We start from the raw sequence: 144,179 nt of genomic DNA, 5'->3' as shown, positions 1-144,179 counted from the left end.
TCTGGAGCTTGTGCTCCACAACAAGAGAGGCCGCGATAGTGAGAGGCCCGCGCACCGCGATGAAGAGTGGACCCCGCTTGCCACAACTAGAGAAAGCCCTCGCACAGAAACAAAGACCCAACACAGCAAAAATAAATATAAATAAATTAATAAACTCCTACCCCCAACATCTTTAAAAAAAAAAAAGGAGAAACACAAGTTTAATAACATGTGTACATGGGAGATGTTTTCCTGGGAGATACCCAGGAAAAATGTGGAAAAATTCCCCAAGATGGCCCAAACCAACACCTTAAATACCATCTTCAGCTAAAGACAAAAGATGTTGGGGGGGGGTGAAAAGCACAGAAAATACGGGTAAGGCTGTTATGCAGGTATAAGTCATCGCCTTCTCCATTGATAAGAGTTCCTAGAGAGTTACTCATCCTTCTCTTCCTGGAACAAAGAGGGAGATACCCTTACAAATGGAGATTTCCCTTATAAATGTAAATGTCTCTTACAAAAGGATAACTTCTACTCTGTTTTCAGAGATTCTCCGGTGCCTGACATTTCTTTAAAATCATCAGCTCGGGCTTCCCTGGTGGCGCAGTGGTTGAGAGTCCGCCTGCCAATGCGGGGGACGCGGGTTCGTGTCCCGGTCCGGGAAGATCCCACATGCCGCGGAGCGGCTGGGCCCGTGAGCCATGGCCGCTGGGCCTGTGTGTCCGGAGCCTGTGCTCCGCAATGGGAGAGGCCACAACAGTGAGAGGCCCACGTAAAAAAAAAAATTAAATAAATAAATAAATCATCAGCTCAAGATAATCCTTATGCTAAAGAGGAATATTTTGGGATGGCAGATTCTGTTCCCCTTCAAGACCAAAGTGAGCAAGAACAAGGAAGTTATACTGGGCATTTGCTGTATGGGTAAAGCATGGTTACTTCCCTTATATGGAACAAAGGGAAGTCTTGGAGCTGAGTCAGGTAACTTGTGCTGAGCAGGCAAGTGCTGATTGATTGACCCAGACCTTCCTTTTCTGGGAAAGATAGCATGGAAACTTAGTAAAGTTTTGGTTTTCTGATATGGGGCTTAGCATGAGAGACTCCACCTTGGGCCTAATCTGTTTTTTTTTTTTAACACTGGGAAGCCAAAATATTTAGGGGCATGCCCCACACATCCTCAACCCATATATCAGATTCCCAGGTTGCCCAAAACGAGGCTCTGACCTTGGCATAATAGACTGCCTCAGTTGAACATTCAATCATCTTTGAAGGTCAGTGAATATAACTATTGAATCTTGAGTTTTGTCTTCAGCTTTTTTGGCTTTTCCACTGCAGGAGATAAGGGTCTCTTTGTAAACTACCAAAGAGGTCTTCTTGGCCTTCACACCTGTTTTTCAATTGTTTACTAACTGTCCTGAGTTTTTCATTGTCTCTCAGTAGGGTGTAGATGAACCGTAACAGCAACCATAGAATTCCACAATTCCATTGTTCTTATATGCATTGCAACCTTCCCCCTCACCTCACTCCCACTCAACATCTCTGGACTTTTCAAATCCTGGCTGGCGCCAGCCTGAGCATTCCCCTTCCAACAGAACCTTCTCCCAAATCACCACCAGTGTGAGTGTTAGCAGTAAGACCACATTAGGCCAGGAACTGTCTATGTCCTACATACGACCCAGGATGGGGGTCCTCATTGCCAGACAGGTAGTAAGTGACCAGTCACCAATTCCCATCTTTTTTTTTTTTTTTTTTTGGCCACGCGGCAGGTGGGATCTTAGTTCCCCACCCAGGGATGGAACCTGTACCCCCTGCAGTGGAAGTGAAGAGTCTTAACCACTGGACCACCAGGGAAGTCCTGACCAATTCCCGTCTTTTCTCCTCCTTTCTCAGACCATTTTCAGTACCAACTGTGTCAGGTCCCCTGAGCAGCAAATGGTGAGACAGAGTGAAGAGTGCTAAGACTTTATTGGGGCCGTTTGATACTTGGGGAAAATGAAGAGAGAGGAAGCAGAAGTAACAGAGAAAGCCTTTAAACTGTGATGGAGATTAGACACCTATGGGAAGAAAATGGAGTAGAAAGTAGAATCAGAGAGAGAGAACCTCAGGCTGCAATGCAGATCTGACAAAGTCTCAGCCAACCCAGTGGGGAGCTCTGAACAAAGATTGCCCATTAGTGAAGACCTATGTTTGGCAGAAATGGCCAGGCCTTTGTAGCCACATGATGCTCAGTCACTGGCTAGGGCTTGCCCTGGAAGAGCAGGGCTTCACAGTGATGTGCTAAGGCACATGCTAAAGACACTGAATTTGGAGGCTGTCAGCTAACTGCACTCTTTGCAGCTGATGAACAAGTTCTTTCTTGAATGAAGATACAAGTGGCACATCGTGTTTGCCATCACAGGGGAAAACAACAGATGTCTACCTCATTTTCATCAGTAATATGAATACCTTCTATGCTAAACAAGTAAGTTATAGAGAATTTCATTCTCATGGTTCCTTTTTAAAGAAAATTGGCTCACCTACAACCTCCACAGGGAGAAAAGTAGACAAAAGGTATATAATCAATACTATAGTATTAATACTATTTATTGAGCACCTGCTATTTTTAGATACTAAACAAGGTGCCACGTAGAAATTCTCTTTAACCTTTACACTATTCATTGCCCATGGGTAACCCTCATCTCCAAGGATGGACCATTTCACACTATTGGCAAAAGTGAAGAGAACAGGGACTTCCCTGGCGGTCAAGTGGTTAAGAATCTGTGCTTCCAATGCAGGGAGCGCAGGTTTGATCCCTGGTCGGGGAACTAGGACCCCACATGCCGTGTGGCATGGCCAAAAAAGAAAAGAAAAGTGAACAGAACAAAAGCCGCCACCTTCCCTGACTCAGGTTCAGGTTCACTCTGGTCCCCTTTCTCCCACCATTTTATTTTTTGAGCTCTAAATTTGTGTGCGACTTTGGCTGACACACGTTCCTGGCTTCATCTCTGGGTTTCTTCTCCTTTTGGCTACACCTGGTTTTCCTTCTCAACTCCTCAGATACAGTGATACAGACCTTGGTCCATTTCCTGACCCACACACTGGTACCCTCAGGTCTCTGCTCCCAGTCATGAGGGTAAAAGGCACCCAACTCCATCTTCCTCCTACACAGGGGTTATCCCTGCTTGGTCTCCTTTAGTTGGAGAACAAGAAAAAATAACTAATCAGGCAAGATAGATATTGTTACTCCAATTTACAGATGAAGAAACTGAGTCCCAGGGAATTTAGGTAATTGCTCAAAAGCTGTTACATTGTGTAGCTAGGTATACCAGGTATTGTTAAGAGACATTATTTAAAACTTGGGAAATAAGGGGAGAATTGGGTTGCCTGTCTTTCAATGCCATCTTAGGATGTTGACAGGATCACCTGAGGATTAATTATCTAGGGGATGTATCTGTATGCATTTGCCATTTACTATTAACGAAGGGCTCAGACTCTGAAGTTATATGGTAATTATTCTGTCCAATAGAAATTATAACCCCTAAGTTACAGTTTCATTGCCCTTTGGACATTACCCATTTTTTTCTCTAACTTAGTAAATTTATTTCAAACTGCCTTTCCTGGTGGACAACAAATATGCCAGTCCTCAAAAATGTTCTTTGAACCAGCGTTACCATCTTACTGATCCCCTCATTAATGAATTGAATAAAATCATTGATCTATGTCCATTCTGTATTTGTATGAGAGCCATGTTTTTAACTTTGGAAAATCAATCTTTGACAACATGATGTTTGACTTCAAAGTCCTTGGTCTTTCCTTCTATTAGATGACCTTTCAAGATGGGCATGCTGATATATACTGGAACAGGAAAAGAGCTGTGACCCTCTGAGGTTAATTTTCTCTAGAATTGAGAGAGATATGTTACGCTGCTTACCTCTGCTCATGTCAAGGATAGGCCCCCCATCTTGGGTCATGTGTTTGAGAACAGCTTTCCTCTTACAGTGATTTCTGAAGGAAAGGATAGCTCAGGTACATTGACCATGAGATGGGCCCCCAAAATTTGTTCCTGGGATTTTTGAAACCTTGAAACAAAGCCTAAATATTTGAAGCAGAGGCTTGAATTCCTCTTTGAGGGCTCTCTTGCTTTGGGAAGTCGTTGGGAGACATAAAAGTAAAGCCAAAATCTTATTCCGGAATGGACTATGAAGTAGTAATCTGCTCTGTATACTGCAAAAAACGGTGTTCCTTGTGGGGAGGGTGACATGCTGAGAGTTTATGCTGCTTTGTGTCATGGTAACTACTGATGCCTGGCTAGATGCTGGAGCCCCTTCTTCTACTCCTAATATATAGAAATGCTAGGTAACACAGGAGAAAAAATGTTTTAAACATAGTTGAGCTCAAAAGCAAATCTCTGGGTGTCAGAAGAACAAGGAGTGTTAGAATCAAAGCAGTGAGGAGGAATTGAAGCCAGGCAGCTTTTGGAGTACTGAACCTGAAGATGCAACTCAGGGGCTGCACTATCGACATGAGAACCGGACTGGAACCCAGGCTGAAGCAGCCCGTCAAATCAGGAAACCAGACCTAGGCTCTCTGAATAAAGGTGGGCACTAGAAAGGGGTTTCCTTGTCCTTAGTCAGAGAGTAAAGTAGAATGTATATAAGAAGGGTGCCCATCTTGGGTCACTGGAGGAAACAGAGCTACTGCAAGAAACTGGAACACTGAGTGTGATCTCTGCCTGGGGGTGGGTACCTTAGAGTATGTGTTTCCTCTGCTGAGAAACTTACTTGAAACTGATCTGAATCTATGCATTTTGCAAGACCAGAGCAGAGGCAAATGTTAAACCATCCAAGTGAGATACCTCCTCAACCAGGGCATGCAGAGGACTCTCATGGAAGCAAATTCCCACTGAAAATGAGCTCACAGAAAAAAATTACAAAGTACATGAGGACATTCTCTGACCAGAGGGTCTGCTCTGAGTGATGCTGATAATCAAAGAATCCATTGCAAGAAACCACAGAGAAATGTAACAGATGTAGGGGAACCATCCTCTCCTTTTTCCTTTTTCTTAATGAGCGTATTAAAAAGGAACATTTGCTTCTTTAAGCAATGGAAAGGGTTTTACCTTGGTTTTGGCACCACTGGAAGCTGATTTTGAGACAAGCAATTTAGTGAGAGCAGGTCATTCGGGCTGTACAGAAATCACCTGGGAGTGGGGAGAGATACAGAGAAGGCAAGGCAGATAAGGTGCATTTTTATGCCAACTACTATGGTGGGCACCTGGAGCTTAACTTTATGGGGCAACTCTGGAGAAATGGTATAAAATACACAGCTCTGAATTATCGCACCCAAGAGAAGCCAGAGCTGGGGTATTAATAATGAGATATAATTTATAATGGGGGATAATAATTACAGTGAGAGTTTTGGCTGAGGGCTGTTCGCAGAGAGTTCATTCCCTGGCACCTCTGCCCTGCTGCCCCAAGCAGAGTAGTGCCAGGAAACAAAACAAAACAAAACAAAACAAAACAGAAAACAGTTTACACACAGAGATGCCGCTGCTAGCCGGTGGAAGTCAGAAAAAACACAATGAAATGATTAAGATGGGAGGGCAATGGATGGGGCACTGAGAGTGTCAGCTACAAGCAACTTCGGACTGTGTCTCTGCCTTTTCATTCCCTTTACCTACCTGGGGGTGGAGAGAGCACAAGTAGAATACAGAGCCCCTTCTCTGGAGGGCATTTGTAAGTTTCTTTTTCCCCTCTGACTCTCTCCTAGTCCTGGGAAGCCTTTATATAGCTTTAGGTGGTTCTGATTGATCTGGTGTTCTTCCAAATCTTTCTGTGTCTAGCCTGAAGTCTTCAGGGGCTTGGCTTTTGATACCCAAACCACTGAGGCTCTCGTGATCCAAAATCTTTTCTCTCGTACATATCAGTTCTGCAAAGAGCTTCAAAAGCATATTTTGTAACACAAAAGTAAATGATTCTTTTCTCTCTTTCTGCTCCTTTTAATAAGGGAAATGATGTGGGGTTATAAAGGAATTACTAATCATGAAAATCACATTGCTTTAAATTTCAAAATCCTCTTCTGCTACAGGAAATATGGTGCTGCTTTGTTTTCTATAAATCACCTTAAATTCTATTTTGTCTCCATTCTCACTGGGCAGGTGATCTCAATCATTATTGGGACAACTCCCCTCCTGCTGTTACATCAGAATCCAAGAGCCTTGTAGAGAAAAGGGGAAAAAGCCCTGTGCAGTAAGGAATTTGATCTTGCCAAAAGCGTGGTCTGGTCTTTGTCCTCGATCTTGGAGGTAACTTCTAAGCACTTGGAAATTCCCTTGTGATAGGAGTGTCTTTGTTATGCATAGTGAGCTCCTGGGACCACACCTGATATTTTATGTTAGGGACTCTGTGTGGCTGGCCATACTAGGAAGACTAACCATAGAGAGGTGATAGGGAGGTGGGGGATGGAGATTCCATTCAACCACATTTCAATCAATCATACCTACATAATGAAGCCCCAATAAAAACTCTGAAGAAATAAAGCTTGGATGAACTTCCCAGATTGAGAATACACATGGAATATTGTTACATATCCATGCATCCTGAGGACAATGGAATCTCTGAGTTTGGAACCCTTTGGAACACTCCCAGGCTATGCCCTATGTATACATTTTTGGCTGATTTTAATGTGTCTTTTTCCTATAATAAATGTAACTGTGAATTTAATAGGTTTCGTTGAGTTATGTGAGTCTTTCCAGGGAAATATCTAACCTGAAGTTGGCTTGAGATACCTCTGCTTAGCACTGTTGGTGGGAATGTAAATTGGTGCAGCCACAATAGAAAATACTATGGAGGTTCCTCAAAAAATTAAGAACAGAACTACTATATAATCCAGCAATTCCACTTCTGGGTATATATCTAAAGGAAATGAAATCATTATACTGAAGAGATATCTGCACCCCCATGTTCACTACAGCGCTATTTACAATAGCCAAAACATGGAAACAACCTAAGTGTCCATCAATGGATGAATCAATAAAGAAAAAGTTATATATATATATAGTGTGTATGTGATTATTTATATATATATATATATATATATAACGAAATATTATGCAGCCATAAAAAAGAAAGAAATCCTGCCATTTGCAACTAGATGGATGGACTGCGACGAGATTATGCTAAGTGAAATAAGTCAGACAGAGAAGATTAATATTGTATGATCTCATACGTGGAATCTAAAACAAAACAAAAAACCAAGATCATAGAAAAGAGATCAGATTCCTTGTTACCAAAGGTGGGGGTGGGGGATGGGTGAATTGGATGAAGGCGGCCAAAAGTCACAAACTTCCAGCTACAAGATAAATAAGTACAGGTAGTCCCTGACTTATGATGGTTCAACTTACCATTTTTTACTTTACAATGGTGCGAAAGTGATACACATTCCACAAAAACTATACTTTGAATTTTGATCTTTTCCCAGGCTAGGGATATGTGCGACAATATTCTCTCATGACACTGGGCAGCAGAAGTGATCCATGGCTCCCAGTCAGTCACATGATCATGAGGGTGAACAACCAATACACTTACAACCATTCTGTACCCATACAGCCATTCTGTTTTTCATCTTCAGTAGAGAATTCGATAAATTACATGAGATATTTAATACTTCATTATAAAATAGGTTTTGTGTTACATGATTTTGCCCAAGTGTAAGGTAATGTAAATGTTCTGAGCACATTTAAGGTAGGTTAGACCAAGCTATGATGTTCAGTAGGTTAGGTGTATTAAGTGCATTTTTGAAAAATAAATTTATTTATTTACTTTTGGCTGTGTTGGGTCTTAGTTTCTGTGCGAGGGCTTTCTCTAGTTGTGATGAGTGGGGTCCACTCTTTATCGCGGTGAGTGGGCCTCTCACTATCGCGGCCTCTCTTGTTGCGGGGCACAGGCTCCAGATGCGCAGGCTCAGTAGTTGTGGCTCATGGGCCCAGTTGCTCCGTGGCATGTGGGATCTTCCCAGACCAGGGCTCGAACCCGTGACACCTGCATTGGCAGGCAGATTCTCAACCACTGCGCCACCAGGGAAGCCCTTAAGTGCATTTTTGACTTACAATGTTTCCAACTTACAATTGGTTTATCTGGACGTAACGTCATTGTAAGTTGAGGAAGATCTATATTGGGGATGTAATGTACAACATGATAGTTAACACTATTGTATGGTACATTTGAAAGTTGCTGAGAGAATAGTAGATCCTAAAAGTTCTCATCTCAAAAAAAAATATTTTTTTTGGTAACTGTATGAGGCAACGGCTGTTAACTAAACCTTGTGGTAATCATTTTGCAGTGTATGTATGTCAAGCCAGTATGCTGTACACCTTAAAATTATACAGTATTGTGTGCTAATTATATCTCACTAAAACTGAAAAAAAAAAAGAAAGAAAGCCTTGCACTTGTAGTTAGTGTCAGAATTCTTGGGCAGAATTGGCAATCTGTTAGACTATGTCTTTAACCTGCAGGTTGGCTAACTCCAAGCAGGCCCCTCATCTTCATTTCACCATAGCTGATTATTCTGTTGTCAAAGACTGAGTTTCCCTTGAGATACAGCAGTCCTTTGCTTTGTGCCCTACGTGGGTCACGGAATTTGCAGAGGTGAGGATCCACATAGCTATGTCCACCAAGCCCCTTGAGCATTGCTGCCTTCCTGAGATTCTGCCAAATCACTGCCCCTTTTCTCTCCTTATCAATAAATGTATTCATAGTAACACTGCTCATAATAGCCCCAAACTGGAAACAGTCCAAATGTCCATCAAAGGTAGAGAGGATAAATAAATTGTGGTATAGTCATACAATGGGATATTATACAGCACAAAGGATGAACAAACAACATGACACACAACATGGATGAATCTCACAATCTTTTTTTTTTTTTTGCTGTACGCGGGCCTCTCACTGCTGTGGCCTCTCCCGTTGCGGAGCACAGGCTCCGGACACACAGGCTCCGCGGCCATGGCTCGCGGGCCCAGCCGCTCCGCGGCATGTGGGATCCTCCGGGATCGGGGCACGAACCCGTGTCCCCTGCATCGGCAGGCAGACTCTCAACCACTGCGCCACCAGGGAAGCCCGAATCTCACAATCTTAATGTTAAATGAAAGAAACTAGAAAGAAGAACATTTAGGAGAGTAGAATTTGCCACCCTAAAATATGTCTCTTTGCCATATTAATTGTTTTTTTTTTTTACGGTACGTGGGCCCCTCACTGTTGTGGCCTCACCCATTGCGGAGCACAGGCTCCGGACACGCAGGCTCAGTGGCCATGGCTCATGGGCCCAGCTGCTCCGCGGCATGTGGGATCTTCCCGGACCGGGGCACAAACCTGTGTCCCCTGCATCGGCAGGCGGACTCTGAACCACTGCGCCACCAGGGAAGTGCCCATATTAATTGTTTTAAGCTATTATTTTCTGAGAGAAACAGCAGACATCTGAAAGGGCTACGAAAACCAAGTAGGTGTTGCCCTTTTGTAAGAAACATTTACATTTGTAAGGGAAATCTCCATTTGTAAGAGGGCCTCCCTCTCTGTACCTGGTAGAGAAGGATAACCAAATATCTAGAAACCTATCAATGGAGAAGGCAATGACTTAAATCTGCATCACAATCACCCTTGTTTACTGTGCTTTTCCTGGGAACCTCCCATAACTGACTCTCCCCACCCTCAGCCATCCTCTTTTTTGTTTAGCTGATGGTATTTAAGGGGAAGGCTTTGGCCATTTTGGTGAGTTACTCAGTTTTTCTGGGTCTCTCCCCTGTAAACATGTTAATAAACGTTTGTTTGATTGTCTCCTGTTAATCTGTCTCCTGTCAATTTAACTTTTAGACTGGCCAGAAGGACTTGGAAGGATAAAGGAAAATTTCTTCCTCCCCAACAAGTACAAACTGTATGGTTTCATTTATATAAATTTTAAAACCAGGTAAAACTAATCTAAAGTACTTAAGTAAGGATACTAGTTGAAGGATAGCAGAATGTGCCACCTCCAAATATGCCTCTTTGGCATAAGGATTATTTTGAGGTGGCATATTTTTGAGAAAAAGTAGACACAGGAGAAGCTCTAAAATCAGAGTAGAATTTACTCTTTTGTGAGGGAAAGTTACATTTCTAAGGTTAATCTCCATTTTTAAGGGTGTCTTTCTCTCTGTACCAGGAAGAAGAGGATGACTCTAAATCACAAGGAACTCTCATTGTGGAGAAAGGCACGGACTTAAACTTGCTAACAATCTGTGTTTTTCTGGTAACCTTCCATAACTGGTCTCCTTACCCCTCTTGAAGATGGTATTTAAGGTGGTGTCTTGGGCCATTTTACAGAGCTTTATTCAGTTTCCCTGGGTATCTCCCATGTACACAGAAGGAATATATATTAAATTGTTTTTTTTTTCTCCTGTTAATCTGTCTTTTATTACTGGAGTCTCAGCCAAGAGCTCAGAAGGAGAGAGGGAAATTTATTTTTGGTGGTTATTCAAGGGGTAGTGACTGAAAGAATGCACAAGAGGGCTTCTGGGACCCTAAAAATATTCTCTTTCTGGATGTGGATACTAGTTACATATGTGTGTTCACTTTTTGAAATTTTGTACAGCTACACACTTATGATTTGTGCATTATATATGTTATATTTCAATTAAAAGTTTACATTAATATGGTATCCTGCTCTCCCTTTGCCCTTAGGGCCACTTCTCTTCAGTGAACTCAGGGTTTAGAAAAAATTCCAGGATGGGAGGTATCTTGTACTGACTTCTGCCTAGGGTGACCAACTTGTCCCAGCTTGCCTGGGACTTTCCCAGTTTTTGTACTGAAAGTTCCACATGCCAGGAACTCCCCCTCCCCAAGTCCTAGACCAACTGGGAGAGTTGGTCCCCCTGAAACAGGGGGACCAACTACAAATATAAATTTGAGAAGGGGCATAAAAAGAATTGACTAACTTTCTGGAATGGGGGAAGGAAGAACATACATTATGCTCTCAATAAATTATCCCAGCACAATACTTAGAGCTTACTCATCCCCATAATTAACAAAAGTTCTCTCTGGGCAATTAAAGGCACACAATATCACTTTAAAAGTCAGAATCTAGGACTTCCCTTGTGACGCAGTGGTTAAGAATCCACCTGCCAATGCAGGGGACACAGGTTCGAGCCCTGGTCTGGGAAGATCCCACGTGCCACGGAGCAACTAAGCCCGTGCGCCACAACTACTGAGCCTGCACTCTAGAGCCCGCGAGCCACAACTACTGAGCCCACGCGCCTAGAGCTTGTGCTCCTCAACAAGAGAAGCCCCCGCTGTGAGAAGCCCACGCACCACAACAAAGAGTAGCCCCCGCTCGCTGCAACTAGAGAAAGCCCACAAGCAGCAACAAAGACCCAACATGCCAAAAATAATAAATAAATAAATAAAAGCCAGAATCTACATTAACCTAAAAGCTCAGGTCACACATGCACGCACACACACAAAGAACCATCTGAACCTAGATCCAGAGGGAGTTATTCAGTTGGAAAGTTTACTTTTAGAAAGGTCAAGTTATTCTCTCTGAAGTTCCTGTAGACAAGTGATTTTAGAGATAGAGGTCCCTTGAGATCTACAGGAAATGCTATTATAATACAAATAAACCTTCATGCAATGCAGCTGTGACATTTGATACCAGAGAGAATATGACTGAAAATACACAGCACCACTCTGGCTTTTCTCAGATGCAAAGGGAATTGTCAGAGACAACTATAACTTGCAAAGACAAAAACCAAAACATGTGAATTTCCATTTATAGTTCAAAGGATAAAAATGTTGGGCAGTGGGTGGTAAGGGTAGGCTGCAGAATAGCTACCAGAAATATTGACTTCTGTCTTGGCCAAATATTTCCAAAATGAGAAGCCAGAAAAGAGAGGACCCAGTTTAAATGAACTTCTCAGTCAATAAGTCCCTTAAACAAAGTGTTGTTCCTTTAACGTCTTCCATTGCCCAGTGATTAAATAGGCTCCCACACAGCCCTGATTAAAAACATTTTCTGGGGCACATTTCTCCAATTCCAGTTCTATAGCACTTAATGTTCCCTCCAAAATTGCTTTGGGGAGAGCAATCTCATGTCAGGGAAATGAATTCATAAGTGCTTCCCTACAAGGGCTGAAAGAAATTCGTACCTTTAATCCACAACTTGCAAAATACCAGGCTTTAGATTGCTTTTGGAAGCTCAGAAAATAAATTCAAGAAAGCTGATATTGAGTGAGGTAATCTTTAGCGAGTCTACATACACATTTATTCTTTAAAACTACCATTTTAAAATAGGTGATTACCGATATTCTTCAGCAGAATGTACCTTTTTAACCAAGTAAACTATTTGGAGAGCATGTTTTGTAAGCTTTAGCTTTTCTAGACTATCTCCTTCTCAGAGTTTATACTTTAAACTTTTGCCAGACTATGTATTTAAATCCTGCTTGTGCACAACTTAGCATTCAGCCACAGGCCTCGAAGGGACCCCATGTGGGTTTATGGATCTTTTCTGTCTAGTCCCTTCTAGTATATTGCCCGGCATAAACATCTCCCTCTACTGGACAATCTTTCTGGGGTTTTTTTGGCCACAGGGCATGTGAGATCTTAGTTCCCCAACCAGGGATCGAACCCGTGCCCTCTGCAGTGGAAGCTCAGAGTCCTAACCACTGGAGTACCAGGGAATTTCCTGGACAATCTTTCTGGATTCATGGGTGAAGGGGAACAGAATTTGCCACCCCAAAATATGCCTCATTGGCATATTGATTATTTGGGGCTGATTATTATTATTTTATTCTCATTTCATAAACTTCCTTTATTCAGGGGTGAAAACACGGCTATCAGCAGAGGTAAGAGTCGGTATGTGCCTCATTTCTTCTAAGGAATCGTGTAAAGATTAAATTTCTAGATTAATGGTCTCAGTTCTCATTCTCACCTGGCTATTCTGACTTAGATTTCAAACTGAAGACATCCACAACTAGATTACTGCTCCCACCTGCCCACCTCCCTGTCCTGTGCCCTTTATCTCAAAGGGAAAAACAGGCTTGTAGCTGCTCAGGCAAATTCTAGGTTCGAGTCCTTTATCTCTCACGGTCTGACTTAAACAGTAGCTGGTGAGCAAGACTCCCTGGTGAGAACATACCTGGATCCAACCAGTTCTCACCACCACAGCTCCACCAACCAGTCCGAACTGGCCCATGCCTGGGTGGTCGCAGTCTCCTCAGGCATCTCCTTCCTGCCTGTTTCTTCTCCACCAGGTGGTTTTAAAGGCAAGTCCGAATGCGTCTTTCCCCAGCTCAGAACCTTGGGAAGTCCCCATCCCCTCACAAGAAAACTGATCCTTAGCGAGGTCCCAGGCTCCACCTCTTCTTTATTACCTGCAGCTGCAGACCAGGACTAGCCTGGGAGTCCTTAAGGACAGTGACGCCATTTGTGAGCGCAGGAGCGCAGGTGAATGGAATCCTCATCCTTAGTGAAGGGGTCTGCAAATTGTTGAGCTGATTATTATTATTATTATTATTTTTGCGGTACGCGGGCCTCTCACTGCTGTGGCCTCTCCCGTTGCGGAGCACAGGCTCCGGACGCGCAGGCTCAGCGGCCATGGCTCACGGGCCCAGCCGCTCCGTGGTATGTGGGATCTTCCCGGACCAGGACACGAACCTGCGTCCCCTGCATCGGCAGGCGGACCCTCAACCACTGCGCCACCAGGGAAGCCCCAGAGCTGATTATTTTTGAGAGACTTCAGCCAGAGGAGAATCTCTGAAAACAGACTAGAAGCTGGCCTTTTGTAAGAAACATTTACATTTATAAGGGAAATCTCCATTTGTAAGGGTGTCTTTCTCTCTGGGTCAGGAAGAGGAGGATGACTTTAAGTCTCCAGAACCTGTCATCCACGGAGAAGGCAGAGGTTAAATTTGCATAACAACCTTACCCTTGTTTACTGTGCTTCTCTTGATAGTCTCTCAGAACTGGCTGCCCTCCCATCCCTCCAACATCCTCCCTTGTCTTTAGATGGAGACAGCATTTAAGATGGGGACTTGGGCCATTTCAGGGAGTCATTTAGTTTTCCTGGGTCTCTCCAATGCATACAGGAGGTATCCATGTTATTAAACTTCTGTTTGTGTTTCTCCTGTTAATCTGCCTTTTATTACAGGGGGGTTCTCAGCCAATAACCTGGAAGGGTAGAGGGAAAATTAGTTTTCCTCCTCTACATGGACAATGATGTGAATTGGGACAGTTTGCTTGGCCTGTGTCCACTTGGGAACAGACCCCTCACAGCCTTTTTCATGTGTGATTCTAATTCTTCCCTCCAAATGGATCCTCTAGCAAAAGCCATAGCTCAACACAATTCCAGGGAGCATCATTCACAGACATGATCCAAAGGGTGCCATTCAATTAGAGTTGTGTGGTGTCTAGACCCTGTCTCACCCTCCAGTTCTATTTCTGTTCACCTGAAATGAGGATTGGTCAATTGTTCACATTGCCCTTAAAGCCATGGTCTCCATGAATTTTTGATTGTTTAGCCTATCAGTAAAAAGATTTTTGATCACACTCTCCAATATATATGTACACACCTTTATAAAATATAGACTTGTGCACACGATCACAAGAAAGAATTTTTAAAAGCTTGAAATACAAAGTAAGTATGTATAGAACTTCTAACAATTTTTGAGATCATCAGGTTGGATGAAAAAGCAAGATCCAAATACGCTGCTGCCAAAAACCCACTTTGAATTTAAGGATGCAAATAGGTTAAAAGTATAAGCATGGGGAAATACATACCATACTAACACTAATCAAAATAAAGCTGCAGTGGTTATATTAATATCAGAGTAAATTTCAGAGCAAAAATAATAACAGAGGTGAAGAGGGAGACAAACCTGCAGTCTCTAATCGAGGGTTGCTACTAACTAGCTTTCCTAGAAATCTGGAGCATGGCAGGTTGCTTGCAGAGAATTCTGGGACTTCGACTCCAGTCATCATTATTTCCTTCTTGAAGACTCAGTAAATAATGTATCACTTTGGACACTAAAAGAGAAAAGAAGCCATTTATTAACTCAGAGCACATAATGACATTACAACATTAGGACAATATCCTTAACAAGAAGAAAGGGAGATATGCTGCAAAAGGGTGTGAGGGACAGAGAGAGAACCACAGAGTAGCCGAATGCCAGTGGAACAAAAGCGTGACTTTTTATCCAATGTGACCTTGATTGTCAAAGACCTTCAGACCTTGGCTCTACCAATCATCACCTGTGGGACTTTGGACAAGTTATTCAACTCTGTGAAGCTCATTTTCCACATTTGTAATAGAATAGTAATAGAAACCACTTCTCAGATTTGTTGTGAGACCAGGAGACTCTATGAAGAACGGGTGAAAATGTTTATTTCCATATTAATGTTGCCAATCATTTGGACCGGTGTCTTCTCAGCCATTATCTCCCACCAGAGATACATATCTGAGACACTGTATCACATAACTGTGTTCCCACAGTTTGTGCCCTTACTCCTCTCTCTTGGTTGAATATTCAGAGACATTAAACTGAGGTTAAATGTCTTTTTACCCAGTGTGATTGCTTTCATGAATTTTAATAATCTGAATTATATAATCCCACCATGCCTTCTCCTTGTTAGACTAGAAAAGATTCAACTCTCTTCCAACTACTTTGGTTAAATATTTTCCAGTATATCTTATGATTATTAAAAAGAAAAATACATGAATTCATTAACCAAATAAATATTTATTGAGTGTCCACCAAATACCGTGCTAGGTACCAGGTATAGAGCAGTGAACAAAATAGACCAAATACACCCTTATATTACATACCAGTATAAATAACTATAATAATACAAATTTCTTAAAATCTGTTGACTTTTTTCCAAAACTCCCATTGAGAATGGTCATTGTCTCCATTCTCAAATAAAATTGGTATTCAGTTTGTATTTAGACAGTGCAAATTAATGAAGGTATCTTTAGTGCTAGAGATAAAGGAATATGGGGTAGATTTATCACATGAAATGAACATCAAGAAAATAACATATCATAAAATGAATATGCTGAGAAAAGAAAGAAAAATCTCTTGGTGACAATCATTAATTTTTCATTCTCTTTAAAGGTTTATTTTATAATATAAGAAGGGAGGAAACATTATCAGGTATTTGGAATATATTACAAGCTCCAAATTCGCATTAAATATATCTGAAAGAGAATAAAAGAATTGGGGAAGTAATGTCAGCAGTCTGACAAGCATATTAAAAAAGTTGTAATAGTGCCTGAGTTTTCTCATGTTTACAGTTATTAAAGTCACTGTGTAGCTGTTTTACTCGACTTTCAAAATCAGGTTTTGACAGGGCCCAGAAAGTCAGCTTCACTGCTAGTTATGAGACATTCTTGGAGCATTTATACCAATCATATCAAAACTAGCAAAAGTTTAGCTGCATTTTTTTTTCTTGTGGGAGGAGCTGGCTATTTCCTTTTTGAAAGTGAGTCCTTTGCTACTGTATGATATGGCAATCTGAGGGTGCCAGTTTTCTATTCATTGCCCCCGTGCCTTCTACAAGTTGCTGACTCACTTTCTGGAGTGAAATTAAGAATCTGTCTGAATCAATAGGCATTTGTGGCAGAAAGTGCTAGTTCTCCCCCCAGCATCCATTTTCTCTTTCTTCTGAGGAAATAGAATCTTAGCTAGGCACAGCATTCACAAAGGTCATCAAGATCCTGGAAAGCAGCTCACAGGCATCAGAAGCAATAGCAGTGGGGAAAACAAGAAAGATTTACAAGTTTAGCAGTGTCTGCTGTTTCTTCCTACTTTTAGCCACATCCTACAGAGGGATGGACCCCAGTCAGAGCTAGCCAGACAGCAACCAAAAATGGAAGAGAACATAGCTGTGTCAAGAGCCATTCTTTGCCTGTGGCCTCTGATTTCAGAGCTCCACACAATTGAAAAAGCCAACTGCTTTCTGCAACTCCACAGTGAAGCAGTTTAAAGGGCCAAAAAGGAAGACTTGGCAAGAGATAATACTATGGCTCCCCAAGGACCTTCCTTCTTGACAGGTAAATGAGAGCTGGAGCGGAGGTAAAGAGCATCCCTCTACTCTCCATACCTGAAGGTTCTGCATCCATGGATTCAACCAACCTAGGATAGAAAATATTCAGGAAAATAAAAAATCCAGAAAGTTCCAAAAAGCAAAATTTGAATTTACCCTGCTGGCAAATATTTATGTAGCATTTACATAGTATTTATAACTATTTATATAGCATTTACATTGTATTAGGTATCATAAGTAATATAGAGATGATTTAAAGTATACGGGAGAATGTGTGTAGGTTATATGCAAAGACTACGCCATTTTACATAAGGGACTTGATCATCCACAGATTTTTGTACTGTGGGGTTCCTGGAACCATTCCCCCTTGGTTATTGAGGACCACTGTGTTAGGGATGACAATTTCCCACCCGAACCTATTAAGAAGAGCTTAAGGAAGCAGTCATCAAGTTGAATGAGAGGAAGATGAGTCAGCACAGAGAACAGTGAAACAGTAAGAGAATTTGCCTGGAAGAGATCTTGGGCTGTGTTTACTTCTTTTTTTTCTTTTTTTTTTTTAAACATGAGTTTCTTTTTTTGATTGTCTATTTACATTTCTTTATTTTAATGAATATTTTATTGTTGGATCATCCTTTACCCTCTGGAGCGGTGCTTGGGGCCACTCTGACACTCTGTCTACTCATTACCAGCCAAGGAGAGGGGCTTTTGGGTGGGGCGTAGTTGCAGGGCCTTCTCGAAATACTTGGGAAGCAGGAAGCCATCAGCATTCCCTGGAATCAGGATCACCCCATTGACAGAGAGGAAGAAGGGTATTTCATCTGCCAGGGCCAGGGGCCCATTGATGAACAAGGCCACTTCACAATTTGGCCACATGCCACTGATGACACTGTGCACAGTCCCCAGGCAGTCCTGTGGCCAGGTGGATGTGCATCCTTCCCCAGCAGGACATGCCTTTGAGCAGGATGGATGGCCAGTGCTGCCAGAATGTGCCATAAACAAGCATCAGGGGCAGGGCCTGCAGGGTTGCCAAGGGCATCAGATCCAGCTCAGGTACTTGCAGGAAGTGACCAAGATTGGCCTGGATGAGAGCCAATGCCGGGGTCCCCTGGCTGCAGTGTGAACCACTGCTTCCCCATGGTGTCCACCACTTGCTGCACATCTTCGGCTGAGAAGCTGCGGGACTGGGGCAGCTGTAGGAGGGTGCCCAGGGGCAGGAAGGCTTTGACTCCCATGGGAAGCCCCAGCTCCAGGGCTCCATGACAGGTCATAGGACCAAGTTTTGGGTACTTGCACATCTTGGTCTGGTTCCTGGGGTCTGTGAACCCATCTATCCCTGTGCCCTGCTGCTTCCTGCCTCTTTCCTCCAGAGAAATTCATAGTCAAGATAGACTCCTGCTGTCCGGCAGTGCGTTACTTCTATATGTAATTGACAAAGAGCAAATACAACAGAAGCCTATTATTAAGTGTTACAGGAGTCTGAAAGCCAAAGAGACCAAAAGCCTGGCAAATGCCCATGATTATTAGAGTCAGTGTAGGGGAGGAAAAATTATTTTCTCTCTAACCTTCTGGATTCTTGGCTGAGACACACCTGTAATAAAAGACAGGTTAACAGGAGAAAAACAGAAGTTTAATAACGTGTACTTCTCTTTATACATGGGAGATACCTAGGAAAACTGAGTAACTCCCCCAAAATGACCTGAACCATCACTTAAATACCACCTTCAGCTAAAGACAAAGGAAGATGGGGCCGGGGAAAGTGGGGTGGGCGGGAAGCAGGGGCAGTCAGTTTGGGGAGGTTACCAGGCAAAGCACAGTAAACAAGGGTATGGTTGATATACAGATTTACGTCATTGCCTTCTCCCTTGATGAAGATTTCCGGGTATTTAGAGTCATTCTCCTCTTCCTGGTACAGAGAGGGAGACACCCCTACAAACGGAGTTTTCCCTTATAAATGTAAATGTCCCTCACAAAAGGGTGACTTCTACTTGGTTTTCAGAGCTTCTCTTGACTTTTGCTTCTTGAACTTAACCAGCTCAAGATAATCGTATTTTGGGGTGGCAACTTTTGCTCCCCTCCAGTAGTAATGGAATTGTACTTGGAAGTTTCCCTTGGTGATGGGTATGTTCTATGTATGGGAAGAAGAGCACACATAGATGTTTGCGTGGCCAGAAGAGCAGAATGGCAGAGGCCGATAGTTTTCCCCCAATATCTGTTTGCCTCTTCTATTATCATAATAGAAGTTTGAGCAGAGTACATGACCACCTAAAATAAAAACTTCACTTCCTAGTCTCCCTTGTACTTAGATGTGGTCATGGAACTAAGTTCTGGCCAGTGGTATGTGAGAGGGAGGGGGATTTCCAGTTATAGGGGAATTGACATCAGGTGAGTTCACCATTAGTTACCAGGGAAACCAGTAGAGGGGCACACCAAAGAAGATAAGATAGGATAAGAATAATCACTATCTGGGGTCTGGGGCAAGTATCAATAGTAGGAAGGTCAGTCGTGTGTGTGTGTGTGTGTGTATGGTAGAGGTGAAGCAAGCACTGGTCAGGCAGGGGTTGTACAGAGAGCAAGAGAACAGCCATCTTGTGTGGCCTGACCATACAACCTATTTCATGCTACACACTCTGCTAAGTGTTTTGTATTTATATTCATGTATTTGGTCTTCACAACATTTTTTTTTTCGGCCGCGCTGTGAGGCATGTGGGATCTTAGTTCCCCAACCGGGGATCGAACCCATGCCCCTTGCAGTGGAAGCACAGAGTCTTAACCACTGGACCACCAGGGAAGTCTCTTCACAACATTTTATATAAGGGAAACTGGGAGTTGAGGAAGTTAAGCAAGTCACCCAAGGTCACATAACCAGGAAGAGCTTTGAGCAGGTTTCAAATCCAAGGGTGGCTGACTTCAGAGTCAGTACTGTCAACTACTAAACTATATTGCCTCTCATGCCAAAATAGCAACTTTTATAGTGATGATAATGTACGATGCTGGAAAGACTGGTGAAGTGGTTTACTCATCCATTACTGTCCAATTTGCTTTCAGATACCTCGCTGTCCTTCTCTTGCCCTCTGTGTCATAGAAAACTATATTTTCCAAGTTCCTGTGTTCTCTGGCCTCTGGGTAGGTTTTCCCAATGGACAATACTTGCAGAAGATTGGAGAGCAAGAAGATGGAAGAGTCTGAAGTATTTTTCTCTGTCTCTTTTTCTGTTTCTTACAGCATCTCTTCCATGCATCCAGCTTTTCCCAAAGCAAACCTTCCTTGGTGATCCCAGTTACTACTGGAGAGTTCTGACCAGGCAGACCCAGTCATGGTTCTAGTTCCCTTCAGATGGCCCTAGTTTCTGCCCTCTGGTAATACCACCTCCTCCAAGTGTCCTTCCATCCCCAAGGGTGGCAGAATTTTTCTGCTGTTGTCAATCTCTGGGTTATTTCACTACTGACTTCTTAGCTTCTCCATTACTTGTGAAGTCAATTTCCTGTTTTATTTTCCCTCTGTTAAAATTACTAGAGTGGTTTTCATGGCTTTTGCTGGAACCTGACTCAATACACAGACGATATACCCCTTTTGGGAATAAGAGCGGTAATGATGATCATACATGTTGACCCAGTTTTCTATGCCGAAAAATGTATCCTAAGGAAATAATTTAACAGAAACAACAACAAAAACTGCACGTGTCCATTTCAGCATTATGTTTAATATCGGAAAATTGGGAACCACTTAAATGGCCAATATTGGAAGAATGGACTAAAAAAATCAGGGTACATAACATGGTGGAGTAATATGCAGCTGTTATAATTATTGTACCAGTCAGCTTTTGCTAGATTTTGCTGCAGTAGCAGATAATCCCCAAATCTCAGTGATTTATCACAGGTTTATTTCTCACTCAGTTACCTACCCTTTGCAGTTCAGCTGTAGCTCTGCTTCGTCCCAGGACCCAGTTGGAAGGACTAGCTCCATATTGGTCTCAAAGCAGTGAATAAAGAACAAGGATTGAATAGTACAATAACTCCTACAGCTTACGCTCAAATGTGGGATATATCATTTCTGCTCAAATTCCACATGACCAAGCCTGATTTCAATGGGGCAGACGCCACTCCTATGGGGAGGCCCACCAGGACTTTGTTCCGCAGAGATGGCACCAGAGGAAAGGGATAGCAAATATTTTCAACAATAATAAAATCTTCCACAGTAATGAAGACTATGAAAATAACATGGAAAATGTTTGATATAATGATAGGTAATATAAGAATCTACAAAAAGATTTTACATATACTAAAATCCATTCTAACCTGCTTCCTGGGCATATGAAGTTAGATGTAGTCATATGACTAAGTTCTAGTCAATGACACTATCTACCTGGAGACAGCATTAGATCCCACAAGATCCCACAGGACTGTCCCATCCCTCTCCATTTCAGATGCCAATTGCAAGTCCAGGTTGTCACCTGTACTTCTGAACAATTGGCTATAAATTGGATGTTCCCATGACCTCAGGTTTGATTAATTTTGCTAGAATATCTCACAGAATTTAGGAAAACAGTTTATTTACTAGGCTACCTGTGTACTATAGAATGATATAACTCAGGAACCGCCAGATGGGAGAGACACCTAGCGCAAGGGATGGGGAAAGAGCACAGAGCTTCTTTACACTTTCAGGACATGCCACCCTTCCAGAACCTCCATGTGTTTACCAACCTGGAAGCTCTCCCAACCCTGTCCTTTTGGGGTTTTATGGAGACTTCATTAAGTTGGCATGGTTGATTAAATCATTGGCCATTGGTGAGTAATTCAACCTCCAGTCCTTCTCCCCTCTCCACAGGTTGGGGGGATGGGACTGAAAGTTCCAACCCTCTAATCGTTGTTGTTGGTCTGCTTGGCAACCAGCCCCCATTCTTAGGGGCTTTCCAAAAGTCACCTTATTAGCATAAACTCAGGTGTAGTTGAAAGGGGCTTATTATGAATAACTAAAGTCACTTTTAGAGCTCTTATCACTTAAGAAATTCTAAGGGTTTTAGAGCTCTGTGCCAAGAATGGGGACAAAGACCAAATATATCCCTTATTATAAATCATGTTAAAAAACAAAATTTAACTGAGTAAAATTTAAAGATCTTATTGGCTTTATTCAACAATTCATGGATTGGGCAGATCCCATCTAACAGATAGAAAGGAGCTCCAAAGAGCTATACGAAATGGAAGACTTTTATAGGCAGAAGGAGGTGGGACAAGGAAGTTATTCTAGCAAGGAGCTGATTGTTTCAGGCCAGGTTACCTTTCTTTGGGGGATGACAGGGGTCTATCAGGCAGATTAGTACTCAGTAGTACTGACCAGGTAATTCCAGATTGACTGGTTTAAAGTTCCACTTCTGAAAGAGGTTGAAACTGCAATTAAGATATTATAAGTCTTAGTTTGGTATTGTGAGCTTAGCACAAGTGACTCCATTTGGGGCCTGTTGTCCCCTTTTTAACAATCACAATATCAAAAGGACTCACTCTCATATACCCTGATTTACCATCTCCCAGCTATTCCCTCTCAACTTTGTATGTGGATGACCACAGGTCAGAAAATTTATAGAGTGAGAAGTTACGGAACAGCACCCTCTGATCAGGAGCACAGGATTTGAGAGTCAAACAGTGATCTTTTTAGGTGTGAAAAAGAGAAATTCTAAAAAATTCTCCATGTAATTTCTCCTTGGTAAAATCGAAATAATAATAAACTTTAACTTTGAATATTTATTGTTTCATTTATAAGAACTGAACATGGGACTTCCCTGGTGGCACAGTGGGTAAGAATCCACCTGCCAGTGCAGGGGACATGGGTTCGAGCCCTGGTCCGGGAAGATCCCACATGCCGCGGAGCAACTAAGCTCGTGTGCCACAACTACTGAGCCTGTGCTCTAGAGCCCGTGAGCCACAACTACTGAGCCCACATGCCACAACTACTGAAGCCCACACACCTAGAGCCCGTGCTCTGCAACAAGAGAAGCCACCACAAGGAGAAGCCTGCACACTGCAACGAAGACCCAACGCGGCCAAAAATAAATAAAATTAAATTTAAAGAAAAACAAAACTGAACGTGTATTTACTCGTTTTTATTATGAGTTTACACATGACCTCCTTCGGGACAATCTCCCCAGACAACTGACTACTTCCTATAACTTTTGCCAACTTTCACTCTCCCAAACACTTTCTCCAGACCCATAGTTTCTAGAACACCAAAGGCATGAACCATGGCTTCATTTGCTACACTTCATTACGCTTATTTATGTGACATTTTTCCCAGAAACTGGGAAATACCTTGAAGCCAGGGATTTTGTTGTACTCATCTCTGTTTTCTCAGAACCTGGCTCAGTAAATGTATGTGGAACAATGAATGAATTCCTATGGCCATGAATAAAGGACACTGGTTGTTTCTGATGTTCCTGGCAGAGAGCTTATTGCATTTGCGAAGGGAAGACCCAAACTCCCATCTTAGCTGGACCGGTTACCTATTACCTTGGGCAATTCACTTAATCTCAATTTTCATCTGTCAAAGGTCTTTTTTTACTAACCCATGTTTACTATGAAAAGGAAACTGTGTGGTTCAGAAAGACCTCAAGACCACCTGGGAGAGAAAATGGCTGAAACAAAAGCATTTTTTATGTATATTGAGGGGTTGGCTATGATCTTCCCAAGAGCAAAGAAGATTTTCAGTTACAATATTTTGTAAGCAGTATCAACCAATAAATCACTTTTGGTGAGAAGGCATTTAAAATTTCCCTTTTTCCAAACTCACTGTGTCACTTAGGTTCTCCAGGTTCCTTTTGTAGAATCACAGTTAATTTAACAGATGCTTATTGAACACTTAAGTCTTGAGAACTTATTATGTGTTGGGCAATAAGCACTAGACAAGGATATTTCAGTAATACAGAATATAAATATTTTTGGTCACTTTGCCTTCCCTATACTCAATCATTGTCTTGAATATTCAAACCATTAATTTCTTATTCATTCATAGTTTATCAGTTTAGATTCTTTTGTTTGCAAGTAACAGAAAATTTATCCCAAATAGGCTTATGCAAAAGGAAAATGTATTAGTTCGTGTAACTGAATACTATAGAGCATAGGGCTGGTTTTAGGTACTGTGTGATGCAGGAGTTCAAATGATGCTCCCCAAACCTAGTTCCTCTCTGTCTCTTTCTCTTTCTTCATGTCTCAGTTCACTTCCTTTTGGTTGGTACGATTCTTTAGGCAGGAGTTCCCACTACAGTCATGAAATGGCTATAGAAACTCCAGATCTTCTAAACACTCAGAAAAAAGTGAGAGTGTCTTCCCTGGATGTCCCAGCAAGAGCCTCATTGCATCTGATTGGCTCTGCCTAAATCATGTACCCACCTCTGAACCAATTATTGTGATCTGAGGAATCTGAGGCTCTGAATGGCCAAAGTACTATGATCATCCTTGGAGCTGGAGGTGGAGGCAACTTCACTAAAGGCAAGTACATTTAAAGAGGAGAGTAGTTTCCTCCATCCCCCAGCAAGGGAAATCTGAGAGAATTACTAGAAGAAGGGTTGGTAGATACTAGACAAATAAAACAACTCAGTGCAATTATACATAGGTTTACTATACAGAGGTCTAAGATTAAGTTCTCTGGAAACAGATTTTGAGATGAGTAACTGAGTGCAGAAGGTGATTGAGAAATCCTCTTGGAAGATGCACCTGTAAGGATGTGAGGAAAACAAGATTGGAGAGAGGGAGACCCTGATCCATAATGAAGTTGCAACCAAGGCTTCAGCCTGTCTCACATGGAGCTCTGGAGCTGGAATGGTCCTTCAGAGTTGTCTCAAATTAATGCAAAGATGCCAAGCCTTTATAGTTCCACATCAGCCAGTCATTGGTTGTGGGCCATCCACTGGGAGAGTGCATAACCTTTGTGAGGCATTCGCCTGAAGGCAAAGGCAATTCCCAGCGAGGGACATAGATGTAAGCTGTTGAGAACCAGTAGCCCCAGCAATTCAGGAATAGATACATTACCCTGAAGAGGGGAATCTTGGTGGAGCATCACAGTATTCACTACAAATGTTCTATACCGTTGCTGTAATCTTAGTGAGATCACTCCATATGAATTCTTCCTAATTCACCTACCCGCTCATTCTCTTCTACCTGCCTAGCCAAAAACAGTGTTTTCCTTTCCCGTCTCGGAGGGGTCCCATCCACCATTATCCACCCACTGGGTCTGTAGCAAACCTACTTTGCTGGCTTCCTAGAGAAGAGATTTTTTAAAAAAAGAAATCTATTTGTGATTCTTTCAACTTAACAGTTGAGGAAGGTGGGCTCTGTCAGCCTGTGTATGAGGATTCTCTTACAGCATCATTGAGCTGATCTAGCGTTAAGGAAAGTCACAATACATTTATTTAGCAGTAAATATTGAACATATTGTCTATTTGAAATGGACTTTTGGGGGAAAAATTTAAAGGTTACTTTGTACTGGTTTAGAGAACTGGCTCCCTAAATGTTTCTATCCCTATTATTAATTGACTTTTGACTCCAAACAAGAAAAAGATGTTGGGCCAATTTTAATGAAACTTTTTCTCCTGAGAGAAAGGTTAGCTCTCCTGAGATGACTGCCTTGGTAGAGTTGATCCAGTGGGGAGTTGACCCACTGGATGGAGGCACTGGTGTTTAGTAGTGGGGTCTAGCAGAGAAAAGGAGGAATATGACAGGATTGATCCTGGCCACCAGCTGGTGTTGCTGAGATTGGTGTACTATATGCATCCAGTTCGGGTGACAGCCTGAGACCCAACGCTATTCCTCTGGCTTGTTCCAAAAAGAGTCCTGGTGAGTATAGGTGAATCATGTTCCAGGAGGAGCACTCTTCCATTATCCATCACCAGATATACAACTCCTAAGTAGGAGAATTTTGAAACAATGGGCATGTCCTGTCCTGGGACCAAGGGTAAAACGGTGGGGGTGATGAGCAACTGGTGTCTCTTCCTTCTTTGTCCTTTGCACTTAATTAATAATTTTTCCCCTCTTTAGGCGTCTTTGTATAAAGGGGCTCAATTCTGTTGTTCGTTATGATAGGGAAAGTGAGGGGAGGCTACCTTTAGTTCTTCCAGCAAGCTCAGAAGGCATTCGGACACACTCAATATTTAGAGTACTGGCCAGTACAGGGGCAAGTACTAATGAAGCTTAGGTGGGAAGCAAAGTAGATTATAGGGGAAATTTTAGATTATAAGGAACCCCTTTCCCATTGAGAATCACCAAATCACAAGGTAAAAATAAATCAAGGGGTCTACACAGAAGTGAAAATTAACGTAATTTAAATATAGTATTTTTAGTACAAATTTGTCTGAAGTTGATCCTGAAAATTCATGCTGGGTTGCAGGTAAAAAGCTAACTGGAACCAGAGATCTGCCCTTCTCCCAGAGGGGTGGGTTTCACCCAAACTCAGCTTCCCGTGGGACTTCCTTCCCTCACAGAAGGACTGTAACATCTTATCAGCCTCAGAGTCCCAGATAATGCCTATAAACAGCTGGCACCCCAAATCCAGATTTCCTAGTACCAAGCAGCCTGTCACCAATAAGTTTCCTCATAGGCTTATTCTACAAGAAGGCAGAGCAAGTGATCCTGCCAACAGAACCCAGGCTGGCCCTTCAGGTCCAACAAGGGTTCCCTCTCATTAAGGCACAATTAGCTACTACTGGCCCAATCCACCACCTGCAGAAACCAACACTGAGCCATATTATGGCACTGTTTCTCAAGGAGGCCAGCCAGCCACTTGGGTAAATTGATTACTTTGGATCCCTTCCACAAGGGGTGTGTGTGTGACAGTGGGGCAAAAGTTCATTCTTTCCAGAACTGATTCAGACTCTCATTATGAGTTTGCCTTTCCTATTCACAGTTCCCCCAGCAGCACCATCATTCAGGTGTTTACAAAACGGTCACCTATTGATGTGGTATCCCACACAGTATTGCCTAAAACCAATGGACCCGTGTTACTGCAAAGGAGTTGTACATGACCATGAGAATCACTGGTCTCATCATATACCTCATCATTCAGAAGCAGACAGTCTAATGAATGGCCCATTAAAGGCCCAGCTAACATTTTAGATTTTAGACCATACTCTGTAGAGCTGAGGTGACTTGGTGAGAGGGAGTCCTTGTTGGTGCCATGAATTGCCTCTATTCTTTTTTTTTTAACATTTAAAAAATATATATTTATTTAATTTATTTTTTTGGCTGCGCTGGGTCTTAGTTGCTGCATGTGGGGTCTTCGTTGCTGTGTGCAGGATCTTTAGTTGTGGCATATGAACTCTTAGTTGTGGCTTGTGGAACCTAGTTCCCTGACCAGGGATCAAGCCCAGGACCCCTGCATTGGGAGCGTGGAGTCTTAGCCACTGGACCACCAGGGAAGTCCCCAAATCGCCTCTATTCTTATCACCATAAGTAACCTTGGGTGAGACCAGAAGAAGTGCTGCCCAGCTGAGCCCAACACAAATTGAGAATCTATTGCATAATGAGCAAATAAAATGGTTATTATATTAGACTATTATGTTTTAAAGTGGTTTGGTTACATGGTGATAGTTTATTAATTCAACAAGTGAAGCCAAAAATATCTGAAATGGTACATGTGTCTGATACAGCTGAAGAGGATACATTCCAAATTCTACCACATTCTTTTTTTTAGATTAATTTTTATTGGAGTATAGTTGCTTTACAATGTTGTGTTAGTTTCTGCTGTACAGCAAAGTGAATCAGTTATAGGTATACATGTATCCACCTTTTTTAGATTTCTTTCCCATCTAGGTCACCACAGAGCACTGAATAGAGTTCCCTGCACTATGCAGTAGGTTCTCATTAGTTATCTATTTTATACATAGTAGTGTATATATGTCAATTCCAATCTCCCAATTCATCCCACCCCCCGCTTTCCCTCTTGGTAACCATAAGTTTGTTCTCTACATCTATGACTCTATTCCTACTTTGCAGATAAGTTCATCTGTACCATTTTTCTAGATTCCACATACATATAAGAGATATTATACAATATTTGTTTTTCTCTTTCTGACTTACCTCACTGTGTATGACAATCTCTAGGTCCATCCACATCTCTGCAAATGGCACTATTTTGTTCCTTTTAATGGCTGAGTAATATTCCATTGTATATATGTATCACATCTTCTTTATCCATTCATCTGTCAGTGGACATTTAGGTTGCTTCCATGTCCTGGCTATTGTAAATAGTGCTGCAACGAACTTCTGGGGGAGAGCTTCTAGCGCCTTCCCTAAAGGCTCATCAGGAGGTGGCAAAACTGGCCCTGTGACTTCCTCCAGCTTAAAAAAGAGAAGACTAAAAGGGAGATTTTTATTAGTTATCATCTTTGAGAGAGTGTTGTAGATTTTCTCTCCCATTGGGGAAGGCAAAGCCAAGTGAGGGGACTTCTGAGCTGAGTCAGGAGTGTCTTCAAGGTGTATCACTCTCCAGCTGCTTCGTTACTGAACTGCGGCTACCTATAGGTCCAATCTAGAGAGAGAATATTAGGGAGAGCCAACCACCTATCTTTGGAGTTTGGAGAGCTGTGTTGATATAGACACTGCTGCCTGCTTCTTGCCAGAAGAATTCTGAAGGCAGGAAGCTTGCTGAGCAGCAATGACAGGGTAGCATGTCTGTTGTTCAACACGGCCACAATTTGTGAGTTTCCCACAGATCAAGTGACTTTCGCAGAAAGCAAAAAAGCTTGAGCCTCTTGCTTGTGCCTTGCCAATGGATGACGAGATACCAGAAGTAAGAAGTTCTGGGTATTCTACAAATGGCAGGAACTGAGAAGAAGTTAGAAAAGCTTGATTCATAGCAAACAACTGTGCCATGAGGAACGTGCTGAAGAATCATACTCACCCCATGAGAGAGCCAGCATTTGAATGCCTATCACATAGAAAGCACTGACAGCCTAGAGAGGACTTACAGCAGCATCAAAAAGTAAAAGAGACAAGGGGCTGAGGAGAGAGAGGCCAGATAGAAGAAAGAGCATCATTTGTGTCCTAGGATGTGCTATCAAATCTTCCCGGTGGGAGCCTAAGAAGAACCCCCAAATGAAACCGGGAGAGAGAGAGCTGACTTTAGACACCTGTCACATCCAGAGAGGACAAAGCTATCTCATGATTGTACCTGTAAAGCAATAATTTGCCCACCTCCATTCCCACCCTCTTATTCCCTAGAGGAGAAGAAACTGCGGTTAGCAAAACAGGGGAGGAGAAATAGAAGCCTAAGGAACAGAAAGATAAGGGTTATACCTGCTGCTTTGACTTCAAGCTCCTCACTGCGGGCAGGACCCAATTGGGAGAGGGAAGAAATAATTTAAGTAAAGACCTGAGTTTTGATTATTTTATGGGGCTGCTGGTTGTCCTCCCAACCTTTTTTCTAAAGTCATAGAATGTTTAGCTAGGGACAAGACTGCTTAGAATGAGACCCCATTTCCCAGTCTACCCTGCAGGTAGATACAGTAATATGATTAAGTGATGTTAACAACCCATGGAAAGTGCCCTTAAAGAAAATGGGTAGGCCTTCCTTTTCCTAATGACTGGAATGTCATGTGGTGCTGAGCCATTCTGGACCAAATACACTAGGATGGCAATCTAGGGATGGTGGGGCAAGAAGATAGAAGGAGACTAACTGCTCACTTTGTGGATAGAGCTGCTGTTCCACTTTTGCCATGTAATAAGCAAAAGTCTCAGTGCCATACTACAATACACATTTATTGCTCACTCATGGTTTTGTGAGTTGGCTGGGGCAGCTCTGTTTGGTATGAAACCCTGAACTTGAAGCAGCTTTTCTACAAATGTTTTAACACACTGGTTCCCACTATGCGTGGGTGTGTGACAGGAGCGAATGGCTCCCTTTCTGACCACATCCAGCTTCTAAAATAAGTGGTTCTCAACACTGGAGCTGCTCTGCTTTAGAATGTGGGCTGGGTTCAACTCTGCTTTATGTGTCTCGTTCTCATTCCCAGGCTGCAGGGAGACTGGAAGCTCTCAGGACAGTGGCAGTTCCTTCCCACAGCAGCAGTTGGATGCAGTTTGCAGCTTTCCCCACACTTGCAGACACAGCATCTGGAGCCTCCCTCAGAAACACCAGCATCGGCAGATGCTGCTTCCTCCTCAGAGGTCTGAGTTTCAGCTCCACAAGGCCCCTGGTCTAAATATCTGAATTGTAATGACTGTAATAATCCCAACTGCTTTCCTTGGTTCCACCAGTTCTAGGCATAGTAGCTGCTTCCTGCAGTTGCTACCTCAACAATATATTAAGGGTTCTCTTCTTGCCTTTTTGGTTATATATTTATCAATTCTTTATATTAAATTCTCTCCGTGAAAATACTGGGGGTGGTTTGTTTCCTGACATCACCCCGACTGATTCACTGGACTAAACCCCATGACTGTGAGACTCCCCTCAAGAATTTTCTCTTTGATAGAGTATTTCATGACACCCCGCCTCCAATATCTGTCACTCCTCTCTGTACTCATTTCTATCACAGAATTCACTGTACTGAACTGTCATCATTGTTTTTTTCTCACGCATCTCCATCCTAGGCCAATAGATCCCTGAGGTCAGAGCACATCTGTTTCCTCAGTACCTGGCACATAGGAAACTCTGAAAAACAGGGAGTTTGAATGAATGAATAAATGAATGAGCGAGGAAAAATAAATCAGGAGCAGAAGCAGCTATTTTAGTATGAGATTTGGAAGGCTCATGTAGTGCCAAAATGAAAGAGAAAGTTAGATGGTGATGTGAGAAACAGGAGGGCTGTGGTTGCATACAGCAAGCGACCCGACAACAGAATGAAGGGGCAGCTGAGACTTTGCAAAGAATACTCAGTGACGGAGAGTAGGGACAGGAAAGGGTTGGAGGACTCCCAGAGACGCCAAAGTGTGTAGGCTGTTCGTGCTCTGGAGGAATGACCAAGCCTTAAGGGACGTCTCTCACTTCGCCTCCGGGTCCCGCCCAATCCTTTCCCTGGTTTCGGTCCTGGTTGCTCCGCCCCCTCCTTCTCCGCCCCGCGCTTCCAGAGGAAACAGGTAAAACACGGAGAACTGGGTCCTATTTCAGGGGCTGTTCTGGGCATGCGTCCTCGTCCTTCCGCGCGCAGGCGCAATAACTTCGCCTGGTGCTGCACGTTTCCGATATGGGGTAGCGTTTGCTGTGAAGTCAGCTTAGGTTACCCTCATTGACCGCCTTTCCTGTGGGTCCCCGCCCTCCCGTGGTCGTGGGGGAAGCCTCGCGAGATCATCATCGGCAGTCCCCCGGCGGCGCCATCTTTGTGCCTGGCGAACGACGGCACTCGATGCGAACCCTGAAGCCGGAGGTTCGCTTGCCAAGCTCTCGCCGAGACCGGATCCAGGAAACACGAGGCGGGTCTCGGTGGGAGGGACGCATTGAAGGAGGAGGGAGGAAAGGGGGCGGCGGCGGCGGCGGCTGCTCCTCCTCTCACCGGACCCGGGCCCCGCGCAGCGCGCACCCAAGGGGGGGGTCGGGCGGAGAAGCGGCGCCGGGGCCGGACCCCCCGTGGGAGCTGGCGACTGGCGTGAGGGCAAGGCGGCGGCAGCGGCGGACGGGGAGCAGCGGTTGCGGGTGAGTGTCCGCGAGGAGGCCCGGCACCTGCCCGAGCCGGGACGTCGGGGGTGGCCCTGGGGTCGTCCCGGTGACCCCTCTCCCGGGCGCTGGGCGTGTGCTGGTCTGCGGGTGTCCCGAGGGCTCGTCTCGGCCTGGGGCTGCGGCGGACTCCGGGAAATGCGGGGTTGCCGGAGGTTTGCGCAGGGCCTGGCGCGCCCGCGCCCTCCCGGGACGCCCCTGGAGGCCGAGGAGAGAGGGAGTGGCCGGGGGCCTGGGTTGGCCTTCGCCCCCCGAGCCGAGAGGGATGATGTCCTTCCTCGCCGGACCCTGGGCATTGCAAGTAGTGAACCTCTGTGGACTGGTTTCAAGCCCCAGCAAAGCGTTTGGGAATGAAGACTAGCAGCACCAAGGTTGGGGTTGTCGAGGGTGTTGAGAGACCTGGGGATGGTTAGTAGTAATTGTTCTGAAGGAGGTTTGCAATGATTGTTGGCAGGTGTGGAGTAAGGAGAAGCTACTGTTGACGTTCATTTAAAGAAGATCACACAAGCAGTCCTCTGAGGTCCAGCAACAAATTAGAGTTATTCCCAGTTGGAACTCTATAGTTTAGTGCTGTGTGCCGGCTTATTAAGGTGCCTAAAAGCAGGATTTGGGGGGATGGGATGGGGGACAAGGTGGGTTATAAAGTAAGCTGCATATAAAGTCAGAAGTTCATACCGTTGATGCAAAACATTTATGTCCTTACTGAAACGTAATTTATTTACATTGCTTAAGAAAACTTGTCACCTTTGGTCCAGACGGGCTTATCAATTCCATGTTCATCAGCAACGCTTCTCAACCAGACAACAATTTTGGCATGTGATGTATTTAGTTCTGGTTTGTAAAAGAACAAGAATGAATGGGAAAGAAGAACAATTTGACAAACTTAGCTTCTTTTCCACACTTTAGTGAAGGTAAATATTACATATGTGATTTTTATCTTTACATTTGACCGAACGTAATAATCTGTGTTCTGTCACTCTGAATTTTCTTCCACATGTTTCTTTGACACACTGTCAACACACTGTACAGTTTGTGTTGGAGCAAAGGGAGCTAACATTGAGTATTCAGGCACTGGGCTTGGTGGGTTATGTATGTTTGCATTTAATCCTCATAGCTACCCTGTGCTAAAGATGTTATCTTTGTTGTACAGATAAACACTAACCTCCAGTATTCTTCAGTAACTTTTCTGAGTAGGTCATATAGCTGGTAAATTGTGGAGCTAAAACTCAAACTCATGTGTGTCTGATTCTAGAATATGTGATTTTTCTACTATACTCTGCATAAGTGTATGTGCTGATTAATACATATTTTATGAAAATGGAAATTTTTGTTACAAAGAAACCTTTCAGTTCTGTTGGTAATCTTAAAAGCTTTCAGTGTCCTTGGTTGAAGATAATCTCTTTTTTTTTTTTTTTTTTTTTTTTTTTGGTACGCGGGCTTCTCACTGTTGTGGCCTCTCCCGTAGTGGAGCACAGGCTCAGCGGCCATGGCTCATGGGCCTAGCCGCTCCGCGGCATGTGGGATCTTCCCGGACCGGGGCACGAACCCCGTGTCCCCTGCATCGGCAGGCGGACTCTCAATCACTGCGCCACCAGGGAAGCCCTCATTTTTTTTTTCTTTGCAGATTTTTCTATTTTCTATCCAGAGGTTAACATTTTAGCAGAAGTCTGCTGATTAGTGAGGATTCCTAGTAGTCGGTAGTGACCTATCTGAAATTCAAATGTTTTCAGTATCTTTGCCTTCAGTTTCAGCATGCCCAAGATACTTCAAAGATCAGATATCTTGTTTATTCTGGTCCTGAGTAGCTTTTCAAATTATATTACTAAAATAAAATATGAACTGTTTATAAGGATTTGAATTTGCTTTATCATAACTTGGAGGTCTACACACACATACCCACTCACCCACCTTCTCCAGCAAGTGAAGTACTTGATAGCAGATATTTTCCTTCTCTTTAATCTAGTACAGAGGTTTTGGACCCAGTTTGTGGTTTGCAGAAAATACAGCAGCTGTTCTGGGATCCAGCATAATCTTTTATGGGGCTAGGGAGTGAAAGACCTGAGACGTTGGTGAAACAGTAGAAACATCTTCCCAGTGCATATGGTCATTGGTCACTTTTGTCCCCCACTGGTCTCTGCTCTTGCATCTTTGACTTGATGCTGAACTTGCCTACCTGGCCATTATCTCTGCTCAAGAGAGAGTTCAACTGGAAGAATAGCCGCTGAAAGCTGAAATTAAAAAAAAAAAAATGCTAAGTGCTGGCACTCATCCTCTACCAGGTCATTTGGTTAGGTTTACCTGTCGAATTAATTATCCCTGGCTGGAAGTTCTGGAAACATGGGCATAAGAGGCTGGAAGAAAAAAAAGTCCTGTGCTCCTCAGGACGCATCTGCTTATGTTTTATGGAGTTTAGAGCTTTGCTTGAAATATAATATCTTGAAATCCTCATGGGCGATGTTTGGTAATGAAAGAGCAAGTTTTTCATAATAGTTATAGTCCCAAGAAAGGGTTAAATATATTCCTTACTTGTGAAGGTAATTACTGTATTTGGGCTACTGAGGCGAAAAAAATCAACAAATGATAATGTAACTGAGTGCTCACCAAGTAAATAAAAAAGCCTTTCTGAAATGACTTATATTGCCCCTATATAAAGAAAAGACACCAGGAGATTGTCTCATATGTATTTAGAAGTTTATTTTCATACCTTCCTTATAATAAGCCTCAGTTTATTACCATGACCACAAATATTCATTTGTCTAAAAGTGAAATGGTCCTATGAAATTTTTGAAACTGTCAAAATGAATTCTAAATATTTAAGAACATTTATTATAGTTTAATTTATTGGCAGTTCTATTAATTTATTTGTCTGACCCTCTAACATCCCACTTCTCTCCTGCTTCAAATTTCTCTCCTTCCTTTCCTTCCTCTCTTGCTGATGCTGTTCCTGCTGGTATCTGGAGCTTTCCATTAGTTCTCAGTTGACGCTGAAGTCTTCGGCAGAATGAATGATGACAAGGAGGGCGAGGAAACTTCTCTGAGTCCGTGTGTTCTAGGAGGTCAAGAGGGACCCGGACGGGAGCCCTTTACCCACTCCATTCTTTCTTGCAAAGGACAATGAGAGTAGCCAGAGAGAGGGAGGCAGTGTCAAGACCCTTGCCACGGTTTCTTTTCCTTCTTTCTCTGAAGCATTAAGGAGGAAAGTTTGTGAAAGCCCATCTGCTGCAGGAGTAGCCACTGTTCCCTCATGGTCTTCTGCAGCCCACCCCGACCCTCACACACTTTTTCCTTGCTCCTTTTAGCTGCCATCCCACCCTTCATCCTTTATTCCCAAGTAGGTCGTGCCTTCCTCATCCCAGGATCTCCTTCCACTACAGCTCTGCCTTTTTGTCCTTCTAACTCTGAAGCCTGATACACTGTCGACTGCCCTCTTTCATGCCTTTCCTCCTCCTTGGCCTTGATCATGGAAGCCTAGGCCTGTGGTCCTAGGGGAGCTGACTCCCAGTTAGAGGAGGGAAGAATTCTTTTTTACTTCCAAGGCTTATTGGGGCAGGGATATTCTTTTATTCTAAGTTGACTGTTAAATGGGTTTTCCCATAGAAACATTGCCCATGCAGGTTCGGTATTTTATTATACCTGTAACCTTATGGGTGTTTAAGCTTTAGTGGACTAGCTTGGAAACCTGGCACCTTAGATCGTTGTTTCCTGGGAAGGCAAGTTCTGAGGTTCAAGAGGGTGATTTAAAAAAACAGCTTGTGCTCCAGAAGTTGTTAGGGGTTGCGTGCTTTTTGTTAATTACTCATGGGATGGTAGGGAGCACAGGTTAAGCTATCCAAAATTATCTGTTATGTGGATCAGGTGGCTCTTCTGGGAGATTAAACTGTTAGTCTTTTTAGATGGTCAGTGGAGAATTTCTGAATTTAGGCACATGTTTTGAAATACAATTGAAGTTCAGCCTATCCCAGGTTAATGTTTGTGGTGAATGTTTGTCCTTAGAGCAGATGTGACAGTGTTGTGGAAAAAACAGAATTTTTCTTTGTCGTAAAAGGAATATCTTGTTCCCGCTATTTCTTGCTGCTGTTCTGAAACTTTTCAAGGGTATTGGAACTCCTGCAGTTATTTTACCCAAGTTTACTTAGTGGTAAACATGGACAGTGTTTTATTTTAATCAAAAGATTTTAAAGTAAAGTGTTATTAGTTTGTTGTTGAAGTTGCATGCTGTTACCACCGTTTGTATGGTTCAAACAATTGAGGGATTTCAAAGTGATAAAAGCAAAGCAAAATACATTTAGAATTTGTTATCCATAAATGTGTTCAGTCTTAGCTTGGTTGAAGGACATATTTCTAATAAAAGGCGAGATGGGACTTTTTTTTTTTTGGTCTCCAAACCAATCTTGTTTAAAAATGAATTTGAGTGAAGTACTGCTTATTTTAAGAGTTTACTAGATTATTTAATTACATACAGATTGCAGTGGTTAAAAATAAAATCTCTGGGGGTAAAATGCTCAAATGTTCAGATCTTACTTTTGACACTAACTAGCTCTGTGATCTTGGGCAAGTTGCTTAATCTCTGACCTGTTTCCTCATTTTTGAAATTGGGATAGTGTAATATCTACCTCACAGGAGTTTCATGAGGATTAAATGAGCCAGAGGATGTACAGTATTTAGAATATGCCTAGCAATGGTAAATGCTCAAAAAGAGTTAGTTCTTCTTGCTATTATTACTACTTTGTCATCATCGTTATTACTGCTGCTATTACTCCTTTAGTTACCTTCTGATATCACACCCCTTCTGTTCTGGGCGTGTGTTTGTGTGTGTGTAAGATTATTTATTTGTTAGTTTTTAAATGCAAAGCTTAGGGGGGGCCAGGGAGAGCAGTATATTCATTGCTGGATACATCCAAAATTGGCCATAGTGCAGGAAATTCATAAAATATTAAACTAATTTTTTTCAGTAACACCATTTCTATTATGTTAGGTATAAGGAACTGTGCCACTTTGACGTTATGAGCAAAATTGGATTATTTTAGTAATCGCAGTCTTTATTAAAATTTGTTTAACTATAAGGCCAGAGTCTGTGTAGACAGAGCCTTAATTTCTAAATGGTTCATTTATAAGACTTTCTTTTAGGAAGTCAGCACCATTTTCCCACAGAAATAATGTCACATATGGCCTTTAGATTCCCAGGCCAGCCCAGCATATCTGAATGTGAAGACTGATAGTACTATAAAAACTAACTTCTATGTATAACAGTGTCTCAACAAGAATATGCACTGAGTGCATCAGGTCCTTAAAGATTATGAACACAATCTTGAAGATGGCATGGTGGGGTCACATTCCTTCACGATTCCAGCAAGCACTCCCAAGCCTTGGGCGGAGGGCTTTCTTCTGGTGGAGGCTAAGGACAGGGTAAGTAGTGGGACCTGGTCTCTAGAAGGCAGGAGCTTTTTCCTGGCTTGGCTCCTCAAAAAGCTGTGTAGTGTAGTGGTTGCCCTCAGTCTCTGTTCCATCACTTACAGAACTTCTCATGTGTAAAATGTAGATATAAGTACTGTCTATTTTACAAGGTTCTTGGGAGGATTAAATGTGTTATATATATAAAGCAGTTAAAACAGTACCTGGCCCATTGGTGAGTGCATGAGAAATGTTATATATATATTATTAAGCTTTACTGTTTTAGGACTTCTAGAATACCCCTCTCTACTTGGCTGTTCACTGCCCATATCTGTTGTACTTAATATTTATTTATTTATTTGTTTGTTTATTTGGCCACGCCGGGTCTCAGTTGCAGCATGTGGGATCTAGTTCCCCGGCCAGGGATCGAACCCGGGCCCCCTGAATTGGGAGCAAAGACTCTTAGCCACTGGACCAATAGAGGGAAGTCCCTCTTTTGTACTTAAATAGGATTATTCTCCTCCCTTTCCACTGAGAAATAGTGTCATACCTTTTCATTTTCATCCCTGCCTAAAGTAAGCATCTTTTTTTGTGTGTGTGTTTGTGGCTTTTCTGGGGTTTATTTTATGTAGTAATATTGGAGAAATAGGTGGCATTTAAAGAGTACCTTCTGGGAACCTCTCCTCATCCCCTTTTTAGGCTTTGTAGGGATGTGGAGACAACATTGCTTGAAGATACTGACTGTGGACATGTGATTGGGTCAGAATTGAGGTGCAAACTTTTGACTTTTGGTGGTTCTCGCTGAGTTATTTTTTTAAAAATAGGCACAAATACTACAGAATTCCATATACCTTTCATCCAGGTATACGTAGTGATGGTATGTTTGTCAAAACTAAGACACTAACATTGGTATATTATTATTAGCTAAACTGATTTTATTTGATTTCACTAGTTTTCCCACTAATGTCCTTTTCTGTTTTAGGATCCATTCGAGGGTACCATGTTGCATTTAGTTGTTAGGTCATTTTTAATCTTTAGTGAATAAGTTTCTGTGGCCATAAAACCATTTTCTGATGTAAGCTTTCTGCAGGTCCTCAAAAGGCCAGGTGTTTCCCCTGGGGTTGGCAAGTTCAGGGATTCATCTTGGCACTGAACTTTATAGTTTGAAATAAGAGGAGTCCTATGATAGAGGAAAGAATGCTATGGTGTTAGGGTGAGACTGAAGCATTTTTTTTTTTTTTTTTTTTTTTTTTTTTCTTTTTGCGGTATGCGGGCCTCTCACTGTTGTGGCCTCTCCCGTTGCGGAGCACAGGCTCCGGATGCGCAGGCCCAGCGGCCATGGCTCACGGGCCCAGCCGCTCCGCGGCATATGGGATCCTCCCAGACCGGGGCACGAACCCGTATCCCCTGCATCGGCAGGCGGACTCTCAACCACTGCGCCACCAGGGAGGCCCGAGACTGAAGCATTTTTATAATTTAAAAATATGTTGGACTAAATGGGTTTTATGTACTGTTCACTTTTGGTGGATTTGGCTTCAGAATGACAAGACATTCTTTTTAAAATGTTAAAGATATATAAAAAGTATACTTCATATTGGATGTAGAAGCTAACTGGAATGAATTGCAAAAAGTACTTATAATTTTGATTGAGAAATGAAGTTAGTACAATAATTTGTTACTAATTTAGCACATTTGTTTATATGTGTTGGCTTCAGTTTGTGGTCATGATTGATTTTATTTTGTCTTTTTCAGGGTACTGTATGCTGTAGGTGCCATTGTCATTCTAAATTGTGACATATGCCTTAAGATGGATGGCACAGTCATCACTTAGTGTAAACAAAGTTATCTGTTAGGTTGCACATCATGAGCTTTACTTTAGGAAGTCTTATCTTTTCTGCCCCAGAAATAGGTTTTGCCTATTAGTCATGGATGGCAAAGAAATTAATTTTGAGTTGGTAAAATTTGGATGAAAATGTTTCAATTGAATATGGTATGTGTGGAGGGACACTGTCAGTAAACAAGTACTCTTGGTGGGTGGAAATCCCCTAGTACTTAGAGAAAATTGGCAGAGGGGAGAACTTAAATAGTTTCAGTTGTTTCTACTTATCAAGAGCTGCTTATGACCTTGAACAAATCACCCAACTTCAAAGGACGATGGTTTCTTCGTTTGTATATAAAATTAGGAGATTTGACTAGATGTGTGAATCTATTCATTTCTAAGATTTGAAAGACCCTTTTATTTAATAAAAACCTACTGTATAGCACAGGGAACTATATTCAATATCCTGTGATAAACCATAATGGAAAAGAATGTGGGGAAAAAAAAGAATGTGAAAAAGAATGTGTGTGTGTGTGTGTATATATATATATATATATACACCACTGAATCACTTTGCTGTACTGCAGAAATTAACACAACATTGTAAATCAACTGTACTTGAATAAAATAAATTTAAAAAACCTATAAGGTCAAGTTGCTTGTCTTGGATCTTTATGAATCAGCATTAGTCACTAATCTAGATATAAATCAGTTTATCTTTCAGGGTTCAAATAGTTTCAAACCATTGTTACTTAAGTTTGAGAGTCTCTAGTTGGTTTGACAGCTCTATCAATATTTTTTGGTAATTAGCATGTTGTCTAATACTTGCTTTTTTAGTTTTTGTTAGTTATTTAATTTCTGTGCTTTGACCTGAAGTAGTGGACTTCAAACTTTTTTGCTCTCATATCCCCTAACCAATTTTGAAAAATAGGTAGTACTCTTTCACACTTAAAAAATTATTAAAATTTAATATATGTACAGAAAGTACACATCAAAAAATTATTAAAATTGAATATATGTACAGAAAGTACAGATCATTAGTGAACAGTTTAGTGAATTTTCACAAACTGAGCACACTTGTGTACCAGCAGCCAGATCAAGAAAGTGAACATGACCAGCCAGTTTCAGAAGCCCCTATCATCCCCCCACCATTTCCATGACTTTTTTTAAAATTTAATTTTATTTATTATTTTATTTTTGGCTGCATTGGGTCTGCGTTGCTGTGCGAGGGCTTTCTCTAGTTGCGGTGAGCGGGGGCTACTCTTTGTTGTGGTGCACGGGCTGCTCATTGCGGTAGCTTCTCTTGTTGCAGAGCACGGGCTCTAGGCGTGCGGGCTTCAGTAGTTGTGGCATGCGAGCTCTAGAGCGCAGGCTCAGTAGTTGTGGCACACGGACTTAGTTGCTCCGCGGCATGTGGGATCTTCCCGGACCAGGGATTGAACCCGTGTCCCCTGCATTGGCAGGTGGATTCTTAACCACTGCGCTACCAGGGAAGCCCTTCCCTGACTTTTTTATTTTTGGCTGCGTTGGGTCTTCGTTGCGGCGTGCGGGCTTCTCACTGCAGTGGCTTCTCTTATTGCGGAGCACGGCGCGCAGGCTTCAGTAGTTGTGGCGCACGGGCTTAGTTGCTCTTCGGCATGTGGGATCTGCCCGGGCTAGGACTCGAACCCGTGTCCCCTGCATTGGCAGGCGGATTCTTAACCACTGCGCCACCAGGAAAGCCCACCTTCCCTGACTTTTAACATCAAAGATTAGGTTTGCCTACTTTTGTATTTTATATAAATGGAATCCTACTGTACTCTCTTTTGCAGCATTATGAATGTGAGATTTATCTGTATTGTGTATAGTTGTTAACTATTCCTTCTCATTACTGTATGTTTCATTATGTGACTATATCATTATATATCATTCTGTTGTTGACGGGTATGTAGGTAGGTCTCAGTTTTTGGAGAATGTCTTTGTTGACCTTGGAGTGGGCAAAGATTTCTTAAACAGAACTTTTTCAATGATGCATATTTGTTTTAGAGTTGTGACTAGAGAAAGAATGAGAAAACTGGCTTACTTTAATATGGGCATCTAAACAATTTTGAAAATATTGATATATAGTAAGAATCTTTTAGTCTGTAAATCTTAGGGAAAGTGTCAGATTTAAAACTAGATGTAGGTGACTGAGGTTTGTGCTTTTATAACTGTTTTGGGTGGTATTCCTTCAGAAATGTGTCATGTACTCCCTTGCCTATTTTGACTTGCTGATTTGTAGAAGTTCTTTACTGTATGCTAGAAATGAGCCCTCACTCACTGCAAGGGCATGCTTTTTCATTTTTAATGTGTCTTCTGATAAACAAAAGTTTTAAATTTTAACGTAGTCTGATTTATCAGTGTTTTCTTTTATGTTTAAACTAGACATCAGGTTCAGTTTAAAATATCCTTTCCTATCCCAAGGTCTTGAAGATATTCTCTGTCATCTTCCAGAAACTTTATTGTTTTAGCTTTCTTATATAGGTCTAACATCTACCTGAAAGTAATTTTTGTGCATCGTGTGAGGAAGAGGACAATATTACTTTTTTCCACATGGATAGCTAATTGGCCCAGCACACTGTCTTTTCCCTACTAGTGTCAGGAATCAGATATTCCTGTGGCTCTGGTTGTGTTTCTCGGTTGTCTGTTCTGTTCCATTGGTCGTTGCACTGATACCACACTGTCTTCTTTACTGTAGCTTTGTCATAAGTCTTGATGTTCAGTAGAACAAGTTCTTCCACCCAATTGTCCTTTGAGAGCATCTTGGCTATTCTTGGCCCTTTGCACATTTATGTGAGTTTTAGTATCATCTTGGAACTTCCCACACATCACACATACACACACTGACACAACATACCGAGGGATTTTGACTGAATTTGCATGGAATCTATAGAGCAATTTAGGAAGAATTGACATCTTTATCATGTTGCTTTCTAGTTCATGAACATGATATACCACTCCATTTATTTAGGTCCTCTTTAATTTTTCTCAGTAATGTTTATAATTTTCTCCAAAAGTCGTTCACAACTTTTGAGAGTTTTATTCCTAGATCTTGATATTTTTTGATATTGTAAGTTTTTATAGATTTCATTTGTTTGTAAAAATACAATTGACTTTTGTATATCAAGCTTGTATCTATCAGTTGTGCTAAACGTTTATTACTTTTAGGAATTTATCTTTTAGAATCTTGTTTTTTCCTTTCAAACTGTTACACTTTTGTTTCTTAGTGTTCCGTCTAGTACTTATATTATAACATAAACTAAGTGAATAGAAGTGGTAGTAGAGGGCACTATTTTCTAGTTCCCTTTCTCAAAGGGAAAACTTTCAACATTTCTTCTCTAAGTATGATACTTGGTGTAATTTTTTCCCTGTTACTCTATTAAAGTTTCATTCTGTTCTTGGTTTGGTAAGAGCTCATATCATGAGTGATACTCGATTTTATCAAATGCTTTTCCTATTGTTAATATATTATTTTGCTTCTCGAATCAAATTATATCGATAGATTTCCTAACGCCAAATCAACTTTGCATTCCAGGAATAAACCCAATTTGGTCATTATCACATTTTCCTCTTACTTAACATAGGAACTTTGTATCTTTGTTCTTGAGTGAGATTGGCCTCTGATTTTGTTTTATTGTCCAGTTTTGGCAGACTTGTAAAAAGAGTTAAGGAAGGTACCTGTTCTTTCTTTAAAAAAAATTTGTTTTTTCTATTTATTTAAACTAAAACAAAACAAGTTCACCCATTTCTTCCACTCCCACCTCTTGCAATCACAAATCTGTTTTCTGTATCTATGAGCTTTTTTTTTCTTTTTAAGATTCTGCAAATAATAGAGACTATATGATGTTGCATATAATAGAGACCATATGATGTTTTCTTCCTCTGACTTTTTTCACTTACCATAATGCCCTTGAAAAGCCCTTGAGGTCCATCCATGTTGTCACAAATGGCAAGATTTCATTCTGTTCTAAGGCTGAATAATACACCACAGTTTCCTTTATGCATTCATTCCTTGAGGGACCCTTAGGTTGTTTCCATATTTTGGCTATTTTATAATTTATATAATGCTTCAGTGAACATGGGGGTGCATATAGCTTTCCAAATTAGTGTTCTTGTTTTCTTTAGATAAATACCCAAACATGGAATTGCTGGATTGTATGGTAGTTCTCTTTTTGATATTTTTGAGGAACCTCCATACTGTTTTCCATAGTGGCTGCACCAATTTACATTACCACCAACAGTGCACAAGGGTTCCCTTTTCTCACATCCTTGCCAGCACTTGTTATTTCTTGTCTTTTTGATAATAGTCATTCTGAGAGGTGTGAGGTGGTATCTCATTGCGGTTTTGATTTTCATTTCCCTGATGATTAGTGATGTTAAGCACCTTTTCATGTACCTTTTGGCCATCTATATGTCTTCTTTGGAAAAATGTCTATTCACATCTACCCATTTTTTAATCAGATTGTTTTTTTTTCTGTGGAGTTGTGTGAGTTTTTTGTATATTTTGAATATTAGTCCGTTATCAGATGTATGATGTGAAAATATTTTCTCCCATTCTGTAGGTTGCCTTTTCATTTCTTGATGTTTCCTTCACTGCACAGAAGCGTTTTTGGTTTGATGTAATCCCACTTGTTTAGTTTTGCTTTTGTTGCCTTTGCTTTTGGTGTCAGATCCAAACAATGATCACCAAGACCTATGTCAAGGAGCTTACTGCCTATGTTTTCTTTTAGGAGTTTTATGGTTTTGGGTCTTACAGTCATGTCTTTAATCTATTTTGAATTAATTTTTGGGTATAGTGTAACATAGTGGTCTGTTTATTGTTTTGCATGTGGCTATCCAATTTTCCCAACACGATTTATTGAAGAGACTCATTTTCCCATTGAGTGGAGGAGCACCTAAGCCATTTTTCAGGACGTGTATTACTTTTTTAAAAAATATCTTTATTGGAGTATAATTGTTTTACAATGGTGTGTTAGTCTCTGCTTTATAATAAAGTGAATCAACTATACATATACATATATCCCCATATCTCCTCCCTCTTGCATCTCCCTCCCTCCCACCCTCCCTATCCCACCCCTCTAGGTGGTCACAAAGCACCGAGCTGGGGCTTCCCTGGTGGCGCAGTGGTTGAGAGTTCACCTGATGATGCAGGGGACATGGGTTCGTGCCCCGGTTCGGGAGGATCCCACATGCCGCGGAGCGGCTGGGCCCGTGAGCCATGGCCGCTGAGCCTGTGCGTCCGGAGCCTGTGCTCTGCAACGGGAGAGGCCACAACAGTGAGAGGCCCGCGTACCGCAAAAAAAAAAAAAAAAAAAAAAAAAAGCACCGAACTGATCTCCCTGTGCTATGTGGCTGCTTCCCACTACTTATGTTTTACATTTGGTTGTAAGTCCATGCATGCCACTCTCTCACTTCGTGCCAGATTACCCTTCCCTCTCCCCATGTCCTCAAGTCCATTCTCTGTGTCTGCATCTTTATTCCTGTCCTGTCCCTAGGTTCTTCAGCACCTTTTTTTTAATTCCATATATATGTGTTAGCATACGGTATTTGTTTTTCTCTTTCTGACTTACTTCACTCTGTATGACAGACTCTAGGTCCATCCACCTCACTCCAAATAACTCACTTTCGTTTCTTTTTATGGCTGAGTAATATTCTGTTGTATATATGTGCCACATCTTCTTTATCCATTCGTCTGTGGAGGCACACTTAGGTTGCTTCCATGCCCTGGCTATTATAAATAGGGCCGCAATGAACATTGTAGTACATGACTCTTTTTGAATTATGGTTTTCTCAGGGTATATGCCCAGTAGTGGGATTGCTGGGTCGTATGGTAGTTCTATTTTTAGTTTTTTAAGGAACTTAAAAAAGAACTTACTGTTCTCCATAGTGGCTGTATCAGTTGACATTCCCACCAACAGTGCAGGAGGGTTCGCTTTTCTCCATACCCTCTCCAGCATTTATTGTTTGTAGATTTTTTGATGATGGCCATTCTGAATGGTGTGAAGTGACACCTCATTGTGGTTTTGACTTGCACTTCTCTAATGATTAGTGATGTTGAGCATTCTTTCATGTGTTTGTTGGCAGTCTGTATATCTTCTTTGGAGAAATGTCTATTTAGTTCTTCTGCCTATTTTTGGATTGGGTTGTTTGTTTTTTTGATATTGAGCTGCATGTAAATGTTGGAGATTACTCCTTTGTCAGTTGCTTCATTTGCAAATATTTTCTCCCATTCTAAGGGTTGTCTTTTCGTCTTGTTTATGGTTTCCTTTGCTGTGCAAAAGCTTTGAAGTTTCATTAGGTCCCATTTGTTTATTTTTGTTTTTATTTCCTTTCCTCTAAGAGGTGGGTCAAAAAGGATCTTGCTGTGATTTATGTCATAGAGTGTTCTGCCTATGTTTTTTTCTAAGAGTTTTATAGTGTCTGGCCTTGCATTTAGGTCTGTGATCCATTTTGAGTTTATTTTTGTATAGCGTTAGGGAGTGTTCTAACTTCATTCTTTTACATGTAGCTGTCCAGTTTTCTCAGCACCACTTACTGAAGAGGCTGTCTTTTCTCCGTTGTATATTCTTGCCTCCTTTATCAAAAATAAGGTGATCATCTGTGCATGGGTTTATCTCTGGGCTTTCTGTCCTGTTCCATTGATCTATATTTCTGCTTTTGTGCCAGTACCATACTGTCTTCATTACTGTAGCTTTGTAGTATAGCCTGAAGTCAGGGAGCCTGATTCTTCCAGCTCCATTTTTCTTTCTGAATATTGCTTTGGCTATTTGGGGTCTTTTGTGTCTCCACACAAATTGTGAAAATTTTTGTTCTAGTTCTGTGAAAAATGCCATTGGTAGTTTGATAGGGATTGCATTGAATCTGTAGATTGCTTTGGGTAGTATAGTCATTTTCACAATGTTGATTCTTCCAATCGAAGAACATGGTATATCTCTCCATCTGTTTGTATCATCTTTAATTTCTTTCATCAATGTCTTATCGTTTTCTGCATACAGTTCTTTTGTCTCCTTAGATGGGTTTATTCCTCGGTATTTTCTTCTTTGTGTTGCAGTGGTAAATGGGAGTGTTTCCTTAATTTCTGTTTCAGATTTTTCATCATTAGTGTATAGGAATGTAAGAGATTTCTGTGCATTAATTTTGTATCCTGCTACTTTACCAAATTCATTGATTAGCTCTAGTAGTTTTCTGGTGGCATCTTTAGGATTCTCTATGTATAGTATCATGTTATCTACAAACAGTGACAGCTTTACTTCTTCTTTTCTGAATTGGATTCCTTTTATTACTTCTCTGATTGCTGTGGCTAAAACTTCCAAGACTGTGTTGAATACTAGTGGTGAGAGTGGGCAGCCTTTTCTTGTTTTGATCTTAGTGGAAATAGTTTCAGTTTTTCACCATTGAGAACGAAGTTGGCTGTGGGTTTGTCATATATGGCCTTTACTATGTTGAGGTAAGTTCTCTCTGTGCCTACTTTCTGGAGGGTTTTTATCATAAAGGGGTGTTGAATTTTGTCAAAAGCTTTTTCTGCATCTATTGAGATGATCGTATGGTTTTTCTCCGTCAATTTGTTAATATGGTGTATCAAACTGATTGACTTGCGTATATTGAAGAATCCTTGCATTCCTGGGATAAACCCCACATGATCATGGTGTATGATCCTTTTAATGTGCTGTTGGATTCTGTTTGCTAGTATTTTGTTGAGGATTTTTGCATCTGTGTTCATCAGTGATATTGACCTGTAGTTTTCTTTCTTTGTGACATCCTTGTCTGGTTTTGGTATCAGGGTGATGGTGGCCTCGTAGAATGAGTTAGGGAGTGTTCCTCCCTCTGCTATATTTTGGAAGTGTTTGAGAAGGATAGGTGTTACCTTTTCTCTAAATGTTTGATAGAATTCACCTGTGAAGCCAACTGGTCCTGAGCTTTTGTTTGTTGGAAGATCTTTAATCACAGTCTCAATTTCTGTGCTTGTGATTGGTCTGGTTATATTTTCTATTTCTTCCTGGTTCAGTCTCAGAAGGTTGTGCTTTTCTAAGAATTTGTCCATTTCTTCCAGGTTGTCTATTTTATTGGCATATAGTTAGTTGCCTGTAGTAATCTTTCATGATCCTTTGTATTTCTGCAGTGTCAGTTGTTACTTCTCCTTTTTCATTTCTCGTTCTATTGATTTGAGTCTTTTCCCTTTTTTTCTTGATGGGTCTGGCTAATGGTTTATTAGTTTTGTTTATCTTCTCAAAGAATCAGCTTTTAGTTTTGCTATCCTTTCCTTCATTTTTTCTTTATTTCTGATCTTTATGGTTTCTTTCCTTCTGCTAACTTGGGGGTTTTTTGTTCTTCTTCCTCGAATTGCCTTAGGGGTAAGGTTAGGTTGTTTATCTGAAATATTTCTTTCTTGTTTCTTGAGGTAGGATTGTATTGCTATAAACTTCCCTCTTAGAACTGCTTTTGCTGCATCCCATAGGTTTTGGGTCGCCATGTTTTCATTGTCATCTGTTTCTAGGTATTTTTTGATTTCCTCTTTGATTTCTTCAGTGATCTCTTGATTATTAAGTAGTGTATTGTTTAGCCTTCATGTGTTTGTATTTTTTACAGATTTTTTTCCTGTAATTGATATCTAGTCTCATAGCGTTGTGGTTGGAAAAGATACTTGATACGATTTCAGTTTTCTTAAATTTACCAAGGCTTGATTTGTGACGCAAGATATGACCTATCCTGGAGAATGTTCCATGAGCACTTGAGAAGAAAGTGTATTCTGTTGTTTTTGGGTGGAATGTCCTGTAAATATCAATTAAGTTATTATTATTATTTTTTTTTTTGTGCGGTACGCAGGCCTCTCACTGCTGCGGCCTCTCCCGTTGCGGAGCACAGGCTCTGGACGCGCAGGGCCAGCGGCCATGGCTCACGGGCCCAGCTGCTCCACGGCATGTGGGATCCTCCTGGACCGGGGCACGAACCCATGTCCCCTGACTCGGCAGGCGGACTCTCAACCACCGCGCCACCAAGGAAGCCCAAGTTATTTCTTTTTAATGTATCATTTAAAGCTTGTGTTCCTTTATTTATTTTCATTTTGGACGATCTGTTCATTGGTGAAAGTGGGGTGTTAAAGTCCCCTACTATGATTGTGTTACTCTCAATTTCCCCTTTTATGGCTGTTAGCATTTGCATTACGTATTGAGATGCTCCTATGTTGGGTGCATAAATATATACAATTTTTATATCTTCTTCCTGGATTGATCCCTTGATCATTATGTAGTGTCCTTCTTTGTCTCTTATGATAGTCTTTATTTTAAAGTCTATTTTGTCTGATATGAGAATTGCTGCTCCAACTTTCTTTTGATTTCCATTTGCATGGAATATGTTTTTCCATCCCCTCACTTTCAGTCTCTATGTGTCCCTAGATCTAAAGTGGGTCTCTTGTAGACAGCATATATACGGGTCTTGTTTTTGTATCCATTCAGCCAGTCTATGTCTTTTGGTGGGAGCATTTAAACCATTTACATTTAAGGTAATTATCGGTATGTATGTTCTTATTACCATTTTCTTAGTTGTTTAAGCTTGTTATTGTAGGTCTTTTTCTTCTCTTGTGTTTCCTGCCTGGAGAAGTTCCTTTGGCATTTGTTGTAAAGCTGGTTTGGTGGTGCTGAATTCTCCTAGCTTTTGCTTGTCTGGAAAGGTTTTAATTTCTCTGTCGAATCTGAATGAGATCCTTGCTGGGTAGAGTGATCTTGGTTGTAGGTTTTTCCCTTTCATCCCTTTAAATATGTCCTGCCAGTCCCTCCTGGCTTGCAGAGTTTCTGCTGAAAGATCAGCTGTTAACCTTATGGGCATTCCCTTGTGTGTTATTTGTTGTTTTTCCCTTGCTGCTTTTAGTATGTTTTCTTTGTATTTAATTTCTGACAGTTTGATTAATATGTGTCTTGGCATGTTTCTCCTTGGATTTATCCTGTATGGGACTCTCTGTATTTCCTGGACTTGATTAACTCTTTCCTTTCCCATATTAGGGAAATTTTCAACAGTAATCTTTTCAAATATTTTCTCAGTCCCTTTCTTTTTCTCTTTTTCTGGGACCGCTATAATTCGAATATTGGTGCGTTTAATGTTCTCCCAGAGGTCTGTAAGAATGTCCTCAGTTGTTTTCATTCTTTTTTCTTTATTCTGCTCTGTGGTAGTTATTTCCACTATTTTATCTTCCAGGTCATTTATCCGTTCTTCTGCCTCAGTTATTCTGCTATTGATTCCTTCTAGAGAATTTTTAATTTCATTTATTGTCTTGTTCATCATTGTTTGTTTGCTCTTTAGTTCTTCTAGGTCCTTGTTAAACGTTTCTTTTATTTTCTCCATTCTATTTGCAAGATTTTGGATCTTTACTGTCATTAGTAGACTGCCTGTTTCCTCATCATTTGTTTGGTTTGGTGGGTTTTTACCTTGCTCCTTCATCTGCTGTGTGTTTCTCTGTCTTCTCATTTTGCTTATCTTACTGTGTTTGGGGTCTCCTTTTTGCAGGCTGCAGGTTCATAGTTCCCGTTGTTTTTGGTGTCTGCCCCCAGTGGGAAAGGTTGGTTCAGTGGGTTGTGTCGGCTTCCTGGTGGAGGGGACTGGTGCCTGTGTTTTGGTGGATAATGCTGGATCTTGTCTTTCTGGTGGGCAGGACTGTGTCCGGTGGTGTGTTTTGGGGTGTCTGTGTCTTTATTATGATTTTTGGAACCTTTCTGCTAATGGGTGGGGTTGTGTTCCTGTCTTGCTAGTTGTTTGGCATAGGGTGTCCAGCACTGTAGCTTGCTGGTCATTGAGTGGAGCTGGGTCTTCACATTGAGATGGGGATATCTGGGAGAGCTTTCGCCATTTGATGTTACATGGAGCTGGAAGGTCTCTGGTGGACCAGTGTCCTGAACTTGGCCTTCCCACCTCAGAGGCACAGGCCTGACACCCGGTCGGAACACCAAGACCCTGTCATCCACCTGGCTCAGAAGAAAAGAGAGAAAAAAGGAAAAAAAAAAGAATAAAATAAAATTGTTGTTAAAGTAAAAGTTGAAAAAATAATTATTAAATATAAAAGAAACTTAAAAAGTAATATAAAAAGAGAAAAAAAGGGAGAGAAACCAAACCAAGAAACAAATCCACTGATGATAAGTGCTGAAAAGTATACTAACAAAACAAAACACACACACAAAAAAACTGGATAGACAGAACTCTAGGACAAATGGTAAAAGCAAAGCTATACAGACAAATCACACAAAGAAGCATACACATACACACTCACAAAAAGAGAAAAAGGAAAAAAATAATTCTATATATTAAAAAAAAGGAAGAGAGCGACCAAATCAATAAACAGATCTACCAGTGATAATAACCTCTACATACTGACTTAAGATAAGCATAAATCTGGAAATAAATCAGATGCAGAAAGCAAACCCCAGGTCTATGGTTGCTCCCAAAGTCCACCACCTCAATTTTGGAATGACTTGTCTATTCAGGTATTCCACAGATGCAAGATACATCAAGTTGATTATGGAGATTTAATCCACTGCTCCTGAGGCTGCTGGGAGAAATTGCCCTTTCTCTTCTTTGTTCTCACAGCTCCTGGGATTTAGCTTTGGATTTGGTCCCGGCTGTGCGTGTAGGTCTCCTGAGGTCGTCTGTTCTCACCCAGACAGGACGGGGTTAAAGGAGCAGCCGATTAGGGGGCTCTGGCTCACTCAGGCCAGTGGTAGGGAGGAGTACAGAGTGCGGGGCAAGCCTGCGGCAGCAGAGACCAGCATGACGTAGCAACATCCTGAGGTGTGTCATGTGTTCTCCCAGGGAAGTTGTCCCTGGATCTCGGGACCCTGGCAGTGGTGGGCTGCACAGGCTCCCGGGAGCGGAGGTGTGGATAGTGACCTGTGCTTGCACACAAGTTTTTTAGTGGCTGCAGCAGCAGCCTTAGCGTTTCATGCCCACCTCTGGTGTCCGCGCTGATAGCTGCGCTCGCGCCCATCTCTGGAGCTCGTTTAGGCGGTGCTCTGAATCCCCTCTCCTCGCGCACCCCAAAACAATGGTTTCTTGCCTCTTAGGCAGTTCCAGAGTTTTTCCCAGCTAGCTGTGGTGCACTAGCCCCCTTCAGGGTATATTCACGCGGCCAACCCCAGTTTTCTCCCTGGGATCTGACCTCTGAAGCCTGACCGTGAACTCCCAGCCCCCACCCTCCCTGGTGGGTGAACAGACAAGCCTCTCGGGCTGGGGAGTGCTGGTTGGCACCGATCCTCTGTGTGGGACTCTCCCCACTTTGCCCTCTCCACCCCTGTTGCTGCACTCTCCTCCGTGGCTCCGAAGCTTCCCCCCCCGCCACCCCCACCCCCATCTCCGCCAGTGAAGGGGCTTCCTAATGTGTGGAAACTTTTCCTTCTTCACAGCTCCCTCCCAGAGGTGCAAGTCCTGTCCCTATTCTTTTGTCTCCTTTTTTTTTTGCCCTACTGAGTTACGTGGGAAGTTTCTTGCCTTTGGGGAAGTCTGAGGTTTTCTGCCAGCGTTCAGTAGGTGTTCTGTAGGAGTTGTTCCACATGTAGATGTATTTCTGATATATTTGTGGGGAGGAAGGTGATTTCCACATCTTACTCCTCAACCATCTTGAAGGTCTCCCTCCATACTGTTTTGATTAGTATAACTTTGTAATATAGTTTGAAACCAGAAAGCGTGATGCCTCCAGCTTTGTTCTTATTTCTCAGGATTGGCTATTGGAGGTCTTTTGTGATTCCATACAAATTTTAGGATTGTTTATCTTTTTGTGAAAAATACCATTGGAATGTTGATAGGGATTTCATTGAATCTGTGGATTGCTTTGGGTAGTATAGACATTTTAACAGTATTAATTCTCCCAATCCATGAGCATAGACTATTTTTCTATTTATTTCTGTCTTCAGTTTCTTTTGTCAGTGTCTTGTAGTTTTCAGTATATAGGTCTTTAATCTCCTTGGTTAGATTTATTCCTAGGTAGTTTATTCTTTTTGATGCAGTTGTAAATGGGATTATTTTCTTAATATCTCTTTCTGATAGTTAATTATTAGTGTAAAGAAACAGGGTTGTTTTTTTTTTTTTTTTTTTTTGCGGTATGCGGGCCTCTCACTGTTGTGGCCTCTCCCGCTGCGGAGCACAGACTCCGGACGCGCAGGCCCAGCGGCCATGGCTCACGGGCCCAGCCGCTCCGCAGCATATGGGATCCTCCCAGACCGGGGCACGAACCCGTATCCCCTGCATCGGCAGGCGGACTCTCAACCACCGCGCCACCAGGGAGGCCCGAAACAGGGGTTTTGTGTATTGATTTTGTATCCTGAAAGTTTACTGAATTTGTTTATTAGTTGAAACAGTTTTTTGATGGAATCCTATGGGTTTTCTATATATAATCTCATGTTGTCTGCAAAAATTGATAGTTTTACTTTTTTCTTTCCAGCTTGGATGCTTTTTACTTCTTTTTCTTGCCTAATTTCTGTGGCTAGGTCTTCCAATGCTATGTTGAATTAAAGTGATGAGAGTGGACATTGCCTTGTTCCTGATCTTAGAGGAAAACTTTTAGCTTTTTACTGTTGAATACAGTGTTAGCTGTGGGCTTGTTACACACATCCTTTTATTATGTTTAGGTTCATTCCCTCTGTACCTTCTTCGTTGAGAATTTTTATCATGAATGAATGTTGAATTTTGTCAAATGTTTTTTTTTTTGCATATGTTAAGATGATGATATGATTTTTATCTTTCATTTTGTTAATGTAGTATACCACATTGACCGATTTGCAGGTGTTGCACCATGCTTGCCTCCCTGGGATAAACCCCTTTGATTATGGAGTATGATCCTTTTAATGTATTGTTGACTTTGGTTTGCTAATATTTTGTTGACAGTTTTCGCATCTGTGTTCATTAAGGATGTTGGCCTGTAATTTTCTTGTGGTATCCTTGTCTAGTTTTGGTATCAGTGTAATGCTGGCCTTGTAAAATGAGTTTGGAAGTGTCCTCTCCTATCTTTAGAAGAGTTTGGGAAGGATTTGTATTAATTCTTTTTTTTTTTTTTTTTTGCGGTACGCGGGCCTCTCACTGTTGTGGCCTCTCATGTTGCAGAGCACAGGCTCCAGACGCACAGGCTCAGCGGCCATGGCTCATGGGCCCAGCCACTCCGCGGCATGTGGGATCTTCCCGGACCAGTGAACCCGTGTCCCCTGCATTGGCAGTTGGACTCTCAACCACTGTGCCACCAGGGAAGCCCTAATTCTTCTTTGAATGTAGAATTAACCAGTGAAGCTCTCAGGTCCTGGACTCTTTGTTTGTTGGGAGATTTTTGGTTACTGATTCAGTCTCTGTAATAGTAATTGATCTATTCACATTTTCTATTTCTTCATGATTCATTCTTGGAAGGTTGTGTGTTTGTAGGAATTTATCTCTTTTTTCTAGGTTGTCCAATTTGTTGGTGTATAATTGTTCATTGTAGTCTTTTATGATCCTTCGTAGTTCTGTGGTATCTGTTGTAAATGTTTGTTAATTTTGTCTACTTTTTAAAGAACCAGCTCTTAGTTTCACTGATCTCTTCTGTTGTCTTTTTGGCCTCTATTTTATTTGTTTCCACTCTGGTCTTTGTTATTTCCTTCATTCTACTAACTTTGAACTTTGTTCTTTTTCTAGTTCCTTGAAGTGTAATGTTTTGTTATTTATTTGGGATATTTATTGTTTCTTGAGGTAGGCCTCAGTTATTATGAACTTCCCTCTTAGAACTGCTTTGCTGCATCTCATAATTTTTGGTGTGTTGTATTTTCATTTTAATTTGTCTCAAGGTATTTTTCGATTTCTCTGTTGATCTTTTAGTCTTTCAGTAGCATGTTGTTTAATCTCCACATATTAGTGAATTTTCAGTTTTCTTCTTGTAACTGATTTCTAATTTTATACCATTGTGGGGAAAGATGCTTGGTATGAATTTATTTCTTCTTACAACTGCTTGGTAAGTTATATTTTTAAAATATTTGTCCATTTTATCCGAATTTTCAAGTTATTGGCATTACAGTTATGCCCTTTTATCATTTATTGTCTACAGATTCCTTACTGAATGTTCCTCCTTTCTTTTCTTAATAGCTTTGAGGTATAACCATACAATCCACCCACTCGAAATGTACAATTTTGCGGTTTTTATAACATTCACAGAGTTGTACAACCATCAGCATAATCAATTTCAGAACAAAAAGGAATGCTCCACCCATTAGCAATCACTCCCCATTTTCCCTGAGCTCCTTCTCACCCCATCAGCCCTGGGCAATCACAAATCTTTTTGCCTCTGTAGATTTTCTTTTTCTGAAATTTTCACATAAATGGAATCATGCAATTTGTGGTCTTTTGTCACTGGCTTTTTTCACTTAGCATATGTTTTCAAAGTTCACTTATGTTGTAGCATATATCTGTACAGTTGACTTTTGAACAACAGGGGTTTGAGTTGTGTGGATCCACTTATATGGGGACTTTTTTCAGTAGTAAACACTATAGTACGACACAGTCTGCATTTGGTTTAATCTGCAGATGTGGAACCGTGAATACAGAGGAACTGTGTACACAGAGGAATCATGTATATGGAGGGCCAACTATAAATTATACTTGGATTTTCAACTGTGTGGAGGGTTAGCAACCTTAATCCTTGTGTTGTTCAAGGGTCAACTGTACTTCATTTCTTTTTACTGCCAGATAATATGCTACTGTATGGATATACCATATTTAATTTATTCATTCATCAGTTGATGGATGTTTGAGTTGTTTTCAGTTTTTGGCGATTATGAGTAATGCTACCATGAACATTCATGTACAAGTTTTTGTGCAGACATATGTTTTCATTTCTCTTGGGCCTTTTTCATTTTTTTTTTTTTTTTCGCGATACGCGGGCCTCTCACTGCTGTGGCCTCTCCCGTTGTGGAGCACAGGCTCCGGACGCGCAGGCCCAGCGGCCGTGGCTCACGGGCTCAGCCGCTCTGTGGCATGTGGGATCTTCCCGGACCGGGGCACGAACCCGTGTCCCCTGCATCGGCAGGCGGACTCTCAACCACTGCGCCACTAGGGAAGCCCCTTTTTCATTCTTGATACTGGGTATATGTATCTTTTTTTCCTCCTTCTCTTTTTAAAAAGAATTTTACTAGAGGATTAGCAGTTACAGTAATTCTTCCAAAAGAACCAGCTGTGTTGGTGTTTTTTTATTTTGTTAATATGTGCTTTTATATTTATTTTTGTTTAGGATTCCTTTTGCTTTTATTTTTCTAACTTCTTAACAAGGGTGGTTAGGTATTAATTTGCACCCTTATTTCCTTCCTAACATATGCAGTTAAAACTATACATTTCAAGTATGTCTTTACTTGCATCCCATTATTTTTGATATGTAGTATTTCCATTATAACTTCACAACATATCTTAATTTCCATTGTAATTTCTTCTTTGATCAATGGGTTATTTTAAAGTATATTTTTTAATTTCCAGTAATATAAAAATTTTCTAACTGCATATTTTATCATTGTTTTCTGGTTTAGAGTACTTTCTCTGAGTGATTTCAGTCTTTTAAAATTTCTCGAGATTTACTTTATGGCTCAACATGTGATCAGTTTTTGTAAATATGTAAGACCTTGAAAAGAATATATTCTGCAGCTGTTGGATGCAGAGTTCTATATATGCCCATCGATCAAATTTGTTAATTGTGTTGTATTATCCTTACTGATTTTTTTGTCTGCTTATTTCAACTACTGAGAGGTATCTTAAAATCCACCACTATGATACTAATGTATGTGTATTTCTTCTATTAGTTCTGTCAACTTTTCCTGTATATATAATTTGAGGTCATGATATCAAGTGCATGTAAATTTTTAGAAACTATTTATTTATTTGGCTGTGTTGGTTCTTAGGTGGGGTACGTGGGATCTTTCGTTGTGGCGTGCAGGCTCTTCTTTGCGGCACATGGGCTTCTATCTAGTTGTGGTGTGTGGACTCTCTAGTTCTGGAGTGTGGGCTCCAGAGCGCACAGGCTCAGTAGTTATGGTGTGTGGGCTTAGTTGCCCCGTGGCATGTGGGATCTTCATTCCCTGACCAGGGATCGAACCCACATCCCCTGCATTGGAAGGCGGATTCTTAACCACTGGTCCACCAGGGAAGTCCCAAGTGCATATAAATTTAGTTAATTATGTTCTGGTGAGTTAAACATTTTATCATCCTTGAAGTGACTCTTTTAACTCTAGTGATACTTTTTCTTTGATGTCTGTTTTTTCTGAAACTAATTTAGCTATACCATCTTTATTTTGGCTAGTGTTTGCATGATATATTTTTTTATCTTTTTACTTTCAGCCTTTCTGTATTCTTATGTTTAAATGGGTCTCTTGAAAGTAGCATATGTTTGTAGATTGTTTTTTAAGTCTGATAATCTTTTTCTTTTTTGGGAACATTTAGTTCATTTGTATTTAATGTAAGTACTGACATTTTGAGATTAAGTACAGCCGCACATTTTTGTCCCACCTGTTCTTTATTTTTCTCTTCCTTTGATTTGATTATTTTTATATCAATTTTCCTTTATTGGTTCAGATATCACATATTCATTTTAATTATTTTCATGGTTGCACTCGCACTTACAGCATGCATAGGTCACTTATCAAAGTCTAGTGTTAACTGATAGTTTTGTCTTCCTCCGGGTTGAAGCAAGAACGTTAAAATACCTCTGTTCCGTTTACTGATCTGACATACATGCTCTTGTCCTGTAACTTAATATTCTGTATGTATATTTTTCTATGAAAAGCCGTACATATTCTATGTATATAATTTAATGGGTTGGGAGATAAGTTTCTGTACGTATTTTAAACCCCACAGGACATTATTATTTTATACAATCAATGCCCCATTAGATTTTTCACATGCTTACTTAAACTTTCATGGTTCTTCATCCATTTCTGCATCTGTGACCTTCCATTTTGGGTCAGTTTTTTTTGTTTTATGATTTTTTAGTGAAGTTCTGCTGGATGTGAACTCTGTTTTTGTTTGTCAGAAAATATATTTCATTTTCATTCTTTTTTTTTAATGTATGTATTGTTTTTCAAATTCTTTTCCCATTTAGGTTATTACAGAATATCGAGCAGAGTTCGGTGTGCTATACAATGTGTCCTTGTTGATTATCTATTTTAAATACAGTAGTGTGTATATGTCAATCTCAAACTCTGAATTTTTTTTAACTTTTTATTTTATATTGGAGTACAGTTGACTAACAGTGTTGTGATAGTTTCATTTGTACAGCACAGTGGTTCAGTTATACGTATACATGTGTCTATTCTTTTTCAAGTTTTTTTCCCATTTGGGTTGTTACATAATATTGAGCAGAGTTTGGTGTGCTATACGGTAGGTCGTTTCTGGTTACCCTTATTTTTGGCTGCACTGGGCAGCATGTGGGATCTTAGTTCCCTGACCAGGGATTGAACCTTCACCCCTTGCAGTGGAAGCATAGAGTCGTAACCACTGGACCATCAGGGAAGTACTGGTTATCCATTTTAAATATAGCAGTGTGTACATGTCAGTCCCAAACTCTCTAACTATCCCTTCCCCTCACCCTTACCCTTACCCTTGCCCTTACTCTCCTGGTAACCATAAGTTTGTTCTCTAAGTCTGTGAGTCTGTTTGTTTTTTAAATAATTTCATTTGTATCATTTGTTTTAGAGTCTGCATGTAAGCAATATCATATGATATTTGTCTTTCTCTGTCTGACTTACTTCACTCAGTATCATAATCTCCAGGTCCATCCATGTTGCTGCAAATGGCATTATTTCATTCTTTTTAATAGCTGATTAATATTCCATTGTATATATGTACCACATCTTCTTTATCCACTCATATGTCGATGGACATTTAGGTTGCTTCCATGACTTGGCTGTTGTAAACAGCACTGCAGTGAACATTGGGGTGCCTGTATCCTTTCAAACCATAATTTTCTCCAGATATATGTCTTGGAGTGGGAATGCTGGATCATATGGTAGCTCTGTTTTTAGTTTTTTAAGGAACCTCCATACCGTTCTCCATAGTGGCTGTACCAATTGACATTCCCACCAACAGTGTAGGAGGGCTCCCTTTTCTCCACACCCTTTCCACCATTTATTGTTTGTAGACTTTTTTTTTTTTTTTTTTTTTGCGGTATGTGGGACTCTCACTGTTGTGGCCTCTCCCGTTATGGAGTGCAGGCTCCGGATGCGCAGGCTCAGCGGCCATGGCTCACAGGCCCAGCTGCTCCACGGCATGTGGGATCTTCCTGGACCGGGGCACGAACCTGTGTCCCCTGCATCGGCAGGCGGACTCTCAACCACTGCACCACCAGGGAAGCCCTGTTTGTAGACTTTTTGATGATGGCCGTTCTGAATGGTATGAGGTGATATATCATTGTAGTTTTGATTCACATGCCTCTAATGTGTTTCTTCTAGCAGTGTTGTTTCTTCTAGCAGTGTTGAGCATCTTTTCATGCGTCTCTGGGCTGTTTGTATGTCTTCTTTGGAGAAATGTCTATTTAGGTCTTCTGCCCATTTTTTTTTTAATTAATTAATTTATTTATTTATTTATTTTGCGGTGTTGTGGCCTCTCCCGTTGCGGAGCACAGGCTCCGGATGCGCAGGCTCAGCGGCCATGGCTCACGGGCCCAGCCGCTCCGCGGCATATGGGATCCTCCCGGACTGGGGCACAAACCCGTATCCCCTGCATCGGCAGGTGGACTCTCAACCACTGCGCCACCAGGGAGGCCCTGCCCATTTTTTGATTGGGTTGTTTGGGTTTGTTTTGATATTGAGCTGCATGAGCTGTTTGTAGATTTTGATCAATCCCTTGTCGGTTGCATTGTCTGCAAATATTGTCTGCCATTCTGTGGGTTGTCTTTATGTTTTGTTTATGGTTTCCTTTGCTTTGCCAAAGCTTTTGAGTCTCATTAGGTCCCATTTGTATATTTTTGTTTTTATTTCCATTACTCTAGTAGGTGGATCGAAGAAGATATTGCTGTGATTTATATCAAAGAGTGTTCTTCCTATGTTTTCCTCTAAGAGTTTTATAATATCAGGTCTTAACATTTAGGTCTTTAATTCATTTTGAGTTTATTTTTGTGTATGGTATCAAAGAATATTCTAATTTCATTCTTTTACATGTAGCTGTCCAGTTTTCCCAGCACCACTTATTGAAGAGACCGTCTTTTCTCCGTTGTATAGTCTTGCCTCTCTTGTTTTAGGTTAATTGACCATAGGTGCTTGGGTTTATTTCTGGGTTTTCTACCTTGTTCCATTGATCTATATCTCTGTTTTTGTGCCAGTACCATACTGTCTTGATTACTGTTGCCTTGTAGTATAGTCTGAAGTTGGGGAGCCTGATTCCTCCAGCTCCGTTTTTCTTTCTCAAGATTGCTTTGGCTATTCGGGGTCTTTTGTGTTTCCATACAAATAGTGAAATTTTTTGTTCCAGTTCTGTGAAAAATGTTATTGGTAGTTTGATAAGGATTAAATTGAATCTGTAGATTGCTTTGGGTAGCATGGTCATTTTCACAATGTTGATTCTTCCAATCCAAGGTCATGGTATATCTCTCCATCTGTTTGTATCATCTTTAATTTCTTTCATCAGTGTCTTATAGTTTTCTGCATACAGGCTTTTGTCTCCTTAGGTAGGTTTATTCCTAGGTATTTTCTTCTTTTTGTTGTAATCGTAAATGGGAGTGTTTCTTTAATTTCTCTTTCAGATTTTTCATCATTAGTGTATAGGAATGCAAGAGATTTCTCTGTGTGTTAATTTTGTATCCTGCTACTTTACCTAATTCACTGATGAGCTCTACTAGTTTTCTGGTAGCATCTTTAGGATTTCTGCATGACACTATTGTCATGTCATCCACAAACAGTGACAGTTTTACTTCTTTTCCGATTTGTATTCTTTTTATTTTTTCTCTTCTCTGATTGCCGTGGCTAGGACTTCTGAAACTATGTTGAATAAAAGTGGTGAGAGTGGACGTCTTTGTTTGTTCATGATCTTAGAGAAAATGCTTTCAGCTTTTCACTGTTGAATATGTTGTTAGCTGTATATATGTTTGTCATATATGGCCTCTATTAGGTTGATGTAAGTTCCCTCTGCCCACTTTCTGGAGAGTTTTTATCATAAATGGGTGTTGAATTTTTTCATAAGCTTTTGCAGCATCTATTGAGATGATCATGTGGTTTTTGTTCTTCAGTTTGTTGATGTGGTGTATCACACTGATTGACTTTTGGATATTTAAAAATCATTGCATCCCTGTGATAAATCGCACTTGATCGTGGTGTAGGATCCTTTTATTGTGTTGTTGTATTCGGTTTGCTAGTAATTTGTTAAGGATTTTTATGTTTATGTTCGTTAGTGATACTGGCCTGTAATTTTCTCTTTTTTTGTATTATTTTTGTCTAGTTTTGGTATCAGGGTGATGATGGCCTCATAGAATGAGTTTGGGAGTGTTCCTTCCTTTGCAATTTTTGGAGAAGTTTCAGAAGGATAGGCATTAACTCTTCTCTAAATGTTTGATAGATTTTGCCTGTGAAGCCATGTGGTCCTGGGCTTTTGTTTGTTGGGAGTTTTTAAATCACAGTTTCAATTTCAGTACTTGTGATTGGACTGTTCATATTTACTATTTCTTCCTGGTTCAGTCTTGGGTGATTGTACTTTTCTAAGAATTTGTCCATTTCTTCTAGGTTGTCTATTTTATTAGCATATAGTTGTTTGCAGTATTCTCTTATGATCCTTTGTATTTCTGTGGTGTCTGTTGTACCTTCTCCTTTTTCATTTCTAATTTTATTGATTTGAGCCCTTTCGCTGTTTTTCTTTGAGTCTGGCTAAAGGTCTATCAATTTTGTTTATCTTTTCCAAGAACCAGCTTTTAGTTTCATTGATCTTTTCTGTTTTTTTCTTCATCTCTATTTAATTTATTTCTGCTCTCATCTTTGTTTAGTGTTGTGTTTGGATAGCTTTCTCTCTCTGTCTCTCCTTTTTTTGGGTCACCCCACACGGTATGTGGGATCGAACCTGTGCTTCCTGCAGTGGGAACACGGAACCTTAACCACTGGACCGCCAGGGAATTCCTTGCTTTTTCTCTTTTATGTGTGTATTTCTTGTAGATTTTTGGTTTGCAGTTCCCATGAAGTTTTGCTATGGCAGTCTGTATATATAAACAAGATCGTTTTAAGCTGCTGGTCTCTTAATATGAAACGTTATTTCCCATTTCCTGCATTTGTGCTCTCCTCACCATTGCCGGTTCTGATAACGTATTTGTGTGTAGATGATTTCCTACCTTTACTGTATGTTTGCCTTTACCAGTGAGCTTTCTCATTTGTATATACTTGTTTGTAGTTGTGGCCTTTTCTTTTCCGCCTAGAGAAGTTCCTTTAGTATGTGTTGCAAAGTTGCTCTGGTGGTGTTGAATTCTCTTAGCTTTTCCTTGTCTGTAAAGCTTTTGATTTTTTTGTTGAATCTCAGTGAGAGCATTGTTGGGTATTCTTGGTTGTAGGTCCGTCTCTTTCATCACTTTAAATATATCATGACACTCCCTTCTGGCCTGCAGAGTTTCTGCTGAGAAATCAGCTGATAACCTTATGGGAGTTCCCTTGTATATTATTTGTTGCTTTTCCCTTTTGCTTTTAATATTTTTTCTTTGTTTTTAATTTTTCTCAATTTGATTATTATGTGTCTCTGCATGTTCCTCCTTGGGTTTATCCTGCCTGGGACTCTCTGTGCTTCCTGGACTTGGGTGACTGTTTCCTTTCCCAAGATATGGAAGTTTTCAGCTATCATCTCTTCAGATATTTTCTCAGGTCCTTTATCTCTCTTTTCTCCTTCTGGGATCCCTCTAATGTGATTGTTGTTGCATTTAATGTTTCCACAGAGGTCTCTTAGACTGTCTTCATTTCTTTTCATTCTTTTTTCTTTATCGTATCCTGTACTAGTGATTTCCACCATTCTGTCTTCTAGCTCACTTATCCTTTTTTCTGCCTAACTTATTGTGATATTGGTTTCCTCTAGTGTATTTTTTATTTCAGTTGTTGTATTATTAATCTGTTTGTTTGTTCTTTAGTTCTTCTAGGTCTTTGTCAAACATTTCTTGTATCTTCTCGATCTGTTCCTCCATTCTTTTTCTGAGATCTTGGATCATCTTTATTATCATTACTCTGAATTCTTTTTTGGGTTGATTGCCTGTCTCCACTTCACTTAATTGTTCTTCTGGAGTTTTATCTTCTTCCAACACCTGGGACATATTCATCTCCTGTCTCATTTTGTCTTACTTTCTGTGATTACCGTTTCCATTCCGCAGGCTGCAGAGTTGTAGTTCTTGCTTCTGCTGTTTGCCCCCTGGTGGACAAGCCTGTCTCAGAGGCTTGTGCAGGCTTCCTGCTGGGAGCAACTGGTTCCTGCCCATTGGTGGGTGCAGCTGGGTCTTGTCCCTCTAGTGGGCAGGGCTGTGTCAGGGGTTGTGCTTATGGGGCAGCTGTGGGCTCAGGAAGACTTTAAGCAGTCTGTCTGCTGATGGGTGGGACTGTGTTCCTGCCCTGTTGGTTGCTTGGTCTGAGGCATCCCAGCACTGGAGCCTATAGGCTGTTGGGTGGGGCCAGGTCTTGGTGAGAAGATGGAAGCCTCCAGGAGGGCACATGCCAATACTCCCCAGAACTACTGCCGCCAGTGTCTTTGTCCCTGCATTGAGCCACAGCAGCCCCCCACCTCTGCAGGAGGCCCTGCAATACCAGCAGGAAGGTCTGGCCCAGGCTCTTATGAGGTCACTGGTTTTTTTCCCTGGTTCCTGGTGCACACGAGACCTTGTGTTCCCCCTCTGAGAGTGAAGTTTCTGTTTCCCCCAGTCCTGTGGAATTCCTGCAATCAAACCCCATTGGCCTTCACTGCTAGATTCTCTCGGGGCTCCTCCTCCCATTGCCAGACTCTCAGCCTGGGGAGCCTGACGTGGGGCTCAAAACTTTCACTCCTGTGGGAGAGCTTCTGTGGTATAATTATTCTCCAATTTGTGGGTCACCCACCCAGTGGGTATGGGATTTGATTTTATTGCGATTGTGCCCCTCCTACCATCTCACTGTGACTTCTTCTTTGTCTTTGGATGTAGGATATCTTTTTTGGGAGGTTCCAGCATTTTTTTGTTGATGGTCATTCAGCAGTTAGTTGTGATTTTGGTGTTTTTGTAAGAAAAGGTCAGCTCACTTTCTTCTACTGCACCATTGTGTCTCCACCTTCTTAATTTTCATTCTTGATGGGTGTTTTCTCTGCAGTGGAATACTTGATTGGCAGTTGTTTTCTTTCTGCTACTTAGGGATTCCATTACATATGTCTTTTAGCTTCCATTTTTGTTGTTGAGAATTAAGCTATCCATGTAACTGTTGCTTCTTTGAAAGTAATCTTTTTCCCCCTCGGGATGCTTTTAACTTTTTCTTTGTCTGCTGATTTTCAGCTAGGAATTCATTGACATCCTTAAATTTGTGATATGACATTTTTAAATCATTTTTGGAAATTTTCAGCCATTCAAATTTTGCTTCTACCCCATAATGTCTTTCCTTTCCTTCTGGAATTCCAATTAACTGTGTCAGATGTTAAACCTTCACACCATATCCCCATGTTGCTTATCCTGTATTTATTCTGAGCTTTTTTTCCACTGACTTGTGTCTGATTCAGTGTCTCAACTGTGTCCATTGGCTGTTAAACCTGTTCATTGGATGATTAATTTCAGTTTTTGTATTTTTCAGTAACAAAATTTGTTTGCTTCTTATAAAAACCTGGTATATCACTTTTTATAGTTTCTAGTTCATTGCTGAGACTTTTAAGTTTGGTTTCCATTTCCTTGAACCAAAGTGTTTGTTTCATAATTCCAATATTTGGAATCTCTGTGAGTGTTTGTTGTTTTATGTTTCTGTGGCTTTTGATCTTATGTCTGTTGTTTTCCCATGTGCCCAGTTGTCTTTAATTGTTTTCTGGGCATTGGATTTGAAAAATTACTTGAGAAATCATTTGAGACCAGGATGATATCTTCCAGGAAGGATTTTTTTGGGGGGCGGAGGGTGGCATCTGCTTGAGGGAATCTAGGATTACTTAGTCAAATCTCAGCTTTTGAGATTTCTCTGGGCCAACTGGATGACTCAAGGCTATTTTGCTTTCAATTTATGGACTCTTCAATTAACGGTTCACCCATATTTCTCAGGTGCAGCCCTTTAGGTTCCTAACATAAGGGTAGCAAAGAGGATTTTCCTTTTGTCCCTCTGGGCCTACCCAGCTGTCAGATACAGTTTAACTTCTGGTTTCTTCTGGATTGTTGTGCTCACCTCTCTGAATTCCAGTCCTTTAATGTATCTGAAAGCACTATCCTGTTGGCTCTTTGATCCTTTAAGAAAGTCATTTCTTACATTTTGTCCAACTTTATTATTTGTCTTCAGTGGAAAGATTAGTTCAAATTACCTAATATGCCATAACCAAGAGAAGGAGTCTTCCCATTGGCTCTTTATGGCAGAACATGATTTTGTCTTGTTTTCTAGGTCAGACTCAGCCCCTAGTTCGCTTTAAATTTTGTTTTATTTTGTTTTATGTAGCTGTACTCACTTGGATAACTTTGCACGTTTTCATTAAAAGGTTACATTGTGTGTGTGTGTGAGATTATAAATAAGTTGTTACCTGATTATTCAGGATTCAGGATTTTAGTCTCTTCCACCTAGGGCAGTTTCTAGTCCTTGACAGTGGACAGGTTTATTGTATTTTAGTTTCAGTTAAACATAAGTCTCTGGAATGACTTTAAGAACATGAAATCCCTCTTAATTACTATTGAAATTGGGATGTACAATATCAACTGAGTTTTTTTTCCTGTCATAGAAAAGAATGATTTCCTGGTTATACTATAACTGTCATAACTTCTGTTTTAGTGTACATATTTGTAGACATAATATATATCTGTCCTTGTGAAATAGAAAAAAAGGAGGCAGTTCTGCTGAGATTCTTGCCTGCTGTATTATTAAAGCTCTCGAGCATCCTCTTGAATGAATATGGTGCTTTACAAGTTACAGACGTTTTCCTTCTATGTAAATTAATTCCTACAACATCTTGTGAGGTGTGGTATTAAGCAAAGGATTTGGAAACAAGGCCTAAGAGAGGTTAAGTAACTTGTCTGTGGCTCCACATCTGGTGAGTGGCTTAGGTCGTCTATGATTATTACAGTGATTTCCTTCAGCTGTTGTGGCCTGTTAACGCTTGCCTGTAGATGCTCACTGACTTCCCAGTTTTGTCACGTTATGCTTTCTTCTTTCTGTACACCATGTAATATAATGACCTCATGACTCATGTCCTGAAGATTGAGACAATTGGGATATTACTCCTTCATATCTCATCCTCACTGCCTCTCAGCCCACCCCATTTCTAGAATATGGTCATACCAGCCCTGGAATTTGGCAACTCCTCTGACCTGCTGGAAAGCTTGCTTTGTCACTAGTCCTTTCTCACCCCCCATGTATAGTCAGTCCCTTTCCCTCTCTTTACACATGCCTCAGTTTTTCTGATTCTAAGAAAGATGCCTCTTTTTTTCCCAATGCACTTGCCATCTTTCTTGTCACTCTTATGGTTAGACTCAAACTCTCTAACTTACTTACTGGGTATCTTCTGTAAGCCTTTCTTTCTTTTCTAATCACTCTTTATAAGATCCTAGCCAAAATGTTGTTTGTTCTGATCCTCTGAATCTTAAGGAGAGCAAAAAGCTTTTCTGCCTCAGACCATTTTCCTAGCAGTAGAGTCAGTGCTTCTATATGTCTGGTGGTGCTTCTGCTTCTGAATGGTACTCACATCTCATTTTCAACATCCTTGTAATAAAAACCTTGAACAGTTATCTTACATTAGGACTTGTGGATGTCAAATGCCCTTGTTTGCTTGGAGCATGTTCAATTACATACTGTTCAGTTACTACTTGTTTAAGGGTATGAGGATGCCACCTCCTCAAATTTAGTAATACTCCATTTTCTCTTGAGAACTATTGTGTCTGTGTGTGGTTTGTTTTTTTATTTTGTCCCTGTCCAAGGATTCTTTTCTTGGAAGTTTACTCATTAGTTTTCTCCTGATCTCACTCACAAAACTGTCATGCTTTAAAATGTTGGTAGAATTGTGAGTGGTACCAGTATCTTTTGAATGTCCTATTTCAAACTTTTGCACTTTTCCCTTTTCCTTCTCTTTTAATCCTGCATCTTTTCTGTTGTCCACTTGGATTATTTTTCTTCAGTAAACTTGATTTACATGAATTTATCTCTCCCTTCTCTGAAGTTCTTTTGTTATCAGGATACAGAGTACATGTGTTCTTTTTCACCAGCTCAGGAGTAAGCTTTAAGACAGGGCATGGACAATTAAAAAAAAAAAAAAAAAGACAGGGCATGGGCTTCACCCTTTTGCTTTATCTCTTATTTTTTAAATAAATTTTTAAATTTATTTATTATTTATTTTTGGCTGAGTTGGGTCTTTGTTGCTGTGCACGGGCTTTCTCTAGTTGCGGCGAGCGGGGGCTACTCTTCATTGCGGCATGCGGGCTTCTCATTGCAGTGGCTTCTCAGTTGCGGAGCACGGGCTCTAGGAATGCGGGCCTCAGTAGTTGAAGCTCATAGGCTCTAGAGCACAGGCTCAGTAGTTGTGGCGCACGGGCTTAGTTGCTCTGTAGCATGTGGGATCTTCCCTGACCAGGGCTCGACCCCATGTCCCCTGCATTGGCAGGTGGATTCTTAACCGCTGCACCACCAGGGAATCCCTGCTTTATCACTTATTGCAGGGTCTTGCATATAATAAGATTCAGTAAATATTTAAGTTTATATTTAACATTATAGTTAATTATAAGTTTTGCTGATAATTATAATTACTAACTAATATAATTATTAATCATAATATTAGTTAATGTTAATTGATGTTTAAATATAATGGTTTTGGCTCTTTAAGGATTTTACCTCTGGACTGCCTTAAGAACCTTCTCAGTAGTTTTATATCTTTAGCTTCTTTTTCTGTGATCTCTGTACAAAAGAATGAAAATCATCAGCTTTTAAGTATTATTTTGAATACATTGGTTTTTTTCTCCTTAAAGGACTCTGTCATGACTCCTAGTTGATTGTTTTTATTTTTAAATTTTTATTTGTGAACATTTCCATATGTACACAAATAAAAAGTTCAGTGAACCTCTATGCTGCAGACATCAACATTTCTCCATACTTCTTTCATCTTCCCCCTATTGCTTTTGTTTTTGCTGAGAATTTATGGTGTATCCAAGACATTATTTCATCCCTAAATAACATGTATCTAAAACAACACATTTTCTTACATAACCACAATGCATTGTCATGTACAACACACCTGGTAATGATTCCTTAATTGTGTATATAATACCTATTAGTCCATGTTCAAGTTCTCCCAGTTGTCTAAAAAAATTTCTTTTGTGGTTGGTTTGTTTGATTTATGCGAGAGTTCAGGTGTTGACAGCCTGATCCCTTCGTGAAGCCCCACTTTTCACCCTAATGCTTTTACTATTCATTGATTACAATTGCATGGAGTAGTTATTAAATTAAAAATTGCCAAATTGTGAGTGTTCTAATTTGGTTACTTCTGCCATTATTAGCTGAAACTTTTCTCTCTGGAAGAACTTTTTCCTCATTCACTAAGGCTAGTTGGTTAAGCTAAAATATCTAGTTAGTTCTTGAGTAGTTAATACCCTCTACTGGGGAAAGAAGACTCTGCTTTCTTTTTTAGCTAGTAAGACTCTTTAGATTATTTCACTAAGGCCTATAGTAAATTATTTTTTTTTCCTTCTTGAGGAAGTTAAAGTTATTCTTGAGTGGTAGATTAGTGATTTTGTGGGTTGGGTTATGGGGAGGGCCTCCCAGTCCTGAGTGAGCAGTTCACGTTCTCTTGAGAAGGTATAGCGGGGCGGGGGAGGGTGGATGGTAGGGAAAGGAAAGGAATACAAAGGAAAAAAATTATGCCCCCTTCAACTGTTGGGCTTTGTACTGAGGGTGTGGTGCTCACTTGGGGTGTGGAAATTTCAAACATTCTTCTACTTTCCCAGAGAATAAATTACACTCAATATAGATTCTGTATAGACGCAGTATAGAGTCATTTAAATTTAAGGACGTATGGCCCTTAAAGGGTCTTAGCACAGTTTTGTAATCAAACCCATTCAAATTTTTTTTTACATCTTTATTGGAGTATAATTGCTTTACAATGGTGTTAGTTTCTGCTTTATAACAAAGTGAATCAGTTATACATATGTTCCCATATCTCATCCCTCTTGCGTCTCCCTCCCTCCCATCCTCCCTATCCCACACCTCTAGGTTGTCACAAAGCACCGAGCTGATCTCCGTGTGCTATGTGGCTGCTTCCCACTAGCTATCTGTTTTACATTTGGTAGTGTATATATGTCCATGCCACTCTCTCACTTTGTCACAGCTTACCCTTCCCCCTCCCCATATCCTCAAGTCCATTCTCTAGTAGGTCTGTGTCTTTATTCCCGTCTTACCCCTAGGTTCTTCATGACATTTTTTTTCTTAAGTTCCATATATATGTGTTAGCATACGGTATTTGTCTTTCTCTTTCTGACTTACTTCACTCTGTATGACAGACTCTAGGTCCATCCACCTCATTACAAATAGCTCAATTTTGTTTCTTTTTATGGCTGAGTAATATTCCATTGTATATATCTGCCACATCTTCTTTATCTATTCATCCAATTAGGTTGTTTCCATCTCCTGGCTATTGTAAATAGAGCTGCAATGAACATTTTGGTACATGACTCTTTGAATTATGGTTTTCTCAGGGTATATGCCCAGTAGTGGGATTGCTGAGTCGTATGGTAGTTCTATTTGTAGTTTTTTAAGGAACCTCCATACTGTTCTCCATAGTGGCTGTACCAATTCACATTCCCACCAGCAGTGCAAGAGGGTTCCCTTTTCTCCACACCCTCTCCAGCATTTATCGTTTCTAGATTTCTTGATGATGGCCATTCTGACTGGTGTGAGATGATATCTCATTGTAGTTTTGATTTGCATTTCTCTAATGATTAATGATGTTGAGCATTCTTTCATGTGTTTGTTGGCAGTCTGTATATCTTCTTTGGAGAAATGCCTATTTAAGTCTTCTGCCCATTTTTGGATTGGGTTGTTTGTTTTTTTGCTATTGAGCTGCATGAGCTGTTTATAAATTTTGGAGATTAATCCTTTGTCAGTTGCTTCATTTGCAAATATTTTCTCCCATTCTGAGGGTTGTCTTTTGGTCTTGTTTATGGTTTCCTTTGCTGTGCAAAAGCTTTGAAGTTTCATTAGGTCCCATTTGTTTATCTTTGTTTTTATTTCCATTTCTCTAGGAGGTGGGTCCAAAAGGATCTTGCTGTGATTTATGTCATAGAGTGGCAACCTTGTCTTGTTCCTGATCTTAGTGGAAATGGTTTCAGTTTTTCACCATTGAGGACGATGTTGGCTGTGGGTTTGTCATATATGGCCTTTATTATGTTGAGGAAAGTTCCCTCTCTGCCTACTTTCTGCAGGGTTTTTATCATAAATGGGTGTTGAATTGTGTCGAAAGCTTTCTCTGCATCTATTGAGATGACCATATGGTTTTTCTCCTTCAGTTTGTTAATATGGTGTATCACATTGATTGATTTGCGTATATTGAAGAATCCTTGCATTCCTGGAATAAACCCCACTTGATCATGGTGTATGATCCTTTTAATGTGCTGTTGGATTCTGTTTGCTAGTATTTTGTTGAGGATTTTTGCATCTATGTTCATCAGTGATATTGGCCTGTAGTTTTCTTTCTTTGTGACATCCTTGTCTGGTTTTGGTATCAGGGTGATGGTGGCCTCATAGAATGAGTTTGGGAGTGTTCCTCCCTCTGCTATATTTTGCAAGAGTTTGAGAAGGATGGGTGTTAGCTCTTCTCTAAATGTTTGATAGAATTCGCCTGTGAATTCCTGTGGTCCTGGGCTTTTGTGTGTTTGAAGATTTTTAATCACAGTTTCAATTTCAGCGCTTGTGATTGGTCTGTTCATATTTTCTGTTTCTTCCTGATTCAGTCTTGGCAGGTTGTGCATTTCTAAGAATGTGTCCATTTCTTCCAGGTTGTCCATTTTATTGGCATAGAGTTGCTTGTAGTAATCTCTCGTGATCTTTTGTATTTCTGTAGTGTCAGTTGTTACTTCTCCTTTTTCATTTCTAATTCTATTGATTTGAGTCTTCTCCCTTTTTTTGTTGTTGGGTTTTTTTTGTGGTACGTGGGCCTCTCACTGTTGTGGCCTCTCTCGTTGCGGAGCGCAGGCTCCGGATGTGCAGGCTCAGCGGCCATGGCTCACAGGCCCAGCCGCTCCGCGGCATGTGGGATCTTCCCGGGCCGGGGCACGAACCCGTGTCCCCTGCATCGGCAGGCGGACTCTCAACCACTGTGCCACCAGGGAAGCCCTCTTCTCCCTTTTTTCTTGATGAGTCTGGCTAATGGTTTCTCCATTTTGTTTATCTTCTCAAAGAACCAGCTTTTAGTTTTATTGATCTTTGCTATCGTTTCCTTCATTTCTTTTTCATTTATTTCTGATCTGATCTTTATGATTTCGTTCTTTCTGCTAACTTTGGGGGTTTTTTGTTCTTCTTTTTCTAATTGCTTTAGGTGCAAGTTTAGGTTGTTTGAGATGTTTCTTGTTTCTTAAGGTAGGATTGTATTGCTATAAACTTCCCTCTTAGAACTGCTTTTGCTGCATCCCATAGGTTTTGGGTCGTCGTGTCTCCATTGTCATTTGTTTCTAGGTATTTTCTGATTTCCTCTTTGATTTCTTCAGTGATCACTTCGTTATTAAGTAGTGTATTGTTTAGCCTCCATGTGTTTGTATTTTTTACAGATCTTTTCCTGTAATTGATGTCTAGTCTCATAGCATTGTGGTCAGAAAAGATACTTAATACAATTTCAATTTTCTTAAGTTTACCAAGGCTTGATTTGTGACCCCAAGATATGATCTATCCTGGAGAATGTTCCATGAGCACTTGAGAAAAATGTGTATTCTGTTGTTTTTGGATGAAATGTCCTATAAATATCAATTAAGTCCATCTTGCTTAATGTTTCATTTAAAGCTTGTGTTTCCTTATTTATTTTCATTTTGGATGATCTGTCCATTGGTGAAAGTGGGGTGTTAAAGTCCCCTACTATGAATGTGTTACTGTCGATTTCCCCTTTTATGGCTGTTAGTATTTGCCTTATGTATTGAGGTGCTCCTATGTTGGGTGCATAAATATTTACAATTGTTATATCTTCTTCTTGGATCGATCCCTTTATCATCATGTAGTGTCCTTCTTTGTCTCTTCTAATAGTCTTTATTTTAAAGTCTATTTTGTGTGATATGAGAATTGCCGCTCCAGCTTTCTTTTGATTTCCATTTGCATGGAATATGTTTTTCCGTCCCCTCACTTTCAGTCTCTATGTGTCCCTAGATCTAAAGTGGGTCTCTTGTAGACAGCATATATATGGGTCTTGTTTTTGTATCCATTCAGCCAGTCTATGTCTTCTGGTGGGAGCATTTAATCCATTTACATTTAAGGTAGGTATCAATATGTATATTCCTATTCCCATTTTCTTAACTGTTTTGTGTTTGTTATTGTAGGTCTTTTCCTTCTCTTGTGTTTCTTGCCTAGAGAAGTTCCTTTAGCATTTGTTGTAAGCTGGATTGGTGGTGCTGAACTCTCTCAGCTTTTGCTTGTCTGTAAAGGTTTTAATTTCTCCATCAAATCTGAATGAGATCCTTGCTGGGTAGAGTAATCTTGTTTGTAGGTTTTTCTCCTTCGTCACTTTAAATATGTCCTGCCAGTCCCTCCTGGCTTGCAGAGTTTCTGCTGAAAGATCAGTTGTTAACCTTATGGGGATTCCCTTGTGTGTTGTTATTTTTCCCTTGCTGCTTTTCATATGTTTTCTTTATATTTAATTTTTGACAGTTTGATTAATATGTGTCTTGGTGTGTTTCTCCTTGGATTTATCCTGTATGGGACTCTCTGTGCTTCCTGGACTTGATTAACTATTTCGTTTCCCATAATAGGGAAGTTTTCAACTATAATCTCTTCAAATATTTTCTCAGTCCCTTTCTTTCTGTCTTCTTCTTCTGGGACCCCTATAATTCGAATGTTGGTGCGTTTAATGTTGTTCCAGAGGTCTCTGAGAGTGTCCTCAGTTCTTTTCATTCTTTTTTCTTTCTTTTGCTCTGCAGTAGTTATTTCCACTATTCTATCTTCCAGGTCACTTATCCGTTCTTCTGCCTCAGTTATTCTGCTGTTGATCCCTTCTAGAGTATTTTTAATTTCATTTATTGTATTGTTCATCGTTGCTTGTTTCATCTTTAGTTTTTCTAGGTCCTTGTTAAATGTTTCTTGCATTTTGTCTATTCTATTTCCAAGATTTTGGATCATCTTTACTATCATTATTCTGAATTCTTTTTCAGGTAGACTGCCTATTTCTTCTTCATTTATTAGGTCTGGTGGGTTTTTATCTTGCTCCTTCATCTGCTGTGTGTTTTTCTGTCTTCTCATTTTGCTTATCTTACTGTGTTTGGGGTCTCCTTTCTGCAGGCTGCAGGTTCGTAGTTCCCGTTGTTTTTGGTGTCTGTTCCCAGTGGCTAAAGTTGGTTCAGTGGGCTGTGTCGGCTTCCTGGTGGAGGGGAGTACTGCCTGTGTTCTGGTGGGTGAGGCTGGATCTTGTCTTCCTGGTGGGCAGGTCCACGTCTGGTGTTGTGTTTTGCGGTGTCTGTTGACTTATTATGATTTTAGGCAGCCTCTCTGCTAATGGGTGGGGTTGTGTTCCTGTCTTGCTAGTTGTTTGGCATAGGGTGTCCAGCACTGTAGCTTGCTGGTCGTTGAGTGAAGCTGGGTGTTGGTATTGAGATGGAGATCTTGGGAGATTTTCGCCGTTTGATATTATGTGGAGCTGGGAGGTCTCTTGTGGACCAGTGTCCTGAAGTTGGCTCTCCCACCTCAGAGGCACAGCACTGACTTCTGGCTGTAGCACCAAGAGCCTTTCGTCCATATGGCTCATTATAATAGGGAGAAAAAGTAGAAAGAAAGAAAGAAAGAGAGAGAGAGGGAGGGAGGGAGGAAGGAAGGAAGGGGATAAAATAAAATAAAAAAGTTATTAAAATAAAAAAATACTTATTAAGAAAAAAATTTAAAAAACAAAACAAAAAACGGAAGGATAGAACCCTAGGTTAAATGGTGAAAGCAAAGCTATACAGACAAAATCTCACACACAAGCATACACATACACACTCAGAAAAAGAGGAAAAGGGGAAAAAATACTAAATCTTGCTCTCAAAGTCCACCTCCTCAATTTGGGATGATTCGTTGTCTATTCAGGTATTCCACAGATGCAGGGTACATCAAGTTGACTGTGTAGATTTAATCCGCTGCTCCTGAGGCTGCTGGGAGAGATTTCCCTTTCTCTTCTTTGTTCTCACAGCTGCTGAGGTTCTGCTTTGGATTTGGCCCCGCCTCTGCGTGTAGGTCGCCTGAGGGCGTCTGTTCTTCGCTCAGACAGGACAGGGTTAAAGGAGCAGCTGATTCGGGGGCTCCCGCTCACTGAGGCCGGGGGAGGGAGGGGCACGGAGGGTGGGGCGAGCCTAAGGCAGCAGAGGCCAGCGTGACATTCCACCAGCCTGAGGCACGCCGTGCGTTCTCCCGGGGAAGTTGTCCCTGGATCCCGGGACCCTGACAGTGGCAGGCTGCACAGGCTCTTGGCAGGGGAGGTGTGGAGAGTGACCTGTGCTTGCACACAGGCTTCTTGGTGGCGGTAGCCGCAGCCTTAGCGTCTCATGCCTGTCTCTGGGGTCCACACTGATAGCTGCAGCTCGCGCCGTCTCTGGAGCTTCTTTAAGCAGCGCTCTTAATCCCCTCTCCTTGCGCACCAGGAAACAAAGAGGGAAGAAAAAGTCTCTTGCCTCTTCGGCAGCTCCAGACTTTTTCCCGGGACTCCCTCCCGGCTAGCCGTGGCGCACTAACCCCTTCAAGCTGTGTTCACGCCGCCAACCCCGTCCTCTCCCTGAGATCCGACTGAAGCCCTAGCCTCAGCTCCCAGCCCCGCCCCGGCGGGTGAGCAGACAAGCCTCTGGGGCTGGTGAGTGCCGGTCGGCACCGATCCTCTGTGCGGGAATCTCTCCGCTTTGCCTTCCGCACCCCTGTTGCTGTGCTCTCTTCCGCGGCTCCGAAGCTTCCCCCTCCGCCATCCCCCGTCTCCGCCCACGAAGGGGCTCCTAGTGTGTGGAAACCTTTCCTCCTTCACGGCTGCCTCCCACTGGTGCAGGTCCCGTCCCTATCCTTTTGTCTCTGTTTTTTCCTTATTCTTTTGCCCTACCCAGGTATGTGGGGAGTTTCTTGCCTTTTGGGGGGTCTGAGGTCTTCTGCCAGCGTTCAGTAGGTGTTCTGTAGGAGTTGTTCCACGTGTAGATGTATTTCTGATGTGTCTGTGGGGAGGAAGGTGATCTCCGCATCTTACTCTTCCGCCATCTTCCCCTAGATCCTCCAAACACATTCAAATTTAATGACTAGTATTTCATGCGGAGCTGCAAGGACCCCTGATGGTTTGCCAGGGATGCAGCTAAAGTTCTTGCCAGCTTTCTCTGAGGCCAAAACCTCAGAAAAGCTTTGGCCATCCCCTCTGCTGCTGTCAGCTCTGCCTTAGGGACTAGAGGTGACTGACTAGGAAGGGGAGCAGGGTGGCTCAAGCCACCTGCTGGCGGTAGCAGGTTCACTTCTTGGTGGCGGTAGCAGCAGCCTTAGCGTCTCATGCCTGTTCACTCAAGGTGAACTTTTTGTTATTGACTGAACATAAACTTCATTCACTGAAATTTCAGGTAGTAAAGTTATACAAATGGCTGCTTTACTTTCTCGTGACCTTTTATTTGTATACTGTATCACTTGCTCATATGGCCTTCCTTAAGCCTTTCACAGTTTGAATGTTACCACTTTGGTCTTTCGTTTATCTAGGACAGTGTCTTCAGCCTTTTCTTGAAGTTTTTTTTACCGTGAATTGTTGCTGCGTGTCAAACTGGACAAGGTATTTTAGTTGAAGTTTCACCAGTTGAAACATTGGAGGTAAGGAATATTTATCTGTGTGTTTGTGTATTTTTGTAGTTATATTAGAGCAGGTTAGTTTTTTGAAAACTAATCTGTATTGCTGTTAACGTGTTTGTTTACTCCACTCCCTCGCCCCCATCTCTTGTACATATAAGAGCAAGTATGAAAAAATAGAAGATAGATGTCCAGGTAGTTTCATATGTTTAAATTTAGGCCCTAAATCAGGACCCAAAGCAAGTTCTTTGTACAGTTTATTTACTATTAGAAACTTTATCAGCAAATGAAAGAGTAACTTAGCAGTTGATTTTGAATAAAAGGGGCTAATCTTACCCAGGTCCCAGACCCCCAGTGGTTGGATCTGGTGGAGTTTGAAAGACCTGCCCCAAAGTGTAACAGGGTGTGCGTGCATATGCTGATTTTCCAACTTCCTGGTTTTTATTGTAATATTTCTTAGTCTAAGATACATGATCAATAAATGAGTAGTATAGGGCCTCCCTGGTGGCGCAGTGGTTGAGAGTCCGCCTGCCGATGCAGGGGATACGGGTTCGTGCCCCGGTCCGGGAGGATCCCATATGCCGCGGAGCGGCTGGGCCCGTGAGCCATGGCCGCTGAGCCTGCGCGTCCGGAGCCTGTGCTCCGCAGCGGGAGAGGCCACAGCAGTGAGAGGCCCGCGTACCGCAAGCAAGCAAGCAAGCAAGCAAGCAAGCAAATAAATAAATAAATAAATAAATAGTATAGATGAAAAGCTTAGTATGAAAAAATAAGGGTATACTTTTTAAAATTGTATTGTAGTATAATTCCATTAGTAAATCTATATAAAGAAAGACTATATAGCAGTATCAGCTTTGATTTCTAGATAGTTTACTTTTCCACCTTATAATAATGTTCCCATTCTTTTTAACATCTGTTTTCTATTATAATAACATATGTGGGTGTGTGTTGTGAATTAAACACTGGACAAGATGTTATGAGGCCTGTTTTGTAGTCCTGGCTTTCTAGCAAGTTTTTAAATCCATCTAACCTTCAGTTATCGTCTTGTGTAAAACAAGAGGATTGTACTGAGGTTGGGTTCAGGGTTTCTCAGCCTCGGCACTATTGACATATTGGGCTGGATAATTCTTTGTTGTCAGGGGCTGTCCTGTGTACTGTAGGATGATTAGCAGTAACCCTGGCCTCTGCCCACCAAATCCCAATAGCACCCCTCTCCAGTATGGCAACCAAAAATGTCTCCAGACATTGCCAAATGTGCCTTGTGGGACAAAATCATCCCCAGTTGAGAAACACTTCATTAGATGATGTGTAGATTTCCTTCCAGCTTTATAATCCTATTTTTGGGGGTTTTTTTTTTTAATGTTTTTTTTGTGTGGTACACGGGCCTCTCACTGTTGTGGCCTCTCCCGTTGCGGAGCACAGGCTCTGGACGTGCAGGCTCAGCAGCCATGGCTCACAGGCCCAGCCGCTCCGCGGCATGTGGGATCTTCCTGGACCGGGGCACGAACCCACGCCCCCTGCATCAGCAGGCGGACTCTCAACCACTGCGCCACCAGGGAAGCCCTACTGTTTTTATTTTTAAAAATCCTGCTCTTTGCAACCCAGCTTCCATGAAGCTTTCCCCCGCACTCCTTTTTATGGTCCTACCTTAATTAATTATTTCTTTTTCTGACAACTTATGGGACTTAACCCTACTCTGTTATATCTCTCAGTGCATTTCTCTCACTTTGAGGGCATGGGCCTTCTGTATCTCCAAGCCGAGTGCTCAGATTTTATTAAATGAATGAACAATGGGTTCAGGAGTATTGAAGGTTAGACATTTTAAAATAAGTGATTATAAATGGCATTTTTGTTAATATTTCAAACCCTTCCAGTTGGAAATTCCCACAGTTTGTGATCTTGAAACTCTGGGTTAGTGAGACTGATGACTCTTTTTTTTTTTTATCTTTTAGAAGGCAGGAGTCTCCTAAAGTGTGTGAGGGAGCTACACAAAACAGATCGAGGTTGCTTTTGAGAAAAATAAAGTCACACAAAAATTCATAACAGAGAGTTGTTTCAGCTTTCATATTCAGATCTTTCTCAAATAACTCCACTTCGTTAATTAGAAAGGTGCCATTTATTCAGATAATAGTAAAAAGGAAAGGTAGTAAATATTTTTCTTACATAACCCAGAATATCTCACCATATTCTAAGTATTTCTCAAAGGAATGCATAGTAAGAACTACATTTTAATCATGATCTAGTACATACATACAAGTTTTTTGAATCAATATTTACTGTACTATGCATGAAGTACTCTGATATTTTGTGTTATGTTTCTTTTTTTTTCTTAAATACTTGTCATCACCTAGTAAGTTTATCATACAGTTTACTAATAGGTTACAACCCACCATTTGTAAAACACTGTTCTAAGAAATCTCTTTAAGTAATAAAATGTCAAGATGATTTGCCTCTGGCATATGTTACCAATAGGCTGTACTGTGTCTTCTTAGAAAATGTCATTTAATAATTGACCTAATAAAGACCTTGGAATACCTCAACCAGAACAAATTAGATTTGCAATTATTTGAAAGTCCTATATTTTTTCATTTATACAAAGAATTTTGTGTGCACAAGGCACTACAGGTCAAAGAACATGTTTGGTTTTCATTCTCAAGGTTTACAGTTATAAAACCTAGAGGAAAATAAAGAGTTGATAAACATTATTTCAAGTGCTGGTGGTAACAAACAGACAATAACTTTTGTAGGCATTTAGGAAGGAGAGAAAACTGATTCAAGTTGATGGGGAGAAGGTTGACATGAATGTGGGGTGGATTTTGTGTTGTCATATCAGAGATCAGAAAAGGCTGTTTCACGTGGTAGAAAACAGCCTTCATGTAGGTGTAAGTACTTCTTGCTCATACTTGAAGTTCATTTTTCAGGTACTGTTTAAGATAAAGTAACTAAGAAGTTAAAAAGTAAGAAAAAGTATAGTAAAGTGCTAAAAAATACATTTTAAACAGGCTATGTTATTTTAGCTCTACTGTGGTTATAAAATGAGGTTGAGTCAGTAGATTAATTAGAAACTTATATGCATGATGGCTCTGATACAAGCCAATATTTGCCCTAAAATGATAAGGTTAACATTGAATTATTAGGTTTACCGAGAATGAAGATAGTTTCTAAATGATGGAGAGAGAGAATGCTCATCTGTCAAAATAAGCCAGTAAGGGCTTTTTTTTTTTTAAGTAGCAGTTTTTAAAAAGTTGTATACTATTTTGGCTATGCAATTGAAATTTTTGTACATGCTTGATAGTCCTGGGCTTCATCCTTTCTTCTCTAGATAGAATGGGGGGCTCATGATGGTAAGTCACAACCAGGTGTGCTACAAAAGCCTTAAGAAAACAGGCAGTGGACTATCTTTTTGTCTTTCTGAAGTGCTCTCAGAAAGACAAATGTAAAATTTAATTATTGTGGAAGATATTTGTGACCTAAAGGAAAAGAAGGTTCCGTTTGTGATGATACTTCTTGGGAAGGAACTGCTTGCCCTAAAAGTGTGGTCTAGCATCCTGTCTGCTGTTACTTTTTTTTTTTTTTTTTTTTTTTTTTTTTTTTTTTTTTTTTTTTTTCTTGCGGTATGCGGGCCTCTCACTGTTGTGGCCTCTCCCGTTGCGGAGCACAGGCTCCGGATGCGCAGGCCCAGCGGCCATGGCTCACGGGCCCAGCCGCTCCGCGGCATATGGGATCCTCCCAGACCGGGGCACGAACCCGTATCCCCTGCATCGGCAGGCGGACTCTCAACCACTGCGCCACCAGGGAGGCCCTGCTGTTACTTTAAGTCACCAGAAGTCTATGAGTTTTTGTCATTTTTCCATATTGAGTTAGGAAGTTAATAAAAGGATAACTTAGCTCCTCATTTTGTCAGATTTCCACTCTACTGAAAAGAAGGTGCTTTGAGAGCTGGAGATGTGAGTAAGGGTCCAGTGCCAGGGTAATTTTTAAATTTTTAAAAAAATAGACTTTATTTTTTTGGAACAGTTCTAATTTTTCAGAAAAATTGAGAAGATAATACAGACAGTTCCTTTATACCCTACACCCAGTTTCCTTTATTGTTAACAGCTTACATTAGCATGGTATATTTGTTACAATTAGTTAGCCAATATTAAAAGTGTTATTAACTAAAGTCTATACTTTAATGCAGATTTCCTTAGTTTTTACCTAATGTATTTTTTCTCTTTCAGGATCCCACCAGGGCCCTGTATTACAGTTATCATCACGTCTCCTTAGGCTCCTCTTGACTGTGACAGTTTCTCAGACTTCCCTTGTTTTGATGACCTTGTCAGTTTTGAGGAGAATTTGATCAGGTATTTTGTAGAATGTCCCTCAGTTGGATTTACCTGATGTTTTTCTCATGGTTAGACTGGGGTTATGGGTTTTTAGGAGGAGGACCACAGAGGTAAAGTGCCATTCTCATTACATTATATCAAGGGTACATACTATCATCATGATTTATCACTGTTAATGTTGACTCTGGTCACCTGGCTGAGAATATGTTTGTCAAGTTTCTCCACTGTAAAGTTACTTTTTTATTTTTGGTAAAAACTTTGTTCCATGCTGTGTTGTTTGGAAATAAGTCACTAAGTGTAGTCCACACTTAAGGAGTGGGAAGTTTTGCTCCATCTCCTTGAGGCTATTCTACATAAGTTACTGGGAATTCTCCATGGGAGATTGTCTCTTCTCCCCCATTTATTTATTTATTTATTCAGTCATTTCTTTATGTCAGTATGGGCTTACAGATATTTGTTTTATATTTTGGGTCATAATCCAATACTACCTTATTTATTTTGTTGCTCAAATTTTTGCTGTTTTGGCCATTGGGAGCTCTTTTGGTTGGCTCCTGTGTCACTCTGACATGCCCCCATTGTCATGGGGTGTTTTTTGGTTTTTTTCGGACACTTCCTTACTTTCTGGTACTACAAGATTCTCCAGGCTCATCCTGTATATCCCCTATCCCAGTTCTAGAATCAGCAGTTTCTCCACAAAGTCCAGATTTCTTTTATTAGAGAATGCTATTGGAAATCAAGATCTGGGTGTTAGGTGTGCTTGTTGCTACTAGAGTTTTGCTGTTTCTAGGCCTTCTTAGCTGAAATCCTGTGTATATATTACCTGTATATTTATGCATATTTATAAGTATTTCTATGCATTCATTTCTGTATATATATCTATCAGTCTTAAGGTAAACATGAGTTCATATTGATGTCTCCAGCCCTAATCCATTACTACATAGGTCATTCTAGCCTCCTCCCCTTGCTTTTCTGTAACCTCCCACTCCAACAGTGAGAAATCTGGCTCCCACCATTCACCACCCATTTACTTAATTGTTCAGTCCCAGTGTACATGTATAGTTGTATGTCAGTTTTGTTAACCTGATACCCTGATGGGTAACAATATCAGAATTGTTAACCTGTACCCCCATGGGAAACAGCTTTAGCAGCTAGAATACAATGCTTATGTACAGTTCCTTTTACCTTTAGTCTTACAGACTCCACTCATTTCCAAAGTTCTTTCAGTCAGCACCTTTCCCCCCATCCCCTGCAGTGATACTGTTTCATACATTTGTAATACAGTTAGATTCGGTTATACGGTCTCCATTCCTTCCTGGGACCCCCTGACTTTCTAAAGGATTTTTTTAAATTTGCATACTTTAAGGTTCATTCTTTGTATTATAAAGTTCTGTGGGTTTTGACAAGTGCATAATGTCATGTATCTACCATTACAGTATCATACAGAATAATTTTACTGCCCTAAAAATCTCCTGTGCTTCACCTATGAACCCTCCCTTCCTCCCCACAAACCTGTGGCAACCGTTGATCTTTTTACTGTCTCTATAATTTTGCCTTTTCTAGAATGTTCTTGAGATATTTTTAAAGTCACTTTCTAAAGGAAACCTTTGATTTCTCTAACCTAGATACCATTTTTTCTCCCACCACCAATTCATTCTTAATTGAACAAAATATTTCTAATAAGTAAGAATCAAGGCGTTCCCATTTCTTTTCTCAGTTACCACTATATAAGGTCATTCAGCTTTGTTTATCTTTTAAGATCCTACCTCTTTGTTACCAACCTCGGAATTGGGAGGAGATCCCAAGTACCTTTTTTTTTTTTTTTTTTTTTTTTTTGCGGTACGTGGGCCTCTCACTGTTGTGGCCTCTCCCATTGCAGAGCACAGGCTCCGGATGCGCAGGCTCAGCAGCCATGGCTCACAGGCTTAGTTGCTCTGCGGCATGTGGGATCCTCCCGGACCGGGGCATGAACCCGCATCCCCTGCATCAGCAGGCAGACTCTCAACTACTGCGCCACCAAGGAAGCCCCCAAGTACCTTTATTTTTGTTGGGGAGGTTGGTGGGGGAAGGCAGGGAGTGGCCCTGTATGGTATGGTGCGTCCTGTATAGGTGGCAGCTGGCAAACAGATGCTCACTTGTGGGGAGGGGTATTACGCTTAAATTTTATCTGAATATGCTTCTGTTTGTTTCCAATGGGGGGTTACACTTAACTTGAAAATGCCTTTGATGAATCTTTTAATATGAATATTATTTTGGTCCATAGTCTCTTTTGAGAATATAACAGAATATGAGATAGATGAAGTGAATATGTGACTATTTCAAAATGGTTTCTACTGTAATGAAAATCCTGTAGGATGATAGTTTTAGAAATTATTTAGAAGGCTCTAATTTAAGGGAAAAAATAACTATCATATTCCTATTTCTCACTTGTTGTTTGGTAGCATCTTTACATATATGTGTGAAAAATCCTGAAATTGGAACTCTTACCCCTCCAGTAAAAGATCATTTGTTATGTTCCAATATCAGTTACTTCTTGTTGCTGTTTACCTTGAAGAGTTCACAATCTGGTGCAGAAAGTCTTCTTTTTTAAAAGCAAGTTTTGGTTTAAACTTTACAATGTCTTTAAGAGTTATGATATCATCAAAATCTTACCATGTAGCCTATAGTACAGGAGAATAATGGCTAAAGCGTAGACTTCAAGTTTGTGTTTTAGCTTTCTGTTTGTTATCTTTGTCACCACAGGCAAATTATTTACCCTTTCTGAGCCTTGCATTTCCTCATTTGTAAAATGTGAATGATGATATTACCTCTCCCATGGGATGATAATGGGATTAAATGAGATAAAGCACTTAGCACAGTGCCTGGTACATAGATATGGCTCAATAAGTATGATCTAAAATCAAAACTTCCACTCAACAAGAAAATGGATGAAGGTTCAAAGTTTTATACTAGTGTATATGTTTCTGTTCAACAGTTACTACTTGGACCAGACCAGTCAGAAAAATGAATGATTCCTTTAGTTATTGATCTTAAAACTTCTCTCAAGATAAGGCTAACTTTTCTTCAAATCTGGGAAATGCTCACGTCACTAAATTTAACATGCTAGCAGTGGTTGTCAGCCTGAGATACTGTTGCCTCTCCTGGGGCCGTTTGGGGGTGCTATTGGGATTTTACAGGAGGGACCAGGGTGCTGAACACCTTGTGACACATGGAGCAGGCTTGCATGTTGAATTATTGTGCCCCAAATTACCACAGCCATAGCATACTGTTGAGACACACTAGACTAGACTAATATGTACAGTACTATCTTTAAACCTCTCTGTTGAACACATTTTAGGTGTCACAGACCCAGCAAGTATGTCAGTGAATAGAGCAAGGCCAGGCCTCCGTGTCTGGGACATGCAAGGGAGTGTAGGGACTAGGCAAGCTGGAGAGCATGTGTCCTTCCTAAACAGGTGAGCCACGCTTCAGCTTCAGCTAGTTGTTGACTACTATTGCTAGATCTGATTTTTCAGAGAAAAGCTAGATATCCAAATTTTTATGTCAGATTTTCCTATTTTAAAGTGTGATTCAACCTTTTTTTTTTTTTTAATATGCCAAGGCCAAACCAAACAGATTGGTGGGCTAGTTTTGGCCCAGAGACCACACTGGTTTATAACCTGTGATTATTATTTTAGAAAGTGAGCTGAAGTTTTGGCAGAGGTAAACAGTCAGGGCCATAACAGCCCTGAATATTTGCTGAGCTCAGAGAAGGCTGTGGAAACAAAGCACTAGGTGTTGAGGTCATTTTCTAGAGCATAGAGAATCATGGCATCAGAGCAGAGCTCTAGGGGAGCTTCCTCTGGTTGGAAAGAGGAATTCTGTTGAGAGAAATCCCAGCACCTGCATTTTGAGGAAGAGATCCCACTGTGGCTTATGCTGACCCTCCTGAATTAGGAGGGTAGCTGCACCACTGGAGGAAGCCTTAGAGTGATTTCACTGCTAAGCATACCATCCCAGCCCCCAGTCTCAGTACTGACCTGAGAAATTAGGAGTCCCCACAAAGCTAACAGGCAACGAAGGCTCAACGCTACAAAATCTCCTGGTTTATGTGGCTTTCGAACAGTGTGACATTCGTAGGGTTTATACCTTCAGTATTTCTTCCTTCTTGATCTAGGGTTACTGCCTACCCAGCTCCACAGTCCACAGCTGTGGCCATCTGTGGTTTAGTGGGGGTGTTTCAAGGGTGTCCCAGGAGTTTGGTCACATCCTAGCCTAGCCAGTACAGTTCAGGTACTACTTGCTGTGGCTGGTTTTAAGGTGTCAAGTCATCACTCATGACTCTAATATTATATAAAAAGTAGCAGCCCATTATAATATTGTTAAGTAACAAAGTCTGTATGTATTTTGCATAGTTGTTGAATACGTTAATATATATGGGCAAGAATAGATTGTATGTTTTAATATGCATCACTTTCAAATCTGTAATATGAGATCATATATGGCAGTGTTTCATTTTAGTTGTATTCTATGGGATTAAATACAAAAATACAGTGTAGTATTTTACTGTAAAACTTTGCTTTTTTAAGAAACAGGCTGATCTTATTGGTCGGAATATTTTCTGTTTGTAAACTACCTGTTGGCTTAACCTCCCAGTGAGCAGAAAGGAAATAACTTTTTAAAAAGTATTTTAGTATTTTATAATCCTCAGAAAGTTAAATTTATTTGAGAGTGTTATATATTGTGAAATACTTACAATACTTAATGATTATCCACATCACTTAGTGCTTACGTGAGTGAATGTTTGTACAGAGCAGAGTGCTAATCACTTTTAAGATCGCTGTCATAATCCCTTGAGGAGAATAAGTTTTTATCAGTTTAGATTCCTACTTGTTGTGAAAAGTAGGTCTACTATTAATCATCTTTTCAGATGGTAGCCATCTTTGTGGGTGTGTAAGTTGTTGGCTTCAATTTTAAAGATGTTTTTTAATGTTTTTCCAAAGGCAAGTATTTGTAATCACTAAAAAAGAAAATGGCAACTTTTCCCCTTCAGCTCTGTTTCTTGTATGTCCGAAAACAGCTTATTTGTAAAAGAATTCTTTCCTCCCCTCTCAGCCCTCCAAATCCCACACACCTGTAATCCTCTGTTTGGATGATAAACTGATGAGGGTTTCCTGTCTTTTTTCCCCCCAGCTCGTGAAAGAAGGGTGCTCATCATCACTCTGCTGGGAATGTCCTTGATACCTACCAATGACATAGTGGAAAGAAAAGACTTTGGAGAAGGCAGGCTTGGATTTGTGTCACGATTCTGCCATATGCCCATTTTCTGAGTTTAATTTCTTCTTTGTAAAATGGAGGTAATTATAGCTACCTTTCAGGGCATAGTTGTTCATAAATGGTAGCTGATAACAATAGTGATAAAATTAATAGTAACTTTGGTCTTAGCACCTGAGGTTCTGAAGGCTAATAAAGCTAGCCTAGAGCTAGGAACTCCTAAAAGCTCTGCAGTAACCTATGGATCCTAGGCTCTTGACATCTGAAACATCTTTGTTCTTATTGACCCTTGTCACTTTTTCTTCTTTCTCATAAGAAGGCAACTGTATTGCCCTTATATTTTAAAGGCTTGAAATGAGGGTTGAGAAATGAATAAAAACTTCTTTGAAGCCACTAGGAAAGCTTGAGTTAAGACTTTGAATGATTCAGAAGCTCTTTATGGACAATGATTAAATAGCCATCAAGTGTTCTGAATGTGGTTAGTCCCTCAAATATTGAGGAATTGTTTCCTGGTAGGAAAGGTGTTATTGTTTCTATAAATAAGTACAAGCAGATTTGATCACCTAAGGTCATTCCTATCATTAAATTCAATGAATTGCATTTTGTTCATGTCAGCTAGCAAATACTCATTGAACACCTAGTCTGTGCTAGGCCCTATGCCCAGTCAACTGTGTACCCTCAAAGGAGGTAGTGAATTAGGGAATCTAAGAGTTGTAGCTCTTAGCCTCTAATTTAAATGAAAATTCTAAGCCTTAGAGCTGCCTTGACCAGTAAGGTAGTCATGACTAATTACAGGTGGCTGCTGAGCACTTGAAACGTGGCCAGTCTGAATTGAGATGTGCTGTAAATATAAAACACACACTGCACTCCAAGGTCTTAGTTTGAAAAAAAATATGTAAAATATCATATCAATGATGTTTATATTGAATTCATGTTAAAAACAAAAGTATTTTTGCTATCTTGGATTAAATTAAATATATTAGAATTAATTTCACCTGTTTCTTTTTACTTAGGGTAGCTACTGGAACATTTAAAATGAATCACATTATGTTTTTATTGGACTGCACTGTAAGGCAGTGCTTCAGTGACTTGGCAAGGTTACTAGTCCAGTTAGGACTCCTGTGGCTAGTGCAAACTATAGATCGCCTTGCTGTGAAAATGGCAGGTAGTGTTTGTTTTGATCAAACAGGTGGAAAATTCAAACCTTGTTTCAGAAAAAAGTTAAACACTAAGGACTTTAAATAGTTTACATTTTAACTTAAAGCCTAGATTGTTAAACTGTTAGAATCGCTTCGTGTTTCAGATTTGGGGTGCTTTAAAAGGGGCAAACTAGGGGCTTCCCTAGTGGCGCAGTGGTTAAGCATCTGCCTGCCAGTACAGGGGACATACGTTCGAGCCCTGGTCCAGGAAGACCCCACATGCTGCGGAGCAGCTAAGCCTGTGTGCCACAGCTACTGAGCCTGTGCTCCAGAGTCCGTGAGCCACAACTCCTAAAGCCTGGGTGCCTGGAGCCCATGCTCTACAACAAGAGAAGCCACCGCAATGAGAAGCCCGCACAGCGCAACGAAGAGTAGCTCCTGCTCACCGCAGCTAGAGAAAGCCCCCGCACAGCAACACAGACCCAATGGAGCCAAAAATAAATAAATAAATAAAATAATAATAAAAAATAAAAGGGGCAAACTAGAAAAATATACCCACTGATTCAGTAACCTAAACCTATTTTTCATTTCTCTACGCATTCACAAGTCATTATATAGTTGATCTCTGATCCCCCAATATTTTATTGGGGGGTGGGGTGTGCAGAAGGTAGGGGGCAAGGTTCATCTATATATTTTTCTATCTTACTAGCTAGACTGGTTCAGTATAATGAAATCAATTCTTCATTATTTAACAAACATTTGAGCAGGTACTAGGTCAGGTTCTGGAAATGCAGTGGTGAACAAGGGATAATCCCTGAATAGAACTACAGGCTTTCTGTTTGGTTTTTATCTTGTTTTGGCTTTGTATTTGGAAAATAATTATAAACTTAAAGAAGTTGTAATAATAAATATAGTACAAAGGACACTGTATACCCTTTATCCAGATCCATGTACTGTTAACATTTTTTCCTGTGTGCTTTTTAAAAAAATTGAGTTATAGTTGATTTACAATATTATATTAGTTTCAGGTGTATGACATAGTGATTCAAATTTTTATAGATTATACTCCGTTTATAGTTATTATAAAATATTGGCTATATTCCCTGTGCTGTACAATATATTCTTGTAGCTTATTTATTTTATACATAGTAGTTTGTTGTACTTCTTATCCCCTACCCCTATTTTGCCCCTCTCCCCATTGGTAACTACTGCTTCGTTCTCTATATCTGTGAGTCTGTTTCTGTTTTGTTATATTCACTAGTTTATTTTTTAGATTCTGCATATAAGTGATAACATACATATTTCTCTTTCTCTGTCTGACTCATTTCACTAAGCATAATACCCTCTAGGTCCATCTATGTTGTTGCAAATTGCAATTTTTCTTTCTTTTTTATGGTTGAGTAGTAGTATTCCATTATATCTATATCTGTCTATATATATATCTCACATCATTTTTATCCATTCATCTTTTGATGGATACTTAGGCTATTGTAAGTAATGCTGTTGTGAATATTGGGGTGCACGTATCTTTTCAAATTAGTGTTTTTGTTTTCTTTGGATATATATCCAGGAGTGCAATTACTGGATCACATGGTAACTCTATTTTCAGCTTTCTGAGGAACCTCCATACTGTTTTCTCCACTGACTGTGCCAATATACATTCCCACTAACAGTGTACAAGGGTTCCCTTTTCTCTGCATCCTTGCCGGCACTGGTTATTTGTTGTCTTTTTGATGATGGACATTCTGACAGGTGTGAGGTGATATCTCATTGTGGTTTTGATTTGCATTTCTTTGACGATTAGCAGTGTTGAGCATCTTTTCATGTGCCTGTTGACCATCTGCATGTCTTCTTTGGAAAATTGTCTATTCAGGTCTTCTGCCCATTTTTTAATTGGGTTATTTGTTTCTTTGGATATTGGGTTGTATGAGCTCTTTGTATATGTTGGATATTAACTCCTTATCGGTCGTATCATTTGCATATATTTTCTCCCATTCAGTAGGTTGTCTTTTTCTTTTGTCAATGGTTTTCTTTGCTGTGTAAAAGCTTTTAAGTTTAATTATGTCCCATTTATTTATTTTTGTTTTTTTTTTCTTTTTGCTTTAGGAGACAGATCCAGAAAAATGTTGCTGTGACTTATGTCAAGGAGTGTTCTACTTATGTTTTCCTCCAGGAGTTTTATGGTTTCCCGTCTTATATTTAGGTCTTTAATCCATTTTGAGTTTGTTTTTATATATGGTGTGAGAAAGTGTTCTAATTTCATTCCTTTATATGTAGCTGTCCAGTTTTCCCAGTATCACTTATTGAAGAAACTGTATTTTCTCCTTTGTCATAGATTAATTGACCATATGTGCGTGGGTTTATTTCTGGGCTCTCTGTTCGGTTCTGTTGATCTATGTGTCTGTTGCTTCCCTGGCTTTCTTTTGATTTCCATTTGCATGGAATACTTTTTTCCATTCTCTCTCTTTCAGTCTGTGTGTCTTGAAATCTGAAGTGAGTCTCTTATAGGCAGCATATATATGGTTCTTGTTTTTGTATCTGTTTGGCCATTCTGTGTCTTTTGATTGGGGAATTTAGTCCATTTACATTTAAAGTAATTATTGAGGGGCTTCCCTGGTAGTGCAGTGGTTAAGAATCCACCTGCCAATGCAGGGGACACAAGTTCAAGCCCTGATCTGGGAAGATCCCTCATGCCGCGGGGCAACTAAGCCTGTACGCCACAACTACTGAACCTGTTCTCTGGAGCCCATGTACCACGATTACTGAAGCCCGCGTACCTAGAGCCCGTGATCCACACGCAACAAGAGAAGCCACCACAATGAGAAACCCATGCACCACAACGAAGAGTAGCCCCTGCTTGCCACAACTAGAGAAAGCCGGCACGCAGCAACGAAGACCCAGTGCAGCCAAAAATATAAATAAATAAATAAAATGAAATAAATTAAGTAATTATTGATAGGTATATACTTACTGCCATTTTGTAAGTTGTTTTGGGGTTATTTTTCTGGTTATTTTTTGTTCCTTTCTTCTTTTTTTTCCCCTACCCTTTGATTTGATGACTATCTTTAGTGTTATGTTTGGATTCCTTTCTCCTTTTTGTGTTCTATCTGTTATAGATTTTTTGGTTTGTGGTTACCATGAAGTTTATATATAGCTATCTATATATATACATGATTGTTTCAAGTTGCTGATCTCTTAATTTCAGGTGCAATTTAACAACCCTTTATTTTTACTCATCTCCCCCCATAATTACTGTTTTGGGCATATTATTTTACACCTTTTTGTTTTTGTATCCCTTATTGAGGATATAGATGATTTTACTACTTTTGCCTTTTGAACTTCCTACTTGCTTTGTAGTTGGTTGATTTACTACCTTTACTGTATATTTGCCTTTACCAATGAGCTTTTTATTTTCATAATTTTCTTTTTTTATGGAAGTATAGTTAATTTACAATGTGCTAATATCTGCCGTACAGCAGAGTGACTCAGTTATAAACATATATACATTCTTTTTTATATTCTTTAACATTATGCTTTATCCCTGGAGATTGGATATAGTTCCCTGTGCTATACAGTAGGACCTTGTTGTTTATCCATTCTAAATGTAATAGTTTGCCTCTACTAGCCCCAAACTCCCTGTCCATCCCTCTCCCTCCCCCATTCCCCCTTGGCAACCACAGGTCTATTTTCTATATCTGAGTCTGTTTTGTAGATAGGTTCATCTGTGCCATATTTTAGATTCCTCATATAAGTGATATCATATGGTATTTGTCTTTCTCTTTCTGACATATTTCACTTAGTATGATAATATCTAGTTGCATCCATGTCACTGCACATGGAATTGTTTCATTCTTTTTTATGGCTGAGTAGTATTCCATTGTATATATGTACCACATCTTCTTTATCCATTTATCTGTCAGTGGATATTAAGGTTGTTGCCATGTCTTGGGTATTGTGAATAGTGCTGCTATGAACATAAGGGTGCATGTATCTTTTTGAATTATAGTTTTGTCTGAGTATATGCCTAGGAGTGGGATTGCTGGATCATATGGTAATTCTATTTTTAGTTTTCTGAGGAACCTCCATACTGTTTTCCATAGTGGCTACACCAACTTACATTCCTACCAACATTGTAGGAGGGTTCCTTTTTCTTCACACCCTTTCCAGCATTTGTTATTTGTAGAATTTTTAATGATAGCCATTCTGACCAGTGTGAGGTGGTACCACGTTGTAATTTTGATTTTCATTTCTCTGATAATTAATGACATTGAGCATCTTTTCATGGCCTACTGGCCATCTCTACATCTTCTTTTTTATTTTATTTTATTTAATTAACTAATTTATTTGGCTGCATCAGGTCTTAGTTGCAGCATGTGAAAGCTTTGTTGCCGCCTGCAGGATCTTCGTTGTAGCATGTGGGATCTTTTTAGTGGCAGCATGCGAACTCTTAGTTGAAGCATGTGGGTCTAGTTCCCTGACCAGGGATCGAACGTGGGCCCCCTGCATTTGGAGTGCGGAGTCTTAGCCACTGGACCACAAGGGAAGTCCTTGTATGTCTTCTTTGGAGAAATGTCTATTAAGGTCTTCTGCCCATTTTTCAATTGGGTTGTTTGTTTTTGTTGTTGTTGAGTTGTATGAGCTGTTTGTATATTTTGGAAGTTAAGCCCTTGTCAGTTGCATCACTTGCCCATATTTTCTCCTGTTCCGTAGGTTGTCTCTTCATTTTTTAATGGTTTCCTTTGCTTTGCAAAAGCTTGTAAGTTTGATTCGGTCCCATTTGTTTATTTTTGTTTTTATTTCTATTGCCTTAGGAGACTGACCAAGAGAACACTGATTCGATTTATGTCAGAGAATGTTTTGCCTATGCTCTCTTCTAGGACTTTTATGGTGTCATGTCTTACGTCTTAAGTGTTCAAGCCATTTTGAATTTATTTTTGTACATGGTGTGAGTGTGTGTTCTAATGTGATTGATGTACATGCAGCTGTCCAACTCTCCCAACACAACTTGCTGAACAGACTCTCTTTTCTCCACTGTATATTCTTGCCTCCTTTGTCAAAGATTAATTGACCTTAGGTGTGTGGCTTTATTTCTGGGTTCTCTGTTCGGTTCCATTGATCCGTATGTGGTTTTTTTGTACCAATACCAAACTGTTTGGATTACTGTAGCTTTGTAGTATTGTCTGAAGTCTGGGAGGGTTATGTCTCCTGCTTTGTTTTTTCCCTCAGGATTGCTTTTTCAATTCTGGGTCTTTATGTTTCCATATGAATTTTTGGATTATTTGTTCTAGTTGTGTGAAAAATGTCATGGGTAATTTGATAGGGATTGTGTTTAGTCTGTAGATTGCTTTGGGTAGTATTGCCATTTTAACAGTATGAATTTTTCCAGTCCAAGAGCATGGGATATCTTTCCATTTCTTTGAATCCTCTTTAACTTCCTTTATTAATGTTTTATAGTTCTCTGTGTATAAGTCTTTCACCTCCTTGGTCAGGTTTATTCCTAGGTTTCTTTTTTGTTTTTGTTTTTAGTGTGATTTTTGAAAGATACTGTTTTTTACATTCCTTTTTTGATATTTCATTGTTAGTGTAAAGAAATGCAACTGATTTCTGAATGTTAATCTTGTATCCTGCTACTTTGCTGAATTCATTCATCAGATCTAGTAGTTTTTATGTGGTGTCCTTAGGGTTTTCTATATATAGTATCATATCATCTGCATATAGTGACAATTTTACCTCTTCCTTTCCAATTTGGATACCTTTTATTTCTTTTTCTTGTCTGATTGCTGTGTCTAGGACTTCCAGTACTATGTTGGATAGAAGAGATGAAAGTGGGCATCCTTATCTTGTTCCAGATTTTAGCGGGAAGGCTTTCAACTTTTCACTATTCAGTATTATATTGGCTGTGGGTTTTTCATAAAGGGTTTTTATTATGTTGAGATATGTTCCCTCTATACCCACTTTGTTAAAGAGTTTTTATCATGAATGGATGTTGAATTTTGTCAAATGCTTTTTCTGCATCTATTGAGATGATCATGTGGTTGTTGACTTTTCTTTTGTTAATGTAGTGTATTACATTGATTGATTTGCATATGTTGAACCATCCTTGTGAACTTGGGGTGAATCCCACTTGGTGGTGGTGTATGATCTTTTTAATGTATTTTTGGATTCGGTTTGCTAATATTTTGTTGAGATTTTTTGCATCTATATTCATCACAGTTATTGGCCTGTAATTTCTTTTTTGGTGATATCTTTGTCTGGTTTTGTTATCAGGGTGATGGTGGCTTCATAGAATGTCTTTGGGAGTGTTCCCTCCTCTTCAGTCTTTTGGAAGAGTTTGAGGATTGGTATAAGTTCTTCTTGGTATGTTTGGAAGAATTCCCAAGTCCAGCCAACTGGTCCAGGACTTTCGTTTGTAGGGAGTTTTTTTAAATTACAGATTCTATTTCACTTCTAGTGATTGGTCTGTTCAAATTATCTGCTTCTCTTTGATTCAATTTTGGTGTGCTATATGTTTCAAGAAAGTTGTCCATTTCTTCTAGGTTGTCAAATTTGTTGACATATAATTGTTCTTGGTATTCTCTTATGGTTTTTTGTATTTCTGTGGTATTGGTTGAGATTCCTCCTTTTTCATTTCTTATTTTGTTTATTTGCATTCTCTCTCTTTTCTTTTTGGTGAGCCTGGTCAGAGGTTGGTCAATTTTGTTTACCCTTTCAAAGAACCAGCTCTTGGTTTTCTTCATTTTTTTCTATTGTTTTTTTAATCTCTATTTTATTTATTTCCTCTCTGATCTTTATTATTTCCTTCCTTCTGCTGACTTCAGGTTCTGTTTTCTGTTTTTTGGTTTTTCTTGAATTTTTGATTTTATTTTATTTATTTTTTTATACAGCAGGTTCTTATTAGTTATCCATTTTATACATATTAGTGTACATATGTCAATCCCAGTCTCCCAATTCATCACACCACCACCTGCCACTTTCCGCCCTTGGTGTCCATATGTTTCTTCTCTACATCTGTGTCTCAATTTCTGCCCTGTAAACCGGTTCATCTGTACCATTTTTCTAGGTTCCACATATATGTGTTAATACACGATATTTCTTTTCCTCTTTCTGACTTACTTCATTCTGTATGACAGTCTCTAGATCCATCCACGTCTGTACAAATGACCCAATTTCTTTCCTTTTTGTGGCTAAGTAATATTCCATTGTATATATATACGACATCCTGCTTATTCATACGTCTGTTGATGGGCATTTAGGTTGCTTCCATGACCTAGCTCTTGTAAATAGTGCTGCAGTGAACATTGGGATGCGTATGTCTTTTTGAATTATGGTTTTCTCTGGGTATATGTCCAGTAGTGGGATTGCTGGGTCATATGGTAATTCTATTTTTAGTTTTTTTTTTTTTTTTTTTTGCATTATGCGGGCCTCTCACTGTTGTGGCCTCTCCCGTTGCGGAGCACAGGCTCTGGACGCGCAGGCCCAGCGGCCATGGCTCACGGGCCCAGCCGCTCCGCGGCATGTGGGATCCTCCCGGACAGGGGCACGAACCCGCGTCCCCTGCATCGGCAAGCGGACTCTCAACCACTGCGCCACCAGGGAAGCCCCTATTTTTAGTTTTTTAAGGAATCTCCATACTGTTCTCCACAGTGGCTCTATCAATTTACATTCCCACCAACAGTGCAAGAGGGTTCCCTTTTCTCCACACCCTCTCCAGCATTTCTTGTTTGTAGATTTACTGATGATGCCCATTCTAACTGGTGTGAGGTGATACCTCATTGTAGTTTTGATTTGCATTTCTCTAATAATTAGTGATATTGAGCAGCTTTTCATGTGCTTCTTGGCCATCTGTATGTCTTCTTTGGAGAAATGTCTGTTTAGGGCTTCTGCCCATTTTTTGATTGGGTTGTATGTTTTTTTTTAATATTGAGCTGCATGAGCTGTTTATATATTTTGGAGATTAATCTTTTGTCCATTGATTCATTTGCAAATATTTTCTCCCATTCTGAGGGTTGTCTTTTTGTCTTGTTTGTAGTTTCCTTTGCTTTGCAAAAGCTTTGAAGTTTCATTAGGTCCCATTTGTTTATTTTTGTTTTTATTTCCATTACTCTAGGAGGTGGATCAAAAAAGATCTTGCTGTGATTTATGTCAAAGAGTGTTCTTCCTATGTTTTCCTCTAAGAGTATTAGAGTGTCCGGTCCTACATTTAGGTCTCTAATCCTTTTTGAGTTTATTTTTGTGTGTGGTGTTAGGGAGTGTTCTAATTTCATTCTTTTACATGTAGCTGTCCAGTTTTCCCAGCACCACTTATTGAAGAGACTGTCATTTCTCCATGGTATATCCTTGCCTCCTTTGTCATAGATTAGTTGACCATACGTGCGTGGGTTTATTTCTGGACTTTCTATCCTGTTCCATTGATCTATATTTCTGTTTTTGTGCCCGTACCATATTGTCTTGATTACTGTAGCTTTGTAGTGTAGTCTGAAGTCAGGGAGTCTGATTCCTCCAGCTCCGTTTTTTTCCCTCAAGACTGCTTTGGCTATTTGGGGTCTTTTGTGTCTCCATACAAATGTTAAGATTTTTTGTTCTAGTTCTGTAAAAAATGCCATTGGTAATTTGCTAGGGATTGCATCGAATCTGTAGATTGCTTTGGGTAGTGTAGTCATTTTCACAATATTGATTCTTCCAATCCAAGAACATGGGATATCTCTCCATCTGTTTGTATCATCTTTAATTTCTTTCATCAGTGTCTTATAGTTTTCTGCATACAGGTCTTTTGTCTCCCTAGGTAGCTTTATTCCTAGGTATTTTATTCTTTTTATTGCAGCGGTAAATGGCAGTGTTTCCTTAATTTCTCTTTCAGATTTTTCATCATCAGTGTATAGGAATACAAGAGATTTCTGTGCATTAATTTTGTATCCTGCAACTTTACCAAATTCATTGATTAGCTCTAGTAGTTTTCTGGTGGCATCTTTAGGATTCTCTGTGTATAGTATCATGTCATCTGCAAACAGTGACAGTTCTACTTCTTTTCCAATTTGTGTTCCTTTTATTTCTTCTTCTTCTCTGATTGCCATGGCTAAGACTTCCAAAACTATGTTGGATAATAGTGGTGAGACTGGACATCCTTGTCTCGTTCCTGATCTTAGAGGAAATGCTTTCAGTTTTTCACCATTGAGAATGATGTTTGCTGTGGGTTTGTCGTATTGGCCTTTATTATGTTGAGGTAGGTTCCCTCTATGCCCACTTTCTGGAGAGTTTTTATCATAGATGGGTGTTGAATTTTGTCAGAAGCTATTTCTGCATCTATTGAGATGATCATATGGCTTTATTCTTCAATTTGTTAATATGGTGTATCACATTGACTGATTTGTGTATATTGAAGAATCCTTGCATCCCTGGGATAAATCCCACTTAATCATGGTGTGTGATCCTTTTAATGTGTTGTTGGATTCTGTTTGCTAGTATTTTGTTGAGGATTTTTATCTATATTCAGTGATATTGGTCTTTAATTTTCTTTTTTTGTAGTATCTTTCTCTCGTTTTGGTATCAGGGTGATGGTGGCCTCATAGAATGAGTTTGGGAGTGTTCCTTCCTCTGCAGTTTCTTGGAAGAGTTTGAGAAGGATGGGTGTTAGCTATTCTCTAAATGTTTGATAGAATTCACCTGTGAAGCCATCTGGTCCTGGACTTTTGTTTGTTGGAAGATTTTTAATCACACTTTCAATTTCATTACTTGTGATTGATCTGTTCATATTTTCTATTTCTTCCTGGGTCAGTCTTTGAAGGTTATACCTTTCTAAGAATTTGTCCATTTTTTCCAGGTTGTCCATTTTATTGGCATAGAGTTGCTTGTAGTAGTCTCTTAGGATGCTTTGTATTTCTGGGGTGTCTGCTGTAACTTCTCCTTTTTCATTTCTAATTTTATTGATTTGAGTCCTCTCCCTCATTTTCTTGACGAGTCTGGCTAATGGTTTATCAATTTTGTTTATCTTCTCAAAGAACCAGCTTTTAGTTTTATTGATCTTTGCTATTGTTTTCTTTGTTTCTATTTCATTTATTTCTGCTCTGATCTTTATGATTTCTTTCCTTCTGCTAACTTTGGGTTTTGTTCTTTCTCTAGTTCCTTTTGGTGTACGGTTAGATTGTTTATTTGAGATGTTCGTTGTTTCTTGAGGTAGGATTGTATTGCTATAAACTACCCTCTTAGAACTGCTTTTGCTGCATCCCATAGGTTTTGGATTGTCATGTTTTCATTGTCATTTGTCTCTAGGTATTTTTTGATTTCCTCTTTGATTTGTTCAGTGATCTCTTGGTGTTTTAGTAACGTATTGTTTAGCCTCCGTGTGTTTGTGTTTTTTACATTTTATGCCCTGTAATTGATTTCTAGTCTCATAGCATTGTGGTCAGAAAAGATTTTTGATATGATTTCAGTTTTCTTAAATTTACTGAGGCTTGATTTGTGACCCAAGATGTGATCTATCCTGGAGAATTTTCTGTGCACGGTTGAGAAGAAAGCATAATCTGCTGTTTTGGAGTGGAATGTCCTATAAATATCAATTAAATCTGTCTGGTCTGTTGTGTCATTTAAAGTTTGTGTTCCCTTATAAATTTTCTGTTTGGATGATCTGTCCGTTGGTGTAAATGAGGTGTTAAAGTCCCCCACTATTATTGTGTTACTGTTGATTTCCTCTTTTATAGCTGTTAGCAGTTGCCTTATGTATTGAGGTGCTCCTATGTTGGGTGCATATATATTATATTTGCAATTTTAAATATATATTTATAATTGTTATATCTTCTTGGATTGATCCCTTGATCATTATGTAGTATCCTTCCTTGTCTCTTGTAACATTCTTTATTTTAAAGTCTATTTTATCTGATATGAGTATTGCTACTCCAGCTCTCTTTTGATTTCCATTCACATGGTGTATCTTTTTCCATCCCCTCACTTTCAATCTGTATGTGTCCCTAGGTCTGAAGTGGGTCTCTTGAGGACAGCATATATATGGGTCTTGTTTTTGTATCCATTCAGCGATCCTGTGTATTTTGGTTGGAGCATTTAATCCATTCACGTTTAAGGTAATTATCGATATGTATGTTCCTATTACCATTTTCTTAATTGTTATGGGTTTGTGTTTTAGGTCCTTTTCTTCTCTTGTGTCTCCCACTTAGAGAAGTTCCTTTAGCATTTGGTGTGGTGCTGAATTCTCTTAACTTTTGCTTGTCTGTAAACTTTTGATTTCTCCATCGAATGTGTATGAGATCCTTGCCAGGTGTAGTAATCTTGGTTGTAGGTTCTTCCCTTTCATCACTTTAAATGTCATGCCACTCTCTTCTGGCTTGTAGAGTTCCTGCTCAGAAATCAGCTGTTAACCTTATGGGAATTCCCTTGTATCTTATTTGTCGTTTTTCCCTTGTTGCTTTTAGTAATTTTTCTTTGTCTGTAATTTTTGCCCATTTGATTACTATGTGTCTCGGCCTGTTTCTCCTCGGGTTTATCCTGTATGGGACTCTCTGTGCTTCCTGGACTTGGGTGTCTGTTTCCTTTCCCATGTTAGGGAAGTATTCAACTATAATCTCTTCACATATTTTCTTGGGTCCTTTTTCTCTCACTTCTCCTTCTGGGACCCCTATAATGTGAGTGTTGTTGCATTTAATGTTGTCCCAGAGGTCTCTTAGGCTGTCTTCATTTCTTTTCATTCTTTTTTCTTTATTCTGTTCCTCAGCAGTGAATTCCACCATTCTGTTTTCCAGGTCACTTATCCGTTTTTCTGCCTCAATTATTCTGCTATTGATTCCTTCTAGTGTATTTTTTATTTCAGGTATTGTGTTGTTCATCTCTGTTTGTTTGTTCTTTAATTCTTCTACATCTTTGTTAAACATTTCTTGCATCTTGCAACGTTTCTAGCCTCCATTCTTTTTCCGAGGTCCTGGATCATCTTCAGTATCTTTATTGTGAATTCTTTTTCTGGAAGGTTGCCTATCTCCACTTCATGTAGTTGTTTTTCTGGGGTTTTATCTTGTTCCTTCATCTGATACATAGACTTCTGCCTTTTCATCTTGTCTATCTTTCTGTGAATGTGGTTTTTGTTCCACTGGCTGCAGGATTGTAGTTCTTCTTGCTTCTGCTGTCTGCCCTCTGGTGGATGAGGCTATCTGAAAGGCTTGTGCAAGTTTCCTGATGGGAGGGACTGGTGGTAGGTAGAGCTCAGTAAAACTTCAATTCACTTGTTTGCTGATGGGTGGGGCTGGGTTCCCTCCTTGTTGGTTGTTTGGCCTGAGGTGACCCAACACTGGAGCCTACTGGGCTCTTTGGTGGTGCTAATGGTGGACTCTGGGAGGGTTCATGCCAAGGAGTACTTCCCAGAACTTCTGCTGCCAGTGTCCTTGTCCTCACGGTGAGACACAGCCACCCCCCACCTCTGCAGGAGACCCTCTGACACTCGCAGGTAGGTCTGGTTCAGTCTCCCTCAGGGTCACTGCTCCTTCCCCTGGGTCCCGATGCACACACTGCTTTATGTGTGCCCTCCAAGAGCGGCGTCTCTGTTTCCCCCAGTCTTTTGCAAGTCCTGCAGTCAAATCCCACTAGCCTTCAAATGCTGATTCTTTAGGAATTCCTCCTCTCTTTTCCGGACCCCCAGGTTGGTAAGCCTGACGTGGGACTCAGAACCTTCACTCCAATGGGTAGAGTTCTGTGGTATAAGTGTTCTCTAGTTTGTGAGTCACCCACCCAGTATTTATGGGATTTGATTTTCTTGTGATTGCACCCCTCCTATCGTCTCATTGTGGCTTCTCCTTTGACTTTGGATGTGGGGTATCTTTTTTGGTGAGTTCCAGTGTCTTCCTGTCGATGATTGTTCAGCAGTTAGTTGTGATTCCGGTGCTCTCGCAAGAGGGAGTGAGAGCACGTCCTTCTAGTCCTCCATCTTGAACCAGTCCCCCCAGGTTTTGTTTGTTCTTCTTTTTCTAATTCTTTTAGGTGGTAGGTTAGGTTGTTTATTTGAGATTTTTCTTGTTTTTTGAGGAAGGCCTGTATCCCTATGAACTTCCCTTGGGAACTGCTTTTGCTGTATCCCAAAGATTTTGTATGATTGTGTTTTTATTGTCATTTGTCTCAAGGTAATTTTTAATTTTTTTTTTATTTCGTCATTGACTCATTTGTTTTTGTTTTTGGTATTTTTTAATTAATTTATTTATTTTTGGCTGTGTTGGGTCTTCGTTGCTGTGCGCAGGCTTCCTCTAGTTGCGGCAAGTGGGGGCTACTCTTCGTTGCGTTGCGCAGGCTTCTCATTGTGGTGGCTTCTCTTTGTTGCAGAGTACGGGCTCTAGGTGCGTGGGCTTCAGTAGTTGTGGTGTGTGGGCTCAGTATTTGTGGCTCGCGGGCTTTAGAGCACAGGCTCAGTAGTTGTGGTGCACGGGCTTAGTTGCTCCGCGGCATGTGGGATCTTCCCAGACCAGGGATCAAATCCGTGTCCCATGCATTGGCAGGCAGATTCTGAACCACTGCACCATCAGGGAAGTCCCGACTCATTGGTTTTTTTAATAGCATGTTGATTAATCTCCATGTAGTCTTTTTTTGGCCATTTCTTCTCTTGCGTTTTTTTTTCGAGTTTCATGCCATTGTGGTCAGAACATGCTTGAAATAATTTCTATACTCTTCACTTTGTTGAGGTTAGTTTTGTGCCCTGGTATGTGCCCAGTCCTAGAGAATGTTCCATGTGCACTTGAAAAGAATGTGTATTCTGTTTTTTTGGGATGTAATGTCCTGAAAATATCAATTAAGTCTAACTTGTATCATTTAGGATCTGTGTCGCCTCATTGATATTTCTGTCTAGAAGATGTGTCCATTGATATGAGTGGGGTGTTAAAGTCTCCTATTATCGTATTCCCTTCAGTTTCTCCATTTATGTTGGTTAGTATTTGTTTTATGTATTTGGGTGCTCCTATATTAGGTGCATATATGTTCACGAGTATAAGATCCTCTTATTGTGTTGATCCTTTTATCATTATGTAGTATCCTTCTTTATCTTTCTTTATGACCTTTGTTTTAAAGTTTATTTTGTCTGATATGAGTATTGCGACTCATGCTTTCTTGTCATTTCCGTTGGCATGAAATATTTTTCTCCATCCCCTCACTTTCAATCTCTGTGTCCTTTGCCCTAAGGTGGGTCTCTTATAGGCAGCATATTGTAGGCTGCTGTTTTTTTATCCAGTCTGCCACCCTGTGTCTTTTGATTGGAGCATTCAGTCCTTTGACATTTAAGGTAATTATTGATACATATGTGTTTATTGCCATTTTAACCCTTGTTTTCCAGTGGATTCTACGTTTCTTCTTTGTTCCTTTCTTTTTCTTTCTGTTTTTCTTTTTGTGGTTTGATTTTTTTGCTTGTGTTCTCTTCTTTTTGGTTTTTGTGAATCTATTGTATGTTTTTGATTTGTGGTTGCCCTGTTTTTCAGGTATGTTAATCCCTTCCTATATCTGCTTCTTTTCGACTGATAGTCATATAAGCTCAAACACATTCTAAGAAAAAAAAAGAATCTACATTTTTTAACTCTTTCTCCACATTTTATGATTCTGATGTCCTTTTTTACATCTTCATGTTTACCCTTTTGCCATTCCTTCTGTTTATCAACACTTTCACAAGTAGGTTTTTTTTCCCCCTTTTTGATCTGTATACTGGCTTATTTAAGTAATTTAGTTTCCAATTGTGATTTACTCCTAATATCTTCTTGCTTCTTTTCTATTTAGAGAAGACCTTTCATTATTTCTTTTAGGATAGGTTTAGTGTTGCTGTATTCTTTTAGTTTTTGCTTGTCTGAGAAATTCTTTCTCTCACCTCTTATTCTCAATGATAATCTTGGTGGGTAGAGTATTCTAGGTTGCAGATTTTTCTCTTTCAAGACTTTGAATATATTTTGCCACTCCCTTCTGGCCTGCAGTGTTTCTGTAGAGAAATCAGCTGATAGCCTTATGGGGGTTCCCTTGTAATTGACTCTTTGTTTTTCTCTTGCTGCCTTTAGAATCCTCTCTTGAACTTTGGCCATCTTTATTACAGTATGTCTTGGTGTAGGTTTATTTGGGTTCATCTTGTTTGAGAACCTCTGTGCTTCCTATAGCTGGATATTTAGTTCCTTCTTTAGGTTTGGGAAGTTTTCAGCCATAATTTCTTCAAATACATTTTCAATCCCCTTTTCTCTTTCTTCTCCTTTTGGAATCCCTATTATGCGTAGATTGGCATGTTTATCCCATAGGTCTCTTATATTGTTTTCTTTTTTTTCATTTGGCTTTCTGTGTGCTGTTTTGATTAATTTCCATTTTTCTATCTTCTAGATCGTTTATTCTTTCTCTTGCATTATTCATTCTGCTATTCATTGCTTTTAGTTCAGCTTTTGTCTCGGCAGATGAATTTTCTAATTTTTCTTGGCTCCTTATAGTTTCTAGGTCCTTTTTACAGTAATCTGCATTTCTGTTGATAGCCTTTCTTAATTCCTTTGGTATTTTTCTTACCTCTTTTTCTGAACTCAGTGTCTGTTAGACTGAAGAGGTCTGTTTCATTGTTGGTTCTTTCAGGGGAATTCTCTTGGTCTTTTAACTGGGAGTAGTTCCTCTGCTTCTTCATTTTGCTTATATTTCTCTTACTCTATGAGTTTAGGAGAACAATTATCTGCTGTAATTTTGGAGGTCTATTTATATGTGGGAGTGTCCCCGTGAAGCTTCTGTGGCTTTAATATTTTTTTGGGGTGAGGGCTGCTTTTGCTTTGGATGCTTGCTGTATCTTTCCTCAGTATGTGCTAGCTGTTATTCCCTTGATGGGGGTGTGAAGGTGACTGGCCTGCATATGCTCCCAGGAATGTGGCGACAGTGGTTGGTGTCTGCTCACGGAATTCTCGGTAGTGGCAGCAATCAGCACCCACCTCTGGAGTCTGATGTGGCAGCTGTGGCTTGTGCCCACCCCAAAGCTTGTGCAGGCAGTGCCCTATTGCCTGATAGTACACACGGAGAAAGAAGCTCCTATGGTGGTCCTGCCCCTTTCCTTGCGTGCCCCACAACAATAGCACCTTGCCTCTGTGGCAGGCCCAGTCTTCTTCCCATATTCCCTTGGTTGTGGCACATCACACACTAGCCCTCTCAGGCTGTCTCCACACAGCCAACCTGAGTCCTCTCCCCAGGTCTGACCTCCGAATTGCGAGCCTCAGCACCCAGCCCCCGCCTGCCCCAGTGTATGAGCGTCTCAGGCTGGGGAGTGCTGGGTGTTGGCACTGACCGTCCTTGCAGGTCTCACTCCGCTTTGCCTTCTGCAATCTGGTTTCTCCGCTCTCTTCTGAGGCTCTGAAGCTCTGCCTCTGTCCCAGATGATCTTCCCGCCAGTGAGGGGACTTCCCAATGTTTGGAAACATTTCCTCTTTCACAGCTCCCTCCCAGGGGCTCAGGATCCCTCCTGATTCCTTTCTCTCTCTCTTTTGTTTTTTTTCTTTTTTAGTTTTGTCCTACTCAGTTACATGGAGATTTTCTTGTCCTTTTGGAAGTCTGAGGTCTTCTGCCAGAGTTCAGTAGATGTTCTGTGATAATCGTTCTGCACGCAGATGTATTTTTGATGTATTTTTGGGAGAAGGTGAGATCCACGTCCTACTCCTCTGCCCATCTTGATCCGATCCCATCTTTTCATAATTTTCACGTTTCTAGATGTGGCCTTTTCTTTTTTTCTTAGAGAAGGCCCTTTAATGTTTCTTGTAAAGCTGGTTTGGTAGTACTGAGCTCTTTTTTAGCTTTTGCTTGTCTGTAAAACTTTTGATCTCTCCATCAAACGTGAATGAGAGGCTTGCTGAGTAGAGTATTCTTGGTTGTAGGTTTTTCCCTTTTGTCACTTTAAATACATCATGCCACTTGCTTTTGGCCTGCAGTTTCTGCTGAAAAAACATGTAATAGCTTTATTGGAGTTCCCTTGTATGTAACTTCTTGCTTTTTCCATGCTGCTTTTAATATTCTATCCTTGTCTTTGATTTTTGCCAGTTTAATTACATTGTGTCTTGGTGTGACCTCTGTGGGTTCATCCAGTTTGGGACTCTTTGCTTCCTGGATCTGGATATCTATTTCCTTTCCCAAGTTAGGGAAGTTTTCGGCTGTTATGTCTTCAAATATGTTCTCTGCCCCTTTCCCTCTGTCTTATCCTTCTGGGACCTTTATAATACGAATGTTAGTATGCTTCATATCTTAGAAGTCCGCTAAACTGTCGTCATTTCTTTTTATTCTTTTTTTTTTTTAATCTGTTCAGCTCAGTGATTTCCGCTGCTCTGTCTTCTGGCTCGCTAATCCATTCCTCTGTATCATTTAGTCTACTATTGATTTCTTCTAGTTGTTTTTTTTTTTTTTTTTTTTCAGTACGCGGGCCTCTCACTGTTGTGGCCTCTCCTGTTGCAGAGCACAGGCTCAGCGGCCATGGCTCACGGGCCCAGCCGCTCTGCGGCACGTGGGATCTTCCCAGACCAGGGCACAAACCCGTGTCCCCTGCATCGGCAGGCGGACTCTCAACCACTGCGCCACTAGGGAAGCCCTTCTAGTGTATTTTTCATTTCAGTTACTGTAGTCTTCATTTCTGTTGGTGGTTCTTTATGTATTTTAACTCTTTGTTAAACTTCTCACTGTGTTCATCCATTCTTCTCCTGATTCTTTGATTAACTTTATGGTCAGTACCTTGAACTCTTTATCAGGTAGATGGTTTATTTCCACTTCATTTAGTTTTTCTTCTGGGGTTTTATCTTGTTCCTTTGATTGGAACATGTTGACTGCCATTTTTATTTCTATGTATCTGGTAGATTGGTTATCTTTCCAAACCTTGGAGAAGTGGCCTTTTGTAGGAGACGTCCTAAGTGTTCCAGCAGTGCACTCCCCTCTGGTTACCAGAGCTATTATTCTCTAGGGGTGCGGGCTGTGTGGGTCCTTCTGTTGTGGCACGCTGACTATGTCATTTTGCTAGGTGTGGCTGGCTCCTGGTCTGGTTGGGCACCAGGTCCTGCTTTGTTCAGTGGTTGCCAGCTGCTGGTTGGGTGGGCCGGGTCATGAGGCAACTGGCTACAGAAACCCAGGTGTCCTAGGGCTAGTGCTGCCTTACTGGTGGGCAGACCTGTGTTCAGGGGTGGGTAGTTGTGGGGCTGGGGTTCCCAGATCTAGTGTCAGCCTGCTGGTAAGTAGGGCCGGTTCTTGACTTGACTGGCTGCGGGTTTCATGGTGTCCAAAGCTGATGCTGGCCCACTGGTGGGGCTGGATCCCAGCGTGGCTGGCTGAGGGGCTCAAGTTGTCTCAGAGCTGTTGTTTACCTGCTGGTGGGTGGGGAAGGGGCCTAGTGGGTCCTGTGGCTACTGCTGCTCTGTTGGTAGGTGGGGCTGCGTCCCCACCTGGTTAGTTGCTTGGCCTGAGGCATCCCAGTACTGGTGCCTACAGGCATGTGGGCAGGGACTCTGTGGGCTCCTGAGGCTCATAAGCTAGATGGAGGATTCCAAAGTGATGCTTGCCAACAACAGTGTCTATATGATAGAGCAAGCTCCCCAAAATGACTGCCACCAGTGTCTCTGTCCTCAGGGTGAGTGCCAATTGCCTCCTGACTCTCTGGGAGACTCTTCAAGGTCAGCAGGTGGGTCTGACCCAGGCTCCTTTCAAATTACTGTTTCTGCCCTGGTTTCTGGCATGTGTGAGACCTTGTGTGTGCCCTTAAGAGTGGAGTCTCTGTTTCCCACTGCCTTTGGTTCTCTGGAAGGAAAGCTCTGCTGGCCTTCAAAGCCAAATTTTCTGGTGGCTCGTCTTCCCAGTGCAGGATGCCAGGGCTGGGGAGCCCCATGTGGAGTTCAGACCCCTTGCTCCTTGGGGAGAACCTCTGCAGTTGTAATTCTCCTCCTGTATGTGGGTTGCCCACCTGGGGGTTTGGGTCTTGAGTATACTGCAACTCTACCTCTTCTACTCATCTTATTGTGGTTCTTTCTTCGTATCTTTTTTTCCAAAATTTTATTTATTTATTTATGTATGTATGTATGTATTTATTTATTTATTGCTTGCTTGCTGTGTTGGGTCTTCCTTTCTGTGTGGGGGCTTTCTCTAGTTGTGGCAAGTGGTGGACACTCTTCATCACGGTGCGCGGGCCTCTCACTATCGTGGCCTCTCTTGTTGCGGAGCACAGGCTCCAGACGCGCAGGCTCAGTAGTTGTGGCTCGCGGGCCTAGTTGCTCCATAGCATGTGGGATCTTCTTGGACCAGGGCTCGAACCTGTGTCCCCTGCATTGGCAGGCAGATTCTCAACCACTGCGCCACCAGGGAAGCCCCCTTTCTTTGTATCTTTACTTGTAGATCTTTTCTGGTAGATTCCTGACTTTCTTATCAATAGTTGCTCTGTAAATAGTTGTAATTTTGGTGTGCCCATGAGAGGAGGTGAGCTCAGGGCCTTCCTACTCTGCCATCTTGTTGTAAGTCCTTTCCCTTTGTGCTTTTGTAACTTGCTCCCTCTCTCTATGCACATGTGTGTGCATGCATGTTTGTATATATGCACGTATATACATATATTTGATTTTTTTCCTGGACCATTTGAAAGTAAAGTTGCTCTTTACTCCTAAATACTTCATTGCCTAATTCCTAAAAATAGGGATATTCTCGTATATAACCACAGCACAATTACCAAGTCGGTAAATTTATTAAATTCAATAAATTTAACATTGGTAGAATACTTTTCCTAATGTACCATCCACATTTCAATTTTGTCAATTGATCCATTCATTTCTTTTATAACATTTTCTCCATTTAGTATAGGATCCAGTCTGAGATCAGTCATTAGATTCAGTTGTCATGGTTCTAGTATTTCTCCTTTAATCTTTGATTTTTCTAGCCTTTGTCTTTTATGACATTGGCATTTTTTTAAGATGACATTTTCACCTTCCCACTCCCTGCTTTTTATTTTTAATAGACCATTTCTCATTTTGGTTTTGTCTATTTTTTCATGAATAGTTTCAGATTACATATTCCTAACTGTAATATTATAAAGTGATATATTCTTCTCACAGTATCACATCTGGAGGTGTGCACTGTCCATCTGTCCCTCATTGGTGATGTTAATTTTGATTATCCAAGATGTTGTTTGATTTATCCACTATATAGTTAAATTTTCCCTTGCAGCTAATAAGCAGTTCTCTGAGGAGACACTTTTAAGACCATTAATATAGCCTAACTTCATCCAAATTTCCCCCTAGATTTAGCATCCATTGATGATTCTTTATTGAAGTAGTCTGTACTGTGATGGCTGCAAAATGATGATTTTTCCAGCTCCAGCACTTCCTGCACACATCTACCAGTTGGATTCCACTAAGCAAAAGCCCTCCCTTCGCCTTTATTTGTGTGTGTGTGTGTGTGTGTGTGTGTGTATTTAACTATTTATTATCGGGCTAAGGACTCATGGGTTCCGCTTTTCTACAGGCCTATAATTCATTACTGCCCTTAATGGTTTTGGTGCTCAAATTGTCACAGATTTGGTCAGTGGGAGCCTCTTCAAGCTGACTTTCAGGTCCTTGGAACAAGCTCCCATCATTCTTTGAGTATGTCCCCACTCTCTGGCATAACACATTCTAGGTGGAGCTACAGTTCCACATGTGAGACCTTCAGATACACAGGTGGCTCCAGTATAGTGTGTTTGGTGCTCCTGTGAGGATAAGCACAGCCTGCTGTGGAAGCATAGTGGAGGGTCCTTTAGCCCAGAGTAGGTGGAGGAGAGTTACAGCAGCCGGACTAAGTTGGGGGTGGTGGTGGTGACTGTGAGTGGAAGCCTTCTTAGAGGAGGTGCCACCAATACTGACATGTACGGTATCAGTATGGCTCAGAGAAGCAGTGGGAGGGAGGAAGATAGAAAAGTATCTCAGGCAGATGGATGATCAGGGACTAATGCCCTGAGAGGAGGCAGTGTGGGACACCCATGCACAGGATCACACATAGCTCTGTTTGGTTGAGATTAGAAAACAGATACTCTGGCTGTGATGTGGGGGAAGGCAAGACCTGAGGTGGGAAGAGCAGCAGGAAGTTGCTGGTATAATGTTGATGAGAACAATATTCAGACATGCCCTGAATAATAGTAACTAATGCTTCCTGACTTACTACTGTTTGCCTTTTAAATTCTACTACAACCCTACAATTATTTCCATTTTAAATATGAAGCTTCAAAGGCTTAAAAGTTGAGTATCTTTCCTAGATGCCACTAAATGGCAGAACCAGGGTGTACACCATCACCCATTTAAGATTCTTGTTAAGTTGGTTGTGCAAGAATGGTAAGTCAAGGAGCATACTCTGGTTTCTAGTTTTGTTAACTGAGTGAATAGTTGTAACATTCATAGAGAGAACACAGCATTTGGGGAAGGATTGTGGTAAGGAGTTCCTTTTTGTACATATTGACTAATGTCTTTGGGTTTATCCAGATGGTGCTGTGTGTAGGCAGTAGACTCTATGTGTCTGGAATCTTAAGAGAGAGCATGCATGGTGCTTAATAGCAATTTGGGAATCATCAGCCTTTAAATGTTTTTGAAACCTTAGTAGTGGACATCATCACTGGGCACAAGGATGTAGAATGAGAAGAGGAGGCGGATTACGGCCCAAACCAGGCAAGCGTTAATGTGACAAGAGAGGTGGGAAGAAACCAGGCTAGTGTGATGTCATAGAGGCTGAAAAAAGGAAGGAATGATCAGTAGTGTCAGATGCTGCAAAGGTCAAGGGGCATAGGAACCAGAAGATAAATCCTCTGAATTTAGCAGCAGAGAGATGATGAAGAGAGGATTTCAGTGGAACAGTGATTTGAGCCTGATTAGAGCAGACTAAGGAATGCATTGCAGGGAGCAGAATTGTATACGGAGGCCAGAAAGCCTATATATATGTGCATATTGGAAGTTATCTTTATTCTTTTCCCATATTTTGATTTTTCTTTAGACTCACTAGATATCCTCCATGTTGATGTTGGAAGTCGTTAAAGCAGTCCCTAATAGCTATTTATACCTGTGGTTAGGCAGAGTCTTATCCATAGGGGCTTTGTTGCCACCTTGTAGACAGACACAAAGAGTGTAATTACTCTTGACAGTCTTGGCTTAGAAGGAAGAAAAGAGAGAGCTCGATGCCCAGGAAAAGTCAAGAGATTGCATGCAAAATGAGATCCCCTGCTTATAATGAAAGTCAAATTTGAGATTACATGGTATTTATTTTTTAATTATATACTTAATTATAAAGCAGCAAAAGTAATTCAGTATTTTCCTGCAGCATTTTAAGGTTTTAAAATATTCTCGGGGCTTCCCTGGTGGCGCAGTGGTTGAGAGTCCACCTGCTGATGCAGGGGACACGGGTTCGTGCCCCGGTCCGGGAGGATCCCACATGCCGTGGAGCGGCTGGGCCCGTGAGCCATGGCCGCTGAGCCTGCGCATCCGGAGCCTGTGCTCCGCAACGGGAGAGGCCACAACAGTGAGAGGCCCGCGTATCAGGGGGAAAAAAAAATTCTCTGTAGTTCTGTACATTGCCCCAGGTAATGGTATTATTTAAAGTTTCAGGGCCTGTTTGCAAGAAACGGATTTGGTGTGGGATGACCCTCCCTTATTGTGTGTGGTTTAGACTTCATCTTAAAATCATGATTTCCGTGCATCTTATGAAGATGCAGGTGTTTACTTCTCAGTCTTAAAAATATTTTACCATCTCTTGAGTGATACAGCAGAAATATTATGAGATTGTATGGTATACACTGTACATTTTTCCCCTTATAAAAATGGGAGCGATAGATTAAAAAATGGGTCAGTTAATTGATCCTTGAGGGTGCCACTTGATTTATGATTTCATTATTACTTCACTAGCTGCCTTTATTTACATGGGTGCTTAACTTGACTAATACCAGTGAGATTGGGGGTCACTTGCCTCTACTCAACTGTGCCCCCAAATCCTGGCATCTTTGCACCTGTGCCAGTTGCACCAGAACTGGGTGAAACCTTAGCTAGGCAAGTCTGGCTACTGATGGACCACCAGCATCATCTTTGAAAACGAAGGATTCTGCATTTCCATTTTTGTTTGCCCAGTAGTTTCATTTAGACATTGGGTTTGCTTTACTCAGACTTCAAATTCAAGCCTTTTGGCTTCAAAGTACAGGGAGAATGTAAGGCATACAGGACATGTGTGGTTTGTGGTGTTATTCTCAATTCCTGTTGCCTGATTTTATTACTTCAGACATCAAAATGATTATCCCGCTTTAGAGGAGTGATGTGATAGCCCTTAGGAAAACATGAGTGATTATACATAAGTAGGATTTCTCAGGACTTAGAAAAATATGGTTGCCAAATAATAATACTCTGTATGTTTAATCTAGCTGCTGCTTTTTTCATTTCTGAAGCATTAAAATGGAACTGAAGGTTTGGGAATTCTGTTGTTGATGTTTTTAAACCAGTGATTAGCTATATATTACATCAGAAAAGTCTTTGGCTAAGTAGAATTTGTCCATTTTCCAACTTTAGAATTTGGTATATTTATTTTAGATTGCTCATTTTAATGTATTGATGGTTTCTATTTGAATAAAGTGAAATATGTAATTAAATTTAACCATACTTTAATTTCTTTTAATAGAAAATGACTGCAGTATTGGAAGATCATTACTATTGGAAGACCGATTAGCATCCATTTCATAAGAGAAGCTTGACACCATTTGCTCTGGCATGGCGCAGAACAGTCCACAGCTTGATATGCAGGTTCTCCATGACCTCCGACAACGTTTCCCTGAGATTCCGGAGGGTGTGGTGTCTCAGTGCATGTTACAGGTAGATTACCCACCAATGATAGTGATATTAAAGTTACAGTTTTCCTTATTAGAGGTGACTTTGTGTTGTAGTGACTAGAACTTAGTTAAGTTTTCTTGTTTATGTTGGGGGAACATTTAGAGCAGGATTTCTCAACCTTGGCACTGTCGACATTTTGGGCTGGATATATTGTTTGTTGTAGGGGTCTGCCTTGTGCATTGTAGGATGTTTAGTAGCATCCCTGGCTTCCACCCACTAAATGCCATTAGTATTCCTGCAGTTGTGACAACCAAAAATGTCTCGATGGGAGACAAAATCTCCATGTTCCATGGGAGGCACAATCTCCCCCATTGAGAACCAGTGATTTAGAGAAAAGAATAAAGGCATGTAGCAAAAAGAAAGATTCTTCATGCATTTCACTTCTTAAGTTTTGGGGGTTGTGTCATCAGTCCCCAAATCCTTAGAATTGAATTTTGAATGTCAAATTTATCATTATAACTTCTTAAACTATATACTTTTTTAGCCTATTTTAAAAAGTTTTTAGAAAGTTCCCTCCCTTTCTTACTGTTTTTCTAGTTAGTAAATGCTTAACTAATATCTAATTTTAAGTGGAAGGTTACTTTCTTTAGTTTAATCACATTACTTTTGTCTTGTTGTCTTCTATTGAAATAAATCTTTCATCTCTGATAGAACGTGTCTTCCCACTCAAGGGGCCACAGAGAAATAGGCCTAACACTTCCCCTGTTGAGTTTTGCATCATCCTTCACAGAATCGCAGTGTGTTTTGGGTTACAGCATTTGCCTAGTTGGTTGACTTTTGGGAGCAGTATTTCTATTCTGCCCACTGGACTTCTTACACAATCAGTTCAATCTCTATGTTACTGCATAATATGCAAGCTCTCCCTTACAGTGTGAGCTGCTCAGGATATAATGTAAACCTATATATAGTTGAGGTTAATTGCAAATAGAGACTCACAGATCAGTGGTGGTAACAGAGGTGCTTCCTTTGTTTGCAAGCCCTTCTACTAGGTCTCATTTTTGTGTTATAGCTTGTCTTTATTTTTTCTAACATAACATTTCCAGTCTGAATTTCCACTCTTTAGCCACATTTTGGTCTCTGGTAGAGCAAAGGTACTTCCCACTGGAGTGAAACCCTCCTAGTTTAAACCAACTTCCTAGCAGTTACCTTCCTAACTTATTCTAGGGCCCCACCTTGTTTTTTTAATTTAATTTTATTTAGCCCTTTATTTTTTCCAAGGCTTATTGTCTTCGTTTTACTAAATTGAAAGAATGGAACTTTAAATTCAACTCAGTGAACATTTGTTGATAACTTACATTGTCCTAAGTCTTTTTGTTTTTTGTTCCTTTGGGATTAATATTGTTTATCAGTATGGACACTTACCACCTGCTGGCTCTGGAAAGTTTCTCTGTTTGCATTAAAATATATAAGACTCAGCAGTTTGCCTTTTTTTCCTTTTAATTGAAGTATAGTTGATTTACAATGTTGTGTTAGTTTCAGGTGTACAGCAAAGTGATTCAGTTATATGTAGACATATGCCCATTCTTTTTCAGATTCTTTTCCATTATAGGTTATTACAAGATTTTGAATACAGTATAGTTCCCTGTGCTATACAGTAGGTCCTTGTTTATCTATTTTATCCCAAACTCTTAATTTATCCCTCCCTCCCTGTTCAGTAGTTTGCATTTAATACACAAGCATTAAAGCCTCTCTCTAGGTTATCATCCCCCAGTTTAGGACCACTTTTTAGGGGTATGATGCTTTATTGGCTCAGTCCTTTCATGAGTGTTCACATATGTCTTCTTAAAACTGCTGACCTCTTTATCCAGCTAAACAATTTTTATTTCTTTATTCTTCATATTTACCATTTGATAAATTTTTTATCCTTTTTTTTTTTCTTTTTAAGACATTTAGCAGGTCAGATATGACATTTGAATCTATTGTGGTGGTATTTTTTAAATACTTCCGTAAAGATACTACTTAAGTATCTTGTATTTGTGGCTTTAAATTTTTCTTCCTGAGAAAATGTACTCAGCTTGTCACTGTAGACATACATTTGAATAGGCTGACAACTCCAACTTTGCATCATTTAAATTTGTATCTTTTTTGTGGCAGTACTAATTAGGCAACCTAATTCAATGTAGAAAACATGAAATTTTAGGATAATTAATAAAAATGTCAAATAGTGAAGTGTCTGTTACTGCTTAGGTTTCAAATAAAACTCTAGTTTTTGTTCTCCTTTTAATCCATAGGTTTATTAAAAAACTTGAAGGAGCTAATAATCTTTTTTTTTCCCCTTCAGATATCTGTCAGTGACATTGTCTTGTTGGCAATCAATTTGAATCCTTCGGCTCCAAATTTGCTTAGTGTCTAGCAATATCTGTCTTCTCTCTTAATATCTATCTTCCTTCCGTTGATCAGCATGGTTTCAAGCAGGATAAGAAAAAGCCCAAACTTAATTGTTTTCTTATATTTCAACAATTACTTTTTTCCTTGGCTCAGAAAGTATTTTAAAAAGTACTTGAGGGCTTCCCTGGTGGCGCAGTGGTTGAGAGTCCGCCTGCTGATGCAGGGGACACAGGTTCGTGCCCCGGTCCAGGAGGATCCCACATGCCGCGGAGCGGCTGGGCCCGTGAGCCATGGCTGCTGAGCCTGTGCATCCGGAGCCTGTGCTCCACAACGAGAGAGGCCTGCGTACTGCAAAAAAAAAAAAAGCGGATTTGTTTTTATATTGATATCTTTTTTTAACTTAATCTTTCATAATGAAACAGACAGTTGAAGTTAGATAGGGTTAACTTTGGTTAAATGAAAAGTAAAGGTTGCTTTAGAATTTTTGTTGTTTTGAGTCTTTAGGAATTTTATTATAACTTTTTTCTGTTTGGGGTTTCATTACCTTTTGAAAACTAATGTATGGTTATTTTCATGTTTATCAATTTAAATATTAATGATGGATATTACTTATACTTATATATTACAGCAAGTGTGGTGAATCCAAGATTAGCCCAGCATTTTAATTTGTTGAGATGCAACAAGTGTAAGATGAGTCCTGGATTTGGAGTCAGAAAAGTTGGGGTTGAGTCACAATGTTCATTAGTAGGTACTTTACATGTCTGTAGCAGTAGCCGTAGCGGTAGTACTAGTTATGTGAGCTAAACGTCTGTAAAATAATATGGGTTGTTTGGGATCTCCTTTTCAGGGTCGATGACCATAAAGCTTTTCGTGTTTAAAATACTGTTCTCTGCTCATTCTGTGACAATTATATTTACATAATTCTGTGGCAAAGCTTGACTTCCCACTATTAGGATTTGTCCATTTTGCCAATGTTATTTTTACCATTTCTTCCCCCTAGAACAACAACAATCTTGAAGCCTGTTGCCGAGCGCTTTCCCAGGAGAGTAGCAAATACTTATATATGGAATACCACAGTCCAGATGACAACAGGATGAATAGAAATCGCCTTTTGCATATTAACCTGGGTATTCATTCTCCTAGTAGCTACCACCCAGGAGATGGAGTGCAACTTAACGGTGGTCGAACACTGGTACATAGCTCAAGTGATGGACATATTGATCCACAGCATGCAGCAGGCAAACAGCTGATATGTTTAGTTCAGGAACCCCACTCAGCTCCAGCTGTTGTCGCTGCTACTCCCAACTACAATCCATTTTTTATGAATGAACAGAACAGAAGTGCAGCTACTCCTCCTTCACAGCCGCCTCAACAGCCATCTTCCATTCAAACAGGAATGAATCCATCTGCTATGCAAGGGCCTTCACCACCACCACCGCCACCTCCTTCATACATGCACATACCTCGGTATAGTACAAATCCAATTACTGTTACAGTATCCCAGAACCTCCCTTCTGGACAGACTGTACCAAGAGCTTTACAAATTCTTCCACAAATTCCAAGCAATCTTTATGGGTCTCCTGGTTCTATCTATATTAGACAGACATCTCAGAGTTCATCAGGAAGACAAACTCCTCAGAGTACACCATGGCAGTCCTCACCACAGGGCCCAGTGCCTCATTATAGCCAGCGTCCTTTACCTGTTTATCCGCACCAACAGAACTATCAACCTTCTCAGTATTCTCCCAAACAACAGCAGATCCCTCAACCTGCTTACCATTCACCACCACCTTCTCAATGTCCTTCACCCTTCAGCTCTCCACAGCATCAAGTACAACCATCCCAGTTGGGCCACCCTAGTTCCCATGTCTTTATGCCACCTAGTCCTTCAACTACTCCACCCCATCCATATCAACAAGGACCTCCTAGCTATCAGAAACAGGGAAGTCATTCAGTAGCCTATCTCCCATATACACCATCTAGCTTACCCAAAGGATCCATGAAGAAAATAGAAATTACAGTCGAACCCTCTCAGAGATCTGGGACAGCAATTAATAGGAGTCCTTCACCTATCAGTAATCAGCCATCTCCACGGAATCAGCACTCATTGTATACAGCCACCACGCCACCTTCAAGTTCTCCTTCAAGAGGGATATCCAGTCAACCAAAACCTCCATTTAGTGTTAATCCTGTGTATATTACATATACACAGCCAACTGGACCTTCTTGCGCTCCATCACCATCTCCTCGGATGATACCAAACCCAACTACAGTTTTTAAAATTACTGTAGGCCGAGCAACAACTGAAAATCTTTTAAATTTAGTGGACCAAGAAGAACGTTCTGCAGCCCCAGAACCTATTCAGCCCATTTCAGTGATACCGGGCTCTGGGGGAGAAAAGGGAAGCCATAAATATCAGAGAAGTTCTAGTTCTGGATCAGATGACTATGCCTATACACAAGGTAATTTTACCCTTTTTTTGAAATTTAATCTTTGTGGTGAGGTGGCAGTCTCCTATTCAAAATAAAGTAATTTATATTAGCTGTTTAATTTTAATTAAATATTTAGTATTTATTAAATATTGGGTACTAGCATTGCTATTAAGAGTAGGGTTAGTGCTTCAGAATCATCTACAGACTTTGCTTTAAAATATAGGCATGATAATAGTGACCTCTAAAAGACTTCTTTTTTAGGAAGAACATTCACTGGGAGAAAAATATAGACAAGTGAAATCAATACTGTCAAAAATACAAACTACAGAGTGGGAAAAAAAGATTCATAGAGGGTGGACTAAAGTTTATCAAGGTGAAAAATTTGAATATTTTCTAAGAGGATGGCCTGAAGGGTGTAATATTTATAAGTAATATATATTTATGAGAAGTGGGATTGGTCATGAAGAACATTATTGGATTAGTTCACAGTGGACCTAAGTAAATATAAGGAGAATAGAGTATTTTAAAAGTTTGTTCCAAGATATGTGATAATTTAGTATTCTTTCAGTGTATAAGAAGGGAAGTAATTATGATTGTAATTCAATATGCCTGGTTTTGAGCGTGTTTAAAACGCACACAGGTATAGTTAAAGAGAATCTTGGGGAAATGAAGGACAATAGAACAAGAGGAATGTATAGATGGTGTCATTTTGGCAGAAGTTAACAAGAGTTAAAGCAGATTTGAAGGCAGAATAGCATTAGAAAGACATGAGAGTAAATGTCACCTGAAGTTGAATGACAGGCTTCTTTACAGGTATTTCATACATTAGCAATGCATATAGAAATTTCCCAGTCACTTGTTCAATGTTACTTTCTGCAATGACTTTATCTGTAATGCTATAGCCTTGCTGTTACATCAGCGAGCAAGGATGGAGAGGTTAGCAAAGCAGTTGAAACTTGAGAAAGAGGAGCTAGAGCAATTGAAGGCTGAAGTTAACAGTATGGAGCATGACCTGATGCAGAGACGGCTCAGAAGGGTCAGCTGCACCACTGCGATCCCAACGGTAAGTACGATCTATTAGGATGCATGGATAGGAAGGTGGATATGTTGGCTGTCCAGGCTGTTTGTTTTTCTTTTAGGTTCTGTTCCTGGCACGGTTTTGGTTTTGTTTCTGTTTTTTAAACAATGGACGAAGGACTTCTGCCTTCTGTTCTCATCAAAATAATTTGATGCTTTATTTTTTTTTCTCGTGTGAATTCCATAGACTCATCACTATTTTCAAATACTGACAGTTATAATCAAGGTAAAGCATCTTATTCACTATAAATTGCTTTCTGTCCAAATAGAAATGAAAAGTACACCTTGACCAAATATTTTATACATTGTTCTCATGTACTCATTTATTCTTTTAAGCATACTGTATCTATATTTTTCAAACATTTAAAAGTTATTTTTCTAAGTACATTAATGCACATGAGTTAGATCAAGACGAATATGCATTTTGGGAAAGTGTTGGCTATAGAATATTTTAAAGCAGAGCAATTTAGTTAGTGTAAATAATTGTAGAAACTAAGATAATAGTATTAACAGCGGTCCTAACAGGAACTGCTCTCATGAAAAGATTCGGTAATATATTTTTAACATGTTGGTTAATATTTGTGAGTTCTAAAGTTCTTTAAAAATTCCGAAAAATTTGAAACAGGTGTCCTAAAATCCTGTGACATCACAAGCTTTCTGTGATCCAACCTGTCATTTCGTCTTTCAACATTCATTCGTTCAACAAGCATTTTTTTTTACAGTTTATGAATGTGGTCCTATGCTAGGAGCTTAGTGTGTATACCTGCTAGTGGGAGAAATAGACCCATCAGTAGATAACTGTAATACAGTATGGTAAGTGCTGTGTCTGCTCATGGCTAATGAGAGAACTCATACATCAGCTAGTTTATCCATGTATACTCAATACACTTTGCTCTCTCACATTATGCTCCTGCTGGAGTGGTCTTCTGAAGCTGTGTATAAATGCTGTCTGTTCTTCAGGGCTCAGCTTAATCTCTACTTTTTCATGGAGCTATTCCTCATGTTCTTACCATCTCTTTAAAAGGATAATCTCTTTCTCAGAGTGCACAAGTTTAGAGAAGTTAGTGTATATGTCAGGCCTCTTGCAGACAGGATGTCTGCAGCTATGCCCTCATAGAGAAGTTTTTAACTGAAGTTCGTGGCTTCAAAGGAGATCCGTGAGTCCCTGAAATTATATGCAGAGTTTCATATGTGTGTTTATATGGGAAGCAGGTCTATAGCTTTCATCTGATTTTCATAAGGTTATTAGAACTCACCTTTTTCCTTTAATAACTGTATGAAAATCAGTATTGTAGCGTAACCTAAAAATACTAAACAGTACAGTATTGCTATGTAGGCACAGAGGAAAGGGGAAGGCATTTTAGAAGGGAAAAACAGCATGAGGTAATGAAGGCTTGAAGTCAAGACAGACTTTAAGGAGTCTTTACAGTTCCCTCAAGCTGAGATTTCTGGTGTCTTAACAGGTTAATATGCGTAGGTGGAATAGTGGAGGTGTTTGAACTGTATTCTGCTGGTAATGGGGAACCAATGGAAGTTTCTGAGAAGTTAACTATTGAGAAAAAGGCATATTTAATAATGTAATGAAATTTTTTCTAATATTGGCTAAATACCTAAGTATAGTCAATATCAGAAGTGAGAAGGAAGGGTTTTAATTACTTAAGACACATGGAAAATTACAAAGCTATCTTTAACTGAAAGATGATACTAATGTAGATCACATCTGTGCCTCATTTTTTTCCCCACTCAAAATCTTAATTATATCCTCTGATTGGGGGAGATATTGAAGAACATAACCTAAATGGGAATCCACCAGTGGTGGGTGGGCACTTTGGAGTCCTTTAGGTACTTGTAGAGTATAAACAAATTTTCTTAGCATAGAAGTCATTTCTCTAAAATAACCATATAAACTTTGTTTAGCAACTTCTTGCTGTATGATAATCCCTGCTAAAGCCCTATTGATTTCTTTGTTGTTGTTGGAAGTAGAGAATTGTCTAACGTAGCATAGATCAGTGCTTTAAAAAAAAAAAACAGATTTTACACGAGAGCCTTTATTGATGAGACTTCTTTAGAAAAAGAGGGAAGTTAGTCAAACTGCTGCCCTACGCTATATTTTTAACTTTTTGTTACAGAGAATTTCAAACATACATTAAATAAGCAGAGTAGTATAGTGAACTCCTGTGTAGCCATCACCCAGCTTCAGAGATTAGTGGCTCATGTGGGTGATAATATCTGAGAGGTGAGAAATTTGAGTGTGTGATTCCCATGTGTTTCCACTGCCAGGCCCAGAGTAAAATAGAAGACTAATAGGAATGCATGGCTGAAGAACAGTTATACATGGTGGTTAAGATCTGGGCTCTCAATGCAGGTGTGAATTTGAATCCTACTTCTTTCTGCTCCTTCTGGGTCACTCATATATCCTTGGATAAGCAACTTCCTTTATGCTTGTTTTCTGGGGAGTACCCATCTGATGGGATTTTTGTTAGAATTAATTAAGATAATATACATTCAACAATTTATACAATGCCCAACAGACAGTATTCTTACAAAATAAATGTTGTTTACAAGATACTGGAGAAATCTGCTTTAGGTATATATATACATAACACAAATCTGAAATATTTTGAAAAAATTTCCTTTTAACTTTAGGAACATGTTTAACATAAGGGTATATATTATGTAGGAAATTAATTAAGAAATAAAGCATTTAGTCATAATTCCCTTTTTGTTCATAGAGGCTCATTCATGGCCCCGTGATGTAGTTGAAAGGGTGCCTACATAGGCTCTGGAGCCAGAATAACTCCTTACTCACTGGTTCTGTCTAACTTCTCTGTATCTGATTTTCCCTATCTATAAAAGGGAATTATAAGAGTTAGATTTTAATATTATTGTCAAGATAAAGAGGCAGTATATGTAAACTGCCTGGCATGAAGTGGGTGCTCAATAAATGGGTATCACTATCATTGTCCCACTCGTGTAGGATTATACAAGAGAATTAACTTTTTTGCTGCTAAGCACATATTGCCTCCTTTACGTTTCAAACTAATTTCTTACCAAGTAGTGTATAAAAAAAATTGGTTAGAAACCTGTGTGCCTCATGAAACTGAAATGCAGGTTTGTGGCCAGCTATATGTGCAGTTGCAGATGATTAGAGGAGCAGTGAAATAACCTTTTCAAGGAGGGCAGAAGTGAAGGATGCATAATGGCCATCATTTTTCTCAGTCTCCTGTTTGCAAAGCATTGTATTAAATGCTGTGGGAGATGTCATCTCTTAACAGCATCTGTATGTGAAAAGACACACGTATATCTGTCTGTGAACCTGTACGTGTGTGTGTGTGTGTGTGTGTGTGTGTGTGTGAGAGAGAGAGAGAGAGAGAGAGAGAGAGAGAGAGAGAGAGAGAGAGAGAGAGAGAGAGGGGAAAGATAATGTAAGACAGTAAATCAGAAGTGCTGGCCAACTAAATGGTAGTGATATTAAGTACTTTCAGAGTTCTGAGATAGAAATGTTAGTTTTTGCTAGTAGGGTTCAAAGATGGGACACTTTCCTGGAGAAGGGGGAAATTTAAGTTATACCTTGAAGGAAAAATAAGATTTTAATAATCAGAGAGCTTCCAATTACTCCCTGCCACAAGTTTTTCCCCTTCATTCATCTTGTCCTGATTAATTGGGTTTTTGGACCAACCCACAATCCCAGATGCGTAATTGGGGCCAAACCATGAAAGAACATTAGTGGTCTTTGACCTTGGTCTCTTTGAGACAACTTCTTAACTGATGGAACAGGTGACTCAAGGTATTTCTGCCACCTTTTGGAAAAAAGCTTAGAATTTTTTACTTGGAAATGTCAGATATAAAACATCCTGGTACTTTACAAACAAGTCTAAATTACACACAACGAATCTTGAAACCCCCTCCCCCATGAAAATACAGTATACTTTTGGACAAATGGTAGTAATGTTTCAGAAACAGCTTTTTTCCCCTCAATCAGAAGCTATGAAGATGGACATAGGAATCTTACAGATAAACTCTTAGTTTTAGTGAGTTCCAGTGGTTCTACTGTCTTTGGAAATGAGCATGTTGACGAGAGCTTTTTTGTTGTTATAAGCACATGTATAGTAGCCTCTTGAGTATAAAGTGTATTATAATATTTCCATATTTAGTTACAGAGCTTCATTGTTCAGGACTGCTGTGGCTGAAACATACCCTTCCCGCCGCAAATACATAGGAAGGATTTGCTCCTTTAGGTGCTTGACTTTCCCAGTGATTCTACAAAGAAAAGAATAGGTTCTTTCACATATTCCTAGGAAGACAGCATCACTCTTTGAAACCCTTGACCAAGTGCTTTGTCTTTAATATAAATGCTCAGATATGTTTTAAACTTTTAATACTTAATTACAAGGTGTAAGCATTTTGCATGTTAACATCACATGGTTTGCCCCTAGGAAGGAGAAAAGAAAAGCAGTCCCTAATAAATATGTCTCAATGACTTTTTTGTTCCCCTAGCGTTCTAAGGGATTGTAGCTCGTATTATATTCTGCCTGTTATATCATTTAAAAAACTTTTGACACCTGCTAATTTAATGGGCATTCCCAGTTATTCTGATAATATGTCCTAACAACATAATATCTTGCATTCTTGGTAATTAAGATAACCCATTTTGCTTATTTTTCTTCACCTTTGTATTTAGTTTTTAGCAAAACAACATGTTTTTAACAGAATAGGATTTTATTGTCTTCCTATCATAGCAGATATTTATCTTTTACTTCATGTAGTTGAAATCACCTGAGTAACTGGGTTAATAGCTGTGCTGTGCTGAAAGATTCAGTACCCATGCCTCTGGAGTCTAAACTCTATTTTTTACTGTACATATATGTAAATAGTAAGGAAATTCAAAATCTCGAGGGAAGTAGCGGCTTCCAAAAAGCTTTATTTAACTGAAAAATAGGGCTCTCTTCACATTTCAGAGTCTCATGTATGCCCCTGAAAGACCTAGGGAGTAGGCTGGGCTGGAAAGGTCAAGGCAGAAGGAAACAGAGTTGGAGGAAGAATGGAATCCATTTGTTTCTGAAATTTTCATGTACTAGATTAATAGCTTCCTTTGATCTAGAAAAAAAGACAAAAAGATTTCTGTATAAGTTTATATGGAAGACCTCTATATAAATCCTGGCTTTATCAATTATGTTTCTTATAACCTTGGGGAAATTATATAACTTCTTTGTGCCTCAGCTTTCTCATGTATAAATTGGGGGTGATATCAGTACTTACCTGGGAAGATTGTTTTGAGGAAAGAATGAGAGAATTCTGGTGAACATAGTGCCTGACAATCAATAAGCATTAATTAAAATTAGTACTGTTGTAATTTTTACCAGCCTTGATGAGACTAAAATCGTGGACGTTGCTTGTTTAAAAGGTTGATTCTTAGTTTCCCTTACCATGAAGACATAGAAATAAAATATTCTCAATGCTTTGTGATTAAAATATGGTAGTATTTGTATGAGAGAACATAGTGTAGTATTACAGCCCCGCCACATTATATGCAGATTTTGTTTATATGTGGCCATACTGATGTCACCACTTTATTCCTTGAAAAACATACAGGACTTCTTAAACATGCCCTCTAATGGATTAGGGCCATTTTCTTGGTAATAACCAATCAGAACGATTAACGTGAATAGCAGTTCTTAAATGTTGGGCTTGATAATGACTTTCCCACAATTGCTATTTTGGGTCCTTTCTTACTAGCCTGAGGAAATGACAAGATTGAGAAGCATGAACAGACAACTCCAGATAAATGTTGACTGTACACTGAAAGAAGTTGACCTCCTTCAATCTAGAGGTATAGACTTGATTATTTGGTAAACCATAAGTAATAGTGTGGTGTTTTAAGCTGCTTAAATAGCAATCATTTTGGTTTTACAGATATAATGGATAAAAACCCTCTCTTAAAAGATCACAGTCCTGGTAGAGATCCCTCACTCCATGGTCATAAATGAGATTTGGGTGATCAAAAAATAGTATTACTTTGGCAACTTCATCATTAAGTTCTTACCATTTAGACTGTTTTATGTTGTTACTCTGTATTTATCCTCTTTTAGTCATTTACTGTGAATATTTTATAAATTGCTGGGGTTTAATTCTAAAACTTAGTAGATTTCTATTATGTGATAGTCATCTAAGATACCTGTAAAAATAGGGATCCCAAATCAGAACATCAGATTTCTCACTTTAAAAATAAGTTCCATATGCGGTTTTTTATGTTATCTGTTAAACGAAAACATTCAACTCTATCTTAGATACTTTGTTTTGGGGGTTTTTTTTGGCTCTCTTATAGAAGCGTACTACAGTAGAAGCTCTTTTAATTGACTTTGATTTACCCTACTCGCCAGGTTAGAGATATTCTTCATTTTCCTCTGTAAAACACACAGCCAGGAGGCTGCATCCTGGCATGTCTCCGTGCTGTTGCTCGCATCAGCTGAATTGTCTGCTTACCAAGAGTCAGTTGTGCCTGTTTTTAAACCCGTTTAAATTACAGAAGTATTGTAACAGGCATAATGTTTTCAAAACTGACATGAATGCAGGAGAAGCTGCTCTTTCTATAAAAGCCATAGGCAACTGCTTTTTAAAGACTCAAAGGCAAACACTTAAAAAAGAATTAGATACGGATGAAAACAACTGAAAAGGGTTAGAGGAAAATCAAAAATCTAAGAGGATTCTATTCTCAAATTAAATGTTCTTAACGTATCTTTTTTGCTCCATTCTAAAATCAAAACAGGGATTTACACATCAGGGTGCAGCAAACTAGCCTGCTCTCTGTTTCTGTAAATAGTTTTAGTGGAACATACCCAGACCCATTTGTCTGCATATTGTCTGGGGCTGCTTTTGTGTTTCAACAGCAGTTGAGGGCTTACAACTGTATTACAGGCCCACAAAGCCTAAAACTTTTATTATCTGGCCCTTTACAGAAAAAGTTTGCCCACCCCCACTTTAGATCATCATGATGGGTGTAGTTAATTTAAGAAAGACAATATAGAAGTTTGGTCAACAGATACGTAAAGAAAAGGTCTTGGTCCAACATTAAAATATTGCTGTGTTTATATGTTTTGTTACGTTAAAGTTGGCCTGGGCTTCCCTGGTGGCACAGTGGATAAGAATCCGCCTGCCAATGCAGGGGACACGGGTTCGAGCCCTGGTCCGGGAAGATCCCACATGCCACGGAGCAACTAAGCCTGTGCGCCACAACTACTGAGCCTGCGCTCTAGAGACTGCGAGCCACAACTACTGAGGCCCGTGCCTAGAGCCCGTGCTCCACAACAAGAGAAGCCACCACGATGAGAAGCCCACACACTGCAAGGAAGAGTAGCCCCCGCTCGCCGCAACTAGAAAAAAAGCTTGCACGTAGCAACCGACCCAATGCAGCCAAAAAAAATAATAACAAGAAAAATTACATGCCAACTTTATTATTTATTTAAGAATTCCGTTTTAGTCAGCCACCCCTCCCCCACCGCCACTTACTGTTCTTAATTATGGCAGCTAAGAGAGCTTCTACTGTATTTTAAAGTACCCCGTTGCCATTTTAAGGCAAGATTATATAGTAGAAGCGGGGGAACCAAAAAGATACGAAACTCTGTGAACAATAGACAGAAGCACATTTCCATGTGAAAGTTGAGCAATCTGGTTGGGTACCCAGAAGCACATTTCCATGTGAAAGTTGAGCAATCTGGTTGGGTACCCTTGAAGTTATTTTCAGAAGCCTAGGGGACTCTACAGCCTAGTAGCTTTAAGCAGTGAAAGAACTACTGTGTGGGGGTTAGACAAACTATTGCTACCATATTAGGAGGTTGCATCAATTTTTTTGCTTAATGTGTTCTTTGAAGCTAAACAAGAAACACTGAAACATTTGGTTAGGATATTTTTTTTTTTTTTTTTGCGGTACGTGGGCCTCTCACTGCTGTGGCCTCTCCCGTTGCGGAGCACAGGCTCCGGACGCGCAGGCTCAGCGGCCATGGCTCAGGGGCCCAGCCGCTCCGCGGCATGCGGGATCTTCCCGAACCGGGGCACGAACCCGTGTCCCCTGCATCGGCAGGCGGACCCTCAACCACTGCGCCACCAGGGAAGCCCTGGTTAGGATATTTTTAAGTAAACCTTATGGGATCTAGAAATTAGATCATCAGCTGTAAGTTAAGTAATTGAAGAAATACATATGCAGCATCTTAAAGCATAAAAAGATCCAATTAATAAATGAAATAGCATTGTGGCTTTCATGAGCCATCATAGGAATTATTTTAAGAAAATTATTTAAAAATAGCATCTCTAAATGGATTAAAAGCATTTGTGTATAGTACCTGCAAGGAAAACTGTTCGTTATTGAGGTTTTATAAACGAAGACCTGTGTTTTTGGTCTCTGTTGGGCAACAAAGAGCTCTTTTTGGTGCTTAAGCAGTTCTAAATCTCCCTTCATAAGGGGTCCAAATAGATCCATTTTATACTAAATTCTACTCCTCCATCCTGTGGAAAAATTGTATACTGAGTTTTCAGCCTAAATTTTTAAGCCAGAGAAGGAATCTAGACATTTTGGGGGGCAGGGCATTTAGATTAGATACAGATCAGTGCGTGAGTTGATGAAAAGCAGCTTCATTGTTGGTTTTGGTGAGGAAAACTTTTGTTGGGGGGAGAAAATTAGGTCTAGAAGTCAAGAGATCCAATATATTTGAACTATCAGTACCACATATCATCCTCTGTAAATAAACATGTATACAGTTTCAAAGCTTAACTGGAATTATGCAGAACTGGCAGATTGCAATGATGGGTTCACAGATGTGAAGGTAGGACCCAAAGTTGGCACTGGATCAAAACTGACCTTGCCGGAGTCATGTCAGGAGAGGGGGCTGAAACAGACACTGTATCAGGGAGTGAACATTTTGAGAGAGGTGAGATTGTTCTGTTATTCTGAAATTGGCAGCATATCATCTTTTAGTATCGATAAGTCTGTAGGCAACATTTAAGATTCTCCTTTTCTTGAAGATAGGAATCCTTGAGCTGCTGATATCATAACAACTTGATTAATCTTTGTAAATTTATGTTTAGCTTCTTCCATACTTGAATTTATAATGGATAAAATTTTAAGGTTAATATGAAAGACATAAACTTGAGCTTTCTCATGGTTTTGTTCATTAAAATCAAAACAAACAGAGAAAACAGTTAAGTCATCCTTTCATTTCTCTTCTTCATTTACCTCCCTATGTGCGCCACATACTTAATCCTGTGTAAAGAGATGAGCTTTATAGTTAGAAAAATGTTCCTTTAGGTGATACGTTGTAGAAAGACACTGAAGTGGTAGTTTGCGTGGGTATTTTCTCAAAATGGTAAAACAATTTCAGTGGGAGAAGCGTAGGATAGTATAATGAGTTTTGAAACCCTGGAAAAACAGTTCCCCTTTTTACATGTTTTGTTTCCATATTTTCCTCAACAAAAAATTCAAGTAACAGGAAAAGAGTCCTAAATGCCTGCTGATTTTATTTTCTTTATAGGTAACTTTGATCCAAAAGCTATGAATAATTTTTATGACAACATAGAACCTGGTCCAGTTGTACCACCCAAGCCACCTAAAAAAGGTAAGTAGGGAAATGTCACAGACGTCATAGAAATGAATATGAAAATTCCTCGGCAGTTCACCTAAAAAGCTGAAGAAATTTCCATTAAAGATAGCATTTTAAAAGTTACCCTATTGATGTTACTGTGGCAATAATGAAATGTCCCCAAACCTTAATTTCTAAAAAGTACTAATAACTCCTGGAGGTCAAAGGTAACTAAAATACCATATACAATTTATTTCTTAAAAAATAACTTGAAAACAATTGTTATTTTGTATACTTGATTTACACTGTTATGTTAGTTTCAGGTGTACAGTGAATTTGGTTCTGTTATAATATACCTATACCCATTCTTTTTTCAGATTCTTTTCCCGTGTAGGTTATTACAGACGATTGAGTTCCCTGTGCTATAAGTAGGTCGTTGTTGAGTATCTATTTTATATATAGTCATGTATATGTTAATCCCAAGCTACTAATTTATTCCTCCCCCACTGTCTTTCCCCATTGGTAACTAAGTTTTTGAAGTCTGAGTCTGTTTCTATTTTCTGAATAAGTTCATTTATATCATTTTTTTAGATTCCACATGTAAGTGATACCGTATGGTATGTCTTTTTCTGTCCGACTTACTTCACTTAGTATGATAATCTCTGGGTCCATGCATGTTGCTGCAAGTGGGATTGTTTCATTCTTTTTTATGGCTGAGTAATATTCCATTGTGTGTGGTTGTGTGTGTGTATGTATGTGCCACATCTTCCATACCTTCCTTTATCCATTCCTCTGTCTATGCGCATTTACGTTGCTTCCATGTCTTGCCTACTGTAAATAGTGCTGCGATGAACATTGGGGGGCATGTACGTTTTCAAAGTATGGTTTTCTCCAGATGTATGCCCAGGAGTGGGATTGCTGGAACATATGGTAGTTCTGTTTTTAGTTTTGAAAGGACCCTCATACTGTTCTCCGCAGTGGTTGTACCACTTGACATTCCCACCAACAGTGTAGGAGGGTTCCCTTTTCTCCACATCCTCTCCAGCATTGTTTGTAGACTTTTTCATGATGGCCATTCTGACTGGTGTGAGGTGATATCTCTTTGTAGTTTTGACTTTCATTTCTCTAATAATCAGTGATATTGAGCATCTTTTCCTGTGCCTCTTGGCCATCTGTATGTCTTCTTTGGAGAAATGTCTATTTAGGTCTTCTGCCCATTTTATGATTGGGTTCTTTGTTTTTTGATATCGAGCTGCATGAGCTGTTTGTATATTTTGAAGACTAATCCCTTGTTGATCGCATTGTTTGCAAATATTTTCTCCCATTATGGGGTTTTTTTGTTTTGTTCATGGTTTCCTTTGCTGTGCAAATGCTTTTAAGTTGAATTTGATTCCATTGGGGTTTTTTTTGTTTGTTTGTTTTTATTTTCATTACTCTGGGAGGTGGATCCAAAAATATATTGCTGCCATTTATGCCAAGGAGTGTTTTGCCTGTGTTTTTCTTCTAAGAGTTTTGTAGTATCTGGTCTTACATTTAGGTCTTTGATCTGTTTTGAGTTTCTTTTTTCATTCTTTTACATGTAGCTGTCCAGTTTTCCCAGCACCACTTATTGAAGAGACTGTCTTTCCTCCACTGTATATTCTTGTCTCCTTTGTCATAGATTAGGTGACCATAGGTGTGTGAGTTTCTCTGGGCTTTCTGTTCTGTTCCATTGATCTATATTTCTGTTTTTGTGCCAGTACCAGACTGTCTTGATTACTGTAGCTTTGTAGTATAGACTGAAGTCAGGGAGCCTGATTCTTCCAGCTCCGTTTTTCTTTCTCAGGATTGCTTTGGTTATTCGGGGTCTTTTGTGTCTCCATACAAATTTTAATGTGCTGTTGGATTCTGTTTGCTAGTATTTTGTTGAGGATTTTTGCATCTATGTTCATCAGTGATATTGGCCTGTAGTTTTCTTTCTTTGTGACATCTTTCTCTGGTTCTGGTACCAGGGTGATGGTGGCCTTGTCGATTGAGTTTGGGAGTGTTCCTCCCTCTGGTATATTTTGCAAGAGCTTGAGAAGGATGGGTGTTAGCTCTTCTCTAAATGTTTGATAGAATTCGCCTGTGAAGCCCTGTGGTCCTGGGCTTTTGTGTGTTGGAAGATTTTTAATCACAGTTTCAATTTCAGTGCTTGTGATTGGTCTGTTCATATTTTCTATTTCTTCAGTCTTAGGAGATTGTACCTAAGAATTTGTCCATTTCTTCTAGGATGTCCTTTTTTTTTGGCATAGAGTTGCTTGTAGTAGTCTCTTAGGATGCTTTGTATTTCTGTGGTGTCTTCTAGTTTGATTGATTTGAGCCCTCTCCCTCTTTATCTTGATGAGTCTGGCTAAAGGTTTATGAATTTTGCTTATCTTTTCCAAGAACCAGCTTTCAGTTTCATTGATCTTTTCTATTTTTTTCTTTTCTCTTCCAAGTTAATTTAGGTGTAAGGTTAGGTTGTTTATTTGAGATGTTTCTTGTTTCCTGAGGTCAGATTGTATTGCTATAAACTTCTCTCTTAGAACTGCTTTTGCTGTGTCCATGTTTTAGATCGTTGTGCTTTTTTTTCATTTGTCCCTAGGCATTTTGTGATTTCTTCAGTGATCCATTGGTTGTTTGGTACCATGCTGTTTAGCCTCCACATGTTTGTGTTTTTTGCAGTTTTCTTGTAGTTGATTTCTAATCTCATAGTGTGTGTTTGGAAAAGATGCTGCTCTCATTTCAATTTTCTTAAATTTACTGAGGCTCACTTTGTGGCCAGCATGTGATCAATCCTGGAGAATGTTCCATGTGGATTGCTTTTTCTCTTTTGTGTGTTTATCTGTTGTAGACTTTTGGTTTCTGATCCCCATGACTTTTGTTTTTAATTTTTATTGGATTATGGTTGATTTACAATGTTGTGTTAGTTTCAGGTGTACAGCAAAGTGATTCAGTTATATGTAGACATATACCCATTCTTTTTCAGATTCTTTTCCATTATAGGTTATTACAAGATTTTGAATACAGTATAGTTCCCTGTGCTATACAGTAGGCCCTTATTAGTGATCTATGTCAATCTCCCAATTTATCCCTCCCCCCTTACCCCCAAGTTTGTTTTCTACATCTATCTATAACTCTCTATTTTGTAGATAAGTGAGCTTGTACCCTTTTTTGAGAATCCACATATGAGTGATATCATATATTTATCTTTCTCTGTCTGGCTTACTTCACTTAGTATGATCATCTCTAGGTCCCTCCACGTTGCTGCAAATGGCGTTGTTTCATTCTTTTTAATGGCTGAGTAATATTCCATTGTATATAGGTGCCACATCTTCTTTATCCATTCCTCTGTCGATGGAGATTTAGGTTGCTTCCATGTCCTGGCTATTGTAAATAGTGCTGCAATGAACATTGGGGTACATGTATCTTTTTGAAGTATGGTTTTCTCCAGATATATTATGCCCAGGAGTGGGATTGTTGGATCATATGGTAGCTCTATTTTTAGTTTTTTGAGAAATCTCCTTACTGTTTTCCACAGTGGCTATACCAGTTTACATTCCCTCCCAGAGGTTTGGGAGAACCTCTGCCATATATAATTATTTTTCAGTTTGTGGGTCTCTCAACTGGTGAGTATGGGATTTGATTATATGGTGAAAGTGCCCCTCCTACCATCTCTTTGTGGCTTCTTCTTTGCCTTTGAATGAAGAAGATCTTTTTCGGTAGGTTCCAGTGTTTATGGTTGTTCAGCAGTTTGTTGTGATTTTGGTGAGAGCAGGTGAGCTCAAGTTCTTCTACGTTGTCTCCCTTCCCCCAAAATAAGTTGCAACTGTATGTAATATAGTTTAAAAAAACTATAGTCCTAAAAGATAATTCTTACAGTGTAATGGGAATTTTAAAGGTCTTACTTTAGAATGGGAAGTTTGATCTGCAGTAGATCTACGATTATTTAATTGACAGGCCACAAAAGAATCCTTGTGTACTCAACAGGCAGGTATAACAATTAGATTGGGACTAGGTGTTTTCTCATCAAGGACAAAGTAAATCCTACATGCATAGTTATTAAATCATTAGTATTAAAGATATCAAATCTTTTGAGTTCTGTGTACCAAATGTATAACTGGCATTTCAGTATCTTAAAAAATTAATCTTTTTCTTCTCCATTCTTATGATTCTCAAGCCTGAGGTGAAGTATGCATTTCATATCTTAATCCTCTTTGGTTTAAAGAACTCAAGGTAGGTTGTTGAGCATGAGGACATACAATATTGGAGAAGGCCTTACTTAAAAAAGTTACCTAAGGGTGCAACATTTTAAAATCACATCAAACTGATTAATCAGAGAATTTAAAATTCTACACAAATATAATGTTACCTAACCTAAACAGCTTTCTGTTCAACACTCAGTACAGAGTGTTTTAAGTATTTCATTTATAGGTGGCAACGCAGTACACGTTCTTTTTTATTGTTTAGTACTATTGGGTTGGCCAAACAGTTCGTTCAGGCTTTTCTATAAGATGGTACAGAAAAACCCGAATGAACTGTTTGGCCAAGCCAATACTATGGATGTTTGTTTGGACTGCTCTGCATTTAAAATAGCCTCCTGCTGTCTAAAAATGGTACAAAGAAGAATCTTAGTGGATGACTACCAAGTACCAGATTTGTATCTACTAAGGAAGCATTACCTAGTGGTAATCCAGTTAATTGATTCAAGGGTTGTGGGAGGAATCACCCTGTTTAAGGGATATGTCCACTGTGAGCCACCTTATTAGCTCTATGATCTGCAGGGCCCACCAGAATTAACAAGGACACTCCTGTCTCTTGAGAAATTTCAAGATTTTAGAGGTTATCTTCCAGGAGCTGGGGACAAAGCTAGAGCTTTCTTTGAGCAAGGCCAAATTCTTTACAACAGTTAAAGCAGTGCTCAGAAGGAAATTTATAGCCTTCAATGCTCATATAAGACAAGGAGATCTAATGTCAATGACATAAAATTCTACCCTAAGAATATAGAAAAGAACAAAGGAAGTGAAAGAAAGAAAATACAAGAAACATCAATGAGACAGAAAAGACAGAGAAAGGCATCAAAGCCACAGCTTTGAAGGATAAACAAAGTCAGTAAACTCTCAGGTTGACTGATCTAGAAGAACAGATTACCAAAATCAGCAATGAAAGATGAGGTTACCTGTTAAAATAAGGGAATGCAGTTGAACATCTTTATGCCCATAAACTCGACACCGTAGATGAAATGGACACATTCCTTGAAAAGTGTAGCCTACCAACACTGAGAACAAGATGAAAAGGGAAATATAACTAGTTATATATTATCAAAAGTTTTCCCAGAAAGAAAACTTTAGACCCAGATGGTTGCACCAGTGGGTGAATTCTATCAAATATTTAAGGAAGAGATAATGGCAATTATACAAACTCTGAGAAAATAAGAGGAGGAAGGAAAGCTTCCGAGTTTCTTTATGTAGCCAGCAGGACCCTGATTCTAAAACCTGATAGACATTACCTACCTCCCCAAAAGAAAACAAAGTTACAGCTCAATAATCCTCATAACATAAAAAACTTACTTAATACATCATGACCAAATTGGGGTTAGCCTCAGGAATGCAATATTAAGAAAGTAAAGGAGAAAAAGCACATGATACTGAAAAACATCTGATAAAATTCAGCAAATGACACGATTATTTGCAAAGAAAATCTAAGGATACCAAAAACCAACTATTAGAACTAATAAGTGAATTTAACAAGGTTTTGGGATATAAGGTCAGGATCCAAAAACCATATTTATATATATTAGCCAAGAATTGGAAAGTGGAAATAAAAAAAGGATAATTACAATACCAGCCAAAAAATGACACTTATTAATAAGATATGTACATTGAATATTATAAAACACTGCCAAAGGAAATTAAAGAAGACCTAAATAAATAGTAATAACCCATGTCTGTTATTAAATCAGTTTTATTAAGGTACTATTCTTTTCATATTGATGCAATACCAGATTTAACTGTTTCTTTTTTTGGTAGAATTAAAATTCATACACAGAAAGGGAGACTGAGAAATCTTTTTGGACTAGACTTTGTAGTTAAGCAATGCAAGTGTGTGTGTGATAAGCTCCCTCAGCTGATTCAGAAAGTCGTGTCCCCCCCCCAAAAAAAACCTTGACATTGGTAACTCATAGTGGCAAGAGCACTGACCTTGGTGTGGTACAACTTGAGCGCTGGTCCTGGTTGTCTTGGCCACCTGACCTTGTTCAGATCCAGAGAGGTGCTTCTGTACAGGGTTGTTGTAAGAGTCAGTGAGAAGGAGGTATGTGATGCTATAAAAGTGGTTAACAGATCTAAGAAGTAGAACTTTACCTTATCCTATTCTCTGGAGCCTAAGATGTTCACTCTGCTTTTGTTTTACTCTGATAACAGTGTTTAAATGCCTAAGCCCCACGCTTAGGATTGTGGAGCACTGATTTCCAAAGGTAGGTTGTATTAGAGGACTGCTTATGGGCTCCGAACTGATTACAAAATGTCAGATCTTTCTTTGGTTCTTAAGGGTAAACCATATGAAGTCTGCCATTTTTTGTTTTTACTGAATACAAAACACTACTCTATAAATTAATAGAAACAGTATCAGTATTCTAGCAAGAAATTGGCGTGCCTGCAGTCCATGTTGTGAAGTGTCTGCTAGGCTTTTGCACACACAGGTAACTGGAATTTATGAAAAGATTGGGGAATATGTATTATCAGTATATAATATTACTTTGAGTTGGTTCTGATTTTTCAAGTACAGGTATTACAGTTTACTGTTACCATTAATGCAATGTGTTCTTGGGTTAATGCAATGTGTTCTTGGGTTAGCCTTATATGGGTGCTGTACTTTAAACCCATAATTTTCTAGTAACTACCGCTTAATCAGGGAATTGCCAAAACTCCCAAATTTTGGGTTCATATTGACATTTAATTATATTGAGTTTGCACCCCTAACTCACTAGAAAGTGGGAAACTGGTGAAATAAGTCATTTATTCCAAGTAATTAGAGAGGATGGAAAAAAGTGGATACAACCTTATCCACTGCTCTGGATAGGTTGTAAGAGCAGTATAAAATATGGCACTTGCCTTCATGGGAGAACTAAAGGTAGCATGAGGTAATAGAGTAAATACTCAACTCTGTGTGTTCGGTGAAAGGTCCTTGTGAGCCTGTCCGCTCTTCTCATGAACAGCTTGATCCCTTCTTCCTGGCTTTGCTTCTTCTCATGCAGACTCATCAGACACCTGCACAGTTGAGAGGAAAGCCCGAAGAATTAGCGTGACCTCCAGAGTACAGGAGGACATCCATGACACCCAGGCAGCAGCTGCAGATGGTTTGTACTTGTGTGTCTGGAGTTTGTGCACAATGTCCAAACACACGTGTTAACCCATGTAGAGTTCTCATAAGTAAAGGCCAACCTTTTTTTTCCCTTAAGAAATTACTGAGTTTCTAAGGCTGTGCTGTCCAATAGAAGTAACAGTTGAAGCCACGTACATAATTTAAAATTTTCTATTAGCCGAAGTAAAAGTGAAATAACATTTCATGAAATCAATATAAAATTTGTGAGGTATTTTATTTTACATTCTTTCATACTAAATCTTCCAAATATGCTGTATATTTTACACTTAGAGCACATCTCAATTCAGAGTGGCTGCATTTCTAGTGGCCACCATATGGGACAGATTCCTCTAAAAATAATAGTATCTAGAAAACAAGCCCATGTAAATAAATAAAAAACAACTTGAACTTGAAAGTTCTGGACTTTACAATATGTTATCAAAAGCAGATTAATATTATAAGAAAACTTTGTACTCTTAACAGAGAGATAACAAGTTCAGGTTTTGCACCACTTTCCCTTTAACATTAAAGTCTATATTCAATTAAATTTTTTCTTTTACGATTTCCTCTTAGTGTACTTTTTATTTTTTTTTTAACATCTTTATTGGAGCATAACTGCTTTACAATGGTGTGTTAGTTTCTGCTTTATAACAAAGCAAATCAGCTATACATACATCCCCATATCTCCTCCCTCTTGCGTCTCCTTCCCAAACTCAAATTTAATCTTAGTCCTGACCACCCATAGAATTCCTTTCTAAAGAAAGATTCTTTTTTCTCACAAACCTTCTACCACTTTCTATATTCGTATTAATTTCTCCCTTCTTTTCTTTCCCATTTAGAAATAACCAGCTTTTTGACAATTACTTTCTATTCCCTTAACAAAACACATTTTCATTCCTTATGCACCTTCTTTTTCCTTGCATACAAAGATGTTTTTCCTTATTAGTTTTTAGTACTTTTACTTACATATTTTAATTAGAATTCTTAACCTTAAAGCCTTGGTTTGTAGCAAAAGCTAAGAAGTAATTATGAACTGTTTGCCAATCAGGATAATGCTGGTATGACAAACTGTGAACATATCCTATAACCTAGTTTCTTTCTTTAATAACCTAATTAATTTCTTTCTTTAGTGGGTCCCAAGACATGTCCAGTGAACTCAAACAGACAGACTTGTTTAGCAGTTAATGTTCTAGTATCTTATTTGGAAATGATCCGAATATTCAGTGAATTCCCATTGCTTAATTTAGCAGTTTCAAAAGTTACCAAAAATCCGGAGAAACTGTTCTGTGTAGGCAGTCCTAAAACATTATTCCTAAAGAGTTCACCTAAAAACTCTCATTCACCTTTAAAGTTTCATCATATCAACTTATTTTCTTGCCGACAAATTTTGCAACAGGAATAATAACATCTTATTTGACTTCTAGGCAATCTAGGTACAATAAAAGTTCATGTTGATTGATGACTCTATGGTCTGTATTCATTAAACCAACAAACTTAAACTTGTTTTCATTCATTAAAATTAATCCTAGATCATGGTCCTGAAATTCATTTGGTTTGTTTTCTTTTATATTTCTGAGTATTTATATAAGTGCTTAATTTCATTGAAGCCAATTAAATAGAGCTCTTTTATAGACTGTAAGTATGTGGTATTACCAAAATCAACATATATTATACATCCAAACATGCAAACAGAGACCCAGTACTTCCCATGCCAAAATGTCAGCCACGAACCAGTTACAATAATATGAAACCCACCACTTACAAAAGAGTTTGCATTCAAATTGGGTTTCTGGCAGATTGAACAAATCAAGATCACCTATTTAGATGGTTAAACCTTTTTTACTAATATTTATAGAGAAGACACTTAAGATTTGTATTTGTCCTTGACAAGCCAAGTTCCATATTACCTGGCCCCCGTTTATTTTTTCTTGTTGGTGAGAGTTAGTTAGTTACCTTTGAAATTTGCATTTTAAAATGGCCTAGATAAGCATTCCTGGAGTAGACCAGCTAGAACTTCGGCATCTCAAAGGCATAGGAGGAGAAATGCAAGCTTCTCCTAGGTGGACTTTGTTCCTTAAGGCCAGATCCACCCCACCCCCCACTACTACAAGTCTCTTAAGATAAATAGGGGAGGTTCTGGGGATTTGGGAATGGTAGAGGATTGTTCCTGGAGCTACACCTCTGGTCCTGGAAAAACCTGATTTGTAAAAACAGGGACAGCTATTTTGAATTTCTCAAAGAATTGCGTGGCCACCCTAATGATACCAAAGGATTGACATACCCATCCACCCCTATGATAGAATGTTTTTTATGAACTGTCACACCACTTATAAGTCATTATGATTAAAGACATGCATATTGTGGAGCTGAAAGTCTCATGGAAGAAGGCACACATTTAATCAATGTTTGATATAGTATGACTAGTACTATGGGGGGGTGGGAGTCGTGGGTGGGCCGAAGTTATGAGGGAAAACTTCAGAAGTAATTTAACATGCCATTTAACATTTCTCATTGTTTTCACTTGGCTGGAATATAGCATAACTATCCACTATCGAGAGATAATTAACTTGGAAGGTAGTCTGTGCTGGACTTCTATCTACTTCTTATAGGAAAAAAGTAAATTGTTGAGAACAAAGTAGAAAATATATCATAAACTTACTATTTAGTTCTGCATTTCTAGTAGCTATGTATACTACTTGGCTTTCTCATTTCACAATACCACTTTCCTTGCTTTTGGGGGGTAATTTTGAATTTCCGTTTGGATTATACTTAGAAAAAAATTCACTCTGTTTTCTCTCTTTTATTCCTAACTTCTCTCAGAGCATCCAAGTAGCTCCAAGCAGAGTCCTCGGACACAACCCCGAGACGAAGACTATGAAGGGGCTCCATGGAATTGTGATAGCTGCACCTTTCTGAACCACCCCGCACTAAATCGCTGTGAGCAGTGTGAGATGCCACGGTACACTTGAATTCCCAAGAGTCTGCACTAGGTTGAGAGTGAAGCTTTGAGCGCCCATTAGAAGAAAAGGAAACCTGGGGAATCTGTTCATCTGCCCAGCCTTTTCATTTCAGATAACATGGTGGGGGGAGGGGGTGACAATGCAGCCGCTTGTGCTCAATAAAGGAAAAACGGGGAGGGTTTTTTTTCCCCCTTTCTTAACTCATTGCAGAGTTAGAGATGGAAAGGGATACTTGAAATGGGGAAAGGATTCACTCCTGAAAGAATGTACACAGAGAAGTCAAGAGCTCTTCTGTGCAACCCCAATTGTTAAAGTTACTGCTGTTAAAGTTACTTATAAAATAAGTTACCCTTATTTTATAAACTAGAACTTTGATTCATGATGTGACATGTTACAGTTTATGCAGACAAACTGTGAATTGCCAGAGCAGACTTACCTGGTCACAGCTCTCGGAAAACCCAGGCTCCCCAGGCTTCTTCCTGTTGCTTCCTACTGAAGAGAAGGACAGGGAAAAGCAACCAGAGGATGTTTTCCTGGGGGGGGCAAAATAACAAGGGTATTTGTAATTGCTGCTTTTTTCAGGGGTAATTTCAAACACACAAACAAAATGTTTTAAAATGTGATTTGTAGCAGTCAGGAATTAGGCATATTGTGCCCTTTGTTCGAAAGTACAATCAGAGGTAATAAGATCCCTTTTGCTTGTACAGTGATTCATCAAGCTATACCAACACTGGTAACTAAGACCTAATTACGCCGCATAATATATTTTTTAAGTTACTGCATGCTTTTATTAGGCCACTGGTTTTTAAAATAACCAACAAGTCCTTACAAATTTTGATTTTATGAATGACCTTCTCGTAAAACTGCGCTTCGCCAATAGCACAGTGAATGTATGCTGAATGTAAATCCATTCCAAAATCCACTTGGAATCTTGAGCTCAGCTGTGGTTCTATAAGAAATGTTTGCAGTCCCTAGAGCCTTTCCCCCTCCTTCCAATTTGTGATGAGTCCATGATGTTTACAGCACAGATAATACTTTGTGCCATAATCCTAATTTAGCTGAAAAAAATTAATATTAGTTGTTCAATAAAGATATATTTGCACATATGTTAACAAAACAGTGTGAGGAAAATTATAGTTGGCCAATATCATAAAGTTGCACACTCTGCGTTATTTGGGGAGGAAGAGAAGGCTAGTCAAGAAATAACGACTGAGAGAAAGGTGAATACAACGGACTTTGAAACTAAGAACTTTTTAAATGTAACAATACTGTATTCAGAGATGATATTGAGTTTGTTCAGACAGTTCAGGTGATACTAAAGCACTCTTTATTTATGAAACTAGAACTTTAGGGTGTAAATAACTGAAGACATATAAAATCATTTGACTTACTAAAGTGCACCACTTGGGCCTCCCTGGTGGCGCAGTGGTTGAGAGTCCGCCTGCCGATGCAGGGGATACGGGTTCGTGCCCCGGTCTGGGAGGATCCCACATGCCGCGGAGCGGCTGGGCCCGTGAGCCACGGCCGCTGGGCCTGCGCGTCCGGAGCCTGTGCTCCGCAACGGGAGAGGCCACAGCAGTGAGGCCTGCGTACTGCAAAAAAAAAAAATAAAAATAAAAAAAAATAAAGTGCACCACTAGAAAATTATTAATAGGACACTGAATTAAGGTCTTTACCATCGTTGACTTTTCTTCCAAGCTCAAAATTGGATTTTGGAATCTTTCCCCTATTTGGGTCAATATAAACAGCAATAAAATTGGTAGGTTTCCTAATCCTAAAGGATTTTACCTCAGGTTATAACCTGAGGAGTATATATACTCTCCCATACCAGCCATCTCCCTTCTCTCCTCTCTCTACTCTCTCTCCCTGTATCTCACACACACAAGCTTCAAGCTGTCACTGTATGCTAATGTAGCAGTAATCTCTGGCAGACCTGGAAAAACAAGCTGTACTTAATAGCATAATGAAACCAAAGGCGTAATAACTTATCATAGCTTATCATCAAATTCATAATTTCACACTGTACCTGCAGCTTTGAAAACTTTTCATATGTGGAAAATGTCCTAAAGAATATCTACTTGTCTCACAAAGTCAGCGTGGCTGTGTAATTACACTGATAAAACATCTCTCATATAACAACTGTGGCAAAACTGTGAAAATAAAGGTGAGAAAGCAGATGGGCTTAAAAGCATTGACCTGAAAACAGCATTCATTCTTTAAAGGCTTTTGTAGTAGCACTGGTGTCTGTCAGTCCTACTGTTCTGTAATATGCCGATGCTTTTGCCTTTGTATGGTTTCATCTCTCTTTAGTGATGGTCAACCCCACTTGGTATTAAGTAACAATTTAGGGGAAAAATACATATATTGCTTGATGTTCTAGCTAAAGGTTTACCCAGTATTCTTAGTGATATGCTGAAGTGGCAGCAGTTAACTTGGCAGTTGTCAGTTGAGAATGAAAGTAGCATGTAAGAAAACCGTTTGATGCTTTATTAAAACCATGTAGATGACTTTTAAAACTATTGCATGAGCATACATCCAGATTACTGAACTGTTATCACACAGTAGATGCATGGTTCCAGTCCTTTGGTGATATATCTAGTAAATCATTGTTTTCACCTGCCAGGAAAAATGAGAAATCAGTCTATTTGATAGGTGTAGAGGGTGGGGTTTGAGACATCAGAGATTGATTTTTAAGGAAGTTTTGTATATGTTCATTTCTGGTTGTGCACAAGTTTCATACGCCAACATAGGCTGTATTCAGTTTTTAAAATAAGCAAAATTATTTGACACTGATAAATTTGATATATTTAACTGTGTCCCATACGTAGACTACTTCTTGCCTATGACAAGTTTGAATAAGAATTCAGTCAACTTTCAAGATGCCTTTTCAAAAGGATCTGGCTGCTGAGGTGCCTATGCTTTTAGGATCAGTTGGTGCACTTCTTGTTTCTAGTAAAAAAAGTTTTTCTCTTAAAATACAACCAGTTTGATTGATGTATCTGGGAACACAGAGAGCTGACTGTACATTTTACATTGCCCCTTACATTTTGAGGTAGTTCTTAAAAGTTTAAAGTGGTAAAAAAGGAGTCAGAAACTTTCTAAGCATTGTAAAATGTTTCAAATAATGACCTTGTTTGAGAGAGTACAGAGGCGCGGCAATTTAAATAAACAAAAGAAATGCATTGTAGAAAAGGTAGTTTTAGAGCAGATTAATGATGGTGGGGGAAGTGTTGCTAATTTGTTTATTTCCCTGAAAAAATCAGAGTGTGATGACTTTAATAATTTTTAAGGAGCTGGTCTCAATTTTAGTACTTATTATAAAAGAGATCAATGTTTCCTTCAGTTTTGACATTGCTTTGTCCCAGTTATCTAGGGGGTTCATATTCCAACTTTCTGTGGCAACTCGATTTTATATAGTATTTTAAAAGGTAATTAACTGTAATGTTTTTGACAGTATAAACAAAAAGCAAGAATATAAGGCATAGAAAAATTGTCCTTTGAAATATCAGTGATGTCCCCTGGAATGTGAAGATGTCCCCTTATAGTTTAAATTGATTTATTTTAATCTTGTAATCACTGTTCAGACTTTGAACGAGTTGTTAAAGTGTGTGTCTGTATATCCGTAGAGGAAAGTGACAATTGAAATGTTACTTTCAAATCAAAATAAATTTGGCACTGTCTGTTGCACCACTACTGTATCTTTTTGAAAGAATTATTAACAGTATTTTCTTATTGTAAAAGGTAATTCTGATGATGATTTCATTCACCAGACATTTTTTTTTCTGTTATTTGCGTCCCCAAATATTTAATACAAGTAGATTCTGCATGGCTTGAGCATTCAGAGATTAATAGGATGACGACTCAATGTTAATTTCTAAAGCCATGAAAAGTGGCTTTGACACTGAACAATTCTGAATTCTTGCTTATAATGACACCCAGTTGTCCATGTTTCCCCACTGTAAAAGATTTGCTCAATTTCTTCCCTAAAACAGCAAGAACTTATTAAATCTTGTAAATACCATGTCTCTCTTAGATTTCTGTGTATGTTGTGAGTTTAATTATTTTGAGGCGAGATTGTACAAAGGCATTTAAAAAGGCTATGCATGCATCGTACCTCCAAACAGAACATATTCGGAAAGTCAAAGATTCCTGAGAAATAAATTAATAAACTAAAAGCAAACACTACATTCTGCATCCTTTCTGTGTAATTAGAAATGATTTACAATATCAAACTAGTCCTAGTTCCAATACTCATATATTTCTGGACTGAAATATGCTGTCTTAGAAACCTAATCTTTTCTGTTCTTCTATTAGAACATGTAGTAATGTTAGATTTGGGTTATTAAGTATTAGTACATTACTCTAACTTAAAAATTGGGTGAAAGTATAAATAAGCAAATTCTATATACAAGTGGGATATATACACTACCAAATGTAAAATAGATAGCTAGTGGGAAGCAGCCGCATAGCACAGGGAGATCAGCTCGGTGCTTTGTGGCCACCTAGAGGGGTGGGATAGGGAGGGTGGGAGGGAGGGAGATGCAAGAGGGAGGAGATATGGGGATATATGTATATGTATAGCTAATTCACTTTGTTACACAGCAGAAACTAACACACCATTGTAGAGCAGTTGTACTCAAAGATGTTTAAAAAAATAGTGGGATATGTTAAAAATTTACATTTTTCATTCCACTTTAATATATGTCACTTACCAAAGAATGAGTGATTTTCTTATCTCTTTCTGTCATCTGTAGTTAGGTTTTCAAAGGGATATAATCACCTTCCTCTTGCTAGGGTCTGTAGTCACCCTTCCCAACTTGTGCACAGAAAATACTGCGGATGAATTATGGTAGATAGTATTTTCAATGATTAGGCATATTTAAAGTCAAAATCACTCCCAGTACATTTTTTAAATATAAGAAAATTTGCAAACATACATAAGTACAGAAGAATCCTGTAATCCCCCACTCACTCATTACCCAGCTTCCAAAATTATCCAGATATAAGCAGACTTATTTCATCTATATTCTCATCCACCACCCCCACCATTATTTTGAAACAAACCCCAGACATCCTAGCAACTCATCTGTAAATAAACTTTTTTAAGTTTATTAAAAAGCACCATCTATCACACCTTACAAGATAATATCAAATACCCAGTGTTAAGTTTCCCAACTGGTCTCACAGGTTTTTTTTATAAGCATGTCTAAATTAGGGTCTAAATAGAATACCTGACATTGATTGTTATGTTTCTTACATCTTTAACCTGCATATATACTTTCCCTCCTTCCCTCTCAGAAGTTACAAGGAAACTTTACCTCATCAGGTACTTGGTTACCCTCCACCACATCTTAGTGTAAAGTAACACATAGAAAGAACATCCAAGATAACTAAAAATAGTATGTGAAGTATTTTTTTATTGTCTTCTTTCCCTTCTCATCACTTCTCACATCCTGTGTTGTCCCTTTTAAACAATCTGTTTTGAAATAGAAAATTACTTCAAATCTGGTTACCACAATAGTGATTCCTTGTGCTGCTCATTTTGTTAATTAGGCTTCTAAGAGAACTGCATCATCTGTCTGCAATCCCACTACCCATATAATGATTTCTCCTCAGGTACTGACCACTCAGTTTCCCACACGGAAGTGTGCTGGGTGTGGTTTGTCTCCTACCCCAATTCCTCCAAAGACTTCCTGGAAGACTTGACTTTGGCCTATTGGCCTTTTTCTAGGACACTATCCAGGTGGTGTTTCGTGACGGAGGCTTCAAAGGTTTTAATAGGGTATATAATATGTGGGTGAGATTTTGGTTTGCCAGTTCCATACCCTTAGGGCTGTCAAATCATCTCACTTGTCCTGCCCTTTGGAAAAGTGGTGGGTGTGCTTCTGACCAGCCTCTCATGACGTTCTAGTGGTAAGGAAAAGAGAATGCAGGAAAATCAGATGATGCAGCCTAGCTTCCCTCGGTCTTGCACTGTGATTCGGGAGCAAAATGCTACTTACTATATATTAGATTACTTTGCTTCCTTTTGACTTGTTTATGCATTTATTCTCTTGGGGACTCAATCTGTTTTGAGGTAGTTCTATTCCCTTGATCAAGAACCACTAACATAGCCATTTCTAAATCCCATCCCCCAATTATGACTTCTTTTAAGTCACTAAAAATAGCCTGCTTTGGGTGTACACGATTCAAAAAAAGGTCTTCATTTGAAAGGCATTTGGGGTTGGGGGAGGAGAACATTGGATTAGTGTATTGAAATAGCTTGCATTCCCTCTACACTTTCACAACGAATGAAACGGTCACAGCTGGCAGGGGTACTGCTATTTCAAGATTAGAATTTGAGTTTCTCTTCCCAAATTCTACTGAAATAACTAATGAAAACATTTTTAAGGGTTGGAGAACAGGGAAGGGTGCTCTCAGGGGGTAGGAAATGACAGGATTCAGATGGGGTGTGTGTGTGTACTGAGGGCGGTAGCAACCAATATCAAGAACCCACAGTTCTAGCTGCCAGTGAGGGTTAACCTATAAATCAAGTCTATTGGGCTCCCCAACGGAGGCCATGGAGACGCCCAAATTCTGAGCAGCAGGCAAACAGAAGGATCTGTGATGGTCAGAAAAGCGGGGAGACTGCGGCAACTGCCCTCTGTCTCACTTGCACCACAGTTGACTAAATAAGAGAGGTACTTAATACAACTGGTTTGGCCACACTGATACGGAGCGTGATGCACCCAGTAACTTCAAGCTGCCATACGAGCATGGAGGAGAAACTTCCTTAGCCTAGCTCAAGATTCCAGGGAGCAATCTTCAACCCTGCTGTAAATACCTAAAAGCAGCAGCCACTGGTGTTTGCTTACTGACTGGCTAGAAACAAATGCTTAGCAAAACATTCAACCTCCCTGTCTTTCCTATACTCTGTAATCAAGTAATTTTCTAACTGAGAAGAAGCTACAGAAAAAAGTAGGCGGCTTTATGCTTGCTTTTTCGTTAAGGATTAAAAGATTAAAGCAGCGTGACCCACATAACCTTTTTAAAAATTCCTTAAAAATCAGCGAACATATGGAAAGGTTTAGCCTCCTGAAAAAAGGATTTCATTCTACAGAATCAGAGCAGAAGAGGAAACTTTGATTTCTAATTTTAATTCCAAACAAAAATTTACAGCTATGTCATATCTCTCAAAAAGGATTAATCAGATCAGGGATGGTTGCTTTCAAATGAAAAGTAACTTTTATGGAATTGTAAACTAAAAATATAGGTAGTGAGATTTCACAAAACTGAGTCAATAGAGAAACTATTCTAGAATTCAGAGGAAAGGGATAGAGATGAAGAGCTAACACATAAGAATTGTGAATTCTAGATCCAGGAGATGCAATAAAGCATACCACAAGGAACAAACACAGCAGATAGGGAAGAAGCAAGAAATAGAGAAAAAAGAAACATGGGGATGAGAGGGTTTAAAAATATTACCTATCAAGGGCTTCCCTGGTGGCGCAGTGGTTGAGAGTCCGCCTGCCGATGCAGGGGACGGACGCGTGTTCATGCCCCGGTCCAGGAAGATCCCACATGCCACGGAGCGGCTCGGCCCGTGAGCCATGGCCGCTGAGCCTGCGCGTCCGGAGCCTGTGCTCCGCAACGGGAGAGGCCGCAACAGTGAGAGGCCCGCGTACTGCAAAAAAATATATATATATATATTACCTATCAAGATAAACAATAAACAAAGGTGACATCAGAGTTCTAACTTTTGTGTGTAAAACTTTAACACATCTGCCTAATTTTGACATGCAAAACAGACAAAATAGGAAATATTACAATCGGCAGTTAAATCTCCATATAATAGAATTTTGTATCTCATGTGAACTATATGTTTTTTCAAATGTCCACCAAACATTACCAAAAAAAAGATATCCAGAAAACCTCAATTTTTAAAACAATTATACAGGCCACATTTTTCTAATTGCAAGACATTAAATCTTTAAAAATTACTGAATCAAATCAAGCCACCTAAAAGGGGAAGAAGAAAAAAACAACTTCTAAAGCTCTTGATTAAAAACTGGAATTAAAAACAAAGTCAGATTTAGTTCAGGCAAATCCTCAACAAGAGGCTTTAGCAAAGATGTTATCTCCAACTCAAAAGAAAGCTTTCAACTCCCAGAAAACAGGGCAGAATAAAAAGTCTGATATCTCAGTGACGTTTTAGAGAATGCATCTGTTGAAATAGTTCTAGATGCAAGTGTCCACACTTGTAACAGAACAAGTTGCACAAAGAAATGATTCAGAACTTGAGTTGATGAAATACATTTCCATTACTAGATGTCTCTGTGCAAACCCTTAACAGTGAAACGAAAATGGGAAAAATCACAGTTCAACTATACTCTGAGAGAAAACACACTGTATTTAATACAGCCAGTGTCAAGAATCCTTACGAGCTGGAAAGCTCCAGGAAAGAGCTGGATCAGAGGGCTTCCAAGGGCAAGCTGATGTGTAACATGTATGGAAAAGTGGTTTTACAAGCTAGCAGCTTGAGAAGGCACGTGAGTATACATACAAGGGAGTCAAACTCTACCTCTGCCACACGTGCGGAAAGGTGTTCACCCAGTATAACCAGCTGAAAACTCATGTAAGAAAGCCATATAAATGAATTACGTGACAGAGGCTTTTGCTCAAAAATGCCAGGTACTCATCCGCAGTCGCATTCACTGTGGTGAGAAAAAACCCTTTAAGTGTGATGTATGTAACTGACCACTTACAACTTCCACAATTTCAAGATTCACAACATGGACAGATAAGTCCTATATCTAAGATAGGAGTGGACAAAGATTTGCCCGTCCCAGCACGTTGACCTCTCACAGTCGCAGGTCTACTGAAGGAAACCCTTACAGGTGTCATACCCACAAGGAGGCATGCGCTGTCTCTAGTTCTCTTATCTCACACACTCCAAACACGCAGGGGGAAACCACACACAGGTGGTTATCTGTGGGAAAACTTCAGCTC

The 144,179-nt window shown here is 39.8% G+C and overlaps 1 protein-coding gene, 1 long non-coding RNA gene and 1 pseudogene across 5 annotated transcripts; 1 reads left to right on the top strand and 2 right to left on the bottom strand.

Moving 5' to 3' along the window:
• Positions 1-17,483: 17,483 nt before the first annotated feature.
• On the bottom strand, positions 17,484-18,395 carry LOC309796673 (tRNA 2'-phosphotransferase 1-like; annotated as a pseudogene). The gene has a single exon. The product of its transcript is annotated as a tRNA 2'-phosphotransferase 1-like (transcript).
• A 12,957-nt stretch (positions 18,396-31,352) lies between these two features.
• Positions 31,353-135,635, top strand: TAB3 (TGF-beta activated kinase 1 (MAP3K7) binding protein 3). Of its 3 annotated transcripts, XM_082610417.1 has the most exons (11): positions 31,353-31,625; positions 74,856-74,963; positions 79,157-79,279; positions 84,431-84,594; positions 109,255-109,445; positions 112,792-114,253; positions 115,126-115,286; positions 121,037-121,130; positions 124,822-124,905; positions 132,125-132,226; positions 135,052-135,635. In XM_082610417.1, the coding sequence occupies exons 5-11, from the start codon at positions 109,344-109,346 to the stop codon at positions 135,198-135,200; spliced, it is 2,154 nt and encodes a 717-aa protein (XP_082466543.1). In that variant the 5' UTR covers positions 31,353-31,625; positions 74,856-74,963; positions 79,157-79,279; positions 84,431-84,594; positions 109,255-109,343; the 3' UTR covers positions 135,201-135,635. The 3 variants fall into 3 exon arrangements, with proteins under 3 accessions (XP_082466543.1, XP_082466542.1, XP_082466544.1); XM_082610416.1 differs by lacking the exon at positions 84,431-84,594; XM_082610418.1 differs by lacking the exons at positions 79,157-79,279; positions 84,431-84,594.
• LOC309797036 lies at positions 130,129-135,702 on the bottom strand. The gene is made up of 4 exons (XR_014292529.1): positions 135,628-135,702; positions 132,032-132,137; positions 131,070-131,145; positions 130,129-130,147 (listed from the first exon to the last, which is right to left on the bottom strand). It is a non-coding gene; the product is annotated as an uncharacterized lncRNA (long non-coding RNA).
• Between the last annotated feature and the right edge of the window lie 8,477 nt (positions 135,703-144,179).

This window comes from Mesoplodon mirus (genome assembly GCF_964341445.2).
Source record: "Mesoplodon mirus genome assembly, chromosome: X".
NCBI classification, from domain to species: Eukaryota; Metazoa; Chordata; class Mammalia; order Artiodactyla; family Ziphiidae; genus Mesoplodon; species Mesoplodon mirus.
The sequence above is the reverse complement of the archived record's forward strand: the minus strand, read 5'-3'. Positions and strand labels throughout refer to the sequence as shown.

Excerpts from the sequence above, each read along its gene's own strand:
- TAB3 (XM_082610418.1), top strand. The coding sequence starts at position 109,344 with ATGGCGCAGAACAGTCCACAGCTTGATATGCAGGTTCTCCATGACCTC. Across the intron at positions 114,254-115,125 it reads TGACTATGCCTATACACAAG|CCTTGCTGTTACATCAGCGA; the intron begins GTAATTTTACCC and ends GTAATGCTATAG. Across the intron at positions 132,227-135,051 it reads CCAGGCAGCAGCTGCAGATG|AGCATCCAAGTAGCTCCAAG; the intron begins GTTTGTACTTGT and ends AACTTCTCTCAG.